Genomic DNA, 137,913 nt, shown 5'->3' with positions numbered 1-137,913 from the left:
CATAGAGGCATTCATTGAAGAACAAGTACTTTTATTTACATAATACATTTCTGCTGATAATAGCCTACTTCTCTACATTTTAATTTTGAATGTTGGACTTTTACATTGTTGTTTTGATACTTTATTTTATGAGTAGCCTTTTTCCACCAGTGCTCTTTGTACATCTCAGCAGTAGATGGTGCTGTTTAGCTGTAATTGTCCACCTTGATGCTTTAAACACTGCCACAAGAGAGAGCTCCTGTTTAACTACATCAGGGTTTTACAGAGAGGAGCAACAACCAACGAAACTCCACTTTTTGGTGTAAATGCTTTTTAAAAGTAAAATAGAACAGATCACATAAGAGTGAAATCAAATTAAAGCATTAAAATATTTCAAGAAAATAAAAAACAGACAAAAACAATGTTACAACTTGCACAATGTACAATGCTTTGAGGTATATTTCCCCCTTTTTAAAAATAACTGAGCTCCCACTCCGCCCACCTTTTCCAGGTACCAACATATTACTGCAAAGCACAGCAAGAATACAATGCAGGTCACTCTGCTCTCTCTGTACCAACATGAGGCCTAATTGGAAGTTAATGAGCTATCCTGAGTGTGGTCCCAGATATATTTATAACATCTGATGTTTATCCTTCTTAGACTGAAGAAACAGCAAATTACATAAGGTATTTATAGCAAGTTATAAGTAAGTATGTTGACTGTCAGATCCTTTGCTTAAAACTGGAGTCAGCTATTCTGAAAAAAGATTATTGATATTTGAACTCAACACCCAAACAAATAATAATAGCTGTAACGCCCCTGTTGCTCCCACTGCATATGTCTTTATTTCTTTATTTCTATAAACCAAAGACTGTAGATAAACACCCAGGACTGAGAACTTGTCAAAACTTGGCACCTACATTACCCAGAATGCAACTCGACTTCCAACAGTTGGCTCGGCGATTCTGGTGTGTCTAAGCCTGTGGTCTAAACTAGTAGCAGCTAATTTAGCCTGGTAAACTCACTTCTTTCTAACTCCACACCTCCATATGCGTTTGTTGGCAATTGATTGTCTCGCGCAGCTCCACAAATTACTTTACGCACCTTTTTTTCCTGCGTTACAGTAGTGTTCCCCAAGTTTCCCCTTTTAACTGAAAATGTGAAGTTTGTATTAGCAAAATGTGCTTGAGGCATCAAAGTGACGTTCCAGTATTATATCTCATATCATTGGATTATTGTTTAAATAATGTGTGACTAGCATTTTGATGTTGTGGTTGTTTCAATATACTCCTTGGTAACGTTAGTTTGATCTGTAACAATGTATCATATTTGATAAAATCTTTGTATATTTTTGAGTATTAGTAAAATCCCAATCCTTTCAAGCAACTATAGTTGTCTTAAATGTAGCTTAATAGTGTCAAACGTAAACTCTTAAATGTGGTGAAGGTCCTTTTCTTGGGTACTTATGTTGTGCTACTTCAACACCACTACATGCCAGAGGAGAATATTATGTTTTTTTACAATGTGGCATTTAGTAGATTTTACATCGAAAGACTCATAATGAGCTTTTAAAATACTTTTAAGTCATGTTAAAAATTAAACGAGTGGTTCCCAAACTCTATGGCTTGTGACCTCGCACAAAATGTGTGTCTTGGAGTCCTTTGATACGTTTAAAGTAACTAAGTCATATATGTTGTGGTGTCAAACGTACAATATATGTGGTGGATTTGAAATATGAAATGATAAAATACCTCAAATTTGTATTTAAGTATCGAGTTAAAACCAACCGCGGCATTCTGGGTATACAGGAAGGAGATATTTTTTATTCATCTTTCTTTCTTTCACGAGGTGCGATGTTTGGATTGAGCAACAGGCATCTTTATTAATTCAGTCACTATGGTAATGGCAGCGAATATTGTTTCCTGCCTAGAGACTGTGAGGAGGAGAAGGTTGTGAGGCTCAGGATTTATTTTATTTTTATTATATTTCACTACATTTGAGATATTCATCTTGTCAGTAGGGCATCTTTGCAGCGAGCCTTCGTGGTTTTATCAGGCAGCAGAGAGTGTGTGTGTGTGTGTGTGTGTGTGTGTGTGTGTGCATCCCTGAGAGCCGGGACCAACCGGCTGTTGCCATGGATACTCGGTGCTGACACCACAAGAACTGTGTAGGCTTGTTGAAGATATAATTAATAACAAAGGATTAGAGGCAAAGGTAACATGGGCCTCACTATGAGAAACCTCATCACACAGTTACTATAATTGGCACCCTTTCTTTGTGTGTGTGTGTGTGTGTGTGAGGCCACCACAAGAAAAGTTACCGGAAAATAAGCGCGGAAACAGTACTCTCATACTCTGCTGCGACATTCGTCTTCTTGACAAGCAATTTGCTCTAAAAATGTTTTCTTGGTTGGTGGCCAAAAACATGTAGGCAGATCTTTTTTTAAGTAATTTATTTGGGCCAACCTTACCTTGGTGGGTGCCTTGATGCCTGCTTAAAGTATACCTTGGGAATATTTATTAAACACAATTAGATAATTGATATCTATTGAATATACTGTAGCTTTTTACATCGATGTGCAGAAGCTTTGTCGATTCAAGTTGTCAGCAATGCGATTGACTGTGTGGAGCTTTGATCCACTCAGACTAAAATATCTCAACAACTTGGTTGTATCATCATAAAATGTTAAACATACATTCGTGGTCCTCTGAGGATGAAGCCTAATGGCTTTTGTGATCTGCTGACTCTTTCTCTATCGCCACCATATCATTTAGTATTTAGTGAAATACAACAGATAGTCTATACATGGTCTCCAGAGGAGGACATGTTGTTCACATTTCATGGTTAGCCATGACATTTGCTGCTGACATACATGTTCCCCTCAGGATGAATTGTAATATTTGGTCAAAATTGTTATTTGTCCAATACTTTAGTTAGTGACCTCATGTTTAGTTCCAATCAGCAAATGTTTGATTGCTAACATGCTAACTTAGATGGTGAACATGGTAAACATGGCAGCCAAACACCAGCGTGGTCATTCTGAGCATAATGGCAAGCTGACCTTGGCCCTTCAGGACAGTTGTATTAGACTGCATTAGTCTTAGCTAGGTGTACCTAATCAACTAGCAACTGAGTACACATTAGAAATTAAGGTCGCAATCCATGTTTTTTTTTTTGTATCTATATATTTGGCAGTTTTTGGACTGGACTTACCAGAAATCACAGAAAAGCTGCTGAACCATTCATGATGTCTTCTTCTGTTAAGTGGGGGTTTCTGCAGGTGGCGTTTATTTCTGTATCTGTTCAACCATGAAGTCTGTCACCACACTCGCGATAACAACTCAGTGAATCTGCGGCACAATGCTACAGTGACCATTTGTTGTGTGACTGAGTTGGTGGAGCACACACACACACACACACACACAGTGATATGGCAGGCTCTGTTGACAGAAAACTGTGGTATGATAATGACATGTATTGAGGTCAGCTGGTCCCCCTCCCCAGTAGCACGTCCTTATAGAAATATTATCCAGAGTACATCTACTCCGAACCCACAAGAGTTGAAGCTATATATTAAGACGTCCATGGTGTAGCACAGAGGGGTTGGTTGATGCTTTGTAATGATTAAACTGGTTCTGCCTGTGTTAACAGGCTTCCTGTTTGAAACAGATGCTCATCGCCCTTGCGCTATGCATTATGTGCGATTGTAATTGCTGTCTGACTGATTTTATTGCACACCTTACTGTGTGTTCTGCGACGATTGCCAGGAAACCTATCTCTACACCTCCAGAATGAGCTGGCCCTTATTCAATTTAGTCCATTCTCATTTGATTGCACAGTGTGGTTCTCTAAAAGCGACCCCGCAGGTCCGGAGGCATTGACAAGTGTCTCTGCATGAGATGGATTACTGATGCTGCATCTGACCACACGCTGTTTCCTCATCTTGGCTTTTCACAAGTGCACCTGTTAGCCATTATTGACAGGCTCGGCTATGGTACAAGACACAGTCAGTAAGCTTCACACACGAACATCCAATATGCAGACCTAAAGATGGGAACAGGTTAAGTGATTCCCTGGTAATGATTCCAACAATCTGAAATCAAACGCTGCTTTGCGTGTTGCTTTGAAGGACGAGCAGGAGAGAGAGGCAGTGATTCTGTTGATAGCACATTGCTTTGAGTTTTAGGTCGGGCTTTCTGGTCCTCTCATACAAGCTATTAATTCACTGACACATTTTATCAGTTGGTCGGGTAAAAACATTAAATGGTGCAGAGTGGAAATAGAAAATTACTTTTTCTTCCAGCGTTTTAGATGAATCTGCTCTGTGTGCAAGGGATTGGCCTGCTCTATGTCATTGCCATCTTTAATATATGTTCAATGCTGTTTTTTGGTTACTGCTGTAATTTAGCCACAAGTAAAACTGACTTTTAAGAGGCATCAAACTGACCTCTTGTCCAGCCGGTGTTTAGCATGAGGCTGTGTGGACAGGTGAGACAGATGATCTGATGAGAAGAGCAGGCCGAGCCGAGTCAAAAGACATTGCCATAGAAACAGCTGAGTGGCACGAGGCCATACTTCTTCATGGCCAGAGCTGATCAGACGTGGCATTTAGTCCGCTCTGCAGGCTTTAGGAAGGGACGCAGGAACTGTGGCCCCTGCAGAGGCTCAGCCCAGCCAGGCAGGCACACAACTAGCCAGCGAGGGAATGCGCAGTGCAACCACCGAGCAAGCAAGCAAGCAAGCATCACCAATTATCTCCACCTCTGCGCTTGTAGCAAGAATCCATTTCAGCACCATTACCTTCCGGGAGCCATGGGCTGACTGTCTCTCCCGTCAGGGCGATAGGTCTAAATTGGCTCCCACCCCTCTCCTCCTCCTGAGATTGAAAAGAGATTATTAAAGACATTCATCATAGAAGAGGCCCGATCCTGCCTGGAAAGTCTGAAAATGGTGGAAAATGGCAGCACAATGGAGAGAGGGCCTGAAGGAAGAGGGAAACAGGATGGACCGGAGAGAAAATTGTATAGAGATATGTCCGTGAGCTGAAGGCTTGGAGCTTCTCCCTGGTCCCAGACAGGGTGGTCCCCTGGGTGTCCTGTGAGCCGGCTGGGCTGTGTAGCAGCAGGCAGGTTGTGGGGCCCAAGTCTGGAGGAACGCATGCGCACAGCAGTCCATCCAGCCATCCAGCCATGGCTCAAACCCTACATATCAGATGCGGCGCTAATGATACCCCCGGGGACCGAAACAGTCTGGCTCCTGCATGACAAGATACACTGTACAGTATATTATCCCGGTCTGATCCGAGTGAAGACTGTATAGGTAGGACAAGTTGAAGGTCTCCTCTGTGATCTTATGGTCAGACATCAAATTAGATCATAACGGCTTGGAATATAAAAGATTATTATGGTGAAGGCGTCTTTGTAGTGGAATAATACAGGAAGGACTATTGTACATTGTTACACACGGCATGAGTTGAAATGCTGGATGCTGCACTTGGTGGTTTCTCCTGTTGCATATTCTCGAAGACTAATGAGCCTTCGTTTCCAGTACAGATTTCGTACAAGCGTTCATTTTTAACTTGTGCTTTAGTTGAGGGGCTTACATTGAGGATATATATCTCTGCCCTGCCCGGCTTGATATGTGGCATTTCATTTCTGTCAAACTGCTGCCACTCATTTGCCAATCCCAATCTCTTTCACTCCTCCCATGTGCAGACTAACAGAGGTGTTATGGATGCAGTTATGTAACCACCTGAATACTGATGAACATTAGAGCTACAGTATGCCCATATGAATACATGCTTCAGTGCGTGTCTTCATAATACAGATTGCATGCTTATCAGACGATGATTAAATTAAGAATGAGGAGAAGATCCCGAAGCATAACAAAACGTGAAGCTGTGCATTTTACAGCAGCTATGGCCAATTAGGTTAAGTTAGCAAACTACACGTTCTGTAGTCCCGGATAAAAAGTGCGTGCATGACTCTGTGTGTTAATGCACAAATATATGTACTCCATTATGTGTAGTGGTATTCAAAGGAATAGTTTGCAATTTTGGGACGTACACTTATTCTCTTTCTCATTGAGCGTTAGATCGAGAGGATCAATACCAAGAATGCAGCTGTAGCCAGGAGGCAAATAGCTTCGGAGTCTAGTTGAGTCATGGGTTATGGTGACCTTATCAGTTTCTTTCAATAACTAAATAGTCACGATATACACTCTATGTTTGAAAAGGAAAGTGATTTTAGATTGTGGAATCAATAAGAACTTCTACAAATATTAATAAACACCTTATTTAATACCTTATTTACATTAAGGAATATTTTGACACTGTTATTTGCTAGTATAGAGCATGTAAACCGTTAGCTTAGCATAAGGACTGGAGACAGGGTGTCAGCGCTAGCCATTATTTTACAGAAGAATTTTCCATTTCAGACATACACTATGTCTTTTAATGCTTGCATGAGCACCACTGCTCTGTTAATGAGAGGTATTGATAAGATTATCGTATTCCATTACTCAACAAGCCTGTCCATTAGTCCGTGTGTCTGTGTGTCAGCTGTCATGTGCTCTGTTGGATCAATGCTTTTCTATGACCACTGACCTGGAAAAAGCTGTAAAAGCTTTGCTGCTCTGCTCTCAATAGACGGTCTAATTAAGGACAGCACCCTCGGAGTAAGCTCTGCCCGACTAGCAAAGACACTTGCTGGGATTGTGCTAAAACTCCCTCTCATTATATCCAAACCTGAAGCTTCTGCAGAGTAACTGCAGAGAAGCTGGGAAATGCTCTGTCTTAGACTTTGACCTCAGAACAAAGGTAATATGTTGTTTGTGGGTAAAAATAAACAAAAAAAACTTAAGTTTGTTAGACTGACCTAATAACATGTCTCCGTAATTGTCTGCATTCAATTTTAAGTCAAGGATGTCCTTGCCTGACATAGCAGGGGGTGATTCTGGCACTGAAGGAGGCCATCTGTTCAGCCTAGAGTGAAATGTATTGGATCTCTTCTAGGTCAGGCTTACACAATAATGAGACTGGGGTAGAACTCTTTAAATTTGGGTCTGTCCACTGGACCATGGATCATCTGCCAGTTGCAACAATTAGAGAACGAACACATAGATGCAGTCAGGACTCATGCCGATGGACGGGACAAGCAGCACAGCCTGCATCCCGTCCCAGAGAGGCAGAGCAAAGCCGGGTGAGCCATCGCTAAAATCTTGGGCCCCCTCCGGATCTCTCAGCGATCAGGTCTGGCTGGAGGAGGTGATAGGCCCCTTATATCACCAGTCCTCCTCCAGCCAGCCATCCTGCCCCAGTGCCCCCAGCAGCAGCCCAGGATGCAGCAGCGAGGGCACTGGCAGCCTGTACAGCTGGAGCTCAGGGGTCACCTGCCTCCTGCACAGCTCTATCAAGAGGCAAAGCCAGGAAGCGTTTCAAACTCGACTGAGAGAGGAGAGAAGGTGGAGGAAGCTTGCTGGATGTCTCTTCAGAGGGCCTCATGGCAGAGCTCATCCACAGGCGGAGCAGGTCAGAGGCAGCGACCACAACAAACTCCGCGCATCGCCAGAGAGGGGTGGGCTGTGTCAGGGGAGGGGCTCCTCACGGACCCACGGCAGCGCTAAAAGTGTAAAACTACAATGTCTGCGGGAGGAAACGATCGTAGCCAAAGTGAAGTTTTCACAGTTCTTGGATGAGGTGACATCCAACGTGATTGATCCAAACAGCCTGCAGGCATTCGGGAAACAAGTCTCTCCCTCCGGCTTCACCACCACAAGTCCACCTGAGCCTGAAGACGAGATTCAAGCGGCGACACAGTGGACCCCCAGGCCACCCTGCTCAATGACCCAACAGCGGGACTCTTTACTCCAGCGGAAGCAGACTCCCCTTGACCCGGCAGAGAAAACCTATCTGGAGACGGACATTGACACAGTGGACCTGGAGGTAAAAGCCGAGACACCGCTACAGCTGGAGACAGAGGAGAAAGACGTGATTCCACCACCTCCACAGTTCTGTGAAGGGTTTGAGATGACGAGTCCCTTTCCGGAGTTTCATCCCGACTTCCCCACATACCCCTGCAGATCTGCCTCTCTGCCCAAGGGCATCAACATGGTGAGTGAAGGAAGTCATCCCAGACTTTAATCAAAGCCAGGCCTCGGAACATATGTTATGATTGGAGCCGAAATTGTTTCTCACAGAGTTTGAAGGGATGCCTGAATAAATCAAGTGTTTGGATGATTTGAGTGATTTTTCTAGGGCTTTTCTGTTTTATTATTCAGAGCGTAAAGAGGTACAGGAAAAAAATGGGCAAGTCATAATGTTACTAGTGCTTTGTCTAATCCGGTCTATGGGGTTTTGTTTAGTTCACGATTGTAACAAAAGCATACAGGAAAAAATCCACACAATAACATAGAATATTTCAAAAGGTTTTAAAAAAAAAGATATGTTCATAGAAGAACATATGAAAGAAACTCAGCCGTTTATTATCAATTTGTTTTCACAATCTGTTCATGTTCATGTCTCGCAAGACAAACGCATACAAATGTACGAAACAAGTACGGTTAACACGTACATTTACACATTCAAGCCCTTATCCCCACATAGACTTTCACGCACATGTACACACTCTAGTGTAAGAAAAGAAGCTGTTTTTAGTGAAAACACTCTCAGAAACCCACAGTACACTACCTGCTAGTGAAGCTTGTTCACTAAAACAGAGCTAAAAGGAGAGAGAATATTGGACTTGTATTTGTCAGGTGGCTGGAAAAACCGCTCCAAATGAATGCTGTTGTTGTTGCTCCGTATCTGCTGGATGTGTAAACAGGCGACTGTTTGCTAATGGCTTCATCAAAGTGTGATAGTATGTCAGTGTTGTGTTCACAGCTTGTTTGCACTGCCGCTAAACGGCCCAAAAAGTCAGTTATTGCAGCTTTTGGGAAAAGTCTCGAGTTTTTTTCTGAGAGATTATAACTTTGGGGCAACATCATGAGAAGTATGAGTAATACCTGGTGGCAATCTGGGAATAATTGTGAATGAATGTATTCAAATTGAATAATGAATACTGCTGGACGTAGTAGCCTATTCATTTAAAATACATTGACATGACAATCGCAAGTGACAAATATAGTTTTTTTAGATTTCAGGCTTTCAGGGGGTCACAAGTAGCTCAATCAAGTTGTACCTGCTCATCAGCATCCTACCAATCAGCAGCTCCTCCACATAATCCAAACTGAACAATGCAGTCATTTACTGACTCAGCCCCCTCACCAGCAGTTATTGGGTGACATGCATCATTTTCTCAGCTTGAGACATAACCTTGCTAGAATGGCCGTGGATGCAAAGAACCTGTTTCAACACTTGTTTGTCTTCAGGAATAGCAACCGGTGGTTTCCCCATATTTACCGCAGCAGCGTGTGTGTCACAGGAAGACAGCCCTGGAGGAGGCTCAATTAGCAATTACTGCATCAAAAGTGTGTGTATTTCTAGTCTCAGCATGACATTCATTTCAGTGGTAGATGATGATCCATCCGGCTATCCTCCTCTTATTTCAAAATGTATTATTTCAGTGACTAAAAAGCATGCAGTTTCATCACTAAGCTCAAACATCACTATCCTTCGCTACCCCTGGACAATCTCTAGGCAAGTGATTGCGCTGCTCACGAAGACTTTTAATTTGTCAGTCTGCAAGTATTTCTCTCTGAACCCAAAACATACTTGACAGATCTTCGAAAGTAGCACCGCTGCCATTTAATAATAAAGGAGAAGATCACATTGCCTTAATTTATTGTCGGATTAAAATTCAGCCTTTGCCGTCACCTTAGCAACTGCTTGAAAAAAGGTGGGTGGCGTGGGGGCTGAGAGAGGCAGGCATGTGAGCCTGTTGGTGTTCATCTCGGTGTAGTGTGTGTGTGTGTGTGTGTGTGTGTGTGTGTGTGTCGTTGCAAAGTTTCATCTCCTCACACGAGTCCTTGTACATGTGCGAGCGCAGTAAGGAAACATTCTTCACAGGCACACGGCCTTCAGCTGTGCTCTCGCCAAAGATGCAAACCCGATTTGTTAAGCGTTTCTGTTGGTTCTCTGACTCGGTTATGTTTCCCACTAACCCTGGAGATCAAACAATGTCCTTCCAACGGTTGCTTCATTGTCTCCCTCCCCTAACTGAGCTAAACCTATTTTCCAGCCTTCCCCAAATCATGAACCGTGATAAAGACGGCAGCGTGGACGCCGCACTCCGTCAGGCCTGCGCCCTAAATCTGAATGAAGATGAGAATACTTGGGAATGATGCATAATTCATCGCCTTCAGAAAGAGGGCCAGCAGCAGACTTGTACAAAACGTATTCTCCCCTAACAGCCTGGGACTTGAGATGTAAGATTCAACAGATTGGACCACCTGTTCCCCCTCACCTTCCCCACTTCTCTCCCTCCGTTCTGCATCTCTCTCCACACCTCCTCCTCTTCTTCTCTCTCTCTCTCGCTCTGTCTCTGCTCTCGCTTTCTCCGATTCAGCACCTAGACGAGGATATTGAGTTGCTGCCAGTATCCCTCGTGGGGGGGCTTGCCATGTATCTGCAGTCTGGCTGCGATGGAGGTTTCCGCTCTCCCTCCGCACTCCGTCCCCTCATCTCCTTTCCTCCTTCCCCATTTCTCTTTCTCACACTCTACTCTCACACTCTTGCTATGATATGATTGTTCTCTTCTCACCTCAAGTAAGCGCAGATGTAGACAGCCTGATGAGGGCTTCCTCACGAGCAGAGATGCAGCGGAGGGAGAGGAGCGAATGAGGGGGCAGGAAAGAGAGAGAGAGAGAGAGAGAGAGAGAGAGAGAGAGAGAGAGAGAGAGAGAGAGAGAGAGAGAGGGGAAGAAATAAACAAAAACAGAGGGGGAAACGGAGAGCGTGCCTCCTGAATATGTATGATTTGTTTTTGGTCGCGATGCTCTACTTGGGCATCTCCATGGCCAGTTTTACGGGTCCCCTCCACTAACATGCTGTCATTTCCTTTAGGTGCCTGACGAAGAGATGAACAACATAGACACTATCAGGTGAGCTTCTGCCTCTCCATCTCTCTCTTCCTCTCTCTGCACATATCTTTCAATGCTACACCATCACGCCCCCGCGTTCTCCCTGTCGTCTTCCTTTAAGCTCCTTCCCTCCCACTCTTCCTCTCTGTCTTTCTACTCTCGCACAGTCTCTCTCTCTCTCTCTTCCTCTCCTCCCTCTCTCTCCCCCCCCCCCCCCACCCCCCCTCCCCCCCCCCCCCCCCCCCCCCCCCCCACCCCCCCCCCCCCCCCCCCCCCCTCTGGCTCAGCTGCTGCTGCTGCTGCTGCTGTTGGATTGGCGTGGTGGTTGGTGGCGGCAGTGGTGGTGGGCTGGTGTGCATGTGGTGGGGTTTCTCTGAGCTTTAAGGAGAGAGCTGGGTAAACCAATCCAGATAGCATAGAGAGGGGGGGGGGGGGGGGTTTTCTCTGTTTCCCCGGCGAGGCTCAGGCGGCAGGATTTTTATCTCTCGGTCTCCAGGATGAAGCTCTGCGTGAGCGGAAGGTACTGCTTCACTGTTCGCATCTTTGATTTGGATTACACCGCTGGCTTGGTTGTGTCTGTGTGAGTGTGTTTGAATATGTGTGTGCGTGTGTGTGTGTGTATACGTGCTCATCTGTATGTGATGTGGCTGCACTCACAGTGTCAGTTCGTGCTCTCTGTGTATTGATGCAGTGCTGTTTGGTATTATCTGCTTTTCCGATAGTTTGTCAAAGATAACAGGGTGTTGTTTTTTTGCAGAACAAGGCTGGTGGTTGTATGCAGGGAATCTCTTGGCTTGAAAATTCACTGCACCGTATGTGGCGTTACTGTAAAAGCTTTTTTCTCTGAGGAATCAATCAAGAGCGTTGTTTAAAATTAGTCTTGAATGTGTAATGGTTGTAACAATGTCCATCCTTGACTGTTATACATCTGCTTCTGCACGATTTCAGTCAGTCACCTGTCGGAATGCACCTTTAGCCACTGATTAATTACTGTGCATGGCAGCGCGGCTTTGAACAACTATGAGCAATTGTAGCTCTAATCAATGTTTTTTTTTATGTTTTTAAATAAACCTGACAGTCTCAAATGTTCACCAAGGCCAAGGTAATAACCGAACTAATGCCTTCACATGCCTGCATAAACAGATTTTAATGAGCTCATTACAAAATTACAAGTGCTCACCCAATTTTCTGATTAAAGTTGCATTACACGGGAATTAAGGCAGCAAAGCAAACATGACGACGTGCCGAAAAAGGATCTGCTTCTTTTTGCTTTGTCTCCCTCCTCTCCTTCTCTCTCCTTTTCACCTCACCGTCCTACAGTAGACGCTTTGTAATTGATACTATTACTAATGAACCATTATTAATCCGGCACAGATGGAAATAGATCCCGAGCTTTCCCTTTTGTGTTCGATTACCGATGGTGTTATTACTATTTCAGGCAGATTACAGTTTAAAAGCCGTTTAACCAGCCGACGAGGGGGTAATTAATCTGACAGGGTGTTTCTCCAATATCAGGCATCAGTTGTCCTCACCACTGTGTCACAGCTTTAATTGAATTAAAGCAGCTCTGCTGCGATAAGAGTCCTGTGTCTTTTCTCCTCGCTCTCTGCTGATTAGGAAACATGGTCACCTGTGGCCTCTGAAGACGCTGTGATGAGTTTTAACAGGTTGCTCGATCTACCTGAGAGTCTGACCCCTACATCTACATCCCACCCAAAACCTACCTCCACCTCCACCTCCACCCATTCATCTCTACTCCAAGACGCCTTCCTCTCTCAGTGATGAAATGTCCTGAAATCTCTTATCCCTCTCTTGCGCTCTCTCTCTCTCTCTCTTTCTCCTTGTTAATTTCTGTCCCTCCATTGGCCGGGCTCCTGCGTCGGGGGGCCCTGTGTGGTGGAAGATGTACATTTTACATGGAGATACAGCTCTAGAGCAGAGCAGAGGAGACTTCGGTTGGATAAACAGATTTTAAGTTGTTAAGACTTTTAAAAAGTGTTGTCAGAATATTCAAGCTAAATGTCACAAAACAATCTTCTGCTGAAGTGTTTTATTTTAGAAATGAGATTGACACCACTTGGGGGTAAAAAAAAAAGTAAAGTGACAGCTCCGCTCCCTGACTGACAGCCCAAAAATTGAATGCATCTTACGGAAAGAGTGATGATGAAATTACATCCTTCGGTGGCAGGAGAACAAAAGTTTGACATAGTATTGGGGATTTAAGAACCTGAATGAAAAGATTCAGGTAACGTAGATGTACATTGAGAATGGTAAAGTCAGTTTATCATTTAAACTACTCATTATACGGAGAAGAAGGGCAAAACGTGTTTATTGAATATCGGCAATATCTACGACTAAGCGCAGTATCAAATGGTTCTTTACACTTTGCCAGTAAATATTTATAGAAGTTCAAATTAATGAATATCACCACAGTCATTGAGATAAGATTTGGATGGGGAAACAGACATTCACTGAATTTGACAACCTCACTTCAAGATCAATTAAGCAGCTATTCTGGAGCTTTAGATCATGTCACATTCATTTCAGTTGATTTGAGATTTGGTGAAGGAAGCCAAAGCACATTCACACCGCTTCCATTTAACCATTCAGTGACCTTCTGCCTTGTGAAATCTATGAAATTGAACCTAACCCTCACTAATGTACACGTTATATCTGGTTTGTTTAATCCAGGTAAAAAACTAAACGTAAAAACAAAACACGTTGCGGTGACTTCCGTGAGTTTTGTTGTCCAGACAATGAGTTGAGACCTGAGGAAGTCCCTGAGAAATAAAACGGCGCATAATAACATGCCATGTTTACACTTTGTAAAAATCAAACAAACAATATCCATGTTAATTAGTGAGCTTCAGACATGCTGGCAGGCACGTTTGTTACCTTTAAACTGAGCCAGGCTCGCTGCTACCCACCGTTTTCAGTCATTATGCTAAGCTAAGCTATCTGGCTGCCAGTTCAAGTCTTGACTGCTGATGCTTAACTACGTCAACCAATTGTTGATTAACATCAATACCAGAAACCTTAAACACTTTAGCAGCTATATCATCCCAGATGAATTAGGCATCCATTGATTCACTTTCATAATATGATGAAGTGATGATACAGAGGAGCAATAGCAGACATTTATATGTGTGAAAGTGGTGTGGGAGAGAGGCTGGTCTGAAGAGAGGTGAGTTTTCATCTGCTTAAGTGGACATTGCTGGTCTAACAGACTAATGCTCTCCTCGATCCTCTGTGGTCTGAACCGTCCGCCTCTCTCTCCCACTCTGTGTCTATGGGTCTCTCTCTCCTTCTGTGGCGGCGCACTGACAGCTCATCTGGGGTTATTAAGTATATCTTATCATCTTGACCCTATTATTCTTCCTCCCCTTTGCCCTCTTCAGCACCAGCGGACAGATCGTACGGGTCAGATTTATTGCTTGTGACGGTGAAGCAGTCGGCCATGTTAATGGCTTCACTGCATACACCAGCTGCCCTAGCTTGCCAAGTCTTGGACTTAAATTGAACATTTACATAGTAATCTACGGTATGCGTTAAGTCCACTCCTTCCCCGAATTTAGAGAACGTGACACTAATTTAATGACATTTAAAGTGAGACTATTACTGAGCAGCAGACAATGATGCTAAATGCACTCAGATAAAAATACACTAATGTAATAGTGGCACAAGTGGAGAAGAGTCAGAAAGCCATGCTGTGTATTTTGTGTTGTTGCTTATTAATTCAAGATAGCAAAATCAGTGTATCACATTATATCGTCTTTGTTTAATCCAGACAAAAAATAACAAGGAAATGTCACTTGATTAAAGGAATAGTTTGTCATTTACAGATTTAAGCTTTCTTGCAGAGCGATAGATGAAAACGTGCTTGTGTCTGCAAATATAAAGCTTTCACACATCTTTTTCTTTCTTTTCTGTTTCTTTGTTTTTGCCTATTATGATCCCAAACTCGAGGCCACAGATTTCATGTCTTTTTTTTATATGCCACTTCATTATTGCCGTCATGCTGGAAAGCTGTTAGCACTTTATTGCTTTCTATATTCTCCCAGTATAGTCTCCTTTTTTTTGTTGTAAAAGCTCCATTCATGCATCTCTGAGTTGAAGCCTTTTAAGAGTTATGGATGGACCTGTAAGTACATCTGAGCTGCCCACTACAGTTGTGATGTATAAGAGGCAAATGCTCGTGTACGCACACACACACACACACATACAGACTGACATACATGGCAACACAGAACACAGAGCGGTACACTGCAGGCCAGCAGATTCGCAGAGGTGGTTCCTTTGTTGTGTCTAATCACTACCTGTCCATTCGAGCGCCACTCGTAAACAATATGTTGTGATTGTGGGCGGTGTGTCTTGTAAGTGTGCGTGCGTGTGCACATGTGTGTGTTTGTGTCTGTTCTATTTTTAATGAGCTGAACCCTTTTGAAAAGCTGCTTTTGCTTCTTCGTCCCGTCTCCTCTTTGCTGGGGCTGAAAAGATGGCAAACGCTGGGCTTTATTTGTGTGCATGCCACAACATCTCAGTAGCGCCTTTCATTACAAAAATGACTGTTCGACCAAACATTTGGAAGCCAAAGAAATGAATGAAACGGAGTGGATAGAATTGTGATTTCTTTACCATTTACTTGATGGAAAAATTGAAATGCTGAAGCAATTCAGACTCACTGGTTTGGAACACACAATAATCACGAGGAAACTTGAGTCTCAAAGTGAGTGTGTGGATTCTGGGTCGGAAGAAGACCAGGTCTCAGTGGCTTCGCTAGGACAGCTCTCAGTAGGATTTACTGGCACTGTAACATGATTTTCTTGCACAGAGGCAGACGCTGTTTCTTGTAGAACAGCATGTGCTTGTGTTAGTGTCCTTATAGCTCGGGGGTTTTCTTGCCTCTACTCTACTCCAACTTGTATTTGTTTTGACTTTAATTTTTTATGACAAACACTTTTGGGAGACAATTTTTTTGTGACAGCAGTTTACATTATTTTGTATGTATTTTATGTGTGTTTGGATACGATACGATACAACTGAAACTTTGAAATTTAGAATTTAAATATTTCACGACAACATAATTATAGTGCTCAGTATCTTTATATTTGCTCTTTAGGAATTTATCTGTGGATATTTTTATTATTGAAATTTCCCCTTTTACAAAAATATTTAACTTTTCACTCAAAATCAATGTGTTAATAAGCGAGCTTTGGGGGGGGGGGGGCTGGTAGGCAGATGTTTCTACCTTTGTACAGAGCCAAGCTAGCTGTTTCCCCTGTTTCCAGTCTTCACGCTAAGCTAAGCTAACAGGCTGTTGCACGTAGCTTCATATTTACTGTCCAGACAGGAGAATTTACCAGAAATGTCAAACTATTCCTTTAAAGCAAACTCATTCCTGTGTACTAAAACTTACATTTGCGTTTTCGGACCAAACCTTCATACCTCCAAAGGCTTTTTTTTGCTGATTGCATTTGCGCCACTAATTGAAACGCTGGTGTGACATAAGCCGACCGGCTCGCGCACACATACATGTCACAATCATATAAACAGAATCAAAACAGCCATCACAATAAGTCTTTGTCTCAGTGGGTTAGCGTTCGTGCTAATGGGTTAGCTCGCTGAGCAGCAGCTCTCACTCGTTCTTTAGGCTCATTGGGTGTGCTCTTATGAACGAGTTAACTTGGACTTCACTGTTAGTTTTCCTCCATTTTGTTTTCCGTTACCAGCTGTTGTTTGTGTTTTGTTGTTTCCATGGCTAACAGGTTCTTGAAAATGGTGGTTGCTGGTGCTGCATTGATCAACGATCGTTCCTAAATAATGGGGGCTCTTAGAAATATGTTCCTAAAACTATGAATAAGTTATTCCGTCCCGAAAACGCCTAATTTACGATCTTATTCCTTTTTGGTACCTGTTGCAAAACCCATTTAGGTTTTTTAATGTAGAGACATTTTCAGTCTAAACTACTACTTTCTCTGGTGTTGGACTCAATGGGTTCTCTGTGTTGACTTTTGGGGTTTCAGAAGAGCAACAGAGCTGTGTATATTTTTGTATTTGCATTTGGAGCTCAGCTAGCCTCCATCACCTCTTCCGCTCATCCTAAAATCCCCTCGGGATGGCTGTTGTGATTACACACTTCCCTTTGCCGGGTGCCATCAGTGGCACATGAAATCCGTTCAGCAGGGCATTATCCCCTGCTGCTGCTAATGATGTTGGTAGTTGGTGTGTAACTACTTGGTTGTCTGCTCCAGAGTTAATCAATGCTGGACAGAGAAACAGCAGAGACATAAACCCACACATCCTCAAAGAACAGAACATTTACTCTTAGTGCCCTAAGTTGAGAGTTGATTTTCTTTATTTTATTAGGTGGTTGAGTCATACTGTACATGTCATTGTGCTGAGTGACTGCTGCAGGTTAGCTACCTTGTTATTCTGAAGGGAGACGGGGCAGAAAGAGCGTCTTCTTTGCCTTCTTCCTCTGCTGCTACTGGATGAGTCAGACGCACGGGTTCCCCCCACTCTAATGCTGAGGTCTGGGCCTCTTATAAGGGCTTTTCCTGAGAGTCTATCTGCAAGGTAGATGCGATCAGCAAGGCAGGAAGGAAGAAACAGAACTGGCGGAGGAAAGGAGAGGAAGGAGAAAGACAAATTATGATTTCCAGCGGAGACTTCATACCCACTCTGTTTGCTTTTCCTCTCTAAATTAGTGATGGCTTCTCTCTCTTTCCTGTCTTTGACTAAATTGCGACTACTCTAGCTGGCACCCCCCCCCCCCCCCCCCCCCCCCCCCCCAAAAGGCTTCCTGCTTCTCCCTCTTCCCCATTCCTCAACTTTAATGTCCTCCTCCTCCTCCTCTACAACCTCCCCTTCCTCTTCTTTTCAATGCTCTGAGTTCCTCTCAAATGTCAGCGTGGCACGAGTGGGTGGCAGGCAGCGCCATCTGAACGAGCCCCGTCTATGGTTTTGCTGCAGTGTGAGGATCGGGCTGAAGGAAGAAAAAGCCAGAGCGAGTGAATGAGTGAGGGAGGGAGAGTTGTTGTGTGCTGGCGGTTTGACAGCGGACACCTGACGTGGCCTGAGATATGTCGTCAACAGCTGTCCCCTTTTCTGACTTTCATGATAGAGAGTGTTGGTTTATTTCACTCCTTGAAATAGGGGATTGGATTTGGCTCAGCTGATGCCGCAGCACACAAACACACACATACACGAAAACACATACAGATGCACAATCGGAGACGTATAGACGCATGCATACTGCAGGTATGCGCTTACATGAACACAAACCGACAGCCTCATGCATGCACAAAAACATGCTCACACCCACCACATCTTACACACACACACACACACAAACACACACACACACATATCCAGAGCCGGTACGCTATGACTCAGAGGGGAGCAGCTGGAGAGAAGGCTCCAGTGGCGGTGTTGAGCTGTCACCATCTGGAGGAGTACATGTCTCCCTGGCTGCCTCCTCAGCCAGCAGCATAAATCACCTACCAACAACTGGGTGTCAGTGGATCAACATGTTTCTCTACTGTATGTCATCAGGTTTTTACTCATGCGTATGTACAGTATCCACGGATGCAACATCCCAAAACGTGAGGCCTTCCTCGGCTGTACCCCCGCTGCAGTCACGCGCCCAGTCTGTCACTGTTTCCTTTCCGAGTGGACAGCACAGCGCTCGGATCAGAGCAGCTTTGATCAAGCTTTGACGCGCCGTCTCATCTGATAATCCGCACTGTTTGTCTGCAGGCTGACAGCCGCGCACCTGTGCTGTGGACGCCATCGAGACACACGGGATTGAGAGGGACGGTAGAAATATTTGGAAAAGAAGCTCCGGTGCATTGGCCTTGTCAAACTCTTTTCATTCAAGACGGGGTGGATGTGTCAGCTCATGTCCTTTTTGTTTGGACGTATAAGAGATGAAGTCTGCAAAAAGAGAAGAGAGGGGTGTTTGTTTTTACTGAAATGTCTGCTTGTCACAAAGGCCTTTCATCAAGCACTAGTGATATGAAGCAGGGCTGTGTCCAGCAAAACACAAAAGCAGCATAAAACCTACAAATACATTTCCTTCCCTTTTAAGGGCCCTAAAAACATTTTCCAGCTAAATTTAGACCAGTTTTAGTCATTTCACATGAGAAATTTCTGTTTTTATGTTTGTCTCTGTGCTCTGGTTTAAAAAAGAAACCTTTAAATTGATATGTGATGACAGGTTGTGGGGTTGTTTCTGTTTGTTGCCAGAACATTGTTAAAATGTAATCAATAATGCTTACTGATTTTTGTTTTCTGAACCGTTAACTTGTATCAAATCTGTGTAACAAATAGTATCATCCCAAAAAGATGCTGCAGCAACTTACGGGACATAAGAATGGCCATCTTCTACTTCCATCATAATGCTCTAAGCCCTTTTCCACTCTAAACTTTAAAATTTGAATTGGCGCTTAAACAAAAGACGATGTTTATTTCAGATTTACGAGAAAGACTTGACACATGGTGCTGCGTCTCAAATTTATCTTCCCAGCTTACAGATGATGTTCACCACTTTTATGTGGCTTATTTTGTTGAGCTGCTGTCTAAGGACAAACACGACTCTATGGTAAAGAGAGCTGGAGTAGAGGAGGTTAATACAAACCATCTCCCTCAAATGGGCTACATTACAAACAAGTTGTAATATTTCATTTTAACCAACATGAATTCCACAAAGGTGCAAACTGTGGAACATACATCCTGCCTCTCCCTCTGTAGATTTCTCCTCATTTGATTGTTGAACTTTGTTGCAAAACAGAAAGAAGCCGTTGCTCTTTATGGCTGAAGGACTGAGACCAAAGCTTGACATTTACCACTGATGTCTGAGGTACTTTCATTTTCACAACACAGTGTGACACATAAAAAGCACTAAAATCAGCCCAACAGCTACAACACCCTGGGTGGATTTTTACCATTTAAGATCTTTAAAAGCTGTTACTCTGAATTTAGTATAGTTTAAGGCTATTTCAGCATTCCTGTCGAGGACAAAACTGTGGGTAATTTTGACATTAAACGACTATCACTGCAAAATATACATCAACTTTGTCCTTCAAACAGGATCCCTCGTTGATCTGTAGTTACTAATATTTGCAAATCTGTGTGTTTACTTTGTTTGGCAGGATCAACGCAGGTAGAGCACTCAGTAACTCTGCAGGCCACACTTAGCGGGGTCTCCTTTGGGAAACTAACACATATGACGGCTCCCTGTGGTCAACCCCTATAAACACATGAGAGGGAAGGAACACAGACAAACCATGAAAAAGATATACATTGGCAAAACTGCCTTAAAAGTCCCCCGAAATGGCGGCAAACATCCGAAAAAGAGGTAAGAGAGTAACTCTCAGACGCCATCTTTCCATCAGTCCTCGTTTTTTATCTGTTTGTCCGATCATCCGCCCACGACGTGTCTTCTCTAGTCGCCCGGTGATGCGATAGCGGCCTCATCCCGCCTCTCCAAGCCCAGGAGTCATCCTGCCTCGTCATCTCATCTCACCGGAATGAAAGCATTCATTATGTCTGACTCAGCTCCCGTTCACAGAGGAGGTCACTAATGGGGGATTTTTTTCATCCCTGGAGCTACTTCACGTAAACTCATCCTCTATCAAACAACAAACACCTGTATTCCCCTGCTAATGCCTGCCAATCAAAGACAAGCAGGAGATGGGGGGCTGCAGGGTAATGCAGCACTGAAATGCCTTCCAGACAGTTGAGACACTCATTGAATCCCTTTGTAGGCAGGTATTGTTTTACTCACCGACCTAGTTGTAGATGCAGCTGCTTTCAGCGTAAATCGTGGCAACCACCTAAAAAATATACAATGTTCCAGATTCCGTGTGAAATTATCAATTCTAATTCACGTCTTTTATTCATCATTCAGCCTAGTATTTTATTTTTAGTGGTAAGTGGAGCTTTATTTGAACAAATATTTCTCTATATTAACTTTAAAGGACAAGTTAGTTCCTCATAAAGCATCTTAGGGAGGAAGGGGGTGCCTTCAAAACCTGTGTCATTGATGCTGAAAAGCAACATGTCCCAACATCAAGAAATGAAGGAGGTGGTTAATAGCGCTCAACCTCACAATGAATGTAAGGCCTGTCCAGATCAGGAGAGGCTTCAGAGCTTAGGTCCAAATTACGCAGTTACACACGGATTCAAGGAAACAAACTTTATTTACAGACTAATGACAAAGACACACTTAGCATCGAAACGTTAGTCTTTTAGCCAAGAAATATTAGTTAACCTAAACTTAGGAATACCGTAATAATAGTGTATAAAATCACACAATGCATATAGTTGAGTAGTTTTTGGAGAATAAACAAATGAAATGCAATTTGTCTTTTAGATATGACTTGCAGCCAAAAAGTCTTTGACTCTGCACACTCAAATTTAAATGAGCTTGTGAGTCTCATGCCTCTAGAGCAGCAGAAACGTATCTTTCTGCAGCATCTCTACTCTATGAATAAATTTATGTTTTTTTTGTTTTTATTCAATCATTAAGGAACGTGGGCTTTCATGCCACAATTTAACATCACCTTTAATGGCAAGAGAAAACTAAAGGAAAGCAAGCCGATGCATGGTCCTCTATACAGTATATATGCAACATTATATACCACTGGGTAGTGTGTGTCTGTGAATCATTTCATATCAAAAAGTACCTTATTGTATTATTTATGTCCATCCATCCATTTTCCTCCGCTTATCCGGGGTCGGGTCGCGGTGGCAGCAGGCCAAGCAGGCTGACCCAGACTTCCCTCTCGCCCGCAACATTTTCCAGCTCATACTGGGGGATCCCGAGGCGTTCCCAGGCCAGCTGGGAGATATAATCCCTCCAGCGTGTTCTGGGTCTTCCCCGGGGTCTCCTCCCAGTTGGACGTGCCCGGAGAACCTCCAATGGGAAGCGTCCAGGAGGCATCCTAATCAGATGCCCGAACCACCTCAGCTGACTCCTTTCGATGCGAAGGAGTAGCGGCTCGACTCCAAGCTCCCTCCTGATGTCCGAGCTCCTTACCCTATCTCTAAGGCTGAGCCCGGCCACCCTACGGAGGAAACTCATTTCGGCCGCTTGTACCCGCGACCTTGTCCTTTCGGTCACGACCCAGAGTTCGTGACCATAGGTGAGGGTAGGAACGTAGACCGACCAGTAAATTGAGAGCTTTGCCTTCCGGCTCAGCTCTCTCTTCACCAAGACGGTCCGGTGCAGCGCCTGTTTTACTGCTGCAGCCGCACCGATCCGCCTGTCGATCTCCCGCTCCATCTTACCCTCACTCGTGAACAAGACCCCGAGATACTTAAACTCCTTCACTTGAGGTAGGCACTCCGTCCCCACCTGGAGGGAGCAATCCACCGGTTTCCGGCAGAGCACCATGGCCTCGGATTTGGAGGTGCTGACTCTCATCCCCGCCGCTTCACACTCAGCTGCAAACCGCCCCAATGAATGCTGGAGGTCACGATCCGAGGAGGCCAACAGGACCACATCGTCTGCATATAGTAGAGAGGTGATCCCGAGACCCCCGAACCTGACGTTCTCCACCGCCCGGCTGCGCCTAGAAATCCTGTCCATGAAAGTCACGAACAGGACCGGTGACAAAGGGCAGCCCTGGCGGAGGCCAACACCCACCGGGAACGTGTCTGACTTATTGCCGAGAATGCGGACACAGCTCCTACTGCAGTCGTACAGAGACCGGATAGCCCGTTGTAACGGGTCCGGCACCCCATACTCCCGCAGCACCCCCCACAAGAACCCCCGAGGGACCCGGTCGAAAGCCTTCTCCAAGTCCACAAAACACATGTAGACTGGTTGGGCAAACTCCCAGAACCCCTCCAGTAGTCTTGCGAGGGTAAAGAGCTGGTCCACTGTTCCACGGCCGGGACGGAATCCGCACTGCTCCTCTTGAATCCGAGGTTCGACAAACGGTCGGATCCTCCTTTCCAGCACCCTGGCATAAGCTTTCCCCGGAAGGCTGAGTAGTGTGATACCCCGATAATTCGAGCACACTCTCCGGTCCCCCTTTTTGAAAATGGGAACCACCACCCCGGTCTGCCAGTCCATGGGCACTGATCCCGACCCCCATGCGACACTGAAGAGGCGTGTCAGCCAAGACAGCCCAACAGTGTCCAGCGCCTTCAGCATCTCAGGGCGGATCTCATCCAACCCCGGCGCCTTGCCACCAAGGAGCTTTTTGACTACCTTAGCGACCTCTGCCAGGGATATGGGTGAGCCCCCCAGGTCTTCAGGCGCTGCCTCCTCTGCAGAGGACATGTTGGTCGGGTTTAGGAGTTCCTCAAAGTGTTCTTTCCACCGCCCGACAATATCCCCCGTCCGGGTCAACAGTCCCCCCCCCCTGCTGAGAACAGCCTGGGGTAGGCCCACATATTATTTATGTGACTGTCCAAAATGAACAATCAAAAAAACAAAAACAAAAATGTGACTAGAATTAATAAACAAAACAAAATTACACCGAAATGGCTGGTGATATTTAGTCTTGCATATCAGTAAGATGGAAACTAGATGGTACCTCCACTCAGTGACCTGAAAACATTGAAAAGAACCTGTCCCTGATATTTGTTCAGTCTTCCTCAGCTCCCACCTCGTGTATCCATGATCTCGTTAAAAGAGAGACAAAGAGAGGAAGTGAAAAGAGCGCACCACATCTCCATCCACTCTCTGCTATCTGTTATCCGGCTGCAGATAGAGTCATTACCCTCCTTCCTCCATCTGTCCATCAATACAGGGTCCATTAAGCCCAGCCGTGCACACTCATATCCATCACGGCAACAGACATTTCCTCTTTTCGCACTCACACTTGCCCTTTTATGAGATGAAGTCCAGGTAATGCACATGCTCTGAAAATAGTCATCATTGTGCTGTCTGGCTGAATTACATGTGTGTGTGTGTGTGTGGGGGGGGGGGGGGGGGGGGGGGGGGGGGGGGGGGGGGGGGGGTTATCGCTGCTCCGTAAATCTGAGCCTTCACAGTCTATTTGTGTGATATATTAGAGTTCATTGGCTCATATTTCATCACAGATTACACCCTCTCTCTCTCTTTTTTCTTTCTCAGTGATGATGGTGTTTCTGTGATGATCTTTAATGCTGAGAAAAAGATCTGATGCCCAAAAGACATTGCAAAAATGCTCTGTGTCCTTTCTTACCCCTGCCTGGATTCTTAATTAGAGATCTGTGTTTTAGTCCCATGTTTTCCTCACACAAAACACTTTCTCACACAACTTTTCTGCTTTTATCACCCTCTCATGATGTTCTCATCACCGCTGCATGGCCGCTCAGGGGTGCATTAAAAAGATATATAGACCCTTATAAGTCCATTTAGATAAGCATATACCCAAGTTACAAGCTTGTTTCCTGCAACATATGCCCTGAACACAATCATCTGCCGTGTGTGTGTGTGTGTGTGTGTGTGTGTGTGTGTGTGTGTGTGTGTGTGTGTGTGCAGCTCACTGCTGGAGCAGAAGGAGGACTTACGGAAGAGACTTTCCTACACGACACACAAGCTGGAGCTGCTGCAGAGCGAGTTCGACTCCACGCGGCAGTACCTGGAGACGGAGCTGCGGCGAGCACAGGAGGAGCTGGACAAGTTCACTGACAAACTGCGCAGGTAGGCGCGTACACACTGGACAACATGGTGGTAGAATAAATGTTCAGATCCAGATGTACAAGTGCCTAAAAATGAGGAACTTAAATTTTGTGTTGATTTTGGCGGTCCCTGTGGACAAGAGCGATAGTGTCATCGAGTACCAGAGTCCCTTTAGAAAACCTCTAATTTGACTGCTGCAGGGTCTGATAATCTGCCCCTCTCAGTCCTGGTTCTGGTTTTAGGATTTGCGTTGTGAAAAGAAAAATTCTTATTCATAATTAGTAAAACTCATTTAGACTGAAGTCGCAATAGTAAGAGAAAAACATGGATAGACAGGGAACATGACAACAAAGATAGCCCAGTCACACATGTGGATACAAACAGGATTCAAACCAATCCTATATCCAAAAATGCCCACAGTTAAAAGGTTATATTGATCCAGTGAGATGGGACATTCAAGCTATAAATCCTTTGTTTTTCACTCCAGTTATATACCATGAAGCGATGCACTGAACTTTCAGTATTTTCTCATGGGTAAAGTTAGCTAGTGTTATGTTCTGGTCCAGTGAACGGCAGCTTTCAAATTGAGGAGAGATGTAATATACGGTGGATGTTTGGAAGGAGGCCCTCAAAACCTAAATAGAAAGGAAAGTATGTATGTATTTCTTCTCTTGCTGCTATGAAGGACCAGCTGACATTTTCTCATAGTGTGAGAATCTCAATAATCAAGCACAGACTGGATGTTTTTTTCTTTCATGTAAAGAGAAACATTTAATACAAAGAAACCAAAGACACATTTTGTCTCTATTTACATTTTTAGTACAAAATTATGAAATCATTTCCAGGACTCTTCCCTGTAGATTATAAGAAAATACAAACCTGTAAAATAATGTATTAACAAAGTACCTTTGACCCTAGAAAAGCACCATTTATTGTTAGTTTATGAGTACAAGTAAGAGTAAGTATTTTTTCTTGGAAATGGGGTTTTTTTGTGAATGAAACAAATGTCTTAAAAGCATTTGGCACATGTTCAGGAGCCATTTCTGAAAAATGTCAAAAGCAGATTGTAATCTTGATAATGCTTGAATTGGAGCAGAGCCAAATGCATTTAAGGCCATGTCTTCTGCATGGAAATAGGCGCAGCAAAAACAACAACAATAGTACTTGTAAAAAATCTAAATTACATAAAAATGTATTATGGACCAAGAATTGCACCTTGTGGTACACCGTAAAAGCCTCCCACCCACAGGTTGAGATCCACTGGGCATAAGCAGTGAGTAATTCACATCATTATCTTGCCTTAAACAGTATGCCCCTGCCTTCTGGGTCACATATAACAAAATAAAACATTCACTTAATCATCACATCAGCAGAGTGAGGTCAGTGAGGTGTGAAAATGACTTTCAAGTGCTGTAAACTGAAACCGTGTCATGCAATCTAGCTCTGACTTGTGTTCTGCTGAGAATGCCGATTTGGAGTCTCCGGCTGATATGTACAAACTATTATCTGCAAGTGAGCTATGTCGTTTATCGTGTCGTTTAGAATACAAAGCAGCTACTCAGCACTGCAGAGGATCAACCAGGATCTGGAGGAGAAGATCCAAAGAAATGTAAGTGTGTAAGCCTCCGTGTGTGTGTGCGTGTGTGTGTCCAGTCACATGAATTCCCACGCTAATGCTAAAGTACCTGGAGAAGAAAGAGAAGTGCCTCTGCAAGTCATGGGGTTTAGACATGTAGAACATTTGGAGGGCCAATTTGAATATGAATATGCCCCGCTGTTGGTGCCGCTGGAGTTAATTATGGCCTATTACAATTGGCTGTCCTCCTTCCAATGGCAGAGTGATAGCAAACCCATTGTTCCTCAGTGCGTCGCACCTGACTTCATTTGTCAGACGCTGCTTTTGCCGGTGGAAAGATACAATTAACTAGCCTGCCTGAGAACACTGTATGACAATCAGGTGTCTTTGCTGTTGAATAGACGGCTGAAAACGGTCAGCGACGAGGTTTGTTACAGCGCAAGATAATAATCATCACTGCCCTTGGCGTGATTGCAACGCTACAGCAGTTAGATTCCACGTCAGTGAGGAGCTGAGGGTCACCCGGCTTTTCACGACAAGACAAATGGTCATTTTTTTTTTTAAAGAAACGCCAACAGCTTTTTTTTATTCTCTTGAAGCGTCCTCATCAGCCGTTATTCATTCATCTCACGTATTCCATTCTCAAGGGTGAGAGAGGTGCTGAGTAAGTCTCTCTGTAATTGTAAAACTTGTTTACTCCACAGGTGCCACAAACCCATCTGACCCCAATGGCCCTGCACAACTAGAGGATGTAATTACAAGACAGATAAACACAGTGATATACTTTGTGTGTGCTTGTATTGGCACAGCTACACGGTTCAACAGAGAAAAAGGCCTGAAGAGAGACAAAACCTTTAAAGACAAGGCCACTTGTTGTTATTGCAGCTCTCATGTCATACTTACCTCAAACACTGGTGGGAAATTAGCATGCAATTAATTAAAACTTCACACAGACTTGGACTCTGTCTTTGTCAGCCAGTTTACTGACGTCATGCTTTCTTGGTTAACCTAGTAACCAAAGAAAATCAGCTCCACGGTATATCTTGCTGCCACTTATATACTCAATGTGCGAAGTTGCTTTGTGCATCTTTAGTGTCCACAAAATCATCAAAGCATATATTCAGCGTTCAAGATATTGATTTTAAACCTGAACACAGACAAGTCGTGGCAAATGTGCTCAGTTCTGTGAATTACTGGAGTGGAATTTGATTAATTAAAAGATTGTAAAAACTGGGACGCATGCTTTGATGAGTGTTGTTTCAACGGAAAACTTCAAAGTGTTTAAAAATCTATAAGTCTTCCTTCCATGCTGGTAATTTGTATAAACGGCTCTCTTGTCGTCAGTCTCAGCACCACGACGATGAGAAGCGAGCGCTTAGCAGAGAGATCATCGTCCTCAACAACCACCTGATGGAGGCAAAGCTCACCATCGAGAAGCTACAAGAAGACAACGTAAGAGCCTCGTTATTTTTTAATAAAGTAAAGCATATTGATAGCTCCATCTTGTTTACCTGCCTTGAACAAAAAACTGCTAAACAAGATACTTTCACGACTTTTTTTGTCATGCTTGGCTAAGGTTGTCACAGCAAAACTGATCACACACGAGCATTGAGAGACACTTTTGCTTCTATTAACCTTCACAATTCTGCTTAAAAGCAAAGAGAACGTGATATTTGCAGCTTTAAACAGTCAGACTTTCAGTTTTCGAGGCAAAGAAAGTTTCGGGGGTAGAATAATCAGTTGCGATGATGAAAATACTCACCAACACTAGTGCATATTCATCCTGGAATGTTATTTATCATCTTCTAATTGTGTCTCCGTAGGAGATGTACAGGAAGGACTGTAACCTGGCTGCTCAGCTTCTCCATTGCAACAAGTCTCTTTACAGGGCGCAGCTCTCCGAGGTGAGATCTACACGGACTGTTACACGTCATTCGGGCTTGTAATCAAGCTCAAATCTTGTTTTTTTGGTCTTCTAAATATATGTTTTCACATGTTTCATCAACAATATCAAGATGTTAGTCACGTCGAATCCCTAGAAGGTTCAGTCAATGAAAATCACAAGCAATTAAAGTTAACCTTTTTGCCCTGAAATTTGCACAATTCAATTTGCACTGAATTGTGTTAATAATACAGTAGCCGGGTAAAAGGAAAAGATTTTGAGAAACAGCTGTGATTTGTGAAGGAAGAGGAGATGTGAGTGAGGAGTTTCTTGAGCACTAAGATGAATTCTCAGCTCGTGACATAAAGATGGGCAAAAAAAAGTGCTGGCATGACTATAACGGAAGGTCATGTTGCCCTTTTGTGAGGCAGAGGAGATAAGAGACAAGACATGGTGGAGCGATGAATGCTGCCAGTCACTGCAGGAAGGCCAGAGATTAGAGAAGTAAAGCTGTTCTTTGGCTAAATAACCTTCAACTGGGGTTTGAAAAAGTTGGTAGCTAATTTAACACAGCTCAACATGATACTTGAGAATCTAGACATATAATCATTTACTTTAGAAACAGTAATTATGCCGTGAAAGCCATGATTTATTTTGGTCATGGATGAATGAAAATTCATAGTATTATTATATTATATTTAACATGTGTGAAAATGGTTTTGCTCATTTCTGTTCGCTTAAACTATTGAAATCATTAAAACGATATAACATGCAAATTGATCAAAATATTATTATACTAATAATTATCATTATATATTTACATATTTAAAACATTTTACTTGGCTTTTCATTGAATATATATTTTCCTCTTATACATTTGTCTATTTATTATCAAACGATAAAACATGTGGAAGTTGCAGCTTTTTTTCTTTTTTTTTACAAATTGCCAACATAAACCAGTGATGGAAATGAAATGAGTACATTTACTCAAGTACTGTACTTACATACAATTTTGAGGTACTTTGCTTCTATTTAGTTCCACTACATTTCTAGATTTCTACTTTTTACTCTACTACATTTATTTGGCATATTATTAATATGAAATATTATTAACATTTTAACTGTGAAATATTATAGATCAAGCAACTCAGCTGTTCAGACATTTGTTAAAGTAGCTCCACCTCTACCAGCTGCAACATGAAAGTGCTTAGACATGAATGCATCAATAATTCAAATACAATTATATAATATATATAACTTTGAAATGGTCCATTCTGCAGTAATGAGCACTTTTACTTTGTGTAACTTAAGTATATTTTGATGCTTTTGAAATGCATGACTTTTACTTGCAACAAGGTATTTCTTCACTGTTCTACCTCTCCTTTCATTCTCATTCAAATCTTTTGGAAATGAACCGACATTACTTACAGGCTTTTGACATGAAAAGCAACAGTAGCACACATCTCGTGTTTGCACCGATCAGTGAGACACGAGTCCTCTCAGGTCATTCTCCTCCTGTCACTCAACATGCAGCTAAGCCAGAGTGTAATTATACTGCACTGGGTTTAGTAATCATGTCATTTTATGACAATGATTAAGTCTGAAGCACAACTGAAACTGCTCCAAGGCAATTTGTGCACACATGTGAGGGACAGTTAACTGTTCAAGGAGCTAAAACTGCACTGCAGCCTCATCATGCTATACCCCGCTGCTGCTTGTGAAAAGATGCATGTGGATATCGATGAGTGCTTTAACGCCGGGCCAGCTTGGTGCCACTTTCCGCTGCATCAGCCCTGGCCTTGTGCCTATGTGACAGGGCTGGCTTTTTATTAAAGTTGGCAAGTCTCCATGCGGTTAAAGAATGCCTCCACACGTTTTTGCCCCATATGGCTGAATGGAAATATCGACGCAAACTGCATTTGGTGGCGTACGGCTGATAAAATATCCCCTTACACAAAAACAAACAGCCACCCTCGCTGTACAGAGTATAGGATTGGTAATAGAGGGAAACACTGCTATGCAGGGCTATTGCCAAACAGAGTGGAGGTCAGAGGCGGTACATGCACGCTCTGTATGTCCACCTGTCTCCTGTGGGTGGGAGCTAATCGGAAGCATATTGATGAATTGTGCTGCAGCATTTTGAGGAGTGCAGTGGCTCTTCAGCGCCTACTGAAGTGCTCCAGTCGTTTGTTTTTGCTGCAAAACAACCACAGCGAGGGTGTGAAACGATTAGGCTCGGATTTCTCAAATGCCACATGAAAGCTAATTGTGTTCAAAACAAGCCCAAGTGAAAAATGTGTGGACAGGCTTTTAGTTTGGTTCAAGTTGTAGTAAAACTGTTTTGATAAAAATGTCTTTTCGTGTTAGTCTTTCCTCTATCTACAAAGTTAAAATTAGCTCGCCTCTCATTGCTTATTAGGAACAGCTGACTAGATTCCTGTTGATGATGTGCTGCAGTTTGCTTCATGCTTGTTGCTATGGAGAGGCACATATAGTAGATGGAGGCTTTTTTTTTTTCATTGAGAAATGCTCAGAATAGAACAACTTCTGTCTTTTTCAAGGAAGGAGACTCAGTTCACCTTCATTTTCACTTCTCTTTCTTGCGGCTCTTGTCACTTGAAAATGACAAGACAAAAAGGACACAAACATAATTATTCCTGACAAGTCAGGTAAATGCAGAGGTGTATGTTGTGGTGGCATACTCCCACCACTATACTATGTGACATACTGACATGCACACTGCACTGCACAGGGACAGAAACTGCAATATATTGTGTGTACACTGAGTATTCATGCAATACAGAGTTCTCATGTTAAGGCCGCTTTACAATGTGGGATGTGGATCAATCCAAAAAGATGGTCCTAGATCACATGTACACTCGTCCACTCACCAAAGACAACCTTCTGCAAATTGCTGACATTGTCAGAAATTTAGGAACCATATTCTCACAATTTGACTGTTGCTACAACCAACATCTTCAAACCAACCTATCAGAATACAACATAAAATGAAGGACAATACACATTTTTAAGCACCATTTTTAATCCATTTTGGAAGAAAAAAAACACTCCCAATGATGGGGGCGAAACAGAAAAATATTTGCTCCAGCTTTTACTAATCAATGCAAGAAACAAACACAGAACAAAGGGAACAATAAAGAAACCTGGCACAAGACAGACATACCGTTAAACAAAAACAATGAAATATGAGCAAGCCGTCATTGTACACAAATCAGTATACAAATCTTTAGTTTTCTGTTCATCTTAGATATAAATTGGAGACTTTAAAAATAAATCGATCAACTATAATTAAATAGAAAGAGGGACGTTTGTTGCACCACTCGCATATGTGTATTTGATATTTCCCCAGTAAAATAAGAAAATAAGCAAGTGAGTATGTAAGTTTGTAGGACTCCGGCAAAGATGAAAAGCTTGCAGAGATGCATTTTCACTATTTTCTATTTACATTGCAGTGCTGTGCATTCATTGCACAATCTGACACAGATTGGGAGCGAGCTTTTATTAGACCTATCGCTCAGTGTGACATACAATACATTTACACAACTGTCACACAGTCTGTCGCACCTTTATGTAACAGCCTGGTAGACCTTCTGATTATAGTAAATGTCCAATGAGCCGTTTCAAGTCTTCAAAGTGTCCAAGAAACCATTTACACTGAATAGAATTTCAAAGCCCGGTGATGTTGTAGTGTGCAAAACCCCCCTCAAACAATCATCAGTCGAGAAAGTATTGCTACAGTGCAGCTCCATACAGCAACACTTATGTCACATGTATTTCCCTTCCCTTCTCTTTTCTCTGACACTTGTAGCTGCCGGCTGATTTTCAGGAGCGACTGACCATGCACATGGAGGAGCCTCCTCTCTGTCACACTTATTCCGACTCCGTCCCGGCCTCTCTCATTGGCAAAGTGCTGGAGAAGCCAGACGAGGCCTGCAGCAGCAGCCAGGCCTCCCGCTCCCCCAGCCCCCAAACCCAGGACCATGCTTTTATCTTGGAGAGCTTGGGACCAGGAGAGCGGCTGGGGCTCCGCGCAGCCTACAAATCTGACCTGTACAGCAGCGACACTGCGCTGTACTGCCCTGATGACCGGCACCGTGAGCGGAGGCCCAGCATGGATCTCCACGGCCAGCGGAAGCTTCTATACGGGCCCCAAATCTCTACCGACAGCAACCCAGAGGAGGGCTCCGTGGGCTTGAGGGTTGGCTTCTCCCAGGAGCACTTTGCTAAGTTCCCTGCCACACTGGGTGCAGGCTCCAGCTCCTACTCCAGCTTCAGTGGAGGGGGGTCCGAAGACAAAGGCAACGGTCCGCCCAGCAGTGCAGCTTCCTCGCCGCACCACCATTCCCTCTACATGGAGTGGAGAGATGCAGGGGACTATGAGAGGAAGAGTGACTCATCCTGGGAGAGGGACAGTCCAAGAGGCTTTGCCAACGCACATCCCTTCCAGCAGACGGAGCTGAGCCACCACCAGAACGGCAGCTCGCCTGTCTACAGCCGCACCATGTCCTCCTGTTTCAGCGAGCCGTATGAGCCGCTCCCTCCCTCTTCATCCCCAAGCGTTGTCTATGGAGACAGCCGTCGAGGCAGCACATTTGCCCCCGAGGAGGAGGAGCTGATCGGTCGATGGAGACAACTGAGCGTGGAGGACTTGAGTGCCCACACCTACCGCAGCCCAGGCCGGGCCTCCCCTTACAGCTTCTCAGAGCAGCACTTCTCCGTCCGGCCTTCCAAGATCCGACTCGGCCCGCTCTACAGCAGCTTCCAGGAGGGGGCTGACTGTTACCATCACGGAGGGGGTGTCGTGGACCCGGTGTGGGCAGCCGCCAGCCCAGGCCCCGACTGCAGCCCAGGGCTGCGGCAGGCTCATAGCCAAGCCCACCTGTACCGAGCCGAGGACGGCCAGGGGTCGGAGCACAGCCTCTACCACTCAGGGAGCTCCAAAGACAGGGAGGGTAACGTGGCAGCTGGCGGCCAGAGCACGGATTATGTAGACCCCAGCCCCAACAGCTCTACCGAGTCTCTGAACCAGAGGTCCCTGGAGATGGCCGCAGAACTGCAGCACTACCAAGTGGAAATGCACAACCTGCCTGCACAGGCGAGCCAGTCGCCACCACCGCCCCCACCCCCCCTTTCTCCGTACAACCAAAAATTTGGCTCCTTGGGACTTTCCAGGAAGGATAGTCTGACCAAGGCCCAGCTCTATGGGACCCTTCTGAACTGAAGACGCAAGCCCCTGGTATGTGCGGCTACACCTTCTGTTTGGCGCGATCATTTTTGAGAGCGAATGGTTTGAATAGCAGCCAGTGGCCGAATAATTCAGTATCATGAACATGTAACTATTGCTGAGTATTTAAAAGCTTTGATCGTATGGCAATGGATGGCAACAGTTTCCACTACAATTGTCCTGAGCAAGTACTGTGAGTCCCGTTAAAAGAGTCGGATGGTGAGAAGCTCAAGCAGCACGTACAATTTGTAAGAATGTGTATGTATTTAAATTACAAATGTATAAATATATACTTATAACTAAAAATGGAGTGATATATTTTGTATGTAGCTGTTAGCAAGATATACATCTAAATCAATCCAACAAAATGCAAATCCTCTTGATAAACCTGGAACTTGTATATAGATTAAAAACTGCCAATCCTAAATTCGAAAACTCAGAGAGGTAATTTAATTGAGAATTGATGCGCGTACAAACTGCACATAGATTCAGTCCTTATTTTGAATGGACTGAAACAGTGCTGGCCTCGTGAGGCTTTAAATGTCATTGTTGAACATATGAGGAAAGTCAAATCAATGAATCCCTTAAATGAGAAACATACATTTAGTTTTTCTTCTGTTGATTGCCTTTGACGGTATCGGTGGGTGTGTTATATTGTTATTGATGTAACATTTTGAGATCTGTCTTCGCAGTCGGTATTATTTTATCTTTGCTCTTCTATATCCCCTGGAGAGGTTTTCCTGCCCCCACTCTACCTCAGATTTGGATGCCCACACCCCATCAAGCCACTGTAACCCTGTTTCTTTGACGACGATGCATGTTTATATATTTTGGTTGTTTTGTTCGCCTAATAAAGCACAAGTTATACATATGCGCTCCCACGCCTTCCTTTAATGTTGAAATGTTGCTGTGGGGGGGGATTTGAAACATCATTTAATGTCGTCACATATGACCGGTTGTTGTTTTCAAATAATTACATGTCTGATGATCCAAGTGGAGTGATTGAACCACGAGGGAGACCCTTTGTTGTTCAAACTCACATTGCTGCAGCCACGTGGTGCGTGCTTGCTGAGTCACTACGAAGCCCTGCTCTATCACTGTTGTGAGTTTAAAATTAGGTTTGTAGAGGCGGATTGTTGTCAAGATCAGCAAACTAAAAACAGAAAGAGGTTTATTTGTGTGCTCCAAGGAGTCATCAAGACATCACTACAAGGAAATGTTTGTTATGGTGTGAGTTATTGTCATATCAAACGCATTAAATAACACTTAATACTCAACGTACAGAAGCAATTCCACTTCTGCTGCATGGTACAAGTGTCATGATGGCACTAAATATACACAGTGTGGACAGAATAACAACAATACCTTACAATATATATCTAGAAAATGCAAATGGGGGCCAATCAAACAGCAAATCTATATCAGGACATCCGTTTACAAACTCACAAAACTCATGCAGTACAATCCTCCCAAAGCTCTCATCTATCCAGTCGTATACTCACTATACTTCCCAAACATGCACCTTCGCTAAAACCTTACTATTTAAAACACTTCTGCATAAACAGCCTCACGCTTGCACGGGCACTCTACTCGTCCGCGTGAGTCCCAAGTGTTTAAATTAGTGAGGTTTCTGCTAAGATGCATGTGTTCTTTGTTCACCGTGGAGTCAGGCGAGAAAAGCAATTTTTTTTAAAAGAATTTACACGGGTGTGTAATTGATATACAAACGGTTATTTTGTGGGTGAAGTATCACTTTAAACTCTTTTTAGATCAATATATTGCAACGAGGTGTCGGGCCAAAACAATTAGTCATGTATCTTTTAGTGCGGACTGTTGGTTAAACAAAGCAACACATCACCTCCCCTCGGAAGGATGATTAATCAATGAACAGAAAATGAAAGCAACTATTTTTCAAGCCAAAATGCCAACAATTCTTAAGTTCCAGCTTCTCTAATGTAATAATTAGCTGCGCTTCTGTATCCGCTGTCATAGTAAACGGCATATATTTGGGTTTTTAAATATTGGTCAGACAAAACAAGACATTTTAAGACTTCCCATTAGGCTTTAGGTAATTGTGATTGTGTTTTTTTCTGTATTTTCTGACATCTATTTATTACTGCAGATATGATGAAAATAATAGTTAATTGCAGGCGTAAATTTAGTCCAACCTCTAAATCCAGCAGTCTCAGCAAACAGTTGTTTTATTATCACATACTGTACGTGACAGTGATTTCAGGAATCGTCTTGTATTCATACTTGTGCATCTGAATATCACACTGTATTTATTGCTATCTCTCTTTCCTGCTGAGGGGAAAGAGGACTTACATGTGAGATTGAATCCTTCCACAGGAGGGAGTCATGGCGCAGCAGCGTCTCACTGGTTTACATTGTCAACCTTATTGTTAAGTCTCCTTCAGACACAGCAGAAAGCATTTACACTTCAAACACATCAACACAGGGAAACTAGATTAACAGCTCCCCCCCCACCACCTCTTCTTTCATTTACACTGCATAAAGCGTGCTAAAGCATTCAAGCACAATAGCTGAAGTAGGAATGGATCTGCTTTTCTGAGGATTTGCACAGCACGACAAATAATGTGACCTCACAATGGTGAAGGTGACAACTCAGCTCGGGCTTTGATGGATACCGTGAGGAGATGAGTTTGATCTCGATGCGCGTGTGAATCACTGCTGCCATAAAGAAAGATCAAGGTTTTGCATTCATAAAACAAGACTGACCAGGTTTGCTGGACACAGATAATGATTTTGTTTCAGTTCTTATTTCCACATCTGTTTGCACTGAAATGTTTCTGAATTTCCTTCACTGTGTGAAAGTAGTTTTGACAGTAAAATACCGTTCAGCGTGTGTCCTCTTAGCATCTTCCCTGAGTCTTTACAGGAAGCTGATTTCTTCTAATTAAACAAGAACCCCCCTTTTCCCATAAACAGGTTACAGGAAGATTTCCCCAGCTAAATGAACGTCTGCAGGAGAACACAGATTTATTGTGCATGTATACATGTACCGAGGTGTTTTTATTGGCTTTGTACACATGTTCATGTTCATGGTGAAGACTTTTTACAGGGTTAGATATTGTGGTGCAGGTCAATAAAAAGCAGAAATCATTTCACACAGCGATGCATCTCTGTTTGAACCACCTTTTTTTTTATTCAAAGCTTTATACATTTTGTGCTCAACACACTGCAACACAGACTTTTGCTCACACATTTACACACTTCATTGGCACAATATGTCATTCAATTAAGGATTTTATCCCCATGGTGGCAGTAAGTCTTTTCAAAAGCCATCTCCTGCAGAGCAGTGTCTGCGGGGTTGCTTTATTTTGTATTACCAAGAATACACACCATCCACATTACAGTACTCTACTCAGTTAGGGAGTCCAACCATCCTGCTGCTTAGGTCCCACAGTTTCTTGGCTGCCTGCTCATCTGTAGCTTTGGCCATCAGCTCCTCCTCCTCACAGTTAGCGAAACACTTCCCCGACACTCCCTCCACCTCAGGGGAGCAGGCCAGATAGAGAGGAGTCTGGGCCCCCTCCAATGGACTCTTAAAAAAGACCTGCGAGGCGAGGTAGAACAGCGGCTTCGCCAGGAGAGGGATTTCAACATGCCTGCCCAGTCTGGTCCTCACGATGCCTGGGGTGAGAGCGTTGACCGTGACCCCCGTGCCCTCCAGCTCGCGAGCCAGTTCCAGCGTGAACAGCAAGTTGGCCAACTTGCTCTGACTGTAGCAGAAGGCCTTATCGTATTTGCTTTCGCTATTCAGGTCGTCGAAGTTGATGTGGCCGTGCTTGTAAAGCTTCGAGGAAACCACAACGATGCGGCTGGGAGCCGAGGTCTTCAGGAGGTCCAGCAGGAGGCGGGTGAGGAGGAAGTGACCCAGGTGATTCACACCCAGCTGCATTTCAAAACCATCCTCCGTCTTTGTGTAGGGACACTGGTAGACTCCAGCATTGTTGATGAGCACGTCAATCCTGGATTCCTCCTAAAAGGGTCAGAGAAATTTAAATCATTTAAAAACTGCTAAATTCAAACTTCATCAACGACTAAAACAGCTTTGCATGTAAACGAAAGGAAATGTAAATATTTCTTCATTAATATATTTGTATATAAATATAAGAAGTAGTGATCACTGTAATCTCAGTTAGTTGTAGATCAGTTAATTAATTCCTCATGTTATTTCCTAGGTTCCAGGTATTTATTGAGTTTATAAAGAGTCGACAAAAAGTTCTTCAATAAAGGGTGCTCCGAAAATTTGACTGTGTTCGTATGTGTCTGTGACATTAGATGCTAGTAGGTATGGTATGAAACAATATGCTATAATAGTAACATTGAGCTGGATATAACTGTTTTGATAATTGATAAATTGTTTAAGTTATGTTTAATCAAATATTCGATGGTTCCGGGTTCCGTGCTTTTCTTTGTTTTACAATATAGTAAATTGATTGGTTGGACAAAACAAGACATTTGAAGATGTTACATTTGGGCTTTAGAGAATTGTGATGGACACTTTTTTGTGTGTTTTATTCACAAAAATGATCAGTCGCTGGTTGCAACCCTCATTTCTGTAATCTGACTTGTACTGAATGCAGAATCAAAATTGAATTGTCAGACTCTCATTATAGGTGATCACACTATATTTATTAATTGTTTCTATTTAACATAATTATCACTCATTTATTGGCTTTGTATGTGTCGTTTTGTGAGCCTCTGTGTTAAACATCTTGTTAGTAGACAATGTAGTATAAGAGTGTCCTGAATGATGTTTCTACTTACAGTAATATTTGCTCTTCTTTTATTGTTTCTGCATGCTTTGTAAAGTGTAAATATTGCATAACTTTGTCAATTTAATGTTATATTCTGTTTTTAAGGTGACTTTGTAACAACTGCCTGGGGACTACAGATGAAAAATAGGTTAACTCTGGCGCATTTACAGGAATGTTTTATTAATGTGCACTGTCCCTTATCAAATAAACCAATAAATACATAAACAGTGGTAAGGATCAATGCTGAGGTTCAGCACCATGGACAGTCCCCGTTGCAGCTAAGGTACATGTAAAGCTCTCCTTAGTATTGGACATGACAATGGCTGGAATGAACTAGACAGTCTGCCATTTAAAAAGCTAAACTGATTGGTATCTAGCAGCTAAACAAACTGTCCATTCAGCTGGTGAAAGAGCTAACTTCTCCATCTATTGTAGCCTATCATCTCAATTTACCTCTTGGATTTCCTCACAAAATTTCCTGACTGATTTAAGAGAAGCGAGGTCCAGGTGTTTGATGACCACCTCCCCCTGCTCTGGTCCCGCTTGTTTCTTGATGTCCTCAGCCGCCTCCTCGGCGCTCCGCTGGTCCCGACAGGCCATGATGACCCGGGCATGGAGCTTCAGCAGCTCCCCGGCCAGGGCCTTCCCTATCCCGCAGTTAGCCCCGGTCACGATGACCGTCTTTCCTCGCATAGTGTCGGCCGGATACCGGAGGAGCTGTGCAGCTTTCTGTCGTGGGAACAAACGGCGCAGGAAGAGCAATATGCCACCGCCGACAACAGCGGCTACTATCACCGCAGTGGACATGAACGCTGGGGCTGGGGGACAGGTCAGCGGGGAGTGTGACACAATCTCTCGGTGGCACTGTGTATCATGTGTTCAAAAGTTATAACATCACCCCGGAAATGCTCCACACGCAAATATGTCACCTTAACGAGCAGTGTTTCACTATATATTGTAGGTATTGTATTGTAAAAAAAATCGTGTACACAACCAACAAATGTTTAACAAGTGGGCTGAAAACAAACGGCTCGACTCAAATTCCACCGGTAGCAAAGCAGCAATGTAGCTAATGCTAGCATGCTAAAGAAGCTAGCAATGATAGCTACCGAAGCTAGATGTTTTGGTTTATCAAGCGACCCTGTTAACTGGTGACTTTTAGACGAATGCGTCTGTTGTGTAGTTGCGACAGCTGTTGAAAATAGGAAGAGTAGACGTAGCTGTCCTCGTGAGTGCCGTAATATATATATATATATATATATATATAAACTTTTGCTACAGAGTACTACATGACGCGTGTTTACCCAAAATGGGCTCCAAAGACTATTAGTAGTATTTACTAACTTTATTATTTCAAAGAAAGGGCAACTTTCTCCCTTACTGTTTCAACACAAACAAACAACAAGTGACGAGTGAGAAAGTTCTGACACTGTAATGAAAAACTAAACAATGCGGCATTCACGAGGACAGCTACGTGTTCTCTTAAAGTTGCCAGTTAACAGGGTCGCTTGATAAACCGAAACACCGGATTCTACTTCCGGGGTATTTTGGTTACCGAACTCTATTGCACATTGTACAAAATACAGCGCATACAACACTTGTTTCAAAACGTTCTGCTAATATCAAGAAGACTTAAATGATTATCTATCTCTCCAGAATGTCTTTAGTCTAATTTACCCATTACTACATCCAGTACGTTACAGTCTGCATTATGTACATTGAACACTAGGTGGAGCCCTGGTCAAATGAGACTGTACACTTGGGCTGGAAGTGGCTGAGGCACCAGCTGATGGGGGTCCTAATTACTAATAAAGGGCTGCAAATACAGGCCCTTGTGTAGTTAATCAGGTGAACTGCCCTGTCGACTTCTTCTCTTAACTGGTGACTCCATGGTTGAGGGGCTCTTGGCATGTGAGAGTGTCTGACATTGTCTTCCTCTTTTTACTGGCTTTGTATGCATTGCATCTGTCATAGTTTTGAGTCAATTGATCCACTTTGTATTGTGACAGCACAATAGTGAGATACAACGTGGGACCAAACTCCTGTCCTTGTAGAGTTGCTGGGTGGTGGATTTCTGCTGCATATAACTTATTTGATGTAGCATATCAAATATCATATATATATGACAGCTTAACATCAATAAATGAAGTGTTTGCCTTTCGTCTTACATTAAATGTCTTGAATTGCTTTCGTTTTTTGTTTTTCTTCATCTACAATCTCTTCTGAGAAGCCATTAGTGCAGGATATGGTGCAGCCAAATATGCGCCAGGCCATTAAGGGGTTATTGTTTATCGGTAGCGTGAAATTCATAACTGAGTCATACCAGTGTATTTCGCAGAGATTTATTGTCTTGACAAGGTACTCTCACGTGTCTCCGGGAACGAAAGACACAAGTCTGAGAGGCTCTCGACCACTTTGTTCACTTCCTCTTAGCTCGCGGTGTTTCCAGTTGGGTAATACCTCCCGTTTATTTCAGGGTTTGCTTCAGTTCCTGTTACTTGATGGCTAAAGTACAGAGTTATTGAGGGGAAAATGCGTAGCTGGTGGCACAGTCGGTGTTATCAGACATAATAAAGGCGATTTTAATTATTTCATCTCGCGCAATATCTCACTGCTCAAAAAGTGGTTTTGTCTTTTTTGCTTCTTTCTGGTAATGGGATGAAATAAATAAAAGGTAAAAGAAATGTCTTTATTTCTAGCCCTATTCATCCTGGCTGCAACCCCCTCCATGTGTAAAGGTAAGTCAACCTCTTATATTTGATATTTGACTTGCCAGAGATGTGATTTCTGGGAAATGCTTGTTTTGGTTTCATAACATAACGTTCACTGAGGTTAACACGGGTTTATCGGCACAAGTGTCGGACTGCAGCTAGACATATTTTTCTAAAGTCACATAATGTAATTCCTTTCATCCAATCAGCATTTTATATCATAAATATTATGATTATTATTTACAGTTGGGCCCTGAAGTCTGAGTCTGAGGCTAAAAACTGTTCATTTACGTCATCAGCTGAATTAAAATCTATATTGTTTTATACACTATTTTACCTTTTATATACTATTTATGATTCTTATTTAAGACTATATTATTTAGAATAATCACAAATCTAACTTGGAATTGAGAAATATTTGGATGACCTTTAAATATACAATAACAATGTATAATTTGTCCCTTGGTCCAAAACAACTGTGAAGTCAAATATAGATATGCTGTCTGTTGCCTGATAAAGTAGATCTTTTTAACCTGCCATGGGCGCTTCTCTGCTTTTGGGGCTGTAATTAAGTAAGCTTGCAATGCCAATGTTTTCACTATGCAATCTGAGGTCTTCCAATTGCTCCTTCAAATGGAAAGCTTTCCACCTGCAACCGTTTGTGAAGCAGCAAAATCCGTCCACCAGCGTCTCTAAAACTAATGAACCTTGCTGTTTCCTCCTTATCCCAGTCTTTGTGCTAAGCTAAGCTAACCTGCCAACAGACTTTAAAGTGATATCAATCTTCTCATCTTACTCTCGGCAAGACAACAACCAAGTGTGTTTCCTAAAATGTCAAACTAGAATACAGTTTCATTTTTAAATATGAACATTAACGTTACCGTTTCCTGAAGGCCAGCATGAGAACAACTGCCAAGTTGTCCCTAAAGATCCATACATTGAAGTGGGATCCGATACTGAGATAGTGTGCCAGACTTCATGTGTCTCTGGAAAAATCTTCTGGACACTGAACGGCAGACGCATAGATGAAAGCAAGTCAAGCGCTGTCAACTCCTCGCACACAGTCCTCACACTTAGGAACTTCACCCTTCAAAGAGCTACACTGGAGTGCCACAATGCAAATACTCAGCTAGTCCTTGGAGGCACCACAATCCAAACGTACTGTAAGAATTGTGTTTTCGGTTCTTATATACACTTGATATGGCTGTAGATGAGAATAACATTCAATGCAATGCAGTAATGTTGCTGATGTGCTTTTTTTCCCACAGTAAAACCCAGCAATATATCTTGTATCTTGGAGTCAGAGGAAACTTCCCCAGACTGGTTCACATGCAACTGGGAGCATCAGATTGATCCTCCACAGAAAATAAACTACACTGTATTGTAGTGAGTATCGTGTTTTCCTCATTTTGTTTAAGTACTATTGTGGGACCAATCCTTTGTCTCGTTAATTTGTACTTAATATCAAACGTGTTTCTTTCAGTGACTCGCCCCCCACGGGCCATGCCGAGATCTGCAAATCACAAACAACAAACTGTATCGCGCCAGCTGGTGAAATAGCAATTTTTCGTAATATGAATATTACTGTGAGAGCTGAAGCTGATACTTGGAAAGCTGACTCTGACCCTCGTGAATTCCACCCATTTCACATATGTAAGTGACTTAAGTGAAATATATTTCTAAATGACACGTTTGTGTTTTAACATAGCACGTTTTTGCATTTTAATGAGCCGTCGTATCCATTTTCCCTCAGGGAAAATGATCCGTCCGCAGTTACTCGTGACTCCCTTCTCTGATCTTGTGTTTGTTGAGTGGAGCCGATCAACGTTATCAAGAAAGTGTCGCTGTGAAGTCAAATACAGCAAGGTATGTCCCTCTTTGATCACCTGAATGCAGCATTTGAAGTATTTCCCAGAAGTAAAACACAACATTCAATGGCAGTGATCACAAATCAGAACACGATAAACAACAACAGTTGGGCCAAAGATATGATAGAAATGAATCAGCACATTGAACTGGATTGAGAGTATCGACTAACCGCCATCTGTACGCTCTCCCTTTAGTTTAGTATCACACAATAAGACCGTAATCAATCTAGTAAACATACAGCCTACAGTTCATGTCTAAAAAGAGTAATCTACACGTACGTAATATGTGCTACGTGGACTCGATTCTCATGTTTGCGACATGCGAACGCTCGTGTAATTTGACATCTCATGGCGGTTGTAGGAATGCAGAGTTTATAGTAGGACGGTTAAAAAGCATTGACATTATAACACTGCATCCAATACGTTTGGATCAAACGACTTAAGTGAATCCATGTTTGTTTGGTTTTCAGGGATGAATATATCCGACCTGTCAGAAAAATCTGAGGTTCTCTAATGGCTGTTTCCAAAATCACTCCCTTGTTCCCTCAGTCACTCCTCCCCACTGGACTCTCAATGGTTTACTCAATAGAGAGCGGTACATTGAGATTTCTGACGCCTATCATCATTTTGCGTCATCACTGACGTCTGTGGATTAGTGCAACTGTAATTCTCTTATCTCTACAATGCTATGCATAGTGGGATTGTTAGCAGAAGGTAAACAAAGCCTGACATGGACACTACCTTATGCGTTCAATTGGGGAATTTGTAGTTCAATTTGGTTCATTAGTGGTTAAATGTACACAATCAGAATACTCCAATAAAATGGTGGACAGTAAATGTAGTGAACTATAGACCAGACCAGCATTGCGTCATCAAGAGCCAATCGCCATGTGTCTATAATCTTATATGAGGCACATAAGATACATATGAAGAAGGGTCAAGGTTGCAAAAAGCTGATTTTGATATTGATGTCTTTTTGGGATTCCCCTTCATGACTAATTGATGCCGTTTCTTTTCCAGGCTGTTGATAAAGGAGCTCCTTCAGTGGTAAGAGAAACGTCCGTTTTCGTTGAAGATCTGTCTTGGTAGTATAATAATGTACTCGGCATTGGACCTTCTGGGACTTCTCAAGTATTTGAATGTATGTTTCAAACAGAAATCCTTTCTCTTTATCCCAGTTGAGGCACAAAAACCTTTCAAAGTATAGCGACGGGAAGGATACCATTGAAAAGTGGGATTCCTGCAGTAACTACACATTTTCAGTTCGCTGTGCTCTCTACGAGGCCCCCTGGAGCGACTGGAGCAAGAACCAGACAGTTCTCACCAAACTAAACAGTAAGAGCCGTGTCGAAACAGCTTCTTTACTGTTAAAAGCAGTCTACTAAATCACCGTTGCAATATCTTTCATTGATTTTGGAGCTTTTGGATTTTATTTTTAGTAAAAGTGAAAGGCCTGTAGAATATTTGTCCATTTAGGATTGATCACGCTAGTAGTTTGGAGATGTCTGTCATAAAGGAAATCTAGCTGCCACTAAGGTACCAGGGATCTAATAAATACAGTCAGATAGTTTCCTGTCACACAACAAGCTTCGTGGCTCTAGATGTTACTGTGACTCTCATTGTTTTATTGATATACGTGCAAATAAACTAAAGATACAGACCATGTCAGGAATATCTCACATGAGATCCATTTTTTGAAGAATGCCCACCAACGAGAAAACAAAACGTGTCAGTATGACTACTCATGTTAACATTCACTTCTGTGTTGTCTTGTGGAAATATTTTACTTCAACTTTCATTCATATGTAACTTAAACCAACAACGATTCTAAGCTAAATGATGGACTTGGTAGAAAACGCCATTTGTGCAGCTGATGTTGCCTCTTGTACATTTACTTACGGCAAACCTCTACATGGGGTTTTTGTTTCAAACATATTTATTTGCAAACTTGTGTAGAAATGGTGAAAGAACGACATTCAGTGAGTGAAAACCGATCTGACACATTTGGGTTGCGGGTTGGGACTTGATTGGGAATATTTTAAGAAACAACTACTAAAAATGTGTGACTCATATTTTAACACCATGTGTTGAAATTACTGCAGAGATCTGATAAACAGTTCACAGAGTTGAGGATTAATAGTACAAGTACAGATCTGCTTCGCATAGTGTAACGCTATACTTCTTCGTTGATCCGTGGAAAACCGAAAACACCCCACTGTTGTTTCCAGCGGTTACCGTGAGCTCAAGTGTAAACAGTGGTCCTGTTTTCTTCAGCTTAGACCGAAACGGTTTAGTTCACTTAGTTATCGTATTGCTGTATCATCATATTTCTGTATGTGTGATTGTTTTGAACTACAGAGAGAGATTTCAAGCTGCGCCTGTGGAGACAGGTGGCTGAACCGGAGGGGAATGGAGTTAGAAAAGTGCATGCCATGTGGACAGTAAGGAAGCCTTTAAAAATACACTTCCGTCATTTCCAAACTCATAATTCAGCTTTGCAACCCACATTTGCTAAGAGACATGCTCCGTACATCACTTATTGATCTAAAGTGCTTCAAACTGTCTACGCAGGAGATTCCTTCAACATGCCAAGAGACATTTACCTACACAATCAAAGTGACTCCCTACAAGGAACACATGGTGGGAGTAAACTATACGGATACTTTATGTGGCAGCTCAACTTGTGACGTTTACGTGAACAAAGATGCACACAGAATACAACTCGCAGTCCGCCATAATGAAGCCCTGCTTGTGGAGGACTCTGTCTATGTTCCAGCCGTTGGAGAGAGTGAGTGGTTTTAACGCTATTGATTTTGCTTTGTTGTTTAATGGCGAACTGCATCATTTTAATGGCCTTTGCCCTGATGCATGGTTGTGATTTTCAATGAAGCAATTTGCTTAATTTCACTTGATCTCACTTGGCAGGCCTCCCTCAAGTTACCGACATCCAGACCGCAACACTTGAAGGCGTTCTTCTGGTCAGCTGGAAAGCTTCAATTGAGCCTGTCGCTGGTTACATGATTGACTGGACACACGATGGAAATCATTACTATTGGAAGGAGAGCAACTACACTAATACAACACTGCGTGGTAGGTTAGAGACCAGACACTTTATGGTTGTAATATTAGTATCAGTACGATGACAGTAATCCATGGTGTGAGTCATCATCAAAGCCATGCTGATTAATGGGCTATGACTCCATCTGTTTTACATCAGATCAATTAGTGTCTTATCTTTCATCGTCTGGGTGTGGCAAATAATGGTTTCACTGGTAGAAACAGACTTTTGAAAACTGGTCTGTAATGCATTTTACATTTTAAATGTGGAGTTTTCCAATAACTGTGATTTACCTCTCACAAAGATGAGATATGCTACAGTCTTCTCTGTTGCTTTCCTGCTTCATTCTCTAAAATCAAACAGGACTAAAGCTAACCACGAAGCGCTGTGGGAACTGCTAGTTGAACAGCTTCGGAAACCCTCGGCACCGTTGCGTCGTCGGATTTATAGACCAGCAGTGTGGAAGTGAGAGAGGAGCCAGGGCTTGAACTTCTCTCTCTCTCTCAAACTCTATTTTCTAACAGCCGACTAAAATAAGGATTGTTATCCCCGTATATGTACCATGTTGATGTTTAGCAGGTATAATGTTGACCAAGCTTCCCATTTTAGTTTAGCGTGTTAGCAGTTAGTTAGCGGTTAACACAAAATACATTTGCTGCTGATGGGAATGTCATACAAAGAATTGGGACAAATCAACACTTTGACCTGATGATGACGCTAAATTCATATATGGGTCTCACCAAAGTTATTACAATTCAGGATTGTATGACATTACATGTGTATTGCCTAGCACCTGCTTCAAAGAGATCGTTTTACAGTCATCAGTCTAACCTGCATGTGTAACAGCAGCTGCTGAAGGCTCTGCTCCCAATGAAACAGCCTCATTGCACCTTTAATGTCTGTACAAAATGCGACACCAGTTTTATTCTAATGTTGTCCACTTTTGCCCTTCCTTTACAGACCATAATCAGCCATACAATATTACAGTAACTCCCCTCTTTGATGACAAGACAGGTCAAGGCACACAAGCCCTTCAGATCTGCTCCAGAGTAGGAGGTGCGTCATTCCGATTTATTTTTTTTCACGATTCTGAAAACGTTTCGTTATTTTCATGACTGATTTTTTAAAAACGTGGTCCCCACAGATCCGGGAAATGTCACGATCCACGTTCAGCCTAACGCCAAAAGTGCCGTTGTGAGCTGGAATGTGAAATCCCAGGAGGCATGCAGCGGTGTTGTTGTCAACTACACCGTCTTCTATGGAATACAGAAAGGACCACAGCTCAGTAAGTCCAGCTCAGACCTGTTTGAAGTTTCCAAATGAGTTGAAGATTTCCTCCTATGACATTTCGCTTTTCTTCTAGATCTTACTGTAAATGGCACAAAGCAGTTCATCCCTTTGAACAATCTGAATCCAGACACCCACTACAGCGTCCATGTCAATGCCACAGCTCTTACTGGAACTACCACAAGCCATGAGACGCTCTTTAAAACCAAAAGGTTTGGTGAGTACTCCGTAAGACAAACATTTGAGCCCTCGTTCTATGAGCACAGCTGCTGGATGTCCTTAGGAATTGCACTTAGGGGAGCTACAGTGTGGACCTTTACCCTTCATTTTCACCAACACAACATAGCGGTGAAAATGTCACGATCCTTAACATGTCCATGGACGTGAAGGCTCCACCACCTGACAGTCCTGTCACGTTTAGAGGAACGGGCCCTCAGAAATTGAGAAATTCCGCCGCGATGGCATCACTTCTGCGTATTGTGAAGCGATTGGCAATTCTGGGGAAGTGTTTAAATGTGTCCACCTTCAGGAGTGGATTGTTCTTGCAAGTCTGGAAGAGCCTGGGGGTATTTGGTGTTTACCTCGGTTACCTTGGTGTTTTGCCCTTAACACAAACAAATACATCCCTTGTGTTGCGTGCAGGCTTTGGCATGTCAGATGGAAGGTACAGCCTGCTGAGATTCTCACAGCAGCTGCCTTCCTTTGAAGGGATACTATGTCATCTGTTACCATTGTCCTGTCCTGTCACCTGTGGCTGCAATAGCTGCTGTCCTGGAAAAGTTACATAGTGTTGCTTTAATCCAGCCCGGATCTGGCTCAAAACAGCTGCCACAACAACCTGCTCCAATGGGAACGTCATAAATCATCTCGTCTGATGCAGTAATGCACCGCATGCATTACCTAGAGTTCTGGGGAAGTGAGTCGTTTTCCCAGTTCAACGAACTACTATGCAACATAATTGATTCTTTCTTCCGTAGATCCGCCGCTCATCATAGCAGTCGGTGTCAGCGGAAGCATCGTTATACTTCTTGTGTTATCTCTTGGAGTATGCTCTGCTGTTCGGTGAGTTTCAATCTTTTATTGTCACTAATGATGTGACATGGAATGATTTTATAAGATTAAGCTGAACCAAGAACATTTCCATGTCAGCGGTAATAGAAGACATATTGTACTACATTTTGTGGTCATACAGGGAAGTAAGCATCACATTCTGACCAGAAAATCTTGGAAAACGGTGTCCTAATGCTGCTTTTAATCTCCTTTTTTTTAGATGGAAGAAATTCAAGGAGAAGCCAGTGCCTAACCCCGCTTTCAGTTCATTGGCGCTGTGGCCAGCACCAAGTCATCAAGAGGTGAACTCAGCGAGGAGGGAATTACATCCGTTTTAAAGTGGCTGAGGGAGTGAGACGATCCAGTTCTAGGTCATTTGTGGTCCGGGAGGAAAATATGAACAGGTGGTAGTCATGAAAACGGATAGATGAATCCCAGTGGAGATTGTGACCAGACACCAAAAAAGTCTGCTCCAGATTATATTGTCTCTAAATTAAGATTATACATTGATTAATTCAAAACGTTACTTGATGAATTATAATGGACATACAGTCTTCCACTATTTTGTGTAATTGTTTATTGTTTATTTGAGAAAACAATGACAATTATTATTAGTTGCAGCTCTACTTCAAATTGTGCTTCTCAACATGAAGATCCAAAGCATTTCGACTCATTTCTCATTTCATCTAAAAATACTGGAATCAGCCTTTATACAAATATCCACCAAGTGTTATTGTAGACCCCCAGGTTGCTTTCTCAATCCACAAATTCACAGAAAAAAGGACAAGAACTTATTTGTAATCTGCAATATTTTTGCACACATTTAAATGTTGAGCCAAAAATGACACCAGCTAATTTCACTACGAGGTCACTTTTCTCTGGTTAAACAGCGTTTCACGGTGAAGTCTTTGATTCGAGTGAACACCTGCTCAGGTTTGAGATAGAGAAGTCACTGTCATGATTCTGTAACCCAGGCTATTATCTCCTGAATAATCCACTTTCTGTGTGTTTTTGTGTGGATGTGTCCACAGGGAACGTGTCCCTTCCGGCCATTCAGCAATCCTTCAGAAAGCGTCTGTGACAGGGTTTACACAGGAGAAACTCAGCGAACGCCCACCTCTCCACTCGCTACAGGCTGTGATGGTAATCCAGCCTGTGACCAGACCGGGGAATACGTCGGCCCGGCCACGGGCCCAGCGCCAGTAGACCCAGTCGAACCTGCAGAGACACAGCATCTATCTTCTCCTGATGACTCCACAGCCCTGCTTCCTTCAGAGAACAGCCCGTATCGAAGTCAGGCTTCTGCAGAGCACTCTGCCTCGAGATTCAATAAACAATGTAAGCGTGTTCCAGTGACGCAGACAGAAAAGATAACACCCGTGACGGTTTATGTCACTTTGGACATGTTACAACAAGGCCAGGGCAGGTGAGGGAAATGAAAGCAAAACAATATCTACATTCCAAAAGTAAAGACAAATCAGTGAGCTCCAAATAAAGCAGACGTGGTTTAATCTTTGCCAAAGACTTCCATGATTGAGTGTGGCATTTCCCTGCCTGGCAATGTGTCCGCTGTGGAGTGAAAGGAAAGAAGAATGCTTGTACTCTTATGTCAGACTTCATAAGCCAGGTCATAAATGCTATGTTTTGTGTAAATAGAATTGTGCTACTGTCTATCCTTTATTGATACCAACATATACTATTTATAACTGAACAATGTGTGTAGCTGCTTTATTAAGTCAACTTGATGTCTTTTGCTGAGATAACTATATAGACATAACTGTATATCCCTTTGGCAACATTCTTTTGATCTGATTTAATGCGAAGTTGATAAAAAGGATTCATTTTTGTCTTCATCTACGACATAATGTGGACCATTCCGAACTCTTGATGTAGATAACATTCATTTTATAGAGCAATTGGGGCACACATTATGTGGTGGAAATGATGAAACAAATACATGTACAGACTGTATAATATTATATTACAAAGCACAAGTTTGTCCTAGCAGGCTGAGGATTTATGTAAATGGTGAGAATATTGTTTTGTAAAAGTCATAATATTGCCTATAATAATAATTCATTTTCATATGTTTCCTGTTTGTTATCAGGGATACCTGCTCTTGTTAAGTAAACTGCTTGCTTGACACTGGAAATATGTTACTCATTGCAATTTTTCCTGTAGAACTTGGCATTGAATCTTAACAATGACATGTATACGCTGCTTAATTGTAGAGCATTTTATTGTTTCACAGCAAATATTAAATATGCATGGCATAGTATAGTGTCTTTTTGGTAGAAAATGGGGCACAAAATGCTTCAGAACTGCACTCAAGCTGTTTACAGAGATGATCTAATGCATCATCATTTATTTAAATTAATGTTTATATATTACATTTGTTTAATGGTTCAAACTGTATAAATTACCAATGGAAACTGCAACATGTAATATGTATTCACGAAGTAAATGAGTTTGAAAACTGGCATGGGTTTTATGATTTATTTGTATTCAACATGCAACAACAACAAACATAAAGTAAATGCATTTAGTGTTTTAAAAGCTGTCTTGTTATTGAATATGGTTTTAATGCGCTGCTTGTAACCAATTTGAAAGATAAAGGATGATGTCTTGAGATTAGAATATACATTTATCAATGGGCTAACAATAAAATCAATTAGTAATACAGTACTACTAGGTTTTAACATAGTGGTAATTGGCATAAAAACAGTAGCCTACATCTTAATAAGGATGGGGGATATTTGTGTCAATATGTTGATTTATAGATGTAGGCCTAATTTGTTACTGTTACTATTTATTTAGATGTGGAAAAATAAAAACATACATCAATCTTCTTATGTACTTATTTTTTTGTAGAAAAGACTACGGAGGGTCAATAAACAATCCTAAAATATGCTTTATGATTTTCGTACGTTGGTGTAATTCCTCGTATAGGCCAGCAGGTAGCAGTATGGCGCGGGGTGTCTCTCTGAACTACAGACATTAACCAGTAGTAGAAGGCTCGTTTGGTGACTGGAGTGACGTTATGCTAGCTTATTGCTAACTATCTGGATTTCAGGAAAACAGACTAAAAAGATGACATCATTTTGGGGATGCTAATCATCCGCGAGGTGCAGTAACCTATGTTTCGTGTAATTACCTGCCGGCCCGTCATAAAGTTGACTGCAGGCGTGAACCTGTCGGATGATTCTCCTGAATTAGTAGCTGAAGGGCCCTTAGTCCGCGGTGCTTGGGTGAACGACAACCCGGGGATCGCCGCCTTTTGAGCGAGGGAGCATTGAGGTTTTAGTTATTATCAGCGACTTACTGCGCTAAAGCCCCTTCTGAACATGTCACACACCGGACCCCCTCCTCGATGGCGGAATTGTCCCAGAAGAGGACAACCTGTGGCAGGTGAGAAGAGACACAACACAACGTTAGATTAAGCACTTTAATCTACGCAGTGCTAGTGCTACAAGCTACGCAATTTAGTGCGACTTCATCGCACAAAACATGCTAGTTGAACAATCGCTATACCGTTTCTAATGCTTTTTAAATGTCCAAACGTTATGATATAACAAGCGGCAATAAACCAGTTATTCATGTGTAGTTCCAGTCATTCATACATGGCGAGGCTAGCATCACAACACAGTGACGTTGTGCGAGCAATGTAGTCCAAATGAATCCTCCTTTTATTTAAATTAAGCGATAGTTAGTATGAACTGGGATGCCGACCTCACTGGATGACATCAATGCACTACAGAAGCTGAGGCATTATTTGAATTGTAGGTACATTGTCCTGTTGCATAGAGACCGACTTAGTTAGCGACATTTTTAAACGGAGTTTGGTTTGGCGCTTTGTTTAGCTAACTTGGCTCCAGTGGCTAACGAGTGGGGTCAATGCCCACCTCCTTGCGAACATGCGTGGAAAAATGAACTTTTTATTAGTTAATAACTGTGATTTAATTCTAAACAAAAGATTAATTTGTGTGTTTGTGTCTCGTCCGTTTTATTTCCCGCTAGAAACGGTGCATCAGAAAAGTGCTACTGAGTTGGCTAGCTTCGCTGTCGAAGCATCACGTGTCAAAACAAACAGTGGCTGTAGCATGGTTGTGCATGATGCTGCGTTGTGGTCGCTATCCATTAAAGCCATGTGTGTAACAACATGTGTAACAACATGCCTATGCTATATATACACAGTCTGGACAGAAGTGATAAGGCACAGCTCTAGCGTTTTGTTGGATATTAACCACCTTAGCTATGACAACAAACATCACGTGTGTGCTATTTCAGTGTTGATGTAACACGACCACAGCTCTTAACCTGCTTTTTATTTTAGATTGTGGTAGTCTTGGTATTTGTTGACAAGATTTCATAGTTTATTTGACTGAGCTTTGCAGAATTCAGTGTCATCCTGTAAAGAAAAATGAAGCTTTGGCTGAGCCAGATGATCAATGCATTAGCTATCATATTATCTATTATAGTGTAATACTGAGGACCACTGGCTCATTACTTGTGTTTTCCCCTCATAGCTAAATTCCTGCCGATGAAAACGATGTTGGGACCCAGATATGACGACCAGGTTCTAGAGGAGAACAGGTTTCACCCGAGCATGCTGTTCAACTATTTAAAAAGTCTGAAAGTAAGTAACTCTGTGACGACTGAAGTTCAGAGGGACATTTTGAAGTGGAAGAACCCACATCTCACAATGTCTTTATATTTTGTGGTCTTTCTTCAGGTGAAAATGGGTTTGCTGGTGGATTTGACGAACACGACGCGTTTTTATGACCGCACCGACATTGAAAAAGACGGCATAAAATACGTGAAGCTTCAGTGTAAAGGGTACGAGTAAATTCACTCTCATATTAATAATACTAATAATCGTTTTTCCAGACCCAAGGTGCCATGAGGTAAAGTAATTGTGAGTAAGGCCAGTGTCATTGTGTTTGTTTCAGCCACGGAGAATGCCCTTCAATAGAGACGACTGCAATGTTCATCAGGCTCTGTGAAAACTTCATCGAGAAGAATCCTGAAGAATTAATAGGTAAGAAAAGCACCGATCAACAGCCGGAGTCATTCGATAACTGATTTTCTGCTTCTTTGTATTTTCTTCAATAGTCAGCGATGTTTATCTGACTGTGAAAAAAAAAATAATAATCTGGAATCTTCTAGAGATATTCAAGAGAAGCATTGTGCGTTGTGTTCTTGGCGCTATGTTTGCACCTCTTTGATGGTTTGATTGCATTTTGGTTTGTCTTTTGTTTATGCAACTGTCAGCTTTAGAATATTTGGAAATGATGAAATGCGTTGATAATTTACACTGGACCAGGTTGTTACATTTTTTGATGATGATGTCAGAAATGAAAGTGAACGTAGAAACAAGTTCTTTTTCAGTTCTTTTAATCTTTGAATTAAAAGTTGATTTTATAATAAATATGAAGTAATATTTAGTTCAGTAGTAGATAATATATTTGATTTCCTCACAGACTCAGATAGTGAAAATCAGCATTGTTAATTTACAGACAGATTTAAGGATTACATTAGTGTTCAAAGTAGTTCAATTAAAAAAAGTTAAGCATTCGGAACAAGGAAGGCTTCTTTGCGTTTCTCTGTGTTTTTAACTTCTAGATTATAAAGATGAAATCAATGTGACTGAATTTCAGGAAGCTTAAGTTGTTCCACGTCTGCTCACAGAAGAATATGAAGATCTATGAAAGCAGAAGTTGGCACTGGAAACTAATTTGCTCTGTGAATAATTTACTCAGACTGTTGGAACAGCTTTGAGATTTAGATTTAATTCAGATTTGTTTTTGCACCCCCGCAGTTCAAGCTCAATGCCTGAGCAACGTCTCGAAAACCTTGAATCTTAAGAACGAGCACCTCCGCTTTATTTAATAAAAACATTACTTGGGCACTCTTGTGCTTGCATACTCTGAGTTCACAGTGGCAATAATAGTTTTACTGTGGTGGCTGCGTACTAACTATATTTCATTTTTAAAAGATTATTCAGTCTGTCCTTTACAAATAGTTACTCAACGCTTAATAACTGAAAACCGACGCCAAACAGGAAGGTAATAATAGTTTTATGAATGTTGGCCTTGATCCTCTTTATTGTATTATTTCGTTACTCGCTACTACTTACTTATCTTAAAGGGGAACTACTTCCGTTTTCAAGATTCAGACACGATATTTCTATATTTCAAGACATTCCAAAAATGTTTATTTATTTATACTGCATGTTTATTGTAATGTTTGTCCATAGAGTGCCGGACTTAACTGTGCCGTCAGTTGCATCCACGTATGTGTCCAGCAGAGAGCAGCCTCACTCTGTGTTGCAAATGGACAAGAGGGGCTTGTTTCACATTCATATAGTCGCACTCTTAAACATCACACAGCTCCCCGGTACAACCGGTCTCCTGCTGATGGTCACACAGTCGCTCCATGTAGCAGCTGGAGGTTAACTTGCTGCCCCGAGGTTTGCTCAAAAAGGGCCACGGCTCTCTAACCAACATCCTTTGTTAAAAAACAAAGGCAGTGTCGTGCAAGTCAATATGTTAGTTTTTTAAGTGTGGGAGTTGCACCTGAGAAACAGTACTGCTCTCCCAGTGAACACTGTGTAGGTGATGTTGAGGTGAAAGGACATCAGTAGGCACCAAACCTTAACTAAATACATTTGGTTCAAAAGGCAAAATTGTGTTGATGTCTGTATGTGGGCGGGGTTTTTTTTGCACTGTTGTTTCAACTGTATTGGATTTTCAACTTCACGGAGACACTGCAGTAAGGGAAGCATGTAACATCACTCGCTTTAGTCATATTTATAAACATGTTAAGATGAGTTGGGTCACAATCAAAAAAATCAAATCTAAAGGATCAACTGAGTCATTTGTCCTGTTTTTAAGCAGCTCCCTCTCACTTTTAGTTTGGTTTGGAACAATATTCTGCTGCGACACGGTGCCTAAAGGCATCCTGGGAGATTCTCATCATGGACATTAGAAGTTGCACTTTCACAGTATTGACAGCAGGGCGCTCTCCTGTACCTCGCTCTGGCATCCTTTAACCTCGTAGAGATCTGTTCTTGCCGACTAACTCCCGGCCTGACTTGTAAATCAAATTGCTCAAACATCAGAGAAGAATGTGTGAATGTCATCTCTGCAATGTCCTGTGTTCAGCCAGCTGGTGATTAGGCGTTGTTGTCTCTGTGGTAGACAAAGTCCAAATTAGACAGTTGGGCTGGTAAATGTGATCCCCGTCCTCCTGATGTCGGTTCATTTCATCTTCATTAGCATTGCCAGGCCAACGTCCTGTGCTGGGGAAATATGAGAGTCAGATGGTTTTGATTTTGTGTAGTTTGAACCCTGCTGTGCACCTGCTTGTTTGTCAGAGGGTCACTTTGTTTGTTTTTTAGCCGAACATTTTCTTTACCTCCCTGCATGGTAAATCAAATCAATCTCTGGGTCTCTAAGGAAAGAGGGATTTGCTTTTTGAGTGAATGTCTTGATGCACATGGCCCGTGCGAGAGGAACACATTGGATAAGGTTGTGCAGATAGTGGAAACGATGTAGCGATTCCATCATATTCTACCAAGGCAGTGTTCGCTTAATTCCACAAGATTAAATATAAAGTAGGATTCTTAGTTTTTAACCTCTGTGCTGCCTCTATTTTTTTTTCCCCATGAAGGAGTTCACTGCACGCATGGCTTCAACCGGACGGGCTTTCTGATGTGTGCTTACCTGGTGGAGAAGATGGACTGGAGGTAAGAGATGGACCCCCTTTCAATCACTCGCTTCCCAGTTGTCTTGAGCGATAACACAAACCCCCCCCCCCCCCCCCCACTAGCTTGCATCATCACTATAGGCTGTAGAGTCTTCTCCCGGTAGTTTCTGTACGTGTGACGGCACGAGAAGTTGCTCTGTCAGTTCAAATCAACACAGGCCTCACCAAGAAGCGGGCTGGTTAGCAGTGACCGAGATGTTGAATAATTTACAGCAGCTGATCGGGGGGCGGGGGGGTGTTTTTAGTCAGAGGTGGAGCAGCAGTCTGAGAAGGCTGAATCCCTGGAAGCTGTCGACATGTGGGCTGAATAAAACCCTCCCACCGCCCACTACATCCTGTGTAATGAATATTCTGAGAGCATCTACAGCCCTCGTCCAGTGTCACGTGTTGCCACATCATTTTACTATCAAATGATCAACGCTGGTACAATGTTGTTGTTTTTTTAAAAGATATGGCTTGTCATTGAAAATAAATATAACTGCCCTAAACATGAAGTTATGCTTCGGGCTGCTACTAAAGATTATTTTCATCATTAAAAATGGTGAAAAATGTCCATCAGTATTTCCTAGAGCCCAAAGGAAAGTCTTAAAGGTTCTTCTTCATCTTACCCACCTTCTAAAACCCTAAAAAAATACATTTAAAGCTGAACGAATTAGTCGCTTTATATAAACAGCAGCTACATCGATCAATCAAATAACTTTTAAAGTTATTTTTCAAGTGGAAATGCTCAATGATCCTATTTTCAGATTTGCCAATCTGAGGATTTGCTGATTTTCTGTAAATAAACCCCAAAACATTTAATGGCTTTAGTCCGGGCTTTGGGAAAATATTGATGGGGAGTTCTCACAATTTTGAGTATTTTAAAGACCAAACAAGATCACGAAAATTAGGTTAGTCAGGTTAGTGTATAAAGAAAAGCTCAGCTTCAGCCCCAATTAAATAGTTGTTGATTAGTATTTGATCTTGCTACTTATAATAAGATCCGGTCAAATGAGAAATTCAGTAAAGACAGAACATTTAAAAACTGCACGTACAATAAAATAAATCCAGCTTTTTGAAAGAGATCCCGTCTGTGTCTGCTGCCTCTTATCAGCGTCGAGGCAGCTGTGGCCGCCTTCTCCCAGGCCCGGGCCCCGGGGATCTACAAGGGAGAGTACCTCAAAGAGCTCTTCCGACGCTATGGAGACGAGGAGGACGCGCCCCCCGCCCCCCAGCTCCCCGAGTGGTGCTTCGACGACGACGATTCCGGGGAAGTGGACGACGACGGTAACTCCGTTGGCCAGGAGTCGGGCCCCAGCTCCTCCGGGTCAGTGCCTGGCAAACGAAAGAAGGAGAAGCTAAAGCTGGTAAGACACCCGGGGGAGCTCCGGGAAATGGACCGTTAAGTACCGCCGGTCCCGCTCTGCACCACATGGGCCTCATGCAGGGGGATGGAGGGTCTGTAGGGAGACGTCTCAGTGGTGAAGCTCTTGCATATCGTTGAGTGTAGAGCCAATTCAGAGGCAACAGCAACATTGTTTGAACCGTAGAAATTCAATCAGAACATACATTTGTTGGTTTGTAACTTACAATTCTATCAAAATACCAGCAGTGAATATTTATTCATCAGTTATTGCACAGAACTTGCTTAAAAACCTGAATCGAGGCAAATCTAATAGTGGAGTTACACAGTAGACGGGTCTAGAGGGGAGAGAGCAGCAGTAACTCTTGCATCTTGAGTTACTTTATTTCTGCTCATGTTCAAAACTCTTTGCACATTCAAATATATCAGTGTTTTCTGATTTAAGTCCAGAATAATAATCGCAATCGTAGTATTTTGAGATAAGAGAGAGGAGAGGGCCCGACACTGCGTGTGCGCGTGATTCAATCTATTTTTTTTACAGAAACTGTAACGAGTGAATGTTTGGCAGTTCTGCTTGAAAAATGATTGAGACAATTAACTTATTATCAAAACACGAGCCAATTAGGTTACTCTGGTTTGGCTAATTGTTTAATTGACTAATCGTTACTGTGCTTCACACCTCTTGTCTAAACACGCTGTTCCACAGTTTGGTTTCAAGGAAAGCTTACAGTAGAGCACAGGTATCAGTATCTAAAAGTATCATATATATGTATATATATATATTAATATCGCGATATCAGCCATGTCGCCCAGCCCCATCTCTACCAAGGCTTTCCAAATGTAATGAATTTTGTGCATTTTCACACGTTATGACTTAAACCTCCTTCTAAATAGAAAGGTGGAGAATAAGATGTATATGACCGCGATGGGGCTTCCTCTTCTCACTGCAGCTGTCACACTAAAAACACATGCACCGTTGACACTTGAGGTGACATATATTAACATACCACAGCTGTTTCTGTTATAATTGGCCTCTATTATCATATTATACCAGTTAGCAAGTCTCACCTAGTCAGATTTAGGGGGGAAAAGGTCGCGTCAAAAGAGACATGGGTGAGATTAGGAAGCGAGCAAGAATCACTCTTGGTGGAGAAAGGAGTGCTACAGATGTCGTCAGTGTCTCACTCAAAGCAGATAGGAGATGATATCTGCATGAGCGGGAGTGTAGGGGTGAAGGTAGTGAGGGGGTGAGGAGAGAGGCGGCAGTCTAGTTTCCAGGGAGATGAAGCAGAGGTACAGGGTTTATGAGGCGGATTCATAAAATAAATAAATCGAGGATAAAAGCGTAGAGGTCAAAAGAAAAACTGCGTGTATGATATTTCCACCTGTTGTCTCTGCACACAGCTGTTTGTGAAGCATCACAGGGCTTTTGAATGTTTTTCTTGTATGTGTAGGAGGGTATGAGTGTCTCTTTATATTCAATCCAAGTTCAAGCTTCTGTTTTTTTTTTTTTTATCTCCCAGGGTGCAGTATTCCTGGAAGGCATCGCAGTGAAAGGCGTCACACAGGTCACCACACAACCCAAACTAGGAGAGCTCCAAAGAATGTGTCAGGGGATGGCCGAGTGGGACAGGTAACAACCTCCTCGTGCTCTTCCGTGGCTCTGTGTACACATGCTGTACACGTGGGTGTACTGCTCTGTGTTGTCGGTGACTCATTCGTCGTTAATCACCCAGGGGTGACCCCTAATAGTTAACTGTTCTGCCTGAGGAGCCTGATTCGACTGCTAATCTCACAGTCGAAGCAACGCAGTGGCGGAGAATGTGGCTATAAAACAAAGGGTCATTCGGGCGGGTATGGAGGTGATGAATGTCTGATTTTATTGCTTAATTTCCCATGATTATATAGTTTATTCTGATAAAGCAAGCAGGTTAAGAGACTCTGTCTGTCTGTCGAAATATGCTCTGTTTCAGTACCATGGAGAGTGACTCACCTACTGTACACCTACGCACACAACAAACAGTGTTGTCCATTATCCTTAAACAACAGATAAGCAATCGTCACATGCATCAAGGCAAATGATGTTGTTGTTATGACTAAATATCGACCGATGAAAAAAGCTCGAACAGACGGGGTTCAATGAGCAAACCTCCTCATACCCCAAGACTTCCCCAATCAGATTCATATGTGTAAATCCTTAGTGTGGGACAGCCCTAAAAATACTGTTTTTTTTTAAGATCTTGACACTGTCAGACAGGCGGCAGAGTTAGGAATAGATTTAGTCTTTTCTGGAGAAAAATGCTGCTGTAGCTTTTCAAAAAAGAAAGTGCAGGGAGTCATCTTGTCACAGCAGAAGTCCACGCTGCTATTTCCAAAGATTTTTTTTTTAGTTCCACCTGTAAGGGCAATTATCTGTTAGTATAATGAGATCCACATTTAGTTACTACTATCAAAGTATTGGCACAAAATCACAACTTCAGCAAAGTGTAAGCGCCACTCAGACTGCAGTGACTCCTAAGAACTTGGAGTGCACTTAGACACCAGGCGGGGCAGCGTGCGGCTTTGCTTTGGTGTTTTCACGCTGGCACACGTGCAACTCAGGCTGATCCAAATTGACGACTGTGCGCCAGGTAACGTCTCGTTGAACCCGAGCGGAGCGGGAACTGTGGCGTCTCTGCCAGCACTTGAAAATATGAAATGGAAACATATCGCAGCACCCGCTGTTTGATTATTAGCTGATAAGAGATTCAGCGTCTCATACCTGTCACTTCACATGCCGCCTGGTCTCCATTTAACCAAATTTCCCCCGGCCCCTAGCTGCTTCATAAAAGGGATACCCAGTTGTTGCCTTGGCAACAACTGCTCTACCTGGGGTGTATTGGAAACATGAAGGAACAAAGCTGATGTAAGATATTTCTTCCTACAATTATGGTGACTATCACATTAAGTCATTTGATTTATATTACCTGCTTAACTCATTAAATGTTAAAATATTGAATGAGTTAAAGAGGCAATAACCAAGTTAAACTTTTCTATAGAGGTCCTATGAACGTGTTGACAGGAGCATGGGTATTGGGACGGACCGTGATAACTGATCGTCATACATGTGTCGAGTGTGTAGCTGCTGCCTCTGCTGGTCACTCCTAACTCACTTAAGGAGACTCTGATGTCAAGACCACAATTGAATCCCGTTAGAAACGCAGTTGTAAGACGTGTGTGCGTGTTCATTGTTGTTGCAGGTCTGGTTTTCCCGGTGCTCAGCCCGTGTCCATGGACAGACAAAACCTTCGTTTCCTGGAACAGAATCCATACAAAGTCAGCTGGAAAGCTGATGGCACACGGTAGGTCTATTGTTGGTGTTTTTTTTCTTTACGACAAAGGTCTCCTCGTCCACACGTGTCAATGCAGGCAGTCGCTCTTTGTGTCTCTGACTGGACTGATTGGCTTCTCTTCCCATTCATTAGGCTGCTTTTTGAGAGTCAGCATGGGGGGGGGGGGGGGTTGTCCAGCAGCTCTGTACATCAGAGGTGTTAACTTACCTTTCTGTATTGTTAGTGAGGACTGAGAGGAATGCTGACACAGTACCTTCATATAGCTAGCTAATCAATCCGAGCGCTCATTAAGCGGTAGAGGTGTGAACTGTGGATTTGTAAAACGGCTTCACTGATAGAGCCACAGACTGAACAGGATGGCCGGGTCCAAACTGGACGAAGAGCGTCGTGTCTTTCATTTCACGTTTCGGGTTTTAATTTGTCGTTTTCTCCTGTTTTTGTCTCAAATATGTTTTTTTTAGTATTCCACTAGTCTTCTGTGAAGCACCGTGTCTCTCGCTGTGCAGTGTGCTGGTGAATATTTAATGACTGCAGTCAATTTCAGAATTTTACATATCGGGGCTTTAATTTCCTGTAAGAGTGAGACCAGCAGAGAGCCGATTTGGCCCCTGACCAAGCTTGTGTGTGTGTGTGTGTGTGTGTGTGTGTGTGTGTGTGTGTGTGTGTGTGTGTGTGTGTGTGTGTGTGTGTGTGTGTGTGTGTGTGTGTGTGTGTGTGTGTGTGTGTGTGTGTGTGTGTGTGTGTGTGTGTGTGTGTTGCATTCGAGATGACAGGGTCTTGGTACACTCAGTTCTTTCATATCTCCTCCTGCTTGGACGTCCTCTCCTGTCAGTTAATAACTGGTACACCATGTAAACGAGGGAACGTGGAGATAAGTTGCGAGTAAAACTTAACCAAAGTAAAGTAGAAAGTGGTGTCCCATCAATGGTTTTTACTTTCTTACAATGCAGTAATGGGTTTCTTTGGAGCTGCATCCTATCTTCTCATGAATACATTTTTTTATTTTCTAACTCATGTATTTGCAAGTTCTTGACATTTTATTTTGTTACACAGACTGTACAGTATGTCTGACAAAGGCTATAGGACTCTGCAGAAAGGATTGCTGCAGTGTTGTCAGATGGATATTGACACAACTCGAGCCCTGCCGCTGTTCGCTTTGAGCTGTGAGGGACAGTCTGTTCTGGTGCTGCTCGTCTGATATGACTTCATTCTGTATCGCAGCTTTTTTTTTTTAAAGCTTGCTACCTTATCAGTGCTTCACCGGAACCACGATGGTGTTTAATTCATCTAAACACGCCTCCTCTTTCTTACAGGTTTCTTACAAATTTGAAATTATATTGGCACAAAAGCAGTAATGATTAGTTCGGTCAAAGAAATAGTCAAAAATCCATGTGATTATTCAAATTTCTTACACAGGTCTTCCAGTTGTTGGTCTTCATTAAACCTGCGCAATAACTCAGACTGATGGACAACAAACAGCAGCGTGAAAGCCGAGTCAGAAGCACGTGGGCTCTTCTGGAGTCAGTGGTTATGAGCAATCTCCATAAAAGATGATTGATTTCATTCTTAATCACCATTTCTTTTTTGCTCTATTAATCCTAAACTCTCTCTAATGATGGAAAAAGTATGAATTCCGAAAAATGCGCTGTAGCATGTGGGGGACTTGCAAAGTGCATCAGATAATATTAATGAGTTTTGAGGTGAGGAGTTACTGGTCGCAGTGCTGCGGCGTAATTTGTCATTCTCGCCATGTGTTGTATAGCGTTTGCAGAGAATTGGCATTTCTTAAGAACTGAAATGGATTTTTAATAGGAAATTTGTCTCTTCAAGGTGGTCCGGAAAGACTTTTCTCTTTGCATATTACCAGAGGTCCTCACTTATGTGTTACACGTTTTTAAATCCCCCTCATCTTACCTATTGTTACTTGGGTTAGGATAAGAAATAGGAAAGGGTTACGTGAGCAAATGTGTTGACTTTCTCTGTCCCGTGTGGATGATTACGTGCACATCTGCATCCTCTTCTTATGGTCCTGAGGTAATGCACAATATGGAGACAAGAGTACTGGACCAACCCCTCTTGCCTAAGCCAAAGATTATGCAGCTCTCCTAGAGACTCCCGATCACATATTTCTACTGAATGTTGGCCGACAATAATGAATGGGACCATTTCTAAGCCCTAATGCACAGACCAGTCCTACGGGGGGGGGGGGGGGGGGCTGTCACTGTCTGCCAAGGAGGTGGCTTCTAATGGGCTTTGGAAAGGACAGCAACATCAGTGGAGTTTGCCAAGAGGAGAAAATTGGGCTGAGTTGGATTTTTAATCAACTTGTTGTCGAGGCTTCTGTCAGGTCTAGATTGGTTTGAGCCCCAGAGAGGACGAGGGGAAGGGAGACGGACCAATTATGTCTTTGGAAATTAAAACAAACACCGCTGCTCAACTTGGACTTTATTAGCGTGAAATTGGACTTTCTTTTCAACCTCCTCTCCTATCAATCAGTCACTCCTTTTAAAAAACGAAGCGTCAATAATCCAATGTTTGCTTTGAATTGCCAGATTAGATCTTTTGATTTAGAGAGTTTCTGTTTATTGGCTGGTTATTTTCAGAGCATTATTACTTCTGTAATTCTGTTGGTTACTTTATTATGTCAATAACCCTTCTTAGTGGACGGCTTGTGCACCAAGACTCTGCTTCTCTCTCACGTTAATATTGTAACTAAAACTTTGGGCTGCTTATTGCTGTTCCAAATGGCAATGAGTGATGGAAATGGGAAACATTTTATTTTACAAAAGTACAAAGTGTCTTGTATGCAGGTAGTTTGTCAACTGCATTACTGCACATTTATATTTACTGTTCATCTGTTCTGTAATGCTTTATAATAAAGGAACCACTGGGACACAGGTGGAAAAAGTAATAATGTGGGTTTGTTGAGCTTTGTTAAGCACATACTCGGCTGCTGCTCAGGAGACAGTTTGTTCCTTTCTACATCCCTTGCTCTTTTATTTGTCACGCAGAGTGGTGCAGCGGAGCATAGAACTCGAGATTCGGATCAGATTCACAGATCGGATCAGCACAAAAGAAAAAAGGGAGCAAATCTAACTTTTAGAGATCTTATGTTTTTTTTTGCCGCTGATACTAATTTCAGATCATTAATGATCCATTTTGGCAGATACAGAAGCCTTTGTTGTTTGATTATCGCAGCTGGTCTACAAGGCTCCAGGCTTTTTTGCCACCGTCCCAAAAATCACTTCAACCGCTCTGAAGTCAGTAAACCATCAAAGTCATTTATAGTGTTTTTTTCAAATTCAAATGATAAGGAAATAAAAGATTATATTTTTATTGATTAAAACAAAACGTATAAGTAGTTTTATTGATGTATTATAAGCTGCTTAGTGTAAACTGGTTATAGTTCATCTCTAATATCTGTTTATGTTGTTGTGAAAACAACTGGATTTATTCAAGTTTCTCACCAACACTACATTTTACCAGATTACATGAACACATCATGATAACGTTATAATTTACCTTCACCCAATACTCAATTTCACCGAACAGAGCCCGAACGCACCATAATGTAACCCAACAGTTTGTTGTCTATTAGCCACTTAACCAGCTCTCCTCCGCTCAATTCCAACACGGATTGGTTGTTTACAACGTAACATTATCAGAGATCGGTGAACAGAAAGGCGTAAATGCCGATGTCCTGATGGCATATTTTACTGAATATTGGCGGATAACAATGTCAGTAAAACTTTAATTCCCGCTGTGTTGGTAAAGGTAAACTGTGTGCTGAACTGTGAGGGTTGATCCGTTACACCACTAGTCACTCTTCATATGCAGGGATATGGGCTATGGCTAGTTAAGACCTGACTTCTGTTACGTTCTGATGTTATTTCTCTGTAGTTTCACAGATTCTTTGGGTCAAGGGTTTGGTTCTGGCTACGTTAGCATCCTGTGTTTTTGTGTTTGTCTTGCTTTTTGATTTCTCATGAAAAAACATGTCGGCTTTGACCAGTTTTGATCCCTCGGCTGACACCAGAGTAGCTCTGTTTGGGATGCACATTTTAATTTTTTTATTATGATGTATGCATTACCCAAAAAATCCAAAATAGCCCATTAAATAAGGAATAGTAATCCCACATTATTCATTATGCATGAGCATTAATTATGATGAGTTATTCTCAAACTGATAGCTCTGTTAGGTGTGTGGGTGTGGGTGTGTGTGTTGGTGGGTGCGGCGCTGTCCCGGGTACTGAAACCAAGTGGAGCTCAAAAGACAGACGGTTTAAACAAAGCCAGGTCTTTTATTTCAAAAGGATTATCCTTGTCCTCATCTCTCATTAGACAATATAGCAAAGTAAATATAAATAAATGATGACAGCAAGTTTGAGGAAAGTCTGACACCTTTTTTTGTCATTATCGTCATCGTCCCTTCAAAGCTTCGAATACCCTCCATTGTTCGAAGCACCAACAATGTTATTTGCGACCGCCCCGCTAGGGAAGCAGCTTCTCCTCATTGGAGATAGGGACCATGAATGCATTTGCCAAAACGGTTTTCTAACAGTTATACACAGAAACACTTCATTGATGACGACTAATTGGTTGTTTTGGTAAATGTACGTCTAGTTAAGCTTCTTATCTCCGATGACGTCCACAGCTGTTTCGCTGAGCTTTCCTATAGGAAGCATCGGGACCCCAAACAGGCTGTCAACAGAGCTGCATTTGGTTGAGACCCCTAATCGTGGGAATGGGACACTTTTGAGGATCAGTCGTTCACATAATTATCAAATGTGATATGAAATAATTTCCTTTATGAACAACTAAATTCCTGTATAGGTTAATTAGACTTTAAGACAATTTGTTGCACTTTCATCTGCATGTAACTTACTCAAAAAAACACCAGAACAGCACCACATCTAACATAAGAATATAGTATCTGTCATCTTTTTGTTTCCACTCTTAACTCTTATTATCTAAATGAGAAATCAACCTGGCCTCTCTGGGTCTAAAAGAGCAGTCCTGCACCACTAATGATGTGCAAAGCTGCAGGATCTGATCTCAGGCCTCCCCTGGAGCTCAGCTGCTGTCAGTCATGCCGCGGGACTAGACTGGCAAAGCCGACACAATAGAGGCCTGTGCCTCATTAGGGCTAAAGTGCTCGGGGTGCGGGGGGGGGGGGATGAAATCTGAGGCTCACAGCATCCATCAGAAGTCAGGAGCGGGAAGGAGAGAGAGAGAGCAGGCCGTAAGGGAATAAAGGAGCACATTGGATTGAATATTGTCTGATGGGTCCTGAAAAGAAAATACGGTGTATTTCAGGGAGAGATGAAGAAAAGGACCACTGGGTTTGACACCGCACTAATGGGCTCTCTCTGCTTCCATCTGAACATACTTGACGGCGTTAGCCGTGGCTAACTGGCCAATTAGACCGCAGGGGAACCACTTGAGCTCAGACCTGTTGTGTCCTCACTGGTTGACAGATTCTCTCTGATGCGACGCACTGTTTGATCTTCTGAGACACCGGCCCTTTGCTGGGATAAAGGATATCTTCCCCTTTTCACACAATAGGACCTTCTTGACTGCGGCAATTTCCATAAACTGAGCCATGCAGGCGTTTCCTGTTCCCTGTCTTTCCTGCTTTTATGTCTTTTTAATGCTTTCCTTATGTCCACTCCCACCCCGGAAATATAAGTGCAGCTATATCTGGCCCACTCACCATTCTTTCCTTTTCCACAGGACTTTTGAACCACCCTGATTTATGTCTCACGGCTTGTGTTTTTTGGACCAGAGGGGGGAGGGGGGAGGGGAGGGGGGGGGGTCAAAGTCAACGCTCTGAGCTCTCCACCAATCTCTTTTATCTGAACAGTGTGTTGAGGGTTATGATACCACTTTCATTGGCGAGTCTGCTTGAAGAGCATTCGAGCGGAATGGAAATAATTAGGTTACACGTCTCGCCTCTCATTCCACTACCCCCCGAAACAAAAGCCCTTATTGAAATGATCGCACACTTACCTCACAGGGAGCGGCATCTACCTACGCATCTATTCCCAAAGGTACAAAAAGCAGAGCGTTTAATCAAAGGCGAGCTATTTCTAAAGCTGATGGTTTTCTTCTTCTCTCATCCCCACCCAACTTCACTTGTATGAGAACAACATTCACTGCTATTTCCCAAGAAATTGGGCTGTCAAGTTCGATAGTAATCTTGCGACACATGGTGCCTCAAATATAATGGACGTAGTGATAACGAGCTGCCCTCTCAAGAGAATGCACCGTCTTGTGTTTGGCTTCAAAATGCAGTCAATTGTCTTTTGTACAAAAAACACACTATGATTAGTTATTTATAGGTTTTTCGTGTCATCTCTGCAGCGTAATTCTGTGCAGATTCAGAAGCCATTTGAAATATGTTTTCATGTGAGAACCCGAATTGCAGCCTAATATTAAAGTTGCACTTTTTCCAATATTAAAGTTGCACTTTTTCCAATATTTGTATTGATTCTCAACCAGGACTTTGGTCAACAGCCCTCAGTTCACCTTCATTTATTCAGCTTTGCTGCTTTTTTTTAATTAAGTTGAACAGAAATGGCAAAAATGGCTACTACTCAGGTAATTTATTCATTTTTTAGATGTTTTATTTTTAGCAAACATACCAAAACCAGGTCATTGATTCCGCTTAGCAAGCATAGCAAACATTCTTTGGTCCCAGCTTCTCCTGTGTGAGCATTTATTTCATATAATATTGTAAATTGAATAACTTTGAGGTTCACTGTCGGTCAAACAAAACAATTTAAACAACATCTGCATGGCTTTCTGAGGTATTTTGATGGGCATTTAAAAACTAATTTCTATTAAGTATGAAACATAAATTGCAGCTCTAAACTATGAACTTGGAAAACAAAATGACCTTTAAGTTGGATCTTAGTAAAATCCTGATTTCAGAGCTGACTTTTGTCAGCTGGTATATTGCACACTATTTCTTGGCAGCTTGTCAAGTTTCTCACTTTGAACCAGCTGGTATCGATGGCATATTTATTGCATCTAATCTCTTTGTGATTATGATTGAGAGTCACAGCAGGTATGAGAAATGCAAAGCTTTGTCAGTTCACTGGGGAAGTCATTAATCTCAAGTCTGTCATCAGACGTTGTTTTCCCTCGAAGGTGTGCGTCCCTTCAGCTTGTGTTAATATCAGATTGTGCACCAAGCTTTTTTTCTTTATGGCATAAATTCCGTTATATGTCAAAGTTACAAGATAATTAGCCTCTGTTTCCAGTCGCATTGATTGTAATATTTAACCTTTGGAAATGGAGCAGGACTGCATTTGCTCATTAGGACATTAGTTCTTCCTGCTTATTACCACTTTGGTATTTTGTGTGAAAGAGCAGCAGGCAGCCCACAAAGTGTAATTGGGTTCATAAGAGGTGTGTAATGAAGCCATCAGATTGCGAATAGATTTTTTTCTTTTTGGTACTTTTATACACTCAAGTAATTTACAATGTGACTGAGCTCACAGCAGCATGCATCGCTAGATAAGCCCAACCCAACTCATCAACCAGCAAACAAAATGATGCAATAAACAGTCAGTCAATCAATCAAATGGTCATTTAGAAAATGTATTGGGTGCAATTAAGGTAATCGGGTAATTATTCAAGTTGTTTCTCAAGAGGAATGGCAAGCATTCGCTGCGTTTCTAGGTTGTTGTAAAGTAATTTGGGTTAAAGTCTTTGGGTTATGGGCTGTTTTTCAGAGGAAGATGTGTCGTTGGGCTTCAAAGACATTTTACTGGGCATTTTCACAAATGTTCTGAAATCTTTAAAGTTTCTATACATAGGATTCAGATCATTAATATAGCAACAAACGACTAGTTGCAATTAGCGGATCACAAAACTCGCTGTTCAGATCGTATCATGGTTTTGAGTCCCGAATCCCGTCAGCTGGAAAATGTAACATTTAGAGATCACGTTGACGAGGATTGCTGAGCGATGAGCCGTTTTTGCTGATGCAGCTCATACTTCCCCATTTCTACTATATGGAACTGCTTCAAAGTTGGGATCATTTTCCTCTCGCAAGCCTTTAATCTAAAAGGTGAAGAACGTCATTTACCGCGGGATGCGTCTCCTCGCACCGCTTACCTTATTCAAGTTGCTGCACACATATGGAGTTGGAAAGACTGCTTACACCAGGACTCTTACATGGTTGATCTTAAGCAGGAAACGGCTGGGCTTCCATTTCATGAAGGGGAATTAAAACGCTCATGAAGGGTTGTCTCCAGGTGGTTGCTCCGACTTGTCAGAAGACATTTCCATAAAGCGGAACCTTTCTTGACTGCTCACCGGCTTTGGAGTCGTGAGTTGAACAGGCTGTCGCACCTTTTAAAAGTTTGATTCCATACGTGTGAAGGATTTTTTAAATTTTAAAATGACCCTGCCAAGTTTATTGGCCTACTGTTCTGGGCTAATATTACATACTGGCACTCATTATACCAAATACATTTCTATGGAAATGTCAGAAATGACATGTGACTAAATAGAAATCCCAGTCAATGACGGTGTCAACAAAGCAGTTGGATGAAGATCCTTCAGCTGTGAATGCTCACTGTTGCTACAGTTGAAGACTATTCTGGAGAATAACACAAAGGCAACAATGGTGCCTGTGTTTTTTGGGTGTGGCCCATCTTTTCAGCTCATTTCTGGGAACTAAACAGAAGGGAGGATGAAGGATTTTGTCAGTCCTCTGTCCCTCATTTGAAATTGCCTTTCATGTCTGCCAACTCGGTGATCCTCAGACTATTGATCAAACAAAAGACATTTGGTACAGACACTTTGCTTGCTTTTCGTGCCTTTACGGACTATTACATATTTGTTACCAAGCCTGTAAATAATCTGTTGTTAGACCCTTATTTATATAAAGGAAACTTTTTGAAATGTAACTAATCAACAAACGGACCAATCAGACATAACCTCATATTCCACATATTCCGGCTCGTCTTTCTAAACTGGTCAGCGCATGCCGAGAAGGAGCATTCCTTGATATTGTAATTAGGTTTCAAGTGATCTGTATGTCCTCATAATACAATACATCAGATGGAATTAGAGCTGCGAACAGGCAACCTTTACCACTTATGCCTCCAGACATAATTATATGTGAAAGTAAAAGTGTGCCCTTGTGTTATTTGAAGAATATTCCGTGCCCTCTGCAGTATTACTGAGAGTGAAGCTGGAGGTGTAAGGCTGATAGAAGTCTTAATGCCTGTGCTTCATGCTTTAGCAACCTGGCTCACCTGTGAGCTTAATGAAGAGGAAGAGCGGAGACAAATTAATACCAGCCAAATGCTCATATCATAACCCCACACTGGCAACTGGCCTATTTTGACAGCTATTTTTTTTTTTTTGCAGTCACTGCTAGACTGCAAATCTTGAATCTTCCAATTGAGTGCACTCGTGGGTGAAAAAGTAATTTTCCAGCAGTCCTTGGAGTTTCTCCCATTGGTTTTACTTATTTTTGCTGAAGCCAAAACGGGGAAATGTACAGAATAAGATGGACAAAAAATAGCAGTAAAACACTTGCAGTGTAATGCAGTCTAATCCAATAATACCAACAAGATATATATTGTAGATCTAATGCAATGGATTGCATTCGTTTAGCTAAAGGGAGTTTAAAGTTGCTAATTATTGTTACGGAGTCCTCTCTCGCTGTCCTGAATACCATTATTGAGGCCTTGATGCTTCACTGACAACGACTACAACACAAGCTTTACAAGATTACTCTATCTTCAAATTGCATACAAGTGAAGGCTTTTGTGTTGATGCAAGGCAACCAGGGACGATGATAATAGAAAAACAATTTGTTTGCATCTCATTGTTCACTACTTTTTTAGTACTGGTGCCGTTATGAGAGGTTAAAGTTGGAAGTTATGTGTATATTTGTTGCCAAGCTGTCAAAACGTAAGTAAAAGTCAAAACAAAAAACAAAGGTTTTACTGTTTGCAAAGATTGTTCCCACAAAGCACGGCTGGATAAAAGGAAAGCTGTTTGCTTCGGTAATAAGATGCCATTAGCAGGTATTTGGTTATCTTACTCATCTTCTCAGACATGATAAAAGCTCTTAACAGCTTTTCTTTTGTTATTATTTCAATTAAACACAACCAATTTGCACATTACAGATTTATGCAGTCTTTGTTGTTGCTGAGTGGAACTAAAAGCTTCAGTGTTGTTTCTCTCCGCTCACAGCAATTCAGCCTTTAAGTGTGATTATCATATTAAGTCCTCCAAATAAATGACTTTTAAGAAAATTAAAGGCAGTAATTGTCTGGGGGAATGTACTTTTTAGCAGAGCAATGCTGAAAGTATTAATAAAGTGTCACAAGGGTCCTAAAGAAAACCAATCCAATACACTGACTGAAATGGAAAACATCTGCATGTTCTATCAATTAAATCAAACACTAACAGGGTTCCCACGGTACCTGGAAACCATGGAAAACATGGAATTTATTTTTTCATTTTCCAGGTTTGGAAAAGTCATGGAAACTGAGCAAAAGTGAACACTTACATGGAAATTGAAACAGTTGTCCTGGAAAATTTTATTTATGTGTAAAATAGTAATAAAATGAAACTATTGAGCACAGAATTAAGATGAGTTTATAAAAACCCTTTACATGTGAACAGCTTTTACTGTAGATATAAATGGATGATCCCATGTTGTAGAGCATGCTCTTGGCATCCTATCTCGTATATTATAAGTATAGTTTCGGATTGGTGGACTTCGGGAATAATAACCGAGAAACGTTACTCGCGATCTCAATAGAAGGGTCAAATACATGCATTTCCCAGCCAACACGGGAGCCTTGACATCTACAGTGAAACTTCTTATGCAAGTTTATCCTCAAATGTAAGTAGCTGTGTTTTAACTGTGTGGTAAACCTGGGTCTACCACACTAGGTGTCCAAGGGGGTTGTGTGTGTGTGAGGGGAGGGGGGTGCGGATGGGGGCGGAAAGCTTCAGGGGCCTATAGATCATCACTTAATATGGTACCTGGAAAATCAGGAGGTAGCATGGAATTTTTTTTCAAGGCAAGCGTGGGAACCCTGACTAATGAAACAAATGATTGATGGTCTATGATGTATCCGTCTTCTCCTGCAGGTACATGATGTTGATCAACGGGAAAAATGAAGTATTCATGATCGACAGAGACAACTCCATCTTCCACATGGCGAACCTAGAGTTTCCCTTCCGGAAGGACCCACGCGTCCACTTATCAAGTACTCTACTGGATGGGGTGAGTCATTGTCCTTCCTAATTCTTGTCTTCCTATTGGATTGCTATATATTGTGCCATGTTGGCTTCGCCACAATAGCTGTTTCTCCCTTGACTGAAACCGCACGTCTCCTCCATCTCCAACCTTGTCACACTCCCGCCCCGCCGCACAGTCTTGCAGATAATCAGTTGCTAAACCTTAGGTGAAAGAAAAGCATGTTTCAGTGTGCAGCAGAGCCCGTGAAAGACCCGTGTCCTACCAGTGAAATGTTTTACGGTGTCCTGTCACTCTTCCACGCTGTGTTGTTTTGTGATGCTCAGCGGTGCGTCTCCCCTGGGAGACGACGGGGGGTCGCTGACTTCTCCTCACCTGTAATACTCGGCTCAGACTTGTATTGGCACACTTGTGCTGTTGAGGTCACATAGCTCCGTCGGCAGCAGCAGGTGCACACGCATGAGTCATTATCACACTGACTAGAAACACAGGAAAAAGAAATCTCAGCCGAGATTTGATTATAGATGTCTGGCAGTGTTTAGTGTTTGATATTCCGGTACGGGGGAGATGACGGATACGTCGCCGGTGATTGTTTTTGTTTTGCTCCTGGCCTTGTTTTCGTCAGAGTTTAGCAGTTTTATGTAAAATAGGTATGCTCTTCCTCTTGGCTTAACAGTTGCTGATTGATGAGGCGCAATTTTAGTTTCCTCATCAGGCAGGACATCTAATTGCAGCGTGTTAGTGTTACTTTGAAGGAGCGGTGCGGCCGTGTGCTTAGATTGCTACACGGTTTGTTTTGGCTTCGCTTATTCATCTGTTGATGCTTCTGGCTGTCGTTTCAGAGAGGCTGTGTGGCGAGCCCCAAAGAAGCCCAGCTGCGTTGTCTGATATGTTTCATCTTTAGCCCAAAGGCGCTGGTCTTTGTCTTGACGCGTTGTTTTCGTTGTACAGCATTTAATGAGCTTTACATCAACTTGAGTACCAATATTGGACGAGTGCGCAGTGTAGATTGAATTCCCGACGGTTTCTTTTGGCCACGTTGATGTATTCATCTGCTGCTCTCGGTTCAGTGCACCAGATGCATAGTGATGGCAGCCTCCTGCAATGACATCATTGCTTCTCTCCAACCCTTCCTACAGGGATCTGTATGGCTGCCATTCACTCCTCTGCTCCACTCCTCCGGTCTGGCTTTTGGAAATGTTGGTCTTTTTGTCCGGTCCGATGAAGTAAAGTCATGTCAGCCAGTCGGAATGCACATCTACAATATGTTTCTTTGATTGATGATTGTTCATTGTACCACACTACGAATAGTCTGTGAGCTAAATTCCAAAAATGCTAATAGTCAAGTGAAGCTAATGCCAAAGTCCCAGCACCTGTAGCTAAATATAAAGTGAAGAATTATTTCCGCTAGAGTGTAGAGACTGATTAGATGAGTTGGGTGTTTGCTCGACGTACTTCCAATTTCGGCGTCCACGTGACTGAGATGGTCCTTTGCCATCTGCCCAAAATGTGTCACTGTGCAGACCGTACGCACGAGCTTAGCTTCATGACGTCTGAAGCCGATAGGGTGACAATACTGTCCCTACGCTGATGGTTTACTACAAGTTATTATCTTGACTCCAGATTGCAAAGCAGGATTTCCTCCACATTAAAAACACATCTGATTCATTTAGATAAGAAGGCCCTGCAATCAACATGTCTTTAGCAGATGAAACAGCAGAAGCTTAACTGTTATGTCCACACAGGCCCTGATAGAGAGAAATGCAGAACTAGGGCCACATTGTGAGGTCAATTAAATGAAAATGGCACATTGTCGGTGTACTTCTCTGGCTTGACCACGACAGCAGAGTCCCAGTAGCTCATATGTAGCCAACCTCAATAGAAACAGCTTGATCTAGTGGACTGTATACAAATTAAACTTCAAAAGAGGGTCGCAACATGAAATAACTTACGAAATTAGAATAATTCAATCTTCATTTTTGTATATTCCTGTCAATAGAGATGCACCGAGACCTAGTGTTAGAAAGTTAAACAGTTGATAAGTCCCGATTACTCTGAGCAGCATGGGAGTGAATATAATAACTGAGTGGTAAAGTAAGTTGTTTACTGTTGATCCTCCACGGCTTATTTTGGACTTGTAGTTGTTACAAATTGCGAGCTTTGTGTCTTCTTCGCTCAAGCTGAAGAACTTCTATACGAGCACCAAAAAAAAAAAGCAGAAATATCAGACTGACTGGCCAGTGAGCTGAAAAATGGCCTGTCCGATCGATTGGTGCTTATCTACCCGTCATCCAACCTTAAGGCTGCCTTGTTTGTTCATTTGTCGAAGTGTTTCTGGAGTGTTTCTAACCTGCTAACCCTCTACACGTCAGTTACAGCAGCAGAGCACTGTTAGTCGCCTGAAAGTTTCATGAGGGGATGGGGAATGACTGCAGTGCTCTAAATGTATAGTGCTTCGCTTTTATATTTATACCAGGTGAAGCACCGTACTTTCACTTACACTACTTTAGGGACAGTGATGTCTGCATCTGTGCTGTCACCACATCGCCTGGTTGTGTAACAGTTCTTTGGATACTTCCCATGTGTCTGTTTGATGTCCTGCACCACTGCTGCACCTGACTTTCAACTCGAGAGTCTTTCATAATAGATGTGCAATGTGCTATTTCTGCTTCATGTCCTTCTTTACGAGACCACAGACACACACACACACACACACGCACGCACCTCCCCAATTCCTTGCTATCCCCCTCATCGCTGCAGGCATCTCCCTCTCTGAACATGCGTCCTCTTGAGAGTGCTCACCCCCTGGTGTCCCACTGTTTTCATGCTCCATAACTACATTCACAGAGGAACCACATGTGATGTTAAGACTGCCCAGATCTTTCTGTACCTTTTGTACATCTTCTCCTCTCAATCGTGTATACTTACCTCAATGACAACAATATGTATCTCTTGTCTTTATCTCCACAGGAGATGATAATCGACAAGGTGAACGGTCAGCCCGTCCCCCGCTATTTGATATACGACATCATCAAATTCAATGTGAGTAGCCCCCGGCCGTTTAAGAGTGTGTTGTCTTTCCTTTGACCCATCGCTCCTGAGAAAACCCGAGCGTCAGACATAATAAACAAACAGAACATTGGAACCGTGCGTGGTCAGCTCCTTCTGCCCTCTTCTTTTTAATTTACTGTTAACAAGGGTCTAGTTCAGCAGAGGAAGTTGTTATTTTTTCGGTAGAATACGTAACCAGTGCAAGGTGTGAGCTGTTCGTCAGGAGAAAGCTTTGATGGGATTTGCTTATTCTGAAGTCTGAATAATCTATTTCCCCGTTGGGTTCCTTCAAGGCTCTATAGCAGGCAGCAGAGCCGTGTTGGAGGGAAGCACGTGACTCTGCTTGACCCCCACACCTTGTCACGCACTGAGCGTTACTAAAGCCTTACCTTAGGCACCACACTGGGGCCGAACACGTCTCACCCACACTCAATATTTATTTATAAGCTAGGTCTTTGTGCTTTTACCCCTTTAATTGGTTTTGCTGAGCGCCATAGACTTTTGATGAGAACTCAAATGTTGTTCAATATGAATCCAAACTTTTACCATTGTCAGAGTCACTGTATTGGGTTCAAGTGAACCGGATCCTCAGTCCATTACATGCATTATAGCTGAGCAGCAGTAATTCTCCTGGTGCGTCTGTACATAATTGGCTTTTATGTGTAATAGGATGTTTTTCCTGTTGCAGTGTAAACTGCTTCTACTGATCACGGTGATGAACTGCTTCTATGTATCAAAAAACACAGAATCATTCCTATACAAATGCTGTTTAAATATTTGGCTTATTGTAATCAAGTAGTCAGCATACGGTGTTCATTTTGGGTGTTTCATACATGACAGCGTATATATATTTTTTTTAACTTTATTCCTGTGCTGTAGTCTACTTTGGTTCGTGGTAGCCCGGCTGCTTCTGACTGGTTACCCGAGATTGGTGCTGCGTGCACATTAAAATTATGACGTGACAAAGAATGCTGCAGCAGCAAAACGGTTCCACAGCTACCTTCATAGAGTCATATTATTCAGTAAATAGTGAAGCTCTCGGTTTAAATACTTTATATTAATGTCAAAAATATACAAATTTCAATTTGATGGTAATCTGCATGAGAAATAGATATAAATATGTATATCTTTTTAATAATAATCATGTGCTTAAAGTAATCAAATGGAGCCGGACAGATGTAGTAACTACAAGATGTTTCCGCTGCATACATTATTTTGACTTGGCCATTTTTCTTGACAGCCGCCTCAGGACAACATTAAAAGGCTGTTAATTGCTAACACTTTATCCAAACAGTAAATTAATTCATCCCTTCAACCGATCCTGCGTGCTGCTAATGGCAAGCAGACCGACAAGGAGACAAATGAGCCACCGGTGTGCTCTTAGCGAGCCTCAGCTGACTTACTTCTAAAAACTTGATGAATACCTGCGGAGGAGGAGGCGGAGGAGGGGGTTACTCCTGTTTGGCTGTTGCCTCCTTTTCTCTCCATTGATCAGAAGGATCAGACAAGCAAGCGGCTCAATAAAGGCTCCAGCGGCGAGGGGAAAGTCTTTGTAAAATGGTGCAGAGGTTAGCTGCTCCACATGGCTGCCCCCCCTCCCCGAGCCATCAGTACAGCACTGTTGTATTGATCCCAGCCGACCACAATTAGCCGTCTCCGTTGTCTGTGCTGGGCTGCTCCTTGGCACCGAGGCTCTATCCTGAGACCGAGGATGGAAATGCAGCAGGAGGGAGAAGACGCCACCTGCGAGGCCCGTGGCCCTACGTGACACCTCACTTGTTCGCAAAGTCACACACGGCACAGCCCAGGGATTCTTTCCATTAGAGCTTGATGAGAGGTGTGTGTCCTCTCGCCACGATTGGTGATTTAGCCGCGAGTGAAGGGTCAGAGTTTGCTTAGCCCCGTGTGATGAAGGAGTGTCAGCATATACTGTGCTGTTCCTGTCAGAGCAGGCGATATTCCTGGTCATAAATCAGTGTTATTATGTCGAGAGTAGTGAAGTGTAGAGTACCTCTGCGACCATATACCTGACTGAACCTGACTATTACCGTGAGACATGGAGGGAATCTATTTCTGCGCTCGCTGAAAAGTATAAAAAAAGAAAGTTGGAAAGTTGTTGCAGCTCGTCAGTCCCTGTCAGCTCCCCCACTGTGGGCGAACTGACAAGATGTGATGAAAGCACAACAACAATTACTTATATGTCATTAATTTTGACATTACTGTAGAAAGCTATTACCTAGAAATAAAACTGTGGAGGTTTTCACTCAACATCACCGTCAATGTCCCGACACTTTGATTGACCTCGTTGTGTTTTAAGTTGCCAAAATAAATCTCACCTTAGGTGCAGAGTTCGACAAGTGAATTGTGTCAATCACATTAACAGCCGAGTAGAAACGCCTAAAAATAATCCCCACAGGAACCTTACCTTTTTGGAGGTATTGGAGTGCTTTACTGATTTCAGCCCCTATTACTTCCACCTGAGAAGTTTGTCTGCAGGTACAGTCTGTAGCTCTGCGGGGCTTTTCCACCCTAAGAATAGTCCCTGGGCTGCATCATTCCTTTTGAAACCAACAGCTGCATCACTCTTATGACGCACTGCAGATAAGAAAAGGTACGAGTTGACAGGTCAACACCGGTGCGAAGGTATTATTGCTCTCTTGCCAGTGAACACCACCAGTGTCTTAACAATGGCTTTACAGGAAACGTAAAGGTCGTTTTTAATTTGCTCATAAATTGCAACACATCCTTGTTACTCTGCTGGGACTTTCATCCGCATTTTACCTGATTATCTACATGAGTCTTTCATGTTCAGCATGTGGTGGGACATGTGAAGATTGATCACGGAAAGAACGTTATTATCGGGATAATTGTACTAAAATGTAGCTGAGGGGGCAGTAATGCTCTCTATTTGATCACCTTAATTGCATGAAAATGCAACACTGTTAGTGGTGTGCACTGTATTATTTATAGAATATTAATGTGCTTCCTTATCAACCCCTACCACTGGTTGCACATGCCTTTTTATTTAGCACAGTATCTAAACTTCTGTTCTGAAAAGTGCTTCTCTTTTTCTGCAAAGTATCTTGCAACTATGTTTAAACACAGTGATCTGACAGCTCATTGCTATGTGTAAAATGCATTTTCTATACTCTTTTTGAACTCATTCTGAGACTGAGAGGTAAGCCCATTAAAGTAAGTGACTCGTAGCAGAGAAACTAGGCTACAGGGACTACATGGGCTGTCGATATATATTACCAGTCTACATTTGTACACAAGTCTGATGAGAAGGATGGAGGCTCTCCTGTGGGCAACGTCTGGTTTAAACCTGCTCACGTTAGTTGAGATTTAGATCTAAAGAAGGCTGCTGTGTTGAGACTGCTCAACACCAAGAACAAAGAAACATAGAGCATAGACAAACATAAGAGAGGAAGTCATAGTTTGAATGGCATATAGCTTTCCAGCATACTAGCAATAACAATATATTTATATTTGTATCTTCCTAAAGATAATGCATCTGCATTAGCTTGGATGCTATGATGCAAATAGATGCAGTATGTGGTTATAAACAGTTTCAGGCCAAAACAGCCTAAAAGCCTTTTCGTAAAAAAAGAAATAATAATATCCCAAAGGAAGCTGCACATTAAGCTTCTGTTGAGTGGTCCCAGCGCTGATTTTGTCAGCGTCGTATAATGTAATTTATTCCAGATCATCCTAGACAGTCGCACGGCTTTTAACGCTATTCCCAACACTGTCAGATTTCTCTTTTTAACATGTTATTTTGCCTTATTCTTGAGGGCATCCATCAGCTTCTAGGGCCTCACACTGAAGAATGCTTTATTCCAGATTCTGCTGCTCTCTGGTTTTTAACATTGAATGACTATAGCATCTATATATCGGTTTTCTTTATGCACTTTATCCTTGTTGGATTTGAATACAATTTTTGACTCTTTCCATTTATAATGAATGCATCTGTGGATTCATGTTCCATAATATAATATTCTATATTTTTTGAATCTTTAAAATGGAATTTGGAAATGTGAGCTTTACAGTGCATGTGTAGTAATTGGCGGCAGTATAGGCGGCGGTGTCCTCCGGCGAGCTGCACTATCAGCATCGGAGCCGATCAAGGCATTGCTTTAGAGATTAGTATCAGTTCCTGTATACAAAGCCTTTGCTGTTGCTTGTCAAAAATGGTGCAGTGTGCTCCGTTGAAACTCTCTCTGGTGTAGCTCAAACCCACAGTGATGACATTAAGTCAAAGTGTAGCAGCACAAACGAGTAAACGGCAGCCATCGAGACGTATTACCTTCTGAGGTGATTTCACTGATATGATCGGTCTTTGTTCACGGAGATGTTGGATTAACAAGATTCTTATCGTCTGTATTTTTACTGTTGAACAGGCGTGGACAGCACATGCCTTGAATCATCCACACTTACATCTTGTTCTGTCCCGATGACACGGCTGACAGACGGTGCAGAATGTGTGGGACATGATACCAGCTGTTGCTCCAGTAGAATATAATGTGATTAGTTTTTTTCTGTTTTTTTTTGCAGTCACACTGAAAAACAAGTCCTCAAAGTGATGCCTAATTGAGACTTTCTCAAACTTCGTTACAGAGTTATGACTGCATTGAGCGAGTCGGATTGACTCTGAAACATGGCATACTGCTCGATTATCATGTCGTTATGGCTAATGTGTTAGCAATGAGGGCATCCCAAAGGAGTCATATCAGGCCACCTGATGATTGCTAGTCTAATACCTTTTCTACTTTTAACTGTTTTGGACCATAAACTCCTTAAGTGGATTTAATACTTAATTTTACTTGGGCTTAAAGAAATTGTTGAGTCCAGAAAATAGTGCAAATTGCTCTCCACCCTTTCTCAGAGCCCAAGCTGACGTCTTGAAGTTTTTATCAGGCCATTCAATTTATAGTAATATCAATTTTACCCCGGTCAAATAGATCAAGATGCAGGATTAATGGGCTGAAATGTAACAGACAATTCAGCCAGCCACGGCCTCACCCCTCAGGGTGCTGTCTTCATTCTGTAACTATAAGGATGGTTGGAGTTAATTCCCAAACGAAACAATATGTTTGAGTGAATTTTACAATCTTGATTTTAATGCAATTCTCTTGCTACATTTTTTAACTGTGTCTGTATTTTAAAGACATGATTAGTGTAATGCAAAACTAGTAAAATCTTTTCAGAAGCAACAGAATTCTCCCCCTGACACCGTCTTTGAAACCGTAATGGCTTGTTTTTTTACACACGGGTGTCACAGTCGTGTTTTCCGTGGTTATATATGAAAAGTAGTTGGTTGAAGTTGTTTTGTCATTTTTAAGGCTTGACATTGTACTTTCTTACATAAGACTACTCTGATGTATTTTTACTGCTTTGTGTAATATCTGTGTGACTCACGAGACGGTACAGTCTAGTAATTGTATCTAATCATTGGCCGTCCACCTCCTCATCCCCGTTGAAAAGGAATCGTTTTCCTCCCCCTGTGGTCCAATAATCCCATAGAAGGCTCTTGAGAAAAGAAGTGGCATTTACCAAACTGTAACCGAGCAGAATACAAATTCCCCCAAGTCACACCTTCTTGCTCAGTGCCTCTCAATATAGATCAGGAAATAGTGATCCTTAACCCACTTGTGTAGGCACAATAAAGGTGTAAATGTTTCACTCTCTATTTTTGTAATGTTTCGGAAGAGGGTAAAAACAACACACAAAAATGCTAAATGTAAACTTTGCAAAAGAAGCCAAATGTTTGTCTGGTGTCCCTCCCCCGTGTTAAACACACAGCTTTAAAGAAAGGTTTACAGTAGAGCTGCAACAGGTAGTCGATAATTGGTTTGTCCATTTTCATAATTATTTCTATAGTAATGTTTCAACAAAATCGTAATAATTTGCTTATATGTGATGCTTTGTCTGTCTAATCAAAAGAACAGTTGGTAGATAAATCTGGAATGAAAATAATGACTCATTGTAACCACATCGTACAGTGACGTAAAAGCATGCACACAGCAAGTAAAACATGTAGGGGTAAATAAATAGTATAAAGAGCAGGAATTTCATAGAGTGTCTGCTCTGTGTTGACATTTTTGTTAATAATTACCTGTCAAAAATGTATAAATACATTACTGATTAAGTCAAGATTATTTACATAGATGAGAATTAGAAATTAAGGGTCTTAAGATTGATCCCTGAGGAACTCCAACGGATAGCATCCTATAGCCTGAAGAAACAAATGTTTCCATTCTGTTTTCCCATTCGCGAATATAATGCTTCCTTTTGTAATCTTATATTATACTTAACTGTGTAAAATACCTTTTAATAATGTATTTTTTTAAATCAAGGTCTTTATTCAAAGAGGCAAAGAGTTACCTTATTAAAGTCATCAAGAAAACATCCAGTTTGGGAGAATGATTTGAAGATGCACGGAAAGCATTTTAAAATAGGCTTTTCTGTACATCATGGCCCGGTGACGTAGAGAGTGTTTGCCTCTCATCAATTTGTCAGTCTCTTGGCAGCAAAATAAATGGCAGCTTGGTCGTTGAGTTTGAGCTCCCTCTTTTCCTTTCCGATAACTTGTGACAAATATTAAATGTCAGATTGTTGTCATACATTTAGTCCGTGTCCATCTGGCAATATTTATAAAAATATTGTTTTAGGTTTCTTTTTTTGTGCTGATAAAAGTGAGTCAATGTGTTTCAATCCCTTTGTCGATAGAACAGAGATATGTGGTGGTGACCGTCAGTTGACTGGAATCACAACTCCTCTGCCCCCATTGAACACTTAAAAACAGTCATACAGTTATGCTTGTTAAATGTGTTACTTTGCCAAGTTTGTTTATTGATAACTAAAAGCAGAAACTCAAGTATTGTGTGTATTATTTTCTGCCAGATGGGTTTGGCCCTTGCGTTGCCTCAGTGGCCCCTTCTCTCTGTCTGGTGGCTCAGGTCGCTGTTCTTATCTTTGGAGAACAACTGTGTGTGGCTGGCCAATGATGGGAGGAAAAAATGATTTCACTGCACTGCGTACTTTCGGTGTTGAGCTCAACTGATGTCACAGTCTTGTTGGCTTACTGTAGGCACCTGCATACTGCTCACCTATGGTGTAGCTATGAATACGAGCTGTATGAAGAGACTTAGTTTTATACGGATTCGATGAGGATGTTATTGTATAGCAACATTTTATCTTTCTTTATTCACTAATTGATTTGTCCTTTGCTCTATAAAATGCCACAAAATAATAAATGGCCATCATTTTCTAAATTTGACATATTCACTATCTCATCATAAATGTATCCTATCAAAACCTAAAGAAAGACAAAGGAAACCATAAATATTCTCATTTGAGAAGCTAGAACCAGATAGTTTTGGGCATTTTCCTGTTGCTCATCACCATGTTCCTAAATGTCCACTTTAAAAAGGATTCCAACAAAAAGCTGCATTAAATATAACTTCGAGTTGGTGTAGAGGTCTATTTGTTCACTTTTTAAAATATCTATCTTGTTATGACTCACAATAGTTTTTTTTTTTTTTTAGATATACAGTGTTGCCATGGCAGTGAATTGACTGCTCATTAATCTCTAAATAGTTTTTCCAAAAGTGATTTAGTATGTTAGATGTCTACTGTTAATGTAATATTGGAGGCAGTGCACAGTGCAGTCTAAATATTAGACTCTTCTGTATTTTATTGATTGTATTTATATTGAAATGACCTTTCTTTATCTTTATAGCAAAGACTACACAAGGTTTTCATGCATGTGTGTCTAAATGAATTCCCCGGTTGCATTAAGTGACGACTGAGTTTGTTTTTTGTGTTTCAGGGACAGCCTGTCGGCCAGTGTGATTTCAATATTCGGCTGTTATGCATAGAAAAGGAGATAATTTCACCCCGGATGGAAAAGATGAAGACTGGACAGATTGACAAAACCAAGGAGCCGTTCAGTGTCCGAAATAAACCTTTCTTTGACATTCCTGCATCACGCAAGGTAACGTGAACAAAGACATCCTTTTCACTCCCCAACCCATTTTTCTCCCCATTTATTTCACAGATGTGACCAAGTTAAAACACACAAAGATATTCAAATACAGATAACTCAAAATTCTGACCACTATCTCATCTATAAATTAAATCTGTGATTCGCTAATGTCTCAGTTGAGGAGCCAGAGAGAGAGTGCAATTGAAAGACGTCTATGAACCAGCGTCTTGTAGTAAGCGCAATCTCACCCACAATAGGGAGACTAGCCTCCTCCGAGAGCCAGGCCTACGGTTCTTTACTCTAAAAGATGCTGGAGAGGACGTTGAGGTTTGTATACCTGGAGTGAGAGCTCAGTGTTCGTACACTTTGAGCTCCACCAATATATAGTCACAGATTCTTCCTTTAGGAACTAGCTGGAGGACCCAGTTTCTAAATGTCTTGTTCTTGGCCGTCAACAAGTCAGCTAATACCTCTTAATAGCCCATAAACTGTCATGGTGCTGTTTGCTGTCATGGGTATCTTTGATTGGTCAAACACATTTCTTGAGCCAATTGTCAGTGATTGCCTCCTCCTATAGCTTTGTCTCTATCTGTGTGAATACAACGTGACGTATGAATACGTTAATGTGAAAAAAATGGCATAGGAATAAAGCATTTTCTATGTTAATTCACTTACTTTCTCTGGACTATTTTGCTTCAGACCGTATTTTTTTTTTTTTTTTGCATTTTCCATCTAGTAAAAAATAAATGACCACGGCTCATGTTGTGGTACTGTGCTGTTCACAGGCTGAGGACAGCAGAGCTTTTATCCTCTGAATAGCTGTTAAGCCTTCCTCAAAGGTCTGCACTTGTGCCCTAATACCAGGCCCGTGGGAGGTCGGAGCACAATTAATTTGATGTTTTGGTCGGGCCAAGATCAGTTGGGGAATCTTGGCACTGCACACTCGCAGATGATCAAAGTATATGAAGAGGGGGTGAAGATTTAGACATTTCTTGTGTTGTGGTCGCATGTCTTCCTCTGCCAACGCCGATATCCCGGTGTTTTTGTACTTTGTTAAATTCTTAGTATGAATAGTTGGGTTACCTCTGGTCTAACCCTGGGCTGCCTGCTCCTCCTAAGAACTTGTATAAAAGATTGACCCCCACCCTCAGAGGGGGATGTTGATGAAGATACTCTCGGAATTAAGTCACTGGAACTATGTCTGGTTTCTGACTGCTCTATTGTGTTGTACAGCTGCCGTCTGCTCCCCATACAGTCATATCTCTGTTGTGTGGGACATTAGAAGAGGGAAACTGGAATCTGGTTTATTAATTCATAGCAGCACAGCCCTCCACTTCATGGCATATCAACCAGAAAGTCCTTTTTAGGAATATTTCAGTCACAGACTGGAGTTTTGTCTTTGGCTAGGCTGCTGTTTTTCAGCTCAGACACTTAACACATGCATGTCGCCATTTCCCACCAATCGGGACCATTTTGTTCCTTATGCTTCCTCCACTTGTCCAATTATCTAACAAAGACCCCTTTTTGTACGACAGAAATTCTACATTGGGACAACCAGATAACACATTTTGGAATTTCCCCTTTGTTACGGTTGAATGGAGTTGGCTGGCAAAATACTTTTTGTGGATATAATATTTCTACATTTGATGGCACTTGGTACACAGTTGGTCTGTTCCACAGTTAATTGCTTTTTGCATATTTAGTTTTGTACCTATGTTTGGACAATGGATGCGTTGTCTTTAAGAGATGGGTGGATTTTATCTGGTGTGAACCAATACGTACTCTTAATGCGTACACTAACTGCTGAAAGTCATGAAAGCTTTTAAATGCCCAAATGAAAGAAAATAAAACAGATAAATAATGTAAAATACACTACGCATTTTTCTATATTAGCTTTTTTTTGGTCATAATTAAATGAAAAAATGATGAATGCAGATTAGTAAAAAACATACAATTGTATTTGCATTCGTTTTTCTTCAATAACTGAATTGTCCTCTCTTTGCAATTTTCTTAAAATTCAAGTACGATCTACTTTAATTCCAGGTTGTAATGTAACAAAATATGAAAAGCATTGAGGGGGGAATGCTTTCGGCACTGTATATGTAACATTTTAAATTGGATTAGTTACGTTTCACTTCTTGAAAATGAAACCTTCGTCAAAGTCTACCCTGTTTGAATAAGCCTAACCTTTGCAGAGAGCGTACAGTCATTAAATGTAACTCATATTTAATAAAGTCACAATTGATAACTCTAAAATTACAAAAGGAAATTAGATGGTATTAATTTGTCCTTGCTCTTTACAGAATATCTAATACCCCTCGCTCATTTATCATATTTCTATAGAAATTAAGCCAAAGTTGAGTAAAGTTTCCCCTAATTTAACCGGTATCTGGAGTTGAGCCGAGGCCAGAACCCCCCTCCTCCCCGGAGTCCAGATAAGAGAGAATGGCTTCAGGTGACAGACTGAGAGTAGATCTTATCTTGAAATACCCTTTTGAACTGAGATTGAAAACTGAGACTTTTGTAAGACTGCAGTGTTTTCATGGAGCTTGAACCTAATCACGGCGGGTAAGATAAAGGTTTAAACTACGTATGGACTGAATACAAAATATCAAAATATCAAATCCCGCTGAATCGCTGATGTGCGTTATTGCTGAGTGCCTATTTTGTTTGTTAAACTGTTAGTTATCTTGTCCTGAGAGCTACTTTGCTGCTGCCGTTTCATCAAAAGAATATCCTCTGGTAAAAGTGGGACGAAGTAGTGAATAAACGCTCTCTTGACTACTGCCACATTGTCTAAAATGTGTTTTGAGTGAATAGTTACGGATGCCAAGATGCTCCACAGAGCAGTTCAGCAAGTCTTTTGTTGGGAACATTTTGAATGACATTTAATACTGCCCTTTCTTTTGTGTTAAAGGTATTGTATTTTTCTTTTACTTCATATGTATTGCCTTTCTTATTAGTCCTCTTTTTGTGTCTCTTGTGGTTGGCTTTCATTCAATAATTGATTGATTGTATTAAGATATAGTTTTTCAATTTAGGGGCTGAGCAGCACTAATGTCCTCGTGGCATATCTGTGAGTTTATGTGTTTGTTATTAGTGTAGCAGTGTGTCTGATATACGTTGTGGGCCGTGAACTGACTGCCATGAGCCTCTTTTGTTATTTGTCACAGTGCATGGGTGATCAAACTGGTTTCCCCCTCTAGAGGTGAATAGTCTGTCTAATATAATTGAATTGCGACCTACCTTTAGGTTCTTTGCTAATCATTTCCAGACTATCCGGACATTTTGCGATTTCAATTTTCTGATTGTGTGTTCCCTGATAGAGTCCTAGTCATTCCGTGCAGCGCGTGTGGTTTGGTTGAAGCTTATCGTTATCTACATCAAGGACTCAGGCTTATCGCTCATATAATAGTCGTGTGTTCTGTGTCACGTGTGGCCCTCAGGCCGACGTATGACAGGGTGGCAGAATTAGAGCAGAGATTTTAAGCTAACACCGGAAAGTCTTGATGTGAGTTTAGATCTCTCACGATGACTACTTTTGAATCTCTATATCCATATATTGTCCCAGAAATAATTGCAATAAACGATATTATTGTAAATATTATGTACTTTGAGAGGTTGCCACCAATGGAATCCAAAATCAACAACATTACATTTTGAGTGTAAAGTCTGTTGCTTGCTTGTATAGAAGGCCTAAGTGTTGATCCCAGACAGTCTATCGAGTAACTTCAATGACGAGACTCCATACCTGACTCCCCTTCCTCTCCAGTGGGCTCAGTCGCCATTAACGGACCTTGAATCCATGTAGATGGCCCCTCATGGTCCTTCTCTTGTTGCTACAGCTAGATCTCAAGAGTCTTGCTTTTTGCAGGTGTATAGTGACCAGGCCAGATAAAACCAGCATGTCTCATTAGCGCAGCGCTGTCAGTCTGCAGGTTTCCCTGTTGCTCACTGACCTCACACCTCTTGTCAGCTGTCGAGTCTGAAAAGCATGACCTCGGGTCTCCAAAGTCTCCTTTATGTGTCAGGCTTTGGCATTGTGCCGAATCTGAGCTCGATACCTGATCTAGTTTATGGCGAATCCACCCCGCCTTTATCAGCTCAAATACAAGTGAAGATGTGAGTTTCTAACACTTCACAATATTATCATAAACCTTTCAGTAGCGAATTACACAATCTGCCTGACCTGTAAACCTACAGCGTCTTATTTGTTATAATTAACAGCAGAATCGGGGAAACTGCTTCGGCGGGGAAAGATAAACATCTCATGTAGCACAACTGCTGTCCTACTCCGTTTGAGAAATACACTGCAAGTAAAGCATCTCTCTCTCTCTCTGTCTCTGTCTCTCTCTCTCTGTGTGTGTGTGTGTGTGCTGCACCCACTCAGAGGGAAACATGTTGACGGTTGTATAAGGGCATGGGCTCGATGACTAATGTTTGTGTACCTCGGTTTGCTTTGATTTTTTTTTTTAGTTTTTGTATTTCAAAGCCTCCAAGACATTACGCAACATCTGATGATGCGCAGCACATCCATACATTAACGGTCTGATTCACTGGAGAGAAAGCGGGTGAAGATGTGACAGGCACCGAGTGGAGCGGCTCATTGTATTTGATCTGCTTGCCGGCTCTCGTCATGCCTTCCAAGGAAGGGAACAAACATCCTGTGTTTCAGGTCAACAGGTGTTTTTCTTCAGATGTTCTTTGGACTTTTGTCCACCAACTCTGTCTTTAGTCTGCTGTGTGTCTGTTCTTTTTGTCCCAATTTGGGGATGACATGACATCCTTGCTCTCCTGTTTTGAGGCACTGCTGCCATAATAATACAAAATCCACATACTTATTTTTACTGGAATGCTTCTTTTTCAAGAAATGTAATTTTAATAATTTCTTATCTTATAGTCAAACTTCTTCTTGACTTTTTTTATGTAAGGATATATAAAATACAGTGATACTATTATGCTTTTTTCAGTGGTGGAGGAATTTGTACTTTAGTAGTAGTATTTGTTTTTAGTAGTCGTGCTTTTGTTCAGTCATCACACACAATACAATAAGTATAAACAGCGTAGGCGGTATAAGCAAAGTAATTATTAGAGAGTGAAGGAATGGATGAAAAGGAGCATCCTACAATCTTATCACCTTACATTTTGGTGAATTTGTATGAGTCAATTTATGGTGGAAATGTTTTTATTTAGCCTATAATTATGAAATCACAAAATTCTCTGTCACCACTGTATGTGTGATGAGTCAACGATTTCTGTTTTTGTGCCTTGTGTGGTCGGTGCACACGAGGTGTAAAAACTAACTAGTCTGCTTAATAGGCAACTATTTTGCTGATTCAAGGATAAGTTAATGTCGTTATAGGGATTACAGGGGGATGCACAACAAAATGCAGTTGTAGCCCATTCAGTGCACAATTAAACATTATGGAGCCAGGTCTCTGTAAGATGTGGGCGCAACAGTCACCGACATCCTGCTGCTGGGTGATCCTGAGCTTCCCTGCGACCCGTCGTTAGCCAGGAACAGATTGGGAGGTGGAATAGCCTTAGCTCGTGTGATTCAACACAGTTTCACATTTAATGACAGTTTATCTCAATAACTATCTAAATCTTGATTGGTCTCCCTACTTTAACAAGGGAAGCAAATCCTTTGTAGGCCTTGCCTTGAAAAACCAAAGTCAAAATGTTCTTTGCTTTCTGACATCCGGCCAACAGCAGCACTCTCTAGCTCAGGGCCGAGTCTCTTCTTCTACTGTAAATTAGACGGCACGCATGCTGTTGGAGCCCAATGAAGGGCTGCCTCCTGGTTGTTGCCTATTCACACCGACTCTCTGTCTGCTGTCTGTATGAATGTGTCTGAGTGTGTGGGCTGCGCTCGGCACCGCTGTGCGTTTGTGGTTTATCTTTCCCTCTCCCGGAGACGGGCCGGTGAGGTGTCTCACTGGCAGTGGTATCGTTTCAGCACAGAGTCCCATCTCTGAAACATGAGACATGAATCATTATCCTTAAAAGCTTATTTGTTTGGCATTACACATATCAATTTCTCTATTCTGTCCCTCCAACTTGTGCACCCTCAACTGTCCTGATGGGCATCAAAGTTTTTATAGCCACAACACGTTATTTAAAACGTATATAAATCATTTACTACAGAGTGCAGCCATTGTGTCTGTGTTATCCTCAAAGATATTTTATTTTCCATTAAGCTAAAAATGATTAGTCAATGAAAGGATTACTTTGTCAGAAAATTAATCACCAGCTGTTTTGACTATAGATTAATCATTCAAGTAATATTTTTCTGGCTCCAGCTTCCGAAATGTAAATAATCGCTGGTTTATTATTCTTCTACAATAATAAATAGAATATGTTTTTGCTTTGGACCGTTAGTTGGACAAAAAAATACATTTTAAGGCGTCGCCGTGAGCTCTGGAGACTTGTGATATATTAATTTGCTGACATTCTACGGAGCAATCGATCAACTGATTAATCAATAAATAGTCTGTAGATTCCTCTCATGAGCATAATAATTACTTGCAGCTCTAATTTCAATACTTCCTATTGTTATTTCAGGCAGAATTCTCTGTGGGAAAGAGACCTATGTTTTATTAATGAAATGTTGTAGTGTGGGGAATGTAGTTCAAACCTATCTCCCTCTTAGCACTGATAACCAAAGCCGATTCATTTTGATGGCTCTTTGTGGGGATAGAAAAGGAAGCTGAAAATAAAACCGATTTTTGCCTGAAGCTCTGCCTCAGCTCTGATTTATGAATTTCAGGGCAACGACTTCTTGGTTCCTCAGGTCTTTTTTTGTAATTTCACGGTGAGGGTGTGTTGGGTGCTAGTCACTCATCAGGACACTTGTCCAGTTCACTGCAGGTTTCTTTTTCATATCACAATTCAATTTCATGCTGTGCCCTGATATTTCTCATCAGTCCTCGTCTGTCTTATACTATCCCCTTATTGATTTAATTCTTAAAATTGTAAGGCCTCGGTTCGTCTTTTCACTGTTTTCACAAACTAATGAGTAAAATGTAATATTCTTTCTTGAAATTTCATGTATCCAATCACAAGTTAAGTCATCAGAAGACGTTAAACTTCTTCACACTGTAACCAGAGCTCTGCAGTGTGCTTTTTTCGCTTAATAGGGAACTGCATCCTGGCTTCAGAGCGCCATTCACATTAGGTTTGAAATGAGCCTCCAGCATCAGCCCTGTGGTCTGACTGGAATATCAATCCATCCTTTCCGCCTTTGATTCAGCCCCCGCACCTCAACCTCCTCAGAGCCACGAGGTTGAGCAGACGGCAGAAAAACACAAAAGCTTCAGGAATGGAAAGTGCATATCATATCCGTTCAGGTATGCTGAGGAGAAGCTGCCGATTTATCGCACAGAAAATGAGCCACGGCATTGTTTTCTAAATGAGAGCACGCTGCATTGTCCTGCCTACATATGCATATTAATAAACCATACGGTGTAGCACTTAACATGCATATAAGGGACTCTTAGCGCTTATTGCTTTTAGTAGCGTACTTCGCAGACCTTTAAATTACTCAGTTAATCATCTTCAAAGCTTTAACTGGTTAGAATTAGCTGTTATTGATCACATTTGTCTGTTACAGTACCATTTTTTTTGGCTTATTGTAGTCAACCTGATAAAACCTATCAATCTATGAGCAGTTGGTTTACTGTTAAATCTTTACTGCCTCTTGGTTTGCTGTCACCTTGGTTGTAGCCCCCGTGGATGGCTCCTTGAGTAGAAAATAGTAGAAAACCTGTTCAGCATTCCGCTCACTTCTGCTTATTTTATATTCCAGCGGAACAATTGTACACCAGTCCATACGATCTGTTATTCACACCAGGATATTGGTATTCAAATTCAAGGTCACAACTGTAATTTGCCCACCTGGGAGGCTTTGCTGCAGCTAAACGTGACAAAAACAACACACGGAAATCCAGTTAAATGATCTTAAAAGGAAAAAACAAGATGAAAATGCCTTGCCTTAATAAAAGGCCAATGTTCATACATTTGTCAAAGTTTTTTTGGATACCTATATTTACACATTTTTAAAGAATTACCTCAATACTAGCTTCCCAAAATGATCGGGACAGACCAAGATCAGCACAGACTCTGAATGTATTTGATTGATTTGCTTCTTCACTTCTTCACTGTCGGGAATTTTTCCACTCGTGCAGCAAATCATCAAATCTGCTGAGCGATTTCCTGTCTGTGATTTGACTAGAGCTGAACAAATCAGTGGATTGATTGATTATAGGAAATTAATATGCAAAAGTTCTGATAATGAGTAAATGGCTGGAGTTATTTTTTAAGCAAAAATGCCAATTATTCCCCAGTTCCAGTTCCCCAGATGTCTAAATGCGCTGCTTCTCTGTTTTTAATCATTAGTAATTAAATATATCTTGTACTTCTTTTATGACATTTAACTCGCACATCTTGATGTTACTATTTCTGGTTGTTATTATTCATTGAGGTAAAATTAAGAGTCAACTAGCATTGATTGCAATTGATTTTGATTGGCTAATTGAAATAAGCCTTCTCTGTGTAGACGGACTACATTACAATGAAGGTAAATGGCATATTTCATGTCACTTCGGTGCCATCCGGCGAACACCAAGCCAGATATCATACATCATTGTGTCCTTTTGTGTAATGAGCCCGAACATAAAACACCGGAGAAGAAAATGGTCTTGACTTCCATCCCCCTGACATCCAGTGTCTCCAGGGGAAAGACATTGCATAGCATGTTAGCGGTTGATTCATCTCCCCAAGCCCTCTTGTTGTCCCATCTCTGCCCTGGAGTCTGCAGTGAAAGCTTGATCTCTTAATGGGGCTTTGCTGTTCGCCTCTGCCCACACACCGCTACTGTACCACGCACAACTTTGTGTTTCCTTCCTAGAGGGGTTTACCATGAAAGCAGGGTCGCTGCCCCCTCCCTGCATTATTGCTCCAAGGAACTTCCTTACTGTAGGAGGATGTGTGAGTGGAAGTCTTCTTTCTGCTCTTCTCTCCATCCAGGGTTCACTGTGCTTGATGAAGGTTTGTGGGTGGGTGTGCTAAGATGGCAAGAGAACTGAAATGGAACTCCCAGATCTTACCGCCTACATGCCGTTCCATCATAAAGGCACCAGTTCTTTTTAGTCTGGCTATCTGCCTTCTCCATGTCAGCATGATTGTCAGGCTTTGTGTGATCTGCTGTGACGCATTCATCATTCTGGAGAGCACTGATGTTGCTCTGCTGTCTTTGCAGATAGACCAGGGACTGAACATTTTATTCTGTGGCTGTGCCGTTTGCTCGCTCCTCTTGAGGGCTGATGACTTCATTTACTTCCCTGCAACACATCTTTTGAGAAATAGTTTTGTTTTGCATCAAAGTATGTGGTGGAAAGGTGAAATCACCCCCGCGGTATAAATATAACAGACACGTGAACATTTTCTCTCCATCAAAAGCAGTGCTCTGCAGCGGCAGACCTGTGGTTTGTAAGGGTTTTACCAAACCCTTTTATGGGCTAATTTCTGCTCCAGCGAGCTGAAGTGAGACCAGAACCTCCGAGTTCTGTTTGAGAAGTAAGATAATCATTTACAATTACATCTTAGTGTGCGCTTCCATCCACAGTTAATGGGGGTAACGCGCAAAGACGCTGTTGTGCCAACAAAGGCAGCGAAGAAGACGGCGAGCTAGTGAACATGCAATTATAAAACAATGCACCGTTCAAAATGTTTTATACATGTTTTATTAGAAAGGAAATTCTTTCAGCATGTTTGTTAGAACTCGAAGATGCGCACAATAAGTTTTGTTGAGAAACACTGCATGTTTACATAACTTTAGTTTACTTCACAAAGCACTTTAACAATGGAAAGTAAGCTCGAAGAAAATGCTCAATGAGAGCTCGAGTTGAGTTTCAAATGCTTGTGGAACAGACGCTAACCCGGATTTCAACTAATAATTCAGACATTTGTGTGTTCATACCGGTTCTTTGTATCTTCACTCGTCTCAAAATAGGCATAGATATCCTGCGTTGCAGCACATATTATCATATCGTATATGCGGTAGTATCTGCTCACTTTAAAAGGATTTTTAATGCAGACTAAATGTGTCGTCATACAGGAGACGGTTATCCACTGAGCAGCTGAGATGGACCAGTTCTCTCTTCTTCTTTCACAAAGAGAGCCTGCTGTGTATGACGTTGTTTACCAGCCTCGAATGAATATGTTCTATTAGACACTCTCTTGTCTTTGTGATTGAGGTTATGATTTGGTTTGTCTCCGAGCAGCACCTGGGCAGATGATGACTGCGTTATGAATGCGTCCTCGCTCTCATGAATGTTTGATGAACAGTCTCCGTATCTACTCTGCTATCTCCTGGTCAACAGGCACCTAACATCGTCCACGCCTGCTGATTGAAATACCAGTGCTACACAGAGATACAGGCATTGTTGATTAAAATTTCATGATTTCATTTTATTGTCTCCTGTCATTTCGACAGGAGATGACTTACAATATGTTATAAAAGGCCTCTCAAAGCACATTGTTGTTGTTCCACCTTTCAATACCTCCCTGGTCTTGATGGCTTGGATATGATACCTGATACCCGCTGCATTGCACTAATGCATAAGCTTTCTGTGTTATTGACCGAGGCCGTTTCCTGTCTGCCTAAATATATTCACCATCTTCATGCACATACCGAATATCAAAGACTACACGACAGGTTTTCGCACAAAAGATTGCAATAGCATACATATTTGTGCAATACTTACACTGACAATTGATGGTCAACGGTGATTCTGCAGTCTCTTTTAATCCCTTTAATAAAAGCTTACAGATTCTGTACTGTGTGCAATCATATATTAGATGTGGCATTTGGTATTACATTACAGCCCAACATTTTCCAAGGCATATGATACAGTTTTTAGATTGATTTCCTACCTTCCAAGCAGCAGCAGCAGCAGCAGCAGGTCTCCCTTCATGCCAGTGCAGTATGGAAATAAACTCCGTTCAGATTGCTCATCCATCATGAATAGCACAACATCATACAAAACGTTTTGCACAGTTTTATTTTTGTGAAGGCGACGTGTTTAATCTGAAATCTTGCGTTCACTTTTAAGACATTGATTTGAAGGTCTTGTGTTTCAGTTCTTTGCGTTTTCAAATATCTCTAAAGATGGAGCACTCAGCTAACCTTGCCCAAGCACACAAAAGCCTTTAAGTCTTCATATTCATACTTGACTGCACATAATTCTTGAGATTGCACTCGTTTGCTTCTCTGCTTTGACTCTGCGTTTGGAATTTAACCCCGACACTGATGCGAGCTTATCTATTTCTAATATTCAGCCTTATTTTTATATATTGCATTGAAGATCTGTTAGATGTGAGGCAAAGATACAGCGGGTGTTCACTCCTCGTTGGAGTTTTAACTCTAAACAAAAAAGTCTATAAAAGTCGTTTAACTTGATTCAGTGCGAGTTACACTTCCTGAGGACGGTAGATCTTCTGTACATACACTGCAACCTGGAACTGCTAATAGCTAATTCGGCTTTTAATGGTGACATATTTGCAGCAGGCATCTATAAATACTGCAGTGACATCAAACGGTCTCTATTCTCTTCTACACCGTTCTTCTCTTTTCCACATCTGTGGTGGAGATTTTAGTTTTTAAGACAAAAACTCAACGTTTCTTTTTGTATTTTGCCTTGAGTGTAGTTACTGGAATGTACATGTGTGTACTTCAGTTTGGGGGGAAGAGAGGAGTTGTATGAAAGAAGAGTCAAAGAGGAAAGCGCTTTTAAATTGGGAGGATCTCTTAATCTGATTCTATAAACAGATTGGATATTCTGCTTTATTTTAGTGCCTCTAATGTGCCTCGCAGTAGTTGCCATGTCTGCTGATGTGCTTCATGATGTAGAAAATGTGCTTTTGTTTTATCGTAGCTCTGCCACGTCTCCTGGGCCTCCAATATCTACTGCGGTGCCTGAGGTTTCTTTTCTCTGCAACAGCTGTGGTGCTTGGTGGTTGATGTTAATGGAAGAGATGAAATCCACTCTTTCCAAGTCATCAGGAACTTAATGATTTTTTTTTGTTGCTATTCTGGTCCTCAACCTGGGCTGTCAAGTTTCAGATATTGATCTCTCCGTCATGCCTTACCAGTCAAAGAGATTAGTGCTTTAGTTTCAGGGCTCGAAGAATGCAAACAAAGTATCAGACTTAGAACTCTGCAGTATAAACTTTCCAGTTATGTTGAAACTGTGCCTACTCTGTGTTGTTGGCAGACTCTATAAATCAATGTCATTTCATGTGTTCCCAGCTGAAGCTTTCGGCCACCTTTCTTTGTTTTGCTTGGCTGAATCTGTGTCCTCCTTTTCTCTATTTCTCAGCTCCTGGAAGGCAGCTTCACGTCCCAGGTCAGCCACGAAGTCGACGGACTTATCTTCCAGCCATGCGGGGTAAGCCTCCCTCTATGTATGACGATCTGTCGCGTTTCAAAGCCGTAGCCCCGTTGCCACAGGTTGCTTGTCAGGCGAAGCCTTTTCTTCCACCGAGCTCCCACATAAAAATCGGACAGCTTGTCACTACCACCTGCCGTTTGTCACTCTCTATATCCGTATCGCCCTCTGTGGTAAAGGAAGCCTCACTCCTACATGAATCCACATAAACACAGTGCCCTCTGTAAGAGGCTGCACGGTAAAACAGACACATGGCAGTTAGTGTTACGACGGAAACGGCCTTTTTTACTTTACTAGGTGGTTAGAACAGCAGAAAATCACCTGTGACTGTCATACCATTCCTCTTCTCCTGTGATGGACTCATGAGCCAATAATCCACGGTGTAATATAAGAAATATGTCGCTCATAACATTAGTGCAGGCGTAGTACGAGTAGGAATCTAAATGTGAGCAGAAAGTAGTATCAAAGTGGACATATTATGTGTGCGCTTACATTTAGGTATCTGGAGAGCCTAAGAGAAATAAGACAACCAAGCCCGTTGTTTGTGGGCCATCTCCATCATAAAACATGTGATTAAACAAGCCATTCAGATTTGGCTACCCTTCATAATTTCATAATTTCATAATGGCAACAACAGCAGCAAAATGTTTTTGGCTTGTTTGACTCCAGCAGATTTGCATGACAAAGAACTGGGCAGCACTCGCATCCATGGATAATAATTAACAACATTTTGTGTGCGCTCGCCTGCTTCTCGATGGTTATTTTATTTTACCTCCGACATGTTGAACGTCTATCAGTCGAAGGTATATAATCAACCGAGGGTTTAACAACAATACAACAATATGCTGCTGTGGTGCATTGAAAGCCGATTTTTTTTCTTTGGCCGCAGCCAAATCAGAGATGTTTATTCAGGTATTTGGCATTTGTCTTGTTTGAAAGTGCGATTTTAAGCCCCAAATGCATTTATATCCACAGCTAGCAATGTAGAGATGTTCTGCCATATGTAACTGTGGCGGGTTACTTATAATATTTTCTTACTTACCTATTTTTCTTCTCCCAGTAGCAATGATGATTCCCAACATTGCTTGAAACTTTTTTAATGTAGCTCATTTCCATAGGAGAAAAACAATATGGAGGCTTTTTTTCTTTCAGCATAGCTGTATAAAACTCATTGAATTAATATTGACTGTGTAGATTTCTATCAGAATTACAGCAGTAAAAACCTAGTTCGCCATGCCTTGGATCCATATCGTGAGATAAAACATGTATGAGGTCAACCAAACAGGGTGAGATAACATGTCTCTGGATGGGACAGATATAATAAAATAAATCAGCCTAGCATCACTGGCCTTGAGAAATGTCTCAGTTAATATTAATATTTTACAGTGACTCCATATTTATTGGATTGAACATGTTCAGTTGTTTCTCTTCTCTGTGATTTGTGAAGTAATTAGAGTGTAACTGTGGCCGTCAGGTAGCAACAGTTCTCAGGAGATGTGGAAATCAGATTTGGAGGAGACAAGTTGACGCAGCTGCGTTTTGCCTCCACCACAACATGAGCAGAGATGATGTGCATCTCCGAGCAGCAGACGTCTCTCCGAGGTTTAATTATTGCATCACTGTCCTGATCAATATGGCATGAATGTCTCTTTTTTTTGCAGGTGCTTGCATTTCTTGCCACTCAGCTTTGTTTCTTTGTAGAATATAATCTTTCCACTGTGAACATCTTGTTGTCAAGACTGGATGTTTGGGCCGTAAACAAGAGGGGATGCAAATTGGATTTCATTCTCTTCTTTCCACAGTTGATATCTCATTTCTAAAACTGTAGAGAGAAAAATGTACTGTATGTTTGCTAGAAGATAAATCAATAATGTTAAAATAGGTTTTGATCATTGGCTTCTTTTTTCTTTTTTTTTAGCTGCACATTATGCAAGAGATGCTTTAGACGTTGTTTTTAGTGGATTGGATTGAATATCCAATTCCAACACGATCCTAACCAGAAAATGGTTTTGGATACAGAGCTCATGGCTTAATGCAGCCAGCCATTGATTTATTTTCTTCTGTAGCTTCAGTGAATTTGAGGGATTATGAACAATAGGGCCGGAGAAAGGACAGAGAAGCACCGTGGCCTTATGGGCGCAGAGATGTGTTTGGCATTTATCACACCGGCTGAGGAAACTGCAAAAACATCATCCCCTTTCCGAGTCATGGATTAGGAATTAGCTTTTAACCACGGTTTGTGATTTGTTTTGGCAGGTGCTTTTGAAATGATTGCTGTTCAACAAGTAGGAATAGAATCAGCCGGGGACAATGTGCAAATGTTCTGCCAATAAGAAAACGGATTGCGTGGACATGTCCATCCTGTTGGCAGATGCTTCTTTTCTCTTTTTTTTCCACCCCTCTTAATACAATTCTCGCCTTTGAATTAGAGGACAGTCCTTTCATGGCTCTGCAAGGCCGTGTCTGATACACAGCTCATTTTAGAAATGACTGCCAAAGACCCAGATGTGTCCCATTAAAGCGGTCTGTGCTCGGTCTGATTTGTAGATCTGTGATCAAATCACTGTTCATTAAGATGCTTCTCAGCAGCTTCGTGAAGCTGACAGAAGGAAATCTCTCCAAACTCTTGAGGGTCAGCAGCTGGTTCCCGTCAGCACAGTCGCTCAAACAATTGGATTGGGTTTGGAAAGCTGGCAAGTCCAATTTGACGACGATAATGCAAATAGTTGGCCATCTGACGTGACGTTACAAAAAAAGTTATTATGCAACACTGTCTGGCTTTATTATTTTTTTTTCATTTTAGCATCTACATTAAGCAATTAAACATTTTGTTTATGAGGGTTTGGGCACTTTAGACAACACAAACAAACAGAATGTGTGTAGTAAAACAACAATAACCAGACTCGGCTAATGAATGCAGTGCGACAGGCCTGTCATTACGACATTATGCACTTAAATACAGCAGCAGAGACTCATTTAAATGCCAATAACCCTTAACAACCTCAAGCCTGGTGATGACAAGGTGACAGACTGCACTTGCTGTTTTGTAAGACTACTTTAAAATAGTCTGTGGTGATGTCATAGCCGTCGCTATCACCAAATAATTGGAAGACGTCATCCGTGACATTTCCTGTTCACACTGTATGTGTTTGCATTTGTAACACAAATATTTAAAAAAAGAGCCGTCCATGTTGCGGTGTTGAGATTGTGTGCTGGTGCTGTCGTTATGGAAAACAGTGAACATGGATAGCAGCAATCTGCTAGTGCAGCCACGCAGTCGGTAATAGAAAACCTAACTTAATATCGAAGGAGAGAGTGTGATGTGATGACCTACACACAAAAACAACTTGTACAGCACGATGGTAAACTGCACTGAAATACCAGAGAAGAGTTTTTCCAGGAGGCTATTAAATATTTACGGGGAAGAATTAAGGGCATTGGCTAGAGGCAGATAAGGCATTACATTGCTGCTATTTGGCAGTTCAACTTGTTATTCTTTTTTATTTTGGAGGAAAGCTTTGAAAAGGAAATGAATCATTATTATCTGTTTTGTCTGCAGCATAAAGTGAGTGAGCCGTGCGTCATCGGTGTGTTTGTTCTCTGTCAAAGTTTTGCATTGTGTGGTTTACTGAATTAATGCCCTTTTTTAAATCCATTTGCTTTTTTGACCTTTGGCTAGTGTCATTGAATTATTGATTGACACTGACTGTTTGAGATTCCCTTGACAACCTATGTAAATAAGCCATTATTTGTGAAGGATGCTGTGCAGTGAGAGAGAACATGTTGAGGTTGTGCAAGCAAATTCTTCTTTGGGGCTGTTCCATGTGTTTCCCTCTTCAGTGAGAAATCATGTTTAATTGTTTTAATTCACCCAACTTCATTAAGTATTAAAGAACAGAGAGACTAAAGGGGGTCTGGTTGCAACAGCATCTGGTTCATAAGTAGTTTAGCCGACTGTGAAGGCTGTGTTAGGCACCAACTTTAACACCCTTTTTGTCAAGAAGTTGTTTTGAAAAATTGCGTGGACTCAATAGTTTTAAAGAATTTGCCACCTTTTATGTGGATGTCGAATACATACTGACGGTAAATGTGGTCCACGGAAGAACTACATTTCCTGGTGAGTGCTATATTGACTAAGAAAGTGGATCTCTCTGACTGAGGAGCTATTCCGGTTGTGCCTACATGTACCAGAATGCATTGCGCAAAAGTGGCGATTTCACTACGTCTGAAAAATAAGCAAAATAAACTCACAAAACATCAATGAGGGAAGTATTCTTACACCTTTTTAAAAGAAAAATACTCCTCTTTCTCTCTTACACCAAACTAGACTTACTAACTCATCGTAAAACGCACTTCATTCAAACTGGACAGAAGCAAAATTAAACTCACCAAACGTGTCTTGGTTAGTCTGTCCACTGCTCACAACAAGCAGCAATCTTTAATTCAAAGAGTAAGATGTGAAAATATGCCGTCTCTATACAGTTTGCTTCAGCACAATAATCTTTGGTCAATTACAGCCTAAAACCGAATGTTTTATAAGATTTTCGTTTACGAGCATCGTTTATTAAAGGCCTATTCACATCAGTTTACAGCAACAGAGGGATGATCTTAAATATAATTTAACCACCAACACCACTACCAACCATTAATGCTTGCATGGGGCCATTAACACTGCCTCACGTTGTTTTCCAAAGTCATTGAATTTGTCGTTCTCTACACCAACCAGTCCAATCTTAATCTTTTCTTCTGTGAATTGTCTCAGGGTTAATCTCAGCAGGATCCATTCATATTAGCACAAAGGTTGCCATTGTGGCGGCCCGCGGTCACTGGGCGTGTTATCTCACCCAACACACGGTGTCCTTGGAATATGTTTTCTTTTGTTCAGGGAAAGATTTAGAATTTATAACGGAACCATTGGCACAGATGGCAGAATTGCTTATGGGAGAGCACGCCAGATGGTGATCTCTGTACAAAGAAGAATTAAAAAAAAAAAAACTGAAATCATTTCAGCGTCACTTAAAAAAAATCCAAGTCAGTTCAGAGAGTGTGGTTCACATCTATTTTGGACCAAGTAAAGCTTTTGACTTCCTCGACCTTGTTTATGCCAAGACAAATCTTTAACGTCACTGCACCATTTATTAACAATCACGCCAAAACGCCAGAAAACACAAAGACGCGCATACATACAGTGTCAACGTTGCCTCAAGAAATGGGCCTGTGTGTCTGAGCTGTAACAGAAGGAGCTTTTCTCTGGGGAGCAGATTTATTGGACTCTTGTCTGTAATCTGCAGCAAACTTAAACAATAAGTCCGCGTCAGAGCAAAACGCTGTTATTGAAATGAGTCTCAACTAATAAAAGGACTTCTCTTGAAGCATACCCGCAAGCAGCTTTTTCTTCAATCAAATTCCCCTTCAAATATGTATTAAGCTTTTGTTTATTGTGGATGCTTACTGCCGTCGCACCACTTCACTCTACTACACTTTTGATTTTAAGCAGACACTCCAGTATTTATGAATAATCGTGCTGCAGATATTGCTTGGGTTTGTTGTTTATCTCATGTCATTGCCAAGGAATTCATTCAAAGCTAAAAGCACTCTTGTTTGCGTGCAATAGTTGATTTATTTTTTACTCATTTCCCGCAAAAGTCAAATCAGTGGTGAGAGGGAGGTACAATGTTTATATCCACATAAAGGCAATCTTATCTTAGAAACCCCAAAGCAAATTGTATTCATGGCAACTTCAGTTACAGTGCGTTATAATGTATAAGAGTACATACACTACTGTAAAAGAGCAGTGGTTCCACAGTTTGGTATTCTGCTTCAGTGTTTCCTTTATGGCAAAGTTAAAAGGATAGAGTCCTGTTTCTTTCTGTGGAAATATGGATTGTACTAAATCAAATACATCCTGGCTGTTTTTGAACTTCAAACGCGTAACAAATCTCTGAGCTACAGCTCAATAGCTTGTCACACTGTCGGTTTGCTGGACTCCAGTAGTTCATCTCGCTCCCCTCCTGGATATTTATTTTCCTATATTGACATCAAGGAATGGCTACGGTTTGGTCCAACTGATCACAAATTTACAGAGTCTAACTGATGTCGATTGAAGTCTCACCGCAATAGCATCTCTAAAGCTGTCTGATAAAAGTAATATATGTTGTTTTGATGAACCACTGCCTGCCTTTTCACTCGTGAGCTCCAGGTGTCATGAGGAGCTTTAATGTTCACTTCATGCCCGGACAAGCATGTGTACTTTCTGTCTTTTCGTTTTTCTTGCCATTTCGGACTACTTTGAAAATGCAGTCGCTTGTGGAAGTTATAAAGTCTTAGGTGGCAGTTTCGTGGACTACTTTACATTTTTATCTTTGTCACCAAAAAATGTTTCGTGAAGTGGAACTGCAAAGTCAGCCGAGCAGTGCTTGCACAGCAGTACAGCTCATGATGCCTGCAGTCACGTCGTGTTGGTGTTTTTGAAAGCTGGCACAATTTATACGACTTTGTTGTATTCACAATTTTTGAACAAGAGATAAGAAGATGGAGTCCAGGAAGCATAAGTAAAGGAGCATCAAGTATGAGCTACTAGAAGAGGTTAAAACTGGTAAATAGAGAAGAGTAACCGGCCGTCAGTAAAACAATTCTCTGGATTACATCTGTAGTAATATTTATTAAAGGATCCGTCAACCCTTATTACAAAAATATATTTTTTTACTCATGTATTTAACAGTTTTCACTTGAACAGCTTTCTACACAAGACATTATCCCAATAAAAAGTGTTGACAGTGTGGTCTGTAGATCCTTATCCTAACTGACGGGGACGTTGTTTCTGAATAAACACTTAAAATAAATAGAACACACAACCTGCGAAAATATACTTGATCAATGGTCAAGCTGCACGACAACAAAATTCCATTCAACCACATATTGGAGTTTAAATAGCGACTGTCACAACCTTATCACAAGAAACTATCTGTATGGTGAGAAACTAGGAGGGGTAAATGTAATCATTTTGAATTAAATGAGGACCTAAAGGCCCTCTGTCTGTTGCACCCCTGACCACATCCAGCATCACTTATGGGTGTGGTCAGATGCTGCTGGTTTCACTGGTTTCCACTATGTGGCGGTAACCTGCAGTGAAGAAGACCGCCAGCTAGTAAACACTGATGTGAACAATCTAGGATGTAAAATCTAAAAAAAAATCAGTTTTGCAAATGTCCTATGAGGAAGGAAATACATTCAACACACCATTTAAAACCTCAAGAATACTCAGTTTGCTTTTGGTGAGAACCTCTGAATGTAAACATAACTTTCTATTAACAAGAAAACGGAACACGGCACCTTTAAAATCAACCTTTAACTTTGAAAAGACAGGAGCTGGTGTATTTACATAGTTACATACGGTAATGTATTGCATGTAGAGTATATGAATACAAAAGTATAAGTAACGACAACAAAGGTCTAACATTTTAAATCACGGTTGAGTTAATCTTAGGGCTGTTCGTTTTGTTAGACCTTTCACTCACGTGGTTGGCTGTTGACTTCTCCAGAAAGATGTTTTTCTTGCATTTTTCCAAAGACGGTTCAAGTGATTCATTTGTTGTGGCACTAAATTGTTGTGGCATTTGTGCTCTACTATTTTAGCTATCTCTATCTATCTCTTTTAGCAGCCACACTTTTGCTTTCACACTTTGCATCTCCCTCATTTTTTTGGTTTCCCTCGGTTGCTGCCTCTGAACTTCTCGCTTGAAACAGCCGGCAATTTATATGCATTGGAACATCATTACATGAAAATGATTTTGATAGCTGGGGAGATGTGTTCTCGAATGCAGACCGGGTTTGAAAGTCTGTTTTGCACTTCAATAATAAAGCTCTTCTTTTGTATGTGCAGTCACTTATTGACAAGGCTAACAATAGTAATGAAAGCATGAGTGCACCCAGCAGCACTTTTCCGTTTTAAGAATGCTTTTAAAGGTATGTTATTTATTGAAACGGCAGTCTGATTGGGTTTTCTTTGAGGAGTTGCTTTGGTTCTGCTGGCTTGAATAAAGCAAATTCCACTGGGGTTGAAAATGTAGCACACGCAGTTTAACAAGCCTCATCATCATCATCATCAGGGCAGTGGATTTTCATTTCCTACATGTGCTGTTATTGTTTTACCACAGTCAAGATAGCCATGGAAGCTAGTTTTTAGCTCTTCAGAAGTTGGAACCATATTTCTTTCTCTTTTATTCACCTCATTTATGAAGTAATTTGTCAGCCGTGGGGGACTTAATCACCACTCGCCTGTATACATTTAATTTGGCATTAGAGCTATATAAGAGGAATACGTCATTTCAATGAGAGGTTATTTTGATGCCTGTGCAGCAGATCATAACTAACTACACTGAAAAATGTTCCTTTCCACACCCACGTTTCCAGTAGAAAAGATGTACTCTGTTCAGGTTCCTCAAAAGAGACGTGCACTCTCTTCCTGCTCTGTAGCTGAACTGCGGTGAATAGCCTTTTTGGAGTGTGCCGGTTTCAAAGGCACATGAAGGCCGCCTCCCACACGGAGAGCTTCACCGCGGACAAAGCAGAAGGACCCCACACATCTCGTGTTCCCTTCACTTTACACCTCAGTCAACAAAGTCAGTCTGCCCTCGATTTAACCAGGTTATTAAAGTATAGTTTCACGACTTTGACTTTGGTTTTATTTTCATAATGATGCCCATTATGTTAAAGTTGAACTGAAGTCACATCATCCCTTTTTGGTAGTCAACAATAATGTCAATGTATTGTGTTATTAATAGTTTTCTTTTATTAAAAGGAGGAAAAACGGGTCTTAAGTGAATTATCAGAAATTGTCAAACTGTGAAACCTCCAACCTGAAAGTCAGATATGCTTCATACCCGTCAACAATTCCCAGCAACACAGTCACAAGACCTCATTATGTTTTAAATAAAACTCTTATTGGATCATCCAACAGCCTCTAAATCCCCTTTTCCCAAGCGACAGATTTTGTAACTTCCAGAAACCGACAAACAGTTGGTAGCATCCACTTAACGCAACAGATTGGCCGGGTGTTGAAAGTAAGGCAGAGTTAGAACTTTTGTCTCAGGCTTTCTTTTATTGTACTTCCGTCACTTCTTGTGTGCTCAACGGAGTGCAACACCATGAATTCCTTCAAGGAGAGACTGTCCACACGTAAGCGCCATTATCCCCATTTTTATGCATCGTTGTGTTGAGACGACAAAGATGTTCAAAAGAAACATTTTGGGGAGGCAGTGTGATGCAGCCTGGAGGAAGGCTCTAATGGCGTTTTGCTCCATTTGAGGAGGATCATTTGGAGCAGGTATAAACGCTTGTACAACATCCTATTAAGTAGTCATTTGTTGGCTGTATCATTGTAGAACATGAGTGTAATTTCTAGTGTTTCTGGGCTTGACCCTGAAATGATTGAAAATCATTAGTAAAACTACAAGATTTTAATACTAGCAAACAGCTAACAGCTTGCCAAACTTCGACACCAGTGTAGTTGTGGAGGAGCCGGGTAGTTTGTTTTTTTTATAAGCAAAATGTACAGTATGAAAAGTACTCATTGTGCAGTCAAATGTTCCCCGTCAGTGTTTACTATTACGTTTGATATTTTTGGTTTAATAGTACTGCTGCATTAACATGTACGTTGCATTTTACTGCTGTATTTGTTTCAGGTTGTGATCATTTTATCAGCTTTTATATACTCTTGGGTTGTTTAGTCTTCAGCAATGCATCATAATCTGTAAGATCATATGTTTGCAGTCTGTCCTGTGAGAACCGTTTATCTCTTAATAGAGACGACATTTCATGAGCTCGGAAAAAAAGTATTCAGCTTTGTGCATTTTCCAGCTGATCTAGGTTTTCTCAATCCATAAAGCGACCCCTCATGCTTCAGTTTATCACAAACATTCAAATTCAGACTCATCAAATGTGGAGATGCGTTGTACCAGAATCTGTAAAGTACCTGAAGCTGTCAAACAAATGTAGTTAAGTAAGGTGCAATATTTACCTTGATTTAAGTGAGTAAACTTGGTTACATTCCATCACTAATCATTCGTGGGTGAAGCCCGGAAGCCCTTATTTGTTCCTGTGCCGTGACAACACAGGTTCTCCTTGAGGAATCCTGTCTGCTTAACACATTTCCCTTGAGTAGACTTCTGTTACCGGGCAACCTGACAGTGACAGAGTCTGGTCATCTGCTCCCGCCTCCACCCGTCATGCCTTTACATTCCTCATGTTCCACTGCCCTCGTTCCATGTCCTCCTCAAATGTCAGCCAAGCAAAGATAATCAAAGCATGTTGTTCGGTTGTGTGTGGTGTGTTGAAACGCAGTAGTGATGTGAGTAACGCCATCACGTTGAATCAACATTTGTCAGCCTGTAATGTATTTACACATCTATTCTTGTGCTCTTTTCTACTTCATTTAATATGTGCAGTACTTGTTTTTGATACCAAGAGGCTAAATATTACCCAGAGATCAATTCAGTTCCACGTCTTGCTGCTCTACATAGTGAGGTACCAGCAGTGTATCATAATGGAGCCTAATTTGTTTCAGCTCATTAACTGTGACTTTGGCTTAACAACTCACACATTTCTTCACAGTAATTAAGTCATTATGGGTTGCTTTAACCCAGCAGCTTTAATACGCATTCATCCGCAACAAATCTTCCATATTTATACATTTTTCGGGGGGGTTTGGGTTTGTACTTGCAGAGATACAAGGCCGGGAGGTGTGATGAGATCCTCAAGTGGAAGCCGCCCAACCTCAACTCTGTGGACTTTCGCCTGAAGATCACCAAAGTCGGAGGAGAAGGGTAAGTCACTGTTGCCAGGGAAACACACTGCCTGATGAGTCTAATAGCACCTATCATTTTGTGACACACTGGAGCCCTTCACACACACACACGAACACAGACACATGTACCGTTTCTTTATGCGTCTGTGTCAAAGGCAATGCTTTAATCTTTATGTTTCCTCTTTGCCTTGAGGTTCAATTCCCGTTATGGTGCAACGGTGTGCAAACGTTCATTCCTTTCACCGTCATCGCCTACATGAGCTTTTGTCTCCAGCCCCAGAAATGTTGTATTTTTGCTATATGTGCAAAGAAAAGAACCTCACTGCCTTTCTCCTTTTTTCCTCATTTCCTCACTGCAACATAAATTATTCAGATCCACTGGTGCTCGTCCTAGCCCCTTATCCTGTTAAACATTAGAGCTCTGCCGGAAAAGAATTTTATAACTAGAAAAGACAATCAATTTCTGGAGATCATTACAGCCTTTGGTACACAGTCGTATCAAATAGAAGCTAGCTGCAACATTGGTAGTTGTCTAAAAGTCAGCATTCTACAGTTGGCATTAGAGATATTTGACAAATACTAAACTATGGATGGATTGCCATGAGATATGGTACACATATTCATATTCCACTTAGGATGTATCGTAATAACTTGAGTGTTCACTAAGTGTTCACTGGTCAAAATTTGAATTTGTTCACAGCTAAGACGTTCATTTAGAATGACGGACGTGGTACTTTCTAAACATCCACATATGAGCATTGTAATTCTGAGCACGTTTGCATGCTGACATTAGCTTTTATCTCAAAGCAGCACATTGTGCCTAAGTGTAATCGCTCAGAGCTTCAAGCACGCCTTGTAGACTCTTATTCTTGGGGGTTTCTTTCCGTCGGTACAATGCATATCCCTTTGCTCCTTGTGCTTTTTCCTCCGATGAGTCTGAGTATTGTCTGAGTGCCACTGAGCTTTCTGCTCACGCTGCCTTTTCCTCTGAGAGCCAGGTGACCTTAGCGACTGTCCCAGCTTTGTAGCCGTGAGCCTGCCACCATTCACCAACGACAGACTGAGAGGATCACAGCAGGGCACAGCCACCAGCTAGTCAGCCTCTTGACTCCTCCCTGTGAGTGGGAGAACACAGACGATCATTGTTGCCATTGGAGAACGTTCTGATATTTCCCCCGAAAGATTAATTTTGCTGGCAGAGGAGCAATCAGCAGACCTCCCTCAGTCTCTGTGTAGGTTTTCAAAAGTTACTGTCTGAGGTAGAGAGATGGACAGATGTATATATCGGAGGTAACAACTGTTTATTCATCAGCCGACAAAGTCGGTCCTTCAGCTTTGTGTACCACAGAGGCATATACAGCCTTGCAAGTTTTATTACCTTCTCTGAAAGCAGGCACAGAGGAAGACGGTGATTACTGAGCGGCAGGAAGAGTGGAGAGTTGGAAAATAACAAAATGGAAAGATGAAGCAATCCCAGAAAGCCTGCCAGTGCCCCTCCCAAGTGTGGAACTGAACAGTCTTTAGTATTGTGTAGATAGCTTGACTGAGGGTTACATCATCATCATTCATTAGTGTTTTTGAAGGACCCAGAGAAGGAGAATGGTACCTTTTGATTGGCTTGGATTGGCTCTCCAGACGCCCGAGTCCAGGCTTCATGTTACTGGTCTGTCTACTCTGTGGACTCAAGTGTCATTACAGCATCCCGATCCATATTTTTGTGAAAAGGAACCCAGTCAGGTACTTTCATCTCTAACTGATGATGTAATCGCGTCAAAGTGAAGTTAATAACATATGATCAGTGACTGTATTACCGTGAGAATTCGAAAATTCAAACCATTATAGAGACTCTGCGTGGTGTCAGAATGTCCGATCTTTAGATGTATTATTTCTGCAGGAGCAGTTGTAAGAGGCAAACAATCCGACCATTTTTTGAAGCTGCAGAAAAGGACTTGGGTGAGAGAGGCATTCACTGCAAGTGTGGTGTAATTCAGAGTGAATCTGACAAGAGCTTGTGCCTGCAGCTTCTCAGTCCTCAGGACAAACATAAAGTATGCTGCAGAACAAACATGGCGCCTTTCTTTGGAGTCTGAACCGTGAATGGCTTTCTCTGTATAAACACAAAGATTTGTGGAGTTGGCGCCGCAATGACCCGGTTGCCTCCAATTTGCATGTCATCACAGGGAGTTGGTTGAACTCCAGAATACACATTTTGTGGAATTTAATTATCCACTGTTGAACAGACTTGTTATATTTTTTTGGGCATGTGTTCCCAGTATTTATCAATTATTATTGATGATAATTTGCAGCGCGTCATAAGGGCTACTCTTAACACGACAAGACCCTCAAAGTCGTCACATCGCTGAACCGCTCACACTACAACAGCTTTGGTCCGTGTCGCAAATGCAACACATGCAATAAAGTTCTGATCGTTACAGACGACCCCTCCCACAGCTTTCCCCTCAACTCGTGTCCTGCGCTCTCATTGGCTGTAGCTCCACGACATGATTTGATTTATCATGCTGGATATCCCGAATGCGTCTGCGATGCATCGCCGAGCGTCTCGTTTTACGTCTTTGAACAGTTCACATATCGCTCAAGCGCCGATTTGCGAGCACTGAGTCGACACCAAATCACCAATTTGCTTCTGATCTGGGACTTACAAAAAGTTGTGGAGTGTGAACGAGGCATTAGTCAGCATATTTTAAGGATAATGTTTTTGTTATTTACCACAAATCAATTAAAAGACCAAAAACAAGGCATTAGTCCATCCCTCAATATTTGTTTATTTATTTAATGTTGTTTTTTTAGGCACAGATATATATAGCATGGAGTAATGACACATACCACAGCATCTATAGCCTAAGTTAGTTTACAATTTCTACTTCTAAATGGGTCTTAAAACAGAAACACTAAACTCAACAACATAATATACAAAACAGCAAAAAAAGAGGTTGCACAGTAAAAGTCAATGACGAGCTCCAGATCAGGACTATGTGACTGGATCTTCTTTAAATGGTGTTTCAGCTTGAGTTTAAAATGATCCACTTTATGATGCGTTTTAAGGAGCTCTACATATTGATTCCCCCAGCAGAAATATGAAACCCTGAGCCAGAAACCCATTTACGTACCTCTATGCTCTCCGACTTCCTGACCCTGTCTAAGGCATTCAGCCATCCTGAAGACGAATATATATATATATATATAGTGTACTTTGTATACTTTGTTTTGTTCTTATGAGATAAGGTCCTAAAGCAGCTGGGCTCCGTGGTTTTTAGCAAACTTAAATCACAAAGGAGAAATCAGTGCATTTGTTTGGGACTATTTTCAGAACTAATTAATGAATCAAGTACACTACTGAGAAATAAAGTGTGTACTATTTGGGATTGAATCAAAATAAACTGCAGTGTTCATGGTAATGAAGGAACATGCCCCCCAGTGGAATGCTGTGACTCTTTAATTTGACAAACTTGGAGGTCTTTGTCGTACAGGAATACACTTTATCAGGTTTGGCTACACAGACAATACTTGTTAGTAGGATAAATTAATGGATAGTTTAAGTCTTTTCGTTGGATTCGTTGACACAGACAAAGATATAGAGTACCACCCACCTCATCTTTAAACAGAGAGCGAAACAGAGTGCAGAAAGGAAAGCTCTCAAAAGTTGTTTTGATACTTTGTCACTTGAGACACAGCACCTCGGGCATTCCTTTCACACAGTATCTCATAATCATAAAGCTTCCATGCTTTATAAATCATTTGACCTATTGTTTCAGCTGTTCGGTACTACAAGTCTGATTTGCACTACTGTGACATTTAACAGCCTCTTGATTGTTTAATGTAAACCCCTGCCTGGTCCTGGAGTCTTACTTTCATCGGGGTTCTGTGTTGTTAAGGTCTTCCATTTTAACATCATTCATCCGACCCTTACTTAAAGAAAATGTAGTTCCAGTGTAATTCAAGACAGCGGGACTTCCAGGACCTCAAACATTTAGCTTGTAAGGGGAGCAGAAACTTAGCATCATGAAACAACTGGTAAAAGACAACTAAAGAGACGCTCTAGTTTATACTCTCATCTGTTTCCTGGTAGAATCTTATTGATATCTTAGGGTCGCTTTAGACAAACTCTGCCTTGATCAATACTGCAAGTTTAGGAAAGTGGTATCTGACAAACAACACGTTAGTCAGAGGTATTAATAGAACAAATAACGGGAATGGACTTTGTCTTGCGAGTTCTTGGCGAGTGACAGTGTCCATCACTGCATGGCAATTTAGCTCTCTTAATGTTCACTGCTGCTTCCTTCCTGCTTGTGCTAGCTATCATTACACAGGAGGGGGCTGGGGTGGATGGGGAGATGGTCTCCGGTTACAGCTCCAATTGTATCCAAATCTCTGAATAAAGTGCATCAGACTACGTTGCCGCACGGTTGTTTCGCTGTCCGTTTAGCTCAATTGCCCCTTTTTATTTCTGTCCAAAGAAAGTGGTTAAATTATATAAAACCAGTGCTCGTAGACGCAGTCCTTAACATAGTGTCTGGAAATAGCAACGGGCCCATGGGGGGTGTTTTTGATGGAGGGAGGTAAGGAGCAGTGTGTGATTCAGACATCTGTTGGGCGTGATCTCTGGGATGAGACATAAATACTGCACTGACACATGATCAGGGTACTGAGAGATGCACATAAAAGATTACTGTACACATAAACAATATAGTCTGAATTAACCGTGCTGAGAGACTTACTGTTTAACGACCTTCTGTTCAATCTATATAAATGCTCCACAGATTTATTGTCAACGTAATCACGCTGTAAAATTTAGGAAGCTGTGCAGAGAGACAGACGGGCTCGGAGAGGTGTAATCTCACGTCTCTGCCGTTCTGTTACTAGCTGGAAAAAGGAAGCGGTGTAGTGATTTCGTTGCGCCGTCGTCAACCACTCAGATACTCTTTGTGGTGAGGGTGTTAACCATGATCTTTTTGTCTCTTTAGGCTGCTTCCACAGACTGTCGGTTTGCTCTACGTCGGCAGCTATGACAGGCCCTTTGCAAAGATGAAGGTGAGAAAATATATGTGTTGCTTTGTTGGATTCATCGTTGTGCCAAGAACCCAAAGCCCCCTGTCCTCTTCCAGCTTCCCTTTAAAATGGCACAGGATCTTTTGAATTGATTGTATTTCGCGGAGTTCGCACTGCCAAGAATAAAGGGAATGCATTAGGTTTTTATTTCTTCACGTGTTGCTTTGTGACATGAGGAATGGTACCAGTTTCATTGCTGCTCTTTTAAGTGAGAGACAAATCTTCATTATTTAATTCCCCTGTTTTATACAAACCTTTTTATAAGTTCTAGTAAAAATATTTCCTGTTTTCTGATCCTAATTAATATTAATCCGTAAACATTAAAATAATCAAAGCAGATTATTGATGAAGAAAATAATCTGTCTGTGATCTGCTCTGCTGTAGAGAGGCATTAATCAGCTGTTCTTAACATAGTGACTGTTGTATACTGTTGCATATATTTGACTAAATGACTTTTATGTATATGTGTAGGCCTTTTAATAGTCACAGTCATGCTTTTTCCCCTCTGGTACCCTTTGTTCCAGATTCCCATGTATCAGCCCTGGGCTCTATAACTAAACAAGGTAGCGGCTCTATTTTCCCTGAGCTCCTCTCAGGGAGACAGAGCTGCAGCCCGGGGGTCATCTTCTGTTGGCTTTCATGTTGCAAGTTTTGTTGTGAAAATGTGTTTTTACAGTCTGTGTGAATATGCTGAGAAATGGTAATTACTTGCCAGAACAGGACACAGAGATTTGTGGCGTGTTTGTTTGCAGCCTGCGGTGCACCACCACAAAGTAGTTTTCAAATTCATTGCCTTGCTCGGGGGCATGTTAGTAATGGCGATGTGTCGATTTAGATGTGTTTTGGGGCACATCCATTTTACGGCTCATTCAAAAGAAATCAAAACAAACTTTTTCTGTAGTTCGAAAAAATGACGTAATCTTCATGAAAACCTGTTTTATTCGCTCAATATTCTCCTGTTTGTACCTACAGAGAATAACTAAAATTAATATATATAGATACAGTTGTAAATGTGTTGATGCACGCTTCACAGATTACATTTCCATTTTATCTCCCTGTATGTTATTGTACCTTTTTGAATGGGAAAAGAAGCCTTCGTTTGCTTGTTTAAGCCCATTCCACCGCTGCATATACATTTCATAGATCAGTAAGTTAGGTATAGTCTTTACAATGATGGTTTATTAAAAGTTTAATTCTTTCACTCCTTCTGTTGGTTCAAACGGTTATGACTTACATATTTGACCTCCTTGTACTTTCCCTAGTCACGCTCGTCTGTCCAGTAATTATGTTGCTGAAACCAGCAGCTGATTAGCTTAGCTTAGCATCAAGACTGAAAACAGTCCAATGGCCGCAAAACCATCACAGCTTCAGGCCCATGTCCGATCACTCGTGCTTGTTGCCTCATTGTACCTATTAGCCGTGTCCTCCTCTTTCCAGATCTCAGTGACTACTTAGTTAAATAAAATGTTATCGTATCATTAGGAGCCGATGGTCGAAGCTACAAATGTAGAAACCCAAATTGAGATACACCACTAAAGCCTACTCTTCAGTTCTCCTCGCTATCGTTATTTAAATTCCTGACTTCTAGAATAGGTGGATTTTGCTAAAGCCTGGTAGAAGTAATGGCTATTGATTCTCCATATAGGTTAAGTTTCACCACTTCATGGAGTCGGCTCTCTGTGCAGAACTATATGTGGCCTGCTGAGAGTGCAGCTCATTAATCATAAATTAGTTGAACGGTGCCGGACAGATTTAGACACCAGAGACGGAGATAAGAGCAGCTCTCTGTCAAAGAGCAGCTCTCTGTCAAAGACCAGCCCCTTCAGTGAAGCTGTGCGCACTTCACCTGCTGAGTACTGTGTTTTATTTTCCATCAATGATTTCCCTAATTTCTAAAATTATATATGCATCAAGGGTGAGTGAGAGCTAGTATTTTTTTATGTTTAATCAACAGTAACACTTCCTGTTGAACCGAAATTCAAGTGTGTTTTCATTTTCTGTTATTTTTTAGGTTTTCGTTGCCCACAGCTTTTTGTAAATTACATGAAATGTGGGTTTTAGAACCATGAATACCGTCAAAGTAATTAAAAGCGGTTTGCATAGAAAACTCTCCATCATGCTGAGCAACAAAACAAACTAAAATTAAACGTTTGGGAGGTAAAAACACAATTCTCTTAGTATTTATTGTCTTTTTTGACTGCCAAACCTGACAGTGTGCACCTGCTCTTCACTCGTTTGTCCTCAGATCGGATGTGACAGTCAATCTAAATGTGTGGGACAATTATTGGTTTTTATATATATCCTCCAGAGACCCATTACATTGTTGCTAATAGAACATGAGGTGAATTTTCTAGCTTTACAATTCACACAGTTTGCTGAGTCACTCACTTGAGTTATGTATATTTTATATATTAATGGACAGAAGACGTCTAATGTGTTCTGTTTGCAAGTATATTAAAGATTTAACATTAGTTCAACACCGTATATCAGCTACGTTGTTCCCTCTGAGCAGAGTTCATGTTCCTACTTTTGCATCTTATATCCTCTCGCCACTTATATATTCTTTCATCCGGTTTCTCGTTATTAAAATGGACCCGAGTGCTGCCATGTCGCAGACCTGCGGGCCGCTTCTGATTAAGTATCGAATGAAACAAAGGCGCACGGTCAGTCGGAGAGCAATGCGGGGAAAAACAAAGCAGCTATGCAAGGAAATTACAAACTTGAAATCTTTTCTCACCCACGTCGCTGTTCCTATAACATTCCTGTAATAAACTGTAGCACAATGTACCGGTACAGCCGTCCCCACAGAGCCCGCTGACTAGTAAAAGGACATATACTTCCAGTTGTTTGCTTTCTCTGCCAGTTTTTGCTTTACTTCATGATAAAGAAGTAATGTTTAGTGTTTCCCAGAGATGAAAACTCCTGGTCCTGTTGTCCCTGACTGCGTACTGATGGTTAATGTGGTGGAACAGCATTTATAATTCATATGTTGATTCCTGGAATTGACTTAACGGTTTTAAGTACATAAGCTTGTGCCTAAAGGAAATAGCTTGGCATTTAAGTATATACGCTTACTGGCTTTCTCTCAGAGACTTAGGTGAGAAGATCAATACCGCCCTCATGTACGCTAACAATGGATCTTTAGACCCGAAAGGCGTAGCTTAGCTTAGCATAGAATATAGTAAGGACTCTCCCGCCGGAAATAATCATAATAAAAGTACACAAATAATCAGTCAGGGAGTGAATTTTGTCACAATAATGTGTGTCTCGCCTGCACACCTTAAATTATGTTTTTTACATTAATGTTGGTGTACAAATTAACAAACATTAGTGAGCATTAGAGACATTTTTTGGGCTTTTGTAGTTCTGGAGAATGCCAGGCAAGCTCTTTCCCCCTTCTTCTTGTCTTGATGCTAAGCTAAGCTAATCACCGCCTGGAGCTCTGTACTGTGGTATGGATCTTCTTAACGAACGCTCAGGGAAAAAAAAGTGATTAAGTGCAGAATATTCTTTTAAAATGATTGCACTCAAGATGTAGTTCAAGTGGTAGCAGTGGTTCAAGAAACCAACATGTTGTATTTCTGATGTATAATGATCAAAGAAAGCCCAGGGTTTCCTAACAAGTAGCAGACATTACACAGGCATGTCTTTATAAGGTGTAACAACTGGCTGGTGCTGCTTTTCCTTCTTGTTAGTTTGTAGTTTGTAAATCGGAACAAACCAGTCTGTAGGAATAGAAAGGCAGAAGGATGGGTCCGTCTGCTCTGCAGTAGTGCAACACTGGCTGCTGAGGAGTCCGACTGCCAACGTCCCTAATATCTGGTAGCACACGTGTGCTGCCATAATGAGACAGATTTGGACGGATTAAACACCGAGTGGCGATGGAAAAAAAATGGCAGCCAACATGTCACCCTTCACCAGCAGGAAGAGATCCCAGTCTGTAGCAGAGCGTCCTGCCCTTCTCAGTTCTCTGGCAGCTTGCTGCGTCGAGCTTTGCGAGTCTGTCGCTCCCTTTAGATCGTCTGTTCTTCTCCAAATACAGAAATGTTTGATTTACAGTTAGTCTTATTAGTGTGCTGTTTGTCTTCAAGCTGAGATCAGAGAAAATGTTGTGGGGATAAATCCGAATTTTGAAACGATGACAATGACTAATTAGGCATTCTCGTGAGTTACGATTCCAGGTTGTTTTCTGAAATCCAATAACGAGCATCTCTGTCTTTCTAACTCACACATTTTCTTTTGCTTCCTGTGTGATTTCGTCCCCGTCCCCCCGCTGTGGACCCAGATGTCCCACACTCCAGGATCACACAAGCTCTTACTTAGTATTTTAGCGTCGTGCCAAACACTGGTGCTTTCCTGGCAGTGACGGTCACTGTGTGACACTGAACCCTGGAGGTCAGCCTCTTTGTGTCTCGAGTCTCCACACAACCTTTCAGTAGACTAAATGAGCGCTGATATCTACCATATTGTTTCTGCCAACCGTTGCATTTGATTATTGCAGCTGCACATTTTGCTTCTCTTTGGTGATTTTGCATTTTCCAAGTCTTGAGAATCCTTTCAGCGAGACTCGGTCCCTCGACAAATAAACAACAGCTGCTCAAATGTCTTCTTTGACTCACGCTTGATCTTCAGCGTCGTGTGCCGTTTTCATATACTTCAGCTACGCTACAGTGTGCTCAGTGCGAAGAGTTGATTTTGTTTTCCAAGCAGAACGTGATGCAATAAGTCAGTGATCCTGTGTAGCTCAGGAGGAGGAGCAGGAACCGCGCAACACTGTGTGAATATCTGTCTGTATTCATGTAAGAATCCTAAAACAGTCATTTAGGTTATTTGACATCCGATATCCAATAGTAACCTGCTTACTATAACAGCGATTAACAGAGAATTGCTGCTTTTCACTCTTTTATATCACCGTGAATTGAATATCTTCGGGTTCTGAGGTGTTGGTCTTACTTACTTATTATTGTCTTACATTTTATGTACTAAACGATGAGTCGTTGATCAAAATGACTTAGCTGTAGTCCTAATATTGCTCAGTTTAGTCACCACATGACATCATTTTTGATTCCTTAAAGGGTAATGGGTTTCCAAACGGTGACTGCTCACTTCACCTCCAGAATGCAATTTCTTTATTGCCAATTTGAATAATACCAGATGATTTTGTCCGTCTCGCTATTAAGAGAGGTGAAGCCGGCAAATGTTCTTGCTGCAGGCGAAAGCTGCTGCTGCCCGAATCGACATAATTCATCATGAGCTGAAAATGTATTCTTTCCTAACTTCATTTTTAACACCACAGTCATTGTGTGTGCATCTAAATGCTGTCGTCCAACGCTGACTGAAGCTTTACTCTCCCTCTTAACGGCCACTGAAAGTGTCCACTGGTAAGTAGTAACGGCAAAAGTGAAGATAATAATAATTTGCAGCATATTCATGTCGCGTTAGGAAAAAAAACAGCAGTTACTTGTGCCAATCATTGTGAGCTGTTGGCTTTCATCGATGCAGCAGCGTTTCTCTGAAAGTGTCTCTTGAAAGACATTAGGGGGTTTATCTTTCTCCTTTTTCACCGGCAACGGTGGCAGTAAGAAGAAAATAAAATGACTCTGGTGTCTCTTTATCTCTGTGTCGTGAAGTACAAACCGTCTTTGTCCTTTTCATCTCTGTCGTCACAGGCCACTAAGGAGCTGAAGCTGTACGACAACAAGATCATCGAGTGCACCTTCGCCAATAACACCTGGGTGTTCATGAGGCAACGGGTGGACAAGAGCTTCCCAAACTCCTACGAAACAGCAATGGGTAAGACCTCTCAAGAGGGAATAACAACCGGTCAGCCTGCAGTAAATGCTCCTATCGACATCATTTCATGTCTATATACGAGCTTGCACTGTTTTAAAGCTGCACTTGTCCATATTGTCCTGACTCTGCAGTTCCCCTTATTCAAATGAATTCTGTCTGCTATACGAGTAAATAAGCAAACTGTTTACTAACCTGACTGCTTTGTGGCTACGCTTCAGAATTTCAGATTTAGCTCCGAGTGTAAAAGTAATTTAGTTTCACTGTTCAATAAAAGAAAATCAGAGTGAATAGTTCTGATTTGAATTCTGAACAAACCTTTTTCTCCCAAAATGTTCCTTCACATGAAAATGACACAGCACAGCTATAACAGCTTATTAAAATGCAGATGGAGGAAAAACAAAGAGTGAGAAAGACTGAGGAAGTATGCAACTATAATGGTTTACCCCAGTAATAAACCTTTTTGTGTACAGCACTTATCTAAATGCTGACTTTACAGTGCTGTTCAAGGTGGCACATAAACGCAATAAAAACACAAAAACAAGCAAGAGGAAATACATTTAAAGAACGAATTGAAGTGATAGAAGAAGATAGAAAAGATTGTCCTGAATTATTGAGCTTTAGATCCTCAGGCAGGCAGTTCAGAGCCCGGAAAAAGCACCTTTTATCTAAAAATCCAGAGAGATAGTATTGAATTTCCTCCTCAAGTACACACTCGTGTACAACACTTATCACTTGTTGGAATCATGGCATGGTCACGAATGATCCACCGTTACCTCAGTTAATGTTGCAATGCCTGTCAAACTGAACATTCTGGATTATCACATCATAGTTCACAGTAATCAGTGTGGCGGATCGGTCAGTCAACATTAGCGCTACGTTTTTCTCAAATTCGAGGGAAAAGTATGCTGGGCGACAAAAGTTGGAACAAACTAACCTCAGTCAGGCCTTTTAGATCTACTGTGATTAACATTCGGCCTCAAATGAGTTTTTGTTGGATTTGCTGAGATGAATTAACTGAAAGTTATTTTCCTCGTTTCCAAATCGGAGCACTGAGTCTGAGCGAAGGACTCGGTAGAATTCAAAGGATCCTCGACATTGTAACAGTCTTTCGGCACGATCCGATGACTAAGCATCCTCGAAATGTAGCCGTTGAAGAATCCTCAACTTTCTGTTGCTGTTGTATTTATTTCATTTTTAAAAGGCAAAAATAAAGAAACCACCTTTCAAACTCATTAAATGTCAAGAATCAAGAAGCTGTAGAAGAGTCCTTAGTTTGACAGAGCTGTATTTGGGGTTTCGTAAACAGTTAATTGTGTGTTTTATTTGTTAAATGTATTTTTTTGCTGTGTTCCAGGATGCTGCAGGAGCTTGTTACCGTCTCTGTAATAACTTCCTGACTTCCTCCTGTGTTTGTCGTTGTCTCCCCAGCTGTGTGTAAAAGCATCCAGGAGCCCGTCACGAAGGAAATCCTCTTGGAGTACGTGGACCGCTGTGCTCAAGGAGTCCAAGCACAGAACCGGAAACACCCACCAGACCCAGACGCTGAGCTAATGCCCCCTCCTCCTCCAAAGAGACCCAACCGGGCCGTCCCGTAGCCCACAGCTGGGCTTTCCGGACTGCTCTACAGTCACAGTGTGCATCTACATCACCAGCCACGTTGACCCCCCCCCCCCAACAGAAAACAGACATTTCAAGGCTTTCTTACCCTCAGCACATTTGCTTTCTCGGCCTGAACATGCAAGGACTTCAGAAACCTTTGATTGACTGCCTCAACGTCATTAATTTACCTTGTAGACTTGTTTGTAGCTTGAACTGCTGGTGTTCTTATTAAAATGAAAAACATGACGCTTAGTTTATTTATTTATTTTTAAAGTCCGAGCTATTTATCTACAGGGACGATGTTATGGCTACAACATGACACCTGACAATGCAGACTGTGTCTATCTTTTGTCAACTAGTTCCTTATTTGTATTGAAGGAAGAGTAAACATCATTAACGCCCTGTCTGCTGTTTGAATGCATTGAAATCGGGGAAGCAATCCTTCAAATAATAGTTTGCAGCATCAGAGATCTCATTAAGACAAAGCTGCATGTGTTTTGACTTCAATTAACAGAATAATGTTCAGCCCACAGTGCTAAGTCTGGGGTTCCCAACTGTTTCCATATCTAAGCAGCTCTGTGTTTCATAAGATTGTGTCCGATGGAAGCCCATCTGTGTGGACTTTTTGTTTTAAAGGCCACACCGGGTGGGCGGATAGATGATTACATCGTCTCAACAAACTTCACTACAAAGGATTAGAGACTGTGAAATCAAGCTGTACAGATGGGTGACAAATACACATTTACCAACATAAAGTTTAATTATTAGGTGAATACTTTTAATGTTCTTTGAGTCAATTGTTGTTTTGAAGAGCGCGATGGAGAGCGCGATCAAAAAAAGTGTACATTTGGGTTGAGCTCTGGTGTGGAAGTTCTGTTTAAGCACTGATTGAACCTTCCAGTGACCCCATGCCCCTCAGAAATGTTTTATGCTAGGATATCACCGGCATGTTTATGCTGTACATGTCGCAGTGAATAGGCAGTCTGATAACCAGAAATTCATTTTACTTTATTCTTTGTGTTAAAAAAAACACCAGAAAACAACTCCTATTACATTCACACCGGTCGCCATTTCCCTGACGCTGCTTTTCATGGGTGTAGCGAGATAGCTGGCTACGTAGGAAGGTGGTGCCCCCCCCTCGTTAATAACAAGGCTGCTAAATGAAGGCTGGGACCCGGTCCTGAGCTACGTTTACAGGAGCTGCCATGTAGGAAGGTTACTGCAGCCAGCGCTTGAAATGAAAGGGATGATGTCCGCTCCGGAGCGCTGTGGTTGTGCCCGACGAACCTGTTTGGTTGTAAAGTGAGCCTTAAGTGCGGACCAGGTTTAACTGCGCATGTGTTGTACCCCGATGATATGACGCACGGCATCTCCTCTCTTAATGCTCCTCCATTCTTAATCTCCCCTACGAAGCTCTGATTGGCCGTCTTGTAGACCTCTGACCTCTGTGAATGAAGATGATTTCCCATCAGATTTTTTTAAGCATGCTCATCATCGCTCCTTCATTTTTATACCACAGGAAAATCTTGTTGCCAGGGAACAATTCAATTTATTTTTCTTACCCTGGTTGCCTGTTGCTAGGAGTGTCGCCCGTCTGCACTGTTTATCCCCCGCTGTAGTGTTTGTAGAAATGATTTGCTCGGCAGATCTCACATGCTGACTGGTTTATTGACATTCTTTGGGTTAACCTGTGTAATCAGAGGGAAATAATGTCAAGTTTTATTTATTATTTATGTATGTTTTTGTTTTTTTAATGAGGGACAATCTCTCTTCTTAGGTGGATGATGCTACAGAAATGATTCAACATTGAGGGATATTTATATTTCTGTCTGACTAAAAAAAAAAAAAAGTGTGCATTTCAGAACCAGTGTGTTGTGGAAGTTTGTTTGAAATCAGTGTTTCTGTGCTCCCATGCAGTGAAACAGACTTATTTTCATAATGTGTGCTTATTTTAGGATTGGGGTGAAGGCAGCAGTTACTCATGCAGCGTGGAGAATTTAGATCAGAAGTTACGGAGTAAATGTAAGTCAGTGGAGTGAAACACACAAGGGGGGTGTGTGTGTGTGTGTGTGTGTGTGTGTGTGTGTGTGTGTGTGTGTGTGTGTGTGTGTGTGTGTGTGTTTTGAGTTCCTGTCTGTTGCTGCCTGAGGCGACTGTTATAGCAGAGATAGATGCGCTGTATACTCCCGGGGCTCTCCGCCCCTCTGGCTGCACATGGAAGCTGACTGATCCTCATCAAAGCCTCAATGACCTTTTTGTCATCAGGTTGCTGCCGCTGAGACGTTGCCGCTGTCCTGCAGCAGGTGCAGACACATTTATACCAGTTTTTCCTCTTCTTAAATTCCATTCACTTGAATTCATTCTGCATCCTCTCAAACCGAGCCGAGCTAACGTAACCTGTTTTATTCCGAACCCCTTTTTGGCAAAGTGGTTCTCTCTTTGCAGGGGTTTCTGCATCGTTCTCCTTGTGAAAACATTGCCAGGGTGGAAGCACGAGAAAATGCACACAAAAACGCAAAGAGGGAGAACCGGGATTATCAATAAATGTGTTTTCTCTGGGGCGCCAATCGAGTGCAGGAGGCACGAAGGGGAGCGTCTGTATGGATCAGGGAATGTAAATACACACTTTCCATGAGCACAGGTGGTGCAGCGAAGATTACGAGGCGCCCTCTGTCTTGGCTCAGGTGTTTAGAGGCTGGAAGCTGCTGATCTCCACAGCGATATTAAATCAGCACAGACGACTTGCAGGCCATTATCATCCCAATATCATCTGCATTTTGAATAATGCATTTATGTGGTTCTCACCTGTCTCTGTGATCTGAGCCTTCTGTTGAGCTCAAACCAGCTTGCGTGCTGACTTCTTGTTTGATTTTGCCTGCTTAAACCATACTTTTTTTTTATACTTTACCTTTTTTATGTCATCTTGAAAACTGCAAAAAGAACAATAGACAAGATAATCTGTTCTAATCTTCCTTCACGTCCCTCTTAGCCTAAATGTGTGATTTCTGTAAGCATGATTTAGTTATTGGTTTCAAAGCAGAAATACAAAAAATGAAAATATATGTACCGGACACCTGAACTTATACCTGGCCGGGCTCATCCGTGACTATGTTGATATAAAGACTCGACCTGCGTGTGCCCGAGATGGAAGATACTCAGTGTTACGCGCTGCCTCTGGCCGTCATCCAGCATTCATAGAACCGCAGTTACATCCGTAACTTCCGTTTTTATTTTCAGGCCCCACCAGCGTGAGTTTCTCTAACTTGAAGTCTAATCAAATGAAGTTTCAAAGAAACCTAATCATCATATTAGCAGAACTCCCAGCATGCATTGATTGTTATGTTTGATAGTATCCCTCTTCAAATGAACATCTTACATTTATTGAAGTTATTAAGTTCAGTGAACTTAACTGAGTGAGTTGGTTTTACTTTTTCAAAACTGATATGACTGTGAACTTCCTCCCAACTCATCTATGCGTGGACATCTTAAATTCTATCATTTTATCCATGATTTAGATGTTTTGGTTTACTCGTTTTCATTGATCAACAGTTCCAATATATTTAAATTATCTATTGAACCATTTAGTTGCATTTTCACCCAAAAGTTCGAGAAGATAACTGACATTCCACTGCACTAATCTCAGAATCATGACTCATCTGATTGATTTTAATAACGGGCTTTGCTCTTGATAATGAAGTCAGACAGCTCTGACCTGATTACCCTGCTGAAATTAGAAATGTAATCGCATAAATGTTTCATCTGCTGGAGTCGGGGAGGCATGGCGCCACAAATCTATTATAGCAGATTCTCCTCCTCATAAGCGCTTCTGAGGCGTGATGCCATGTGGCAACAAATGACTCCTATTTGGGGGGGGGGGGGGGGGGGGGGGGAACGGCAATGAAGCTGAAGCTACATCAGAGCAATCGGGAGGTGGTTGTTTGTGACGGCACGTTCTGCTGCCACCATTTGCAACAGGAGCACAGCGAGGCTGCCATCGTGGCGTTAATGTTTGATCGCTCTGCTCGTATGTCATTTTTTAATGAACATGACACAAAGGTGAGCCTGAGGAGAGAGAAACTGCGGTTGTGCCTGCTGTTGCATTTCTGAAGACTCCTCAAGCCACTGAAATAACTTAATGAAGTCACAGCGACATGTCAGTTAGAGCATCTTTAGTGCTAATGTTGCATTTTTTTTGTGAAATTACGTGGGCAGGTTTAAGTGGATCATTCAAAAGTGGGTGAATAGTGCAATATAAAGATTTGCCAACTGAAAAGCAAACACCTGCTATGAAATCACTACGACTCAAGAGCTGACGGCCACGTACACTTAAAGTTCTGTTTACCTTGTTGCCCCGAATCATATTTGACTGGATACGTTTATGTAAACACGCCAGAATCATTACAAGTATTTTAACCTTTTACAGAAAAAGAAAAGAAAGGTATTTTTATATAAAAACATGATTTCTTTTTACATATATTTGGCACAAACAATTAGTAAAATGAAGACGGTTGATCAAAATGTTTTTTATTTGTTTTTTCTACTGTCAGTTAATTGAAGCTTTTAGTTTTATTTTTGTAGCTCCGCCCTCGACGTCCATCAGTTCGGATAACATTGTCACAACTGGTGAAAGTATGGTGCTGAGATCTGGGAACTCGGTGAGAACGCAATCAAAATGTGTCTCAAACACAGCGGTGGTCAGGCGATCGGACAGGTTCTAATCAAACCCAGACTTAGATTTATTTCGATAAGAAACAGATGAAAGCGGTACAGACTTTGGTTTAACTGCATCGTAGTTGCATAAACTCACCAATTTCCTGTGCAAAATGAGATTTTTAGCGACATTACGAGTGTGTTCACTTTTGGTTTTACCTCCAAATAAAGTGTTTTCAACCTGTATGATTGTCTGACTGCCTGTGTGTGTGTGTGTTGTTTAGTACTGTTGCAACATTACAAGATCCTCAGAAGTCAGTAAAGTTTAGTTTTCAATTAATGCATTTTCAATATTGCTTTTTTGCTCTTTGTTGTTGAAAAACCTCCAACAAGTTCAGGTCAGAGCAGACCAGGCTATTAGAACAGTTATTTAGAACCTATTATGTGTTTAAAGCATCAACTTGAAAGCTTTTAGGTCAAACTGCAGTCACGCTTAAATGACTCTAAAATATTTTGAAAATGTCACTCGCAGAACAAAAAGAAAATGACACCTCCTGTGTGAACGTATCCCTCCACCTCCTGCTGACATTCTCACATGCACCAAAGTTAATGGAGTAACGAAAAAACATGAATCATGTCGCATTCTTTAATTTTCTGGGTTTTTACTCCTCGGTAGCCAGCAGGCAGAAAAGAAATCATTGACTGTATACAAACTTGGTGGAACTGCAGAAAACTTATTGGTAAAGTGATTTCATGTTGATTACAGCAAATGTTGGGGTGCTGAAGGGTGGAGTGCGGTATACTCGCTGGAGACACCTTTAAAAAATCAAAACGGGGAAATTCAATGAAACGTGTCCTGACCTTTTCAGTGTAAATGTTGGAAATCGTTGCCACTTATTTCCCTGCCACTCGGCCTCCAGTCACTGGGGCGTTCATAGAGCAGGCGCTGAATAACTGATTCAAACAGAGAGAAGTGGCGATTAACACGCTTCAAAACTTCACTGATGTGGCGTTTTTTCAGACCGAGTGTTCACACCGTAAATGGACGTTACAAAGACGCAACACTGCAGCTATCTCAAGGTAAACTGTAGAAATTTGAAGTATGCATTTGGAAATATTTTAATTGGCCTTTTAGCTAAATGGCATTGCAGTGCTTTACGTAAAAATCAAGCTACGTTCAGCTTTTTGTTTTTGACTTTTTGAATGTTTTCTTTTTCGTTCTTTTCCCAGAGCATGGTCTCGTTGAAATAGATGAAGTGAACTTAATGTCACGATATATATCTCAGCCTCTGCTGCATCGAATTTGAGCTTTTCTTTTTACATTTCACGGAAGTGCAGTGGAGGACTTTTAATGTTTTTTCCAGAAATGGAAATAAGGTGATTTGCCTGTTCACTGCACACTTCACAGAGCATTACCTGCGTTGCAGGAACATGAGATGAATCAACCTCTGCTGTGAGAGTGCTTGACAGTAGCAAGTTTGACGTACTTTAGTGCACTGAGAGCATCCTCCATCACAGAAGCACCACCATATTTCCTCAAAGCAGCAGTACTCAACTAGCCTCACGCTCTTATAGTTTCAAAAATTCAATAGTTCAAAGTTGAACACTGTACAAATAAATAATTCAGACCTATGCAGAGAACAGATCTGATTGGTGGTGAAGCCCAGAGCGCTCCATTCATGATCAATAACAGATTTCAGGTTCGGGTCTGCATCCGGACAGTTGAGCTCCCTTCAGGGGATTTGTTGCCCGCAGTAACCAATATGCTGTTGATGCTCCTCCTGGGTCTTGAAGTTGCAGACAACAATGTTAAATTGGTTTGTGTTTGTTGTCAATATGTACTCATTTTCTTTCATTTTTCCAACTTGCTTTTCTGTTTTATTAACTGTTTTTCACAACACGGCGACCTGAGATTGCACTCACCTGTCACTCAAAACAGCCACGCCCTTAATTATTCCTAATTTAAGCCTCAACGTGATTTAAATGCAGGAGTTATAATAAAACGTCACGCCCCATACAGTTGTCACGAATCAGCTGTAGAGACCAAAAACATATTTTTGTACCAGGCTGTAAACATGTTTATTTCTGCTGTGAAGTTCGGCATTTTAACATTAGGGTCTATTGACTCTCTTTTCAAGTGGTCATTTGATCAACTGCAGTTTTTGGCACTTCTGCACGGCTTAATCTCTTGGGCGAGTGTGTGAGTCTGCCCAAGGCTAATCTCACATTATTCTGCAGCAAACTGCATAGTATTTTGGCTGGCCAGTCATAACACAGATGAGTGCGCTCACTTTTAGTGTTTTGTAAGGTGTGTTTTGCTATCAGCAGCGTGGAGTGCTAACTGCACTTTTGGATTCAGCCAAACAGTGGCAGTTTCAATATCCAGTAAATGAGTTTGAGAGGCTCCATGAATTCCATTCCCTTATTATACGCATGCTGTCATCAGATACAATATGTGTGTGTTGTAACTTTCCTTATTTCCTAGATGATGTGCTCATGTTTTCCTCTGGATAAAACTCTACTTTTCCCTGCAGGTTTTGCTGTTGCCTCAAAAATATTTCTACATTTGTCACGAACTGAGCTTTTTGTTTTCTTGTTGGTGCAATTTACTAAAACATGATCTCCACAATCTCTTCTTGACTCTTGGTCTCGCAGATCTACAGATTATCATAGTCCAAGAGGCGGCGGAGTGGTTTGGAGACGAGTAAATTAGATTTGGTGGAAAGCCAGTGAGGGGGAAGCTTTTGTCACTGCAAAAGTCATTTTTCATGTGGTATAGCTGCAGGACTGTGGGCTGCTGCTGCTGTGTATGAAAATGATGGGAGGGGGCGGGAGGGGGCGGGAGGGGGCGGGGGGGGGGGGGGGGAATAGATTGTAAAAGTGCCAGAAGGTATAGTCTCATCTTGCCACACGTCATTATGTTTGGGGGAAACAGCAAAAATGAAGGGTGGGAAGGGTTGCTGTGCATCCGACGAGGAGCTGTAAAGGAAACAGGAGTTGACAAAAGACTTCGCTGTCTGTGGAGAATCTGTCAAGTCATTTTGGACTGCAGTGCTCCCTGTAAAGCAACTCTCACTGCCAACCGGAGACAATGCACAGATGAAATATCTTTATATTATTGATATGTCTCCAGCGCTCTCAACACTCATTTCACCCCTTCGATCTCTGTCTCTGAAGCTCCCTTTATATTCCCTTTCATGAACACAGCCCCATTTGAAACCACAGTCCATCCACCAACTGGCTGATGCAGATCCGTCTGAATCATTACACGGATGCACAATAAAAAGGCAGAATAGAACAGACGTAATAAAACTCATATTCGTCGAGCTCTGCATGACTAATTGTATTAATTAATTCCTGCGGTGCTTCAAATAGACATAGATTACTTGTGCCCCGTCACAGAGTCACCTAAATGGAACAATATTTCCATAAAACTTTTTGTGGTGAGATTGAAAGGATTGATTGTTTCATATGAATATGTGCAGACAGAGAAATGAATCCATCACAACTCGTCATTTTTCCATTTACTGTTCTACAAAGGACACGAATAGCGGTCTCCTGGGTGAAAGTCTGCTGTTTTTAGACCCACCTGTCCATCCCAACCTCCTCCCTACATGGACTTTGTCGTTTATTATACTATGTCACATGTTCATGCTCACACGCATTTATTCATGTGATCGTAGGTGTAGCTACAAACGGTGTATGAGAACAGCCTGGAGTGGTGGAGCGACCAATCGACAAACACCTAGAGCCATGTCGCTACAAAGGTTAGAAAAGCCAAAGTGACATCCTAAAACAGCTGGAAAATATAGGATATAAATAGATTTATATTTTAAGCCAAGAAAGACAATAACAAACCGGAATGACTTTGCCTGGTGATGTTTCCTTCTCTTCACTGCTTCTGTTGAACCTCCTAATCAGTTAGCTTGCTTGCCTCTAATTTAATAATAGTAATTCATTTCTGGAGTCACTTTCAGGCCCATATAGGTTAAAGTGAGGGGGACCAATTTGGCCAATACTGTCGTACTCCCTCCCATCTGTTTGCATAGAAAACCCTCACAATGTAGCAGCAGAAGTGTTGGAGGTTGGTGTAGCTCTGCTCAGCCTCTACAGCTGCCACCACAGGAATCTGTTTGATTTTGTTGAGCTCCGCCTCTGCTCAGCTTCCAGCTACACTAATGACACGACTTGGTGTCATTTGCGAGGTATTTGATGGCTGAGGATAAGACACTTAGAGTGCAGGGTAACTCCAAGCTTTTTTTTATAGCCAACAGCGTGTCCACTGCAGTAGCTGGTGTGGTTTTCAACCTCCCGATTACAGACTCTGACACTTTCCTGAAGGCCTAACACAAGAGCGATTGACACGTGAATGAAAACACGTAACAGTGTCTTTGTTCTGTCATTCCTCCAGATAGAGAAAAGACCAATAATGTGTCCTTTTTCACGCTGTTGGATATTGTAAAGCCTGATTAACAAGCACACACAAAAAGGAGCCCACTCATAGTATTAAGATATTACAAATTGCTTTTCAAAATTCCATGCCTCAAAAAGAAAGAAAAATAAATTAGACTTGCCGCCTATTTGGCTGTGAGGCTGTAGAGAAAAAAAGATGTTGGAAATTGCTGCTATTTGTAACTGTGCATTTTTTTAATCCAAGAGCAGACAATTGAGTCAGTATTTTAATGTGAGGGGGTGTTTGCAATTGATGTAATGGAGCTAGGGGAAAAGCTTTGAAATTAGAGCTTAAGCATGGAGTGCAAATAAAAGGCTTTGTGCAACTGCTACACAGGCTCTTTGTCTATCTGAGCAGAGGCGACTCAAAGCTGAGTTTTACAGCATTATTTTTAAGGATTTGAGGCTGGATTCCTCCATTATGTTGGCACCCGGTTGCCCTCTTACTTGGCTCTGTGTTGTTCAGCATCCGTGGTGGTTTAGTAGTAGACAGCATTAATGAATGTCTCCTGGTATCAGAACATTTTGGTATTACCTTCCTAAAACAACTCAATCCTTAAGATGAAGGACCATATATTATACAGTCAGCGGGCTGTGTTTCCAGCTAAGCTAATACTCTCAGATCTCAGGCTGCTGTGTCACACTTTCAGATAGCAGCAGTTGCACGCTGTTTGATGGTGGATCAATGATTTGATCCTATCTGAGGCAAAAGCTTAAAGTGCACTTGAGCACAACGGATGCATGATAAAAAGGATAAGAATAAAAAAATATATATTGCAGTTACAAGAAAATATGTATGTTGTTTTCTGACTTTTCTATGATTTTTCATAGATACTGGTACTACTGGTAAAATGATTTGCGGTTAGGTTTATGGAATTTAATGACCACTACTTAACCTTTGGGCTGCACCAGCTGCTAACAGTCAACATGCACTGAACGACTTTGGTTGTCAACAACAAGAAAGCGTGAGGGATGAGGATTATCATTCAGTGTTCATCACTGCCTCGACAAATTAGTTCACCACTTTCAGCAGTACGCAACTCTCCTCTCGTCTTCTCGTCTTCTCTGTCTCCTTAGCTATGGATATGTAGAAAGATCATACTGTAAATTCAAAAAAGCAAATGTTGGTTCCAGGGATGTAGCAGAATGTGAACTTTGGCATCCTGCAGGAAGGTTTGACACCCAGCACACCCTTACCTTCTGGCTTTGTCACTGAATGTTGGCAAAGACGTACTTAAATCATGATATGAAGAATTGTCCAATATGACATAATTCCTAGGGACACTGCCCTGGGTTATCACTTGCCTCTAACTGAATAACGTCCCCAGCTCCCATAAAGAGCAGCGATTCCATGAGCTTTTCTATGTGAAGCATCATTGGATCAGACAGTTTAATGGGACCAGGTTACAGTAAAGCTCAGACCTGTGATCAGCGGTCACATGCCAAAAAGGTTGGGAAGCACTGCAGTGGTGACACGCCCAGAATGGCCATCGGGAGCATGGGGAGAATACCTGGTGGCCGGCCAGCTGATCGGCATGGAGTAAACGGATAGAAAATATGGCAACAAAAAGGTTACGGTATACATGCTCAGATGTGCATGTGTGTAGCTTGGCTGTTTATGTTATTTAACAAGCTGAAGTAAAAACAATCTGCAAGTGTAGTGCCGCTAGGGCTTCTATAAGCACTACTGAATGTATTGACTGGTTTATTGGGACAAAGGGATCAAAGAAGGTCTAGACAGAGTAGGGTTACACATGAGGGGATTGGCGGACGATGTTTGTATCGAGAACAGATGAAAGTGAAGTCGAGGAAGCCAGCGGGTTTAAGCTCAACATGTCGTTGATGAGGCATGTCATGGCTGCATCTTTCCCCCCCCGAGGTTTACAAGTGGGAGAGAGAAGAAAAAAAGCGTAAATAGTTAAAGAGGGAAGGATGTAAGAAGACAAATAAGAGGAAAATAGGTTTACATATCTAAATACTGCAGGTCGAGACAGGAAATGGAACATGAGGGTTGTTTTTTGTTCCTGAAGTTAGTTTATAACCATTTTGTTTGTATTTATCTTGTGTAGATGTTATTAGTTTGAACAGCTAAGACTCAGAACAAACCACAGAATACAGAATGCTAAAGTGTTCACAGCACTGTGTGCTTTATTCCCTAAGTTGGACAGTGCTTTAGATAACAAATATTTCAGAGCTGCCGTCTAGTCTAACTTAAAGCCCCAAATCTGTAAATAAAGTACGGTGCCACCTGTTGGAACACAGTCTCCTCACTTCTGAAATTACGGTGTAAATCATTCACCATACGGATTCCCAACATTATTTCTGTCATAGTTTTTCATTCTTAATTTTATTTTAAGATAAAGATGGAAAGCCATTTTACTCACACTGAGAGAGGATTACTGTATTACCATATTTCATAATGCAAGAAGACTGAATAAAACTTCACTGGAATGAGTTTTATTTGCAGAATGAAGTGCTGCCCCATCGTCTGTTACCAGTAGCATAATAAAACTAAAGCCACAATCCATACACAGTAAATAGAAATAAAAAGGTAGGTATGAAAAAAGGTTCTTGAAATGAACGAAACGCTGCTTTATTTTTCAGCAAGCAAACTACTATAACATGAGCAACCCAGCCAAATTACAAACCAACGTCCCCCCTGGTTGTTTGCCTTCTCTCCCCTCTTTCGTTTCTCTTTCGGTAGCCTGAGTTTACTTTTTTTAACATAATTGCTTCAAAATCAATCTGAAGTCCTCTGCATCAACACAAATGAAGGTTGAAGATTAAATATTGTCCCACCCTAATACAAGAGTGGACTAAACCGTGTGTTCTGCTATTAGTTTAGATGGAATAAATAGTCTGTTAAACTACTAATTAGGCCAGCAGTAATAGTTTACTTTTATTTCCAGACTTTTTGAGCACCCTCCCTGGGATCATTAAAAAAAGAAAGGCAGCAGCTTCCTTTGTAAGGAGAAACTGTGGTGCTTGAAAACTTAAAATTTAGAATACATGCCTTAATAATTTCCCTTTTCTTGAGTCCTGACAAATGAGCACCCTTGAGCTCACTCCTTGTCAGCGCTCTTTAAATTATGTCAAACGTCCTCCTCTTCCATTTAAAAGAAATAAGAAAAAGTGTCTGTATTTTGACAACATGGTCTGTTTACACATTCTGTAAAAGATGTAAATAGCGCAAGGGGGAGATGGCAGTTGTCCCTCACCTCCTCCAGCTTGTCCATCAGTCAACATCCTCAGTCTTCTTCCCACAGCGGCTTCACTCAACATACACTCCATCTTTAATAACACCTCCCACCCTCCGAAGCTGCATAATGTTTCCTCCTGCACCACTTGTACAAAGTACACACACACACACACTCTGTCACAGTTCAGTGTTCTGAGTTAATCTGTAAACCAAGTTTCTGATCTGATGAGTTTGTATTTATGTACATATGTGGACATAACATTTATTAATTTCATTATTGACACATTTTTTTTGTGTATTGTCCAACATCTCCATATACAACAGTTTGTATTAGATCTTGCAAAAAGTTACTCTTGCAAAAAGTTACTTAGGGTTAGGGTTAGGGTTACATGAATATGGTCTTTTCAAAATAAACTTCCGGTTTAGGCAACAAAAAAAAATGATACTTCGGATAGGTTTTGGAAAAAGGGCGACATTTCGGTTAAAATAACAACGGAAGTGCTGTTACTGAATTAAACAAGTTACTTGACAAATGCTTAGCATGAAAAGTGCCGTTGTGTGTAGCTGCGGCGCTGTCCATAGTACTGAAACACAGCGGAGGGGATCCATATACAGAGTACATGTTGTTGTATGTTCTATAACAGCTGCAGGATTGCAGGTCAGATGCAACACCCTTGAGGTGCGAGGCCCTGTGCGGTCTCACACTTCGTACAGCCCATGCGACAATTCTGATTGAACATACTGTGCAGTATTTCCCATTGGGGCGTTAAAAGGATGATGACAGACACAGATCTGTACATTTTGTACAATCTAAATCTGTGATGTAAACATCCTTGCCATCCTTGCTTACGCACGGACACTTCTAAATATATATGGAAGGCCCTTATACTGTATGTCTCAATATGATGCATGATGATTTTTTCATACCTGCAAATACTGTATATGCTGTCATTTCTCATCACATTTTTCTTCATATATCTCTCTGAACTTCATGTGAAGCAGAATTTAACTGAAAGTAATAGATGTGTTAACACGTGTGTTCAGGTACTAGCAGCTATAGAAAGAAGACAGTTTTAAAGGGGAAGTCCATCAATTTTACACATCACACATCACAGTTTGCTTCCAGGTGTTGAGGAGTATTGCCAGGTTTTGACAAGAAAGAACACATGGATTTAAAAAGATGATATCGCTGTTTCTGCTCAAGTCCCCCAGTTAGAGCGCTTGGCTTTTATATCAAATTTGACACAGTGGCCAAACAACTTGTAAGTAAGTCATGATGCCATTGGGCCCAAAAAGACTTTTTACCATACATTGAGAAAGAGATGTCTGTAACTCATTGGATCATTTTTGTTTGAGGGAAATCAACTTCCCTGTACGAATACTTGAATAGCCTTTATTTAAATCGTTAGGTCCTAAAAGTTGCTAAATGCACTGATAGCCAAATCCATATTTATGTCAAATTTGCTTCAAAACCTGGCACTCTTCCTTGGGGCTTGTGTCCAACACGACCTTTTTCTAAACCTAACTAAGTGGTTTTAGTGCCTAAACTTCTAGTGAAGATGGAAGTTTATTATGTAAAGACACTGTGCATGTAAAAAGCATATACTGACATCCTGTCCCGATACATCCAAATCTTACGCTAGAAGGGTATGTGGAGTGCCATAGTTTGAAGCTCGAGCACGTTGCAATATTTGATACATTTGGCGTGAGAATGTGTGTTCATTTTTTCTTTCTCTTCCAGAGCTGAGGTTTTGCTGCAATAATCTTCATAATTTTCATTCTTATTTAGATTATCCTTTATTTGGGACGTTTCATTGTGATAGCTGTAGCATCCCAGTTCCACCGAAAGAGTAATTCAAGTTTCTTCCCATCTTATCTTCATGTGCATTTTAGCACAGGGAAATCTAATATCAATGTGGATGTGATGTCACAGTGTGGACGCAACGTGAATAGTAACCACAGCTGAGAAATGAGCACTTTGTGCACTTTAAAGCTTGATCATTTTTATCATCACAGAGAAGCATTAATGGAGATCCAGCCTGTAGAGCATTCATATGTCAAAATATTGAAATTCAAGGAATGGTTTGACATTTGGGAAATACACTTATTGACTTTCTTGCAGAGAGTTAGATGAGAATATTGATACCACATTGATATTTCTATGGTAAATATGAATCAAAAGCCAGCAGCCATTAACTTAGCTTCCTGTGGAGACTAAAGTGGGAAAACAGCGAGCCGGACTAAATCAGACTATACATTCACCTTTTAAGCCCATTAAGCTGAGCTAATCAACTGCTAATCTAAGCTGCTGGCGATAGAAAGTGATCATGCAAAATGTCAAAGAATTGCGTTAAAGGGTGGGTAACGTATTTTAGAAACAGCCATTAATAAATTGAATGCTCTGGCAAAAAAATTATAATAAAATCTGGTATCTCTGGCTGTCGCAGGACTATATTAAGCCCATCGATTGGACAACCTACCTTTCTAACGATGCACTCTCTGCCCGTGCACTCATTGCATCATTGAGTCTTTCACAAGCTGCTATAGCTTGACAGCTGTGAGTACTAACAATAGCCATGTTTGTTGTTTACGATCATTATGATGATTTAGGGATAGTGGCTTTGGAGGGAGGCCTAAAGGGACGAGCTGTCAGTGTTGCAGACTTGGCAACTTTCTCACTAGATTTAGTGACAATTGCTACTTTTATTGGAAAAGAGCTGACAACACTGGGCTGGGTCTTTCGGTTGGATACTTGTTAAAATGTAGCTTACTCTTGCTGGTTTATCTCCTACCCAAGCTTTACGAGTAAGCGCTACACTAGGCAAACTTCAAAGTGATGCTGCGACAGAGAGCATCGTCTCATCCCATATGCTGACATATTAAACACTCGCTCTCTTTTCCCAAATGTAATTCTGGAGCTGGGTTAAAACAGCTGGCAAACTGAAACTGAAACACAAAATGTCTCCCCACAGCAGTGTCCAGAGAAACCTGGTAAACATCAGCAGGCTGTGTGCATTTTTGGGGGTACTGAACTCTGAAAATGACCCTCTCTTGACCATTTCGCAGTTGCTGAAGTGCAAAGAACTACCTTGCTCAGATAATCACAGTCTGATAATCATTGTGTTCACACTGGTTTATGTGTGAGTGAGGCACAGGGAGGAGGTCATAGTGGGTAAAAGTAAATTAGTTTGCGCCACAACATTTGTCAGAAACGGAGAAGCATTGTCATGTGTAATAGCAGCTTCAAATGTGATAGCTGCTTTTTTTCATTAGATTTGAACACCCACTGACCAATAAAACAAGCAATTCAAATGTTCTATTTTATGAAACAAAGGATTGCTCTTATGATTGATGGGTAGTCAAACATTCTTTCTTTACGAGGGTGAGGTTGTGCTGGGCCATTTTCAAGCTCAATATTTCCATAATCTTGGCTAAGGCCTCGATAGTTTTCATAGGTTTTCATACACAGGCGTGACCTCCAGTCAGATTTACTACAGCAGAACTTCAAGGACTTTTTCCTAAAATAAATCTTCTCTGTAGTGAATGGACAGAAAATCTTTTTCATGTTTGAGCAAAAGCTAAATCCACTCATTTCTATCATCAGCCTGGATATTTACCCGATAAACTGAAGGTGCAGTCACAGAGACATCAATAATGTCACACGTTTTATCAAGTGAAGATCTCATTCTGTCTTCGTAATGGTTCCGCTGAAGTCTCAAGGGACACCGGTGTGAATGACTGCAGCCCTTCAGTGCTCACTCATCATGAGCACTTGGTCTGCCATTCAACCACATGATGCAGCAACACCAACAGCTCATCCAAGGGGAGATTTTGAGGGACACGGTTACCATGCCTCCCAAGATTAGCCTCGGTTCAGACAGCAGATGTTTACCGTTTTGTCCTCGTTCTTCTTTTGTTCTTCTTCTCGTCACCTTTTCCTCAAGGAGCTGTAATGCGCCATTCGCTCAGTAACACTTGTCGGCTCACGATGTGCTTGGCTGGAATAGATACTCACTCCAGCTCCGCTGTGCAGCAGAGGAGGATGTTGCACCTCCAGGATGTCTTCGTCTGGGATAATTGGCACAGAACATCTCGTTATTGCCCCCCCCCCCCCCCCCCCCCCCCCCCCTTTGTGTTTTTTGTTTTGATGCAACGCTGTCTGTTGTGAAGTCTCTCCCTGTGGAACAAAATGATGATGTTCTCTTGCTTTGTCTGTGCTCAACCTTGGCTGTGTCATGTGACTAGTCATTTCAGTCCTCACTGGTTGTCATGCCAACGGTATATCTAAGGCAGTCGTGTCAGTTTAGTGGTGGAGGGATGGGAAGCGTACACAAAATCACTGACAGGCATGTAACACATCCAGTAGGTCAGAGTTTACACTTTGGTTAATGGCTGGTACACTCTTAAAGTACATTGCTCTTGAATATCTGTCTTAAATATTTAAGTTTGTATTGCATTTACATTTTCTAATTTGAATTAACACGTTAATATGTCCACTGTACGGGAGCTTGCTTCCACCTTTTTCAAGCTGTTGGATGTTTACATATTTTAAACCAGAGAATCCATGTCTTCATGGCTGCACCAGTCCATCCAATTAAAATCATTTTAAACACATTACCCCAAAGTTCAGCCTGATATCTTTATTATCTTGGGGGATTATGACTAGAATTTATAATCACATTAAAATGAAGCTCAATGGGGTGAACTGCTGACAACTCGTATGCAGCCTGTGATCAGGAGCTGTGAGTACAAACATTGTTTGGCTATAAAGTGCCACAAATTTAAAAGGTTAGGAACCAGTATTTTCAGGTAATGATGCATTTTACTGTACTTTTCATTTTTGTTATCTGCTTTGTGATCATATTGAACATTTTGCAAAGACACATTTAGAACAGATTTAACTAAAGTAAATGTTATTCGTGCCTTGGTTTGGTACAAAAGGTTGTATATATAAGGTGATAGAATGTCATATTAGCAAAAGTTAGTGGATTTACTTTGGCACTATTAATATTGTTGTTGCCTTAGAAGCAGGAGCTACAGATATTTGGTCATTATTTCATTCAATTATCGTGACATAAGATAAATCTCGGGGGGGATTATCATCACCTGGAAACAACTAAACAGAGTCACACTGAGTAAGACTGTTTGGTGTCTATTAGATCCAAATATTTTGACTGTTATTGTTTTTTTAACACACCAAAGATCCCAAAGTGCCTCACAGTGTTTTGAAGAATATAAGTTAAGTCATATTAGGTATTAAATTAAATTGTGTCCTCTTTGTACTAAAATACTTCAATGTGATACTTTTATAAACTTGGATTTACATGCAGCTAATGCTTTGAGTACTAAGATTTAGTGAGTTGGAGCCTCAGGCATTCACAGTCCAGATGGGACACATAAGACCCAGTGTGTCCTGGGTCAGCCTGAGGTCTCCTCCCAGTCGGTCTTATCCAGAGTACCTCCACACAGGAGGCGCCCAGCGGGCATCCTCACCTGCTGCCCTGCTCATATCTGTTCCCTGCTACAGGCTGACACAGAGCCTGCATAACAGCCGGTTAGTCTCTTAACTCTCTGAAGACAGCAAGATGGCTGTTGCCCCATCCTCACCTGGATGGGAAAAGCCTTTTTGTTCTGGGAGGATTGAGATCCGACTCAGTGGTGGCGAACCTCGTTTGAACTGTGTCAAGCTGAAATGCAAACTGCTTTAGTGCACTTTAAGGATTATGGCCCAATGAAGCCCGGAGGACAAAATATCTGCAAACAGCAGAGAAGCCCCCTACATATCATTAAACCTCTACATCCGTACTTAATTTCATTTATAGGCTATCATAATGTCTCATACAACACATAAATGAAGGAAAACCAGATGGGATGTAAACACACAACAACAAACTAATGAATCAGATGCATAACAGAATAAGGAATCAGAAAAATCAAACAACAAAAAAACAATCTGCAGACTTGAATCTCCAAATGTCTATTATTATCAGTAATGTGTGATCATGATAAACAATTATCAACATGGGAGCGTTCAGTGCACAGTTCGGATCAAACAACATTTACAACGTTCAGTTTCAAAGTTATTCTTGACCTTGGAAAAAGAATCTTATCTTATCTTATTTAGAAGCTGTCCTGGAGCTTTCGATCATATTAAATGATCTTCATCAGCAGGTGAAGTTTGCCCAGTTGTCATGAAAGCGTAATTAGTGTGAGACCTGTATTATATTCCATCTGTGTTCAGCTGTTTTGCATCCACATCGTTCTACTTTTAAAGGAAAATATATTTTTAGAAATATGTTTCATCGCATTATTGCGGATAGAGGATGAAAAGATGTCTGTACAATAAATATGCTACAACCCGCAGCTGTTTAGATTAGCTTAGAATAAAAACTAGAAACAGAAAGACACGCTTTTAGCCAAGAAATAATTGCACCCCCGACACCCCTGCAACCTCAGTAAAATCAAAAACAGTCCTGTAAATAATCTTTCTGTACCTTTTACTTTTCATTAGTTGCACACATGCTTCTTTCATTAGGATTATAGGATTTGCATGCAGTCAATGGAGGCCTACACCTGATAAGGTAAAGTATGAACTCTTTTTTTTATGGCTCCTGATATTCAGCTTAGAGTGCAGCATGTTCACACAAATTAGTCGTTTTGACTTAAGATTCATAAAATGTGTGTGAGGAAGCTTGCAAAGGCAGCACCATTAGTCCACACACAGCAGCAGAGTGCTGCGGTGTTGGACCATGTGAGACGTCCCAACTTTATTGCATTTCATATAAGTTTAGTATATGAAATGCAATGCAGTATATCAAGGAGATAAACAAATGCTGATTGGTCTGTATTTTCCTATTTAACAACCAAAAGGTGTCTCTTCCAACATCCACTTTGACTTATGACTTTATGACAAATTAAACAACATACATATATTTACAGACAAATATTGTATGCTGACAAATATAACATATTGAATATCAGCACGTTAACATGTGTACAATGACTTAACATGCTGATGTTTCAAGCTGTAATTTTGACCCTTTTCACCATCTTTGTCTAGAGTGTTAGTATGCTAAGATTTGTTAATTAGGGATGGACTGT

General features: G+C 41.6%; 4 protein-coding genes across 4 annotated transcripts; 3 read left to right on the top strand and 1 right to left on the bottom strand.

Moving 5' to 3' along the window:
- Nucleotides 1-20,259: 20,259 nt before the first annotated feature.
- Nucleotides 20,260-33,320, top strand: LOC306711818 (brain-enriched guanylate kinase-associated protein; the record flags this gene model as incomplete). Its single annotated transcript, XM_079180863.1, has 6 exons — nt 20,260-20,357; nt 24,480-24,641; nt 26,163-26,229; nt 27,541-27,648; nt 28,020-28,100; nt 31,908-33,320. The coding sequence occupies 6 exons, from the start codon at nt 20,260-20,262 to the stop codon at nt 33,318-33,320; spliced, it is 1,929 nt and encodes a 642-aa protein (XP_079036989.1).
- Nucleotides 33,321-36,481: 3,161 nt separating this feature from the next.
- Nucleotides 36,482-38,969, bottom strand: rdh14b (retinol dehydrogenase 14b). The gene is made up of 2 exons (XM_079180352.1): nt 38,561-38,969; nt 36,482-37,326 (listed from the first exon to the last, which is right to left on the bottom strand). Exons 1-2 carry the CDS (start codon nt 38,912-38,914, stop codon nt 36,709-36,711), a joined length of 972 nt encoding a protein of 323 aa, XP_079036478.1. The 5' UTR covers nt 38,915-38,969; the 3' UTR covers nt 36,482-36,708.
- A 1,821-nt stretch (nt 38,970-40,790) lies between these two features.
- LOC306711663 (interleukin-31 receptor subunit alpha-like) lies at nt 40,791-50,510 on the top strand (the record flags this gene model as incomplete). The annotated part of the gene is made up of 14 exons (XM_079180679.1): nt 40,791-40,845; nt 41,712-41,981; nt 42,087-42,196; nt 43,707-43,733; nt 43,865-44,021; nt 45,045-45,127; nt 45,258-45,474; nt 45,612-45,776; nt 46,705-46,800; nt 46,889-47,029; nt 47,108-47,248; nt 48,009-48,093; nt 48,302-48,383; nt 49,113-50,510. 14 exons carry the CDS (start codon nt 40,791-40,793, stop codon nt 49,509-49,511), a joined length of 2,028 nt encoding a protein of 675 aa, XP_079036805.1. The 3' UTR covers nt 49,512-50,510.
- Nucleotides 50,511-51,113: 603 nt separating this feature from the next.
- Nucleotides 51,114-119,284, top strand: rngtt (RNA guanylyltransferase and 5'-phosphatase). The gene is made up of 16 exons (XM_079180453.1): nt 51,114-51,489; nt 52,608-52,717; nt 52,814-52,917; nt 53,031-53,119; nt 55,753-55,828; nt 56,942-57,194; nt 58,714-58,823; nt 60,430-60,531; nt 71,653-71,788; nt 74,732-74,803; nt 82,644-82,808; nt 95,180-95,248; nt 105,971-106,071; nt 111,035-111,101; nt 116,789-116,912; nt 118,341-119,284. Exons 1-16 carry the CDS (start codon nt 51,426-51,428, stop codon nt 118,505-118,507), a joined length of 1,809 nt encoding a protein of 602 aa, XP_079036579.1. The 5' UTR covers nt 51,114-51,425; the 3' UTR covers nt 118,508-119,284.
- Nucleotides 119,285-137,913: the final 18,629 nt, after the last annotated feature.

Source organism: Pholis gunnellus (genome assembly GCF_910591455.1).
Source record: "Pholis gunnellus genome assembly, chromosome: 19".
Taxonomy (NCBI): Eukaryota; Metazoa; Chordata; class Actinopteri; order Perciformes; family Pholidae; genus Pholis; species Pholis gunnellus.
This window is presented reverse-complemented; position numbering and strand designations above follow the sequence as displayed.

Excerpts from the sequence above, each read along its gene's own strand:
- rdh14b (XM_079180352.1), bottom strand. The coding sequence starts at position 38,914 with ATGTCCACTGCGGTGATAGTAGCCGCTGTTGTCGGCGGTGGCATATTG. Across the intron at positions 37,327-38,560 it reads TTTGTGAGGAAATCCAAGAG|GAGGAATCCAGGATTGACGT; the intron begins GTAAATTGAGAT and ends TGACCCTTTTAG.
- rngtt (XM_079180453.1), top strand. The coding sequence starts at position 51,426 with ATGTCACACACCGGACCCCCTCCTCGATGGCGGAATTGTCCCAGAAGA. Across the intron at positions 60,532-71,652 it reads TGGAAAGCTGATGGCACACG|GTACATGATGTTGATCAACG; the intron begins GTAGGTCTATTG and ends CTTCTCCTGCAG. Across the intron at positions 106,072-111,034 it reads ACCAAAGTCGGAGGAGAAGG|GCTGCTTCCACAGACTGTCG; the intron begins GTAAGTCACTGT and ends TTGTCTCTTTAG.